General features: G+C 47.9%; 1 protein-coding gene across 1 annotated transcript; it reads right to left on the minus strand.

Moving 5' to 3' along the window:
• Nucleotides 1-10,580: 10,580 nt before the first annotated feature.
• LOC144114645 (nose resistant to fluoxetine protein 6-like) lies at nucleotides 10,581-84,462 on the minus strand. Its single transcript, XM_077648513.1, has 15 exons — nucleotides 83,731-84,462; nucleotides 44,717-44,913; nucleotides 43,660-43,774; nucleotides 41,623-41,710; nucleotides 40,228-40,322; nucleotides 38,973-39,155; nucleotides 37,648-37,741; nucleotides 35,847-35,948; nucleotides 34,694-34,859; nucleotides 28,619-28,698; nucleotides 23,336-23,458; nucleotides 20,934-21,054; nucleotides 19,270-19,459; nucleotides 12,852-12,994; nucleotides 10,581-12,774 (listed from the first exon to the last, which is right to left on the minus strand). Exons 1-15 carry the CDS (start codon nucleotides 84,128-84,130, stop codon nucleotides 12,466-12,468), a joined length of 2,406 nt encoding a protein of 801 aa, XP_077504639.1. The 5' UTR covers nucleotides 84,131-84,462; the 3' UTR covers nucleotides 10,581-12,465.
• Nucleotides 84,463-144,179: the final 59,717 nt, after the last annotated feature.

The raw sequence follows: 144,179 nt of genomic DNA on the forward strand, positions 1-144,179 counted from the left end.
GGCAGAGCGTAGATTCCGACGCACAAAGTCGAGCCTTGACCTCAGAGGTGTGAGGCGCATGCAAAAAAAAAAAATCAGCGCAGAATTCAAGCCCTCCAGGCACAACGTTGGAGATTATTCTGTGAAACACTTGATCCACGGAAACCTTTGTCACGCATCTGGAGTGTCGTTCGTGGCCACCGAACATCCCCACACCAGCTGCACCCTTTCAAGTTTCTCGCACTCTACCAACGGTGTGGCGAGGTCGAGGTAGCTGAGGATGTCTGCACCATCCACCCCATCCGCAATGCGGATGGACCTTCCCTTCTCCGTGGAGGAACTTGATGCCGCACTGGCTTGTTGCAGACGGTCACCATCGCCGGGAAACGACGGTATGCCGTGCTTCTTCTTTCAATACCTGGCATCAGAAAGATAAATTTATCGCTGATAAAACTAAAACAAGCCACTCAAGAATATTTTCATGGGCCCCATGCAAACCGGGTGCACGTCTACATCGACGGCTTAGTCAACCCTACCAGTTCTTCGGGCTGCGTGGTCATCCCCGCAAGGACTACAGAAATTTGAGTTAGGATAGCTCACCAGGCTTTTTGGACGGGTGCAGAACTCACTGCTCTTCGTGTCGCCATTGAACACGTCAATCAGCAGCGCCCTCAGCAGTGGTCTATTTTCAGCGATTCGAAAGCTGCCCTCCAAGGCTTACAAGCTTCTCTTAGCCGTAGAGTCCATGAACAACTGGTCACGGAAATCCGACAACTGCATCACTGTGCCATAAAGGACACGACATTATCTACCAATGGCTGCCGGGGCACAGCGGCATAGCAGGCAATCACCGCGCGGATGAGGTCGCGCGAACTGCTCACCACGACGGCGATTTTGTGTCAATCCCCTATTCGAGGTCAGATGCAGCGGGCAGGCTTCGTGCTTTTGCGCGGGACATCACGCTTGCCGCGTGGAATTCCGGCCAATTTTCCAATTCACGCTGAAAAGCTTTGGACCCAGATCTGAAGCCCCGGCTTCCATCCGCCCTATCACGACGTGAAGAAACTTTGCTGTGTCGCCTGTAGCTTTCAGCAACCATTACTCGTTCTTAAGCGGTATGGCTGATAGCCCTGCATGTGCCATCTGCGGGTATGACGAGACTATATCCCACATTCTTTGTGACTGCCCTGCCTACAGCGCCGAAAGACAGTCGCTCTGCCGTGCGCTGGAGCGTCTAGATCCACGCCCACTGACAGAAATGAAGATTCTCGGCCACTGGCAGCGGCGATCGTCGGCGGTGAAGGCCTCCAAGGCACTGCTCCGCTTCTTGCGAACTTCTCTCCTGCACGATAGGCTGTGACTTTAACGAACGCTGACTTTTCATAGTGACTCTGCTTTCTATGTACAAACGTTAGCGCAAAATAAGACACATTCACACAAGAAAGGCAGACAAGACAACGCGCTACTGACAACGTATATTTTTATTGACAGAAGCACATAATATATAGGCTTACCGTCACACCACCTCTCAGCTGCAGCAAACATCAGAAAGATGAATAGGGTCATAGAAGCGATAAAAGACAAACAGTAAAAACATGACTTAGTTAAAAACGATAAGATCGAAGAAAGAACATTAAAAGACATGACACGAGGTGTAAAGGGCCAAAGAAACATGACTGAATGAGATCTGAAAGGATGAAGACAAAACCAAAATGCATTAAAATCGTAAAAACCAGAAGGAGCACGTGATACACGAAAACCATCTACAAGCCTTAGAGGACTGAACCCTTCAGATTACACTGGGAAAAACCGCAGCACCTGTACACATGTTCTTATCAAGGAAACTTTTCTAAAAAGGGTTCTTCGGTTTTGTACAAGAAGATAGAAGCATCGCTAACGGCACTCAGGCCGGTTTTCTTAATTAAAAAGGGTTCTGTGCTGGTGCTGTCCTTTTTCCCAGTGTAATCTGAAGGGTTAAGTCCACTAAGGCTTGTAGATAGTTTTCTTGTCTCACGTGCTCTTTGTTTTTTTACGGTTTAAATGCATTTTGGCTGTCTTAATCCTTTCAGATCCCATTCAGTCATGTTTCTTTGGCCCTTTACACCACGTGTCATGCCTTTTAATGTTATTTCTCCGATCTTATCGTTTTTAACTAAGTCATGTTTTTACTGCCTGTCTTTGGTCGCTTCTATGACCCTATTCACCTTTCTGACGTTTGCTGCAGCTGATAGGTGGCGTGACAGTAAGTCTATATATTATGTGTTTCTCTTAATAAAAAAGTCAGTTGTCAGTAGCGCGTTGTCCTGTCCACCTTTCTTGTGAATGTGTCTTATTTTGCGCTAACGTTTGCACATAGAACTGTGCACCAACTAGCCCAGCAACAATTGTTACGTGACTCTCTTTTCTCTTTCCTTTTTTATCACCTCAAAACTTTCCGCCGTGTAGGGTAGCAAGCCGATTATTCTTCCGGTTAACCTCTCTGCCTTTCCTCTTCCTCTGCCTCCTCCTCCTATATAAGGTTGTGGCCAAGTACTACACCAGGGTGGACAAAAATCGAGCTCTGCTGAGGGAGTGCGTTGTCGGTTCTGGTCATCGTGATCAGGCCACACCCCAGGTCCGGTTATGCAATTACGCGACAAGCGGAGCTTTTTATTTTTTTCCAAACCTGGTGGAGAACTGCGCGGCACTGGGATTCGAGCTCAGGTCCTCTTGCACGTGAGGCGGGTGCTCTACCTCTACGCCATCGCTACGCCCCCTACATTAACTAATTTCTGATAATTAACTTTTTAACTATCACATCTAGGCAACTGATTGCAATTAGAGATCTGTAGCCGGTCGCTAGTAATAGCCAAATCTGTTTTAGAATTTCGAGCACGCGATTATTTTGGGCGCTGTGGACCAAAACATTTTGGCTACATCGTCACAAAATACATGCGCTTTCGAGAAGCATGCAGGCAAAGCAACCTTTCCAGTGCACGTATCAGTCGAAAAAGACAAATTTTGTCGAGCCACAGCGCCAAGGGTAATCCCATTTTCAAAATTATAAAAACTGATATGGCTTTTACTAACGACCGGCTACTAGTCCCTAGTTTCAATTAGACACCTAACTTTGATAGCAAAAAGTTATTTATTAAAATTCGTTTAGCAGCTGATTACTTATTGACGATTTACCGGTTTTCAGGTGTCCGCCAGAATAGGTAATACTATACTGAAAAAGCCATATTTTTACTTCAATTTTTTAGAATTATTTAGACTTCCCTGAAACACCTGGTATGTCTAAAGGTAAAGGCTGTGCAAAAATTAAAAAGAATCATTTTTTCTAAGGCTGACAAGCTAAGCAATGAAAGTTGGCGCCTAACTTCTGTAAACTTCTTTGAATGTAGCTTTGCATACACATGTAATATGTGCGCTATATATAATATGCACATGTTATATCAGAATTGTTCTTATTCTAAAGCCTATGCAGATGGCACAACAAATGGTCTAAAATGTGGCCCAATTTCTTTTGGTTGAGGCGGCACAGAAGTCAAGTGCTGCAAATTTCAAATGTTTTATGTTTATGATAGCATGCAGAACGCTGTTAACCTCGCTATTTTCGCAGATTCTTAACTAATAACGCAAGCAATTGAATGGGTTGTCACTGGCTTCTACAACTTTTAATCCGGTATTTGCAGAAACAAATCGGTTGAGCAGTGGCGGAGAGAATTTGTGTTCTCATGTTTGCAATAAGGGAGTAGTTACTCATTGGCATCCAGACGCGCGCAGCCATACAGCTACAAAACAGCTTTCTCGGAAACTTCGTATTTAAAGAAAAATTCGCCCTGGTTCGGGGCTCCAACCCGGGACCACTGTTCCACCGGACAGGTCACTTTCCCAACTGAGCTAACCGGGACGGCAAACTAAAGGACGAGAGAGAATTGATCAGTAACTCGAAGTGGGAACAGTGTTGGCCAAATGTTTAGAGGAATCCCCCAAGGTGGAATAGATTTGTGATAAGGAAGCAATTCCTCATTGGCATCCACCCAAGCGCAGCCATGGTGGATGCAATTATTGTGCTGCATATTTCCTCCCAACACAACTTCCCGTACGTTAACTTAGCGCCACACACATTGTGAGATATTTTAAAGATGGTCTAGTGCATCTCACGCTCGTCTCACCCAGGAAATTTAGGTTAAAAATTAGGCAAATGTTGGTTTTCTCTACACCAATAAATTCACTTTACACCCATAACTGCTCGCCTGCAGTCCAGGTTCAGAAAACTCTAGATCAAATTCAGAAGCTCCCATTGGTTGCTTTCGCATTCAAAATCTGTTATCGAAACTATTTTTGTTCCGTTTTGTGCGCCGAGAATTATTCCTAGTGTCTTTCCTTTCGCTGGTCTATTTTTCCTTCAAATTTGTGTACGCTTGTCTAGTGTCAGCGTAGCGCGTCGGCTTCATTTTCCGATGCCTCCCGAGCTCGATACAGATTTTTGAGGCTTGAGAAGTGAATCATGATTCGCATGAAATCGCATGCTCGGCAAGACGTATTATTAAGAGCCTGAAGCCACTCATGAATGGCGGAAATGCGCTCTGCAGTGCGCTGTTCGCCGCCCAACCAGCCGCGCACTGCCACCTTCGAACCAACGCCCCCTGCCTCCTCACCCTCCAGAAGCGCCATTCACCACCTAAGCACCCACTATCAACTCACTTACCTACACCTTCCACAAGGCCCGCCAATCACTTGAAACGCCCACAACAGCGGAACGAGAAAGTTATGGGACGCTTAAGACACCCTAAAGCCGGGTTCACACTGGCGAGTTGCAAACGTCGCACGACTGATTTCGGGCAATTAGTTACGGTTTCTGAAGCACTAGGAAAGCGGGGAGCAAGCGTAACAAATCGATTTAAGCCTGTCGCGTGACCTCCGCGACCCGCCAATGTGAACCACCTTAAGAGTGGAACGCGCCAGCGTTAGTAGCAATGCTGCTGCTACATGTTTCTGTGAAAGTTTTCACCACATACACAACAAGGTCCCTATTATCATATCTTTATTGACGCTGGCATAATAATGCGCTGAGTACATCTTCGTCCAGTTCCTCTTCATACGGCTCGTTCTCTGTCTTCGTCCATGTCGATAGCCCAGTGTCCGTCGACACTTTTCACCCAACCGGTTCCAACCTGTTCGTTTCGCCCTTCCCCGGCTGGCACGGGGAAGGACGAAATTGTATCGGCGCCGTGGTCTCGGGACCTTGCGACTTCATCGAACTCGCGATCTATCACTCACTTTTGTGAGTAACGAAGGATGCGTAATCTCATGTGAAGTACCATGGCGGACAAGTGTTAACTTAACTGACACCTGCCACTGGGGGCAGGTGATGACGTCACAGGATCACGTTATCTTGTGGAGTCATCGCCCTCTCGACCAATCAGCGACTTGTGTGACTAACGGACGCAAGCTCGCATTAAAAGCTACAGCGAAATCGAATTCAATGACTCAGTGGGAAGCCAGTTGCCTTCCAGAAGCACCACCCACCAGCCACCTCCCCACCCAAATCCTAGCTAGGGGACTGCCCACTCATCCACCGCCACCGTACGTCCACCTCACCTTCACCCTCCAGAAGCGCCACCCACCCACCAACCTCAGCCCATCCTCACCCTCCAGAAAAATTCAGTTGTATGTGTGAAGCCTCGGCTTAGGGTAAAACCAGACATGAGTAGTGAAGGCTTCGAAGCAATCATATGCAACTGATATCGCAGCTTTCTCACATAATGTTTCATAATCGCCCTGTCAGTTTTCTCAAGCACACACTTCCTGAGGTAATGCAGGTCAAAGTGTAGGTTTCGTTGTACGGCTATCCCACCTCTTCTACGAAGCTGCCCCTTTTATGCAAGCGGAAAGAGATTTCCTGGAGCGAAATTAGCTGTTCATATTGGTTCTGGTACGGCATATAACGCTATGAGGTACGCAACACAAGTGAAGCGAAAGCAACGCTGCCCGGCCCAAAACATACTGGATATTTTTCCCCACGTCGTTGTTGTTGTTGCCTTGGTGACATGGCACATACCCACGACGGGGGATTAGCCAGGGTTCAGTGGGGAGACCCCATAGAATAGGGTAAACTGGTGCAAGCTAATGACTGAGCCTTGGGTAAAATTGTCAATCGATGCCTTGAATATGACCTCTTCCTCGTTGTAGACTCTCGCGTGACTTAGTGCAAACATCTTACCTTTACAGAAATACGGCTGCTACCCCGATATCTTCCTGTGTCGAGCTCTCAATGCGCGAGCGATACATGAGAATCTCTCTGAAGAAGGATCGTCGATGCAGCAGTGCATATATGTAGTTCTGTACTGCGACTATCGCCAGTCACGTCATTTTGAGGTGCATACTGGATATTTATTTCTTTGTTGTTCTGCTTTGTTTTTTTAGCCCTGTAATAACATATCTAGTTATATATTACGGTGCGTAAAAAAAAACACGAGCCAGTCGTGTCTTAAATGGGGAAAAAAGTAACAGCCACGTTTTTGGAAATGCCTCCAGCTTGTTGCCAAAACTGTCCAAAGCGCACAACACGAGTCACACCTTCCGGTGAACTACGCCAGTAGCGCACATTCGCAACGCACTCCCGGGTGCCAGCCCCAAAGCAGGGGGAGCTAACGGCACCTGTCGAATATTGGCTGAATTAAAATCTACCTCTGCGCGTTCATTCAGCGTACTGCGCAGAGCTCAGGTGAGGTCGTTGGTGCTTGCATTCTTTTCCTCGCGGGAGGACGAAGGATGAAGTGTCCCGAGTCGCAGAAAATCCGGCGTCGTCATCGTCGGCGTGAGCGGGGAAATGCGGCTACATCTCAAGTGAAGCGGCGTATTTGAAAAGCGGTACAAACACATATATCTATATATATATATATATATATATATATATATATATATATATATATATATATATATATATATATATATATATATATATATATATATATATATATATATATATATATATATATATATAGAGAGAGAGAGAGAGAGAGAGAGAGAATTTGGTGAACATTTGAATAATTAGTCGGGAATGGAACCCCCTGATCCTGAGGTTGCGAGTTAGACACGCTACCAATAGGCCACACAGACGCGTTCGTAGAGTTTGGATAATGCTTGCTGTTCAGTGTATGTCGTGTTGTCTTTCTCATATGGAAACATTGTCTCTGCATGGAACAGAGGAGTCGCTGCCGGAATCCAATAACGTTGTCGCGTCATACTCTGAAAGACGAAGCTTAAGCGTCCCCCAAATTTTGTTGAGTGGTAAGTGTATCGCAGCATCAAGCGCTCGTCTGGTTCTTGCGCTAATTTGTTGCTTTCGACATGTGCTGGATTTGTAGAAGGTCACTCCTGAAAGCTGAGATGAGCATAAATGTGTGTGTGCACTATAGAATGATGCGAACGACGTTTCGTACACAATGTGTAGCACCAGTTGAACTCCTGAGCACTTCTTCGATGAGAGGCGGAACTTTCAGTTGTCACCTAAGCGCTGAGCGACCCTATAAGTTTTGCTGCCCAAAGAAACCGAATGAGGGCCAAGTTTTACACATAGCCATTGTGCTTTAGTCAAAACAACCACATATGCAATAGAATTCTGCGTCGTGTTCAGTTCGATCGTTTTTCAATTAAAGTTGTGGCGTTAAAGGTCGCGTTTGCTCTGCGATACTTACGCATCAGGACAATCGCTCGCGCCACTGACGGTTGCTTCCTACCACTGTCCTCCACCCCTACACAAACTCTCCACAGCCGCCGCGGTGACTCAGTGATTATGGTGCTCGGCTACTGACCGGGAAGACGAGAGTTCGATTCCGGCCGTGGCTGTCGCATTTCGATTGAGGCGAAGTGGTGCATTGTGTGATGCCAGTGCACGTTAAAAAATCCCAGGTCGTTGAAATTATGGTCAATAATTTGACGGAAATCCGTCTGGTGAGGCATAGTTATCCGATGAAATGAAGCAGGCACGGACCCTAGTCGAAGATAAAGGACGTTTCAAAGCCCGTACGGGTTTGTTGTTCACAATGAGCAGGACAGGAGTGGTGGCGGATGCGAAAAATATGACGTAATGATCGGGCATTGGTGCTTGGCATGAGGCCTTCGGTCTTGTTTAAAGATGCTTGCGTGGTTGCCAGTGAATAGGGATTCGAGCAGAAGGTGCGTCGTCAGGTTCCTTTGTTTTGATACGATACAGGCCTTGCACCAGTCAATCCGGTGGCCAGTGTCGTGTGCGTGCCCCGCGAGAGTGTTACTGGCATGCTTGTCATTTTCTACATCCCGTTGATGATCCTTTATGCGTAGAATTTTCCTGGCTCGCGGATGCAGGCATGATTGCAGTTCAGGCAAGGTACCTTGTAGATAACTCATGAAAACTGTTCTTCTGGTAATCGGTATTGGACGTTCATTAGCTGGTTCCGCAGCTTGTTCGGCGGCACGTGGGCCACGCACAAGGCGTATCTAAAAAACGCTCAAGAAAGCGCTTCGCTGATGCCCCGCACGTACGGGATGCCTGCTCGCGCGCGAATATTCCAACGATCAATGGTCGCCGGATGCCTAACTTGCTCTTGTATCTTCGTTAAGAAGTGGCTCGGATAACCGTTGGCTGAAAGAGTTCCAGGCGCACTCTTGTTAACTCATTTTGTAGGTCTTCTTGCTCCTTGTCGCACATTTAATGATCGAGGCGACGACAGAGGACCGGGCTGTATGCGTTGGTTTTCTATACACGAGAAAAAAAGGTGGTTGCCTTTTCGCCTGATCAGAACATCCAAACAGGAAAAGGCGGTTTTCTTCCTCAAATTCGACCGCAGTCTTCAAGCTTGGGCCAAAACTGTTCAGTACATGTAGGAACCGACACGCGTCTTTTCGTAAAATGGAAAAGCAGTCTTCGGCATACCGGCGGAAGGCCTTAGGCGCCGGAGTGAATGCTCGCAGTACTTTTTTCTATAGTGCTTCCATGACGAGGTTTTAAGTGGCAAGTGGTACGGAAGCGCACATCGCTGTGCTTTGCGACTGTTTGCAGAACTTTGAATCACACAACAAGGACGTGTTGCTCAGGCAAAACTGTAGTAGTGTGATCAGCTCTAGAACGTCAAAGGGAGTAGGGCTTGGTCGACTTCTATTTCCAATTCTTCCTCGCACGTGGTGACGGCTAGATCAAGTGGAATACTCGTGAATAACGCCGTGACGGCTAAGGAGACCATTATGTCCTCTGCGTCTAACTCCAGGTCATGCATCTTTTCAAGAGAGGTTGAAGAGTTCCTTACGTAAGTCTTGGTAGCTCCGGCTAAAGTGATCAGCAAGTTATGCATGTACCACGAAAGTCGACGCAGTGGCGACCTGGTAAAGTCCACAATCGGGCATACGGGGACCCAGGCATTATGGACCTTGGGAAGACCGCATATAGCAGGAGCTGAACCGTTTGTGCGCAGGAATTATCCGAAGCCTTCCACTACGGCGTTACTCATAGCCCGAGTCGCGTAGGGACACTAAACCCTATAAAACCGAAACGAAACTCTCCCGATAGACCCTCTCTCCAGATGATGGCGTAAGTCACAGCGCTCTCGAGATCTCGTCCCGTGGAACAAAGCCTACTTGGATAGGGCCAAAGGTGATCGCTGCTGCTTTACCGAAAGCAAATTCTGTGCCGCTGGTTTCACTTTCTGCGTTTTCTGTGAAGACTTTTAGCTGTCACCTTCTTTCCCTTCGCTATTATGCTTTTTCGAAACGTTCGTCACTTCCTTAAGCGGGCCTTCTGAAGTTAGTGTCCTCGTTTCAACGCTTATAGGCTAAGCTCTTCTCCTTTTCGTTAAAGACATTTTTTACATAACTCGCAAAAGATAAAGTAACTATGCACTATATTAGGGCCAGCCGCACACATTAAAATTCGTCCATCCTCGTTCTGCCCCGACTCCCTCCATCCAAATAAAAAACTGTCACTAATAAATCAGAGCTGTTCTGTGCGCGTAACATGTTACACGGATGATTTTCCTTCAGTTGCAAGTAAGATACTGTGTGCATTCATGCAGCAGATTTATGGAGCGATATGGAAACTACGGCCAGATCGCACTCCGTACTGGTGACATGGTTGCCACTCTTAAAATAATATTAGGGGTAAGCAATGATAATGACGTGGGACAATGCGACAGCACAGCGCCTCCGTGCGACTGTTACTGTGCTTCCAATGTGCCACATGTTACATAAAGGCAATGCCCGCATAAGGCGCCCTCTCCACTAGCGGGAATTTTCACAGCGCGCAACGGCCTGTTTCTGGTTCCATGCGAGCGGAGAGCTCGGCACGTCCACACATTGCCGAGCGCAGCTGTGGACTGCAGCCTCGCCCGCCACACACATCCGCTGATAACGTGGCGCTTGACGTAACGCCCCTCTCAACCAACTGGAACAAAGTGACAGAGCACAGGTTTTCCTGCCGATTAGGCTTCCATTGATATCGAGATAAAAATACGGAATAACATCTTCCTCTTGAGGATATGTTACGAGAAGAGAAGGAAAAAGATAATAGAGCAGTTTCACTCGGCTTATAAATTGTCTGGCTAAGCTGGAAACTTTTTGCTCAGTGATTTTCAGGCAGAAGTATGGAGAGTATGTACACTATTTTATTTTCCGTAGGGAACGCCAGAACAATGATATCACGTAATATACTTATATTACGCGACGCGCATGAATTTTTCTTCCCGTCAAAATGGCATGTTATGTATACCCTGTTGATTCCTTCTTTAGCGCAGTAGTTCTGTTCTTTGAAAAAGAAAACGGACTCCGTCAAAAAATAACGTATAATACATTGATGCCCTTGGAAAAATTAAATACGTTCCATTTAAAACTAGCCACGGAACGCAACCTTATCGACCATTTGATTCAATCGAAGTATCCTGCCTAGCCGCGTGTGACAATAATTCAAATTTTGCAGTGATTACAGTGGACTGTGTATGACCAGTGATAAGTGATGAGGGTGAGTTTTTCTTGTTCGTGCTCCTTACTTTTTTTAGATGACATTTTCCTTGCCCGTATGGACAAAAGGTCAGGTGAGCAGCGAATCACATCATGTCGTACAATTTCTGCTTTTGGCAGCAGCGGAGGTTCCCGCAAACAGCACAAACATTTTGGTTCTGGGCATCGTGCACGCGGGGCTGTGGCTGATACGTTGTCTGCAGATTTTGGCGATCTTTAAAGAATCTTTAGGTTGAAAATGCATGTAAGGACATTCAAGGCCACGATCCGCCGCTAGCGCTTGCTTCATGATTTTCGATCACATTATGCAAGCTCAGCTCGTGCTCATTTAACGAAGACTGGGCGATGAATCGTGGAAGGTAGGATACATGCGGCCCTTACGCAGTAAGAGGTAGAAAGTGATAGTACTTTTTGCCAGCCGAGCAAGCCGGAGCATTTCACGCTCGCCATTGGAGGGTTCCACCCCAGAGCTTTCTAATATGGCAAACATTTCAACCAAGAGCACAGTACACGTCGTTCTGCTCAAATATACTACGTCGCTACACATCTCGACAAGGTGTCACACCTGACTTCGAACGAGAGGAGGCTGTGGCTGCAATACTACGACGCAAGCACACCACGAGTAGTGCTTGGTCCTAAATTTAGAACGATGCATAGGCGCTCGCGTGCGGGTTAACGGCAGCAAGATAGCGAGCGGGTACTGCGTACAGCCACGTGCGAGCTAAAGGTAAATGTGCTGGCGTGGGAGAGCGCATGTTTTGACCTCACCAGCCGACTGCAAAGAATCTTAATCCATTACGACACATTTTCCAATGTAGAGGCGACCAATCGGCTATGCAAGTGAGCGTACATGTCACGCAGATAACTGCGGGGTGGTTTTTAGTGTAAGCGCAACAGAATCTTCCTTGCGCTGCGTACCCTCCTAGCTGAAAAAGAACGCTGATCAGGCAGTGCTAATATACACAAAACTAGTATCCGCATACTTGTAAGGCCATTCATGTTATGTGCATTGCAGGTTATGCCTGTGTGGGCAGAATACTGGCGTGCAAAGCATGAATAATCACTTCATTCTTGTCATGCCAAAAGAATTATTCTTGTTTTACTCTACCCGTTGTGACTGACTGTGGTAATACAACCCGATTTTTGCGACCGATTTCAAACAAGAATAATGAATCCAGATGAACGGTGGAGAGTCTCATGCGCCGGAAAAGATGCGATGGCTGTGGGCACAAATGGCTCGCTCATTCTGCATTCCGGCCAGCATTCCGGACTTTGGCACCATGGGTTACTCCCTCTAAATGTACAGTACATGCACGCAGAAGCTCGCGCCTCATATACGCGCCACCTCTGAAGGGGGCCGTAAAACTTCCTTTAGCACATCCTTTAAACAGAACTGTTGCATTCGGAAAGCTGTAGCCAACCTTAATCCTTGCTCCAGCAAACGCCTACACAATAACCCCGTAGACGTAAAGGCAGGAACTTCGCATAGCGTTGAGCCTAAAAACAACCCCCTCAAAGGTGGCTCGACTCCGACAACTTGGCGTTGGCGATTATCCCTGTCGAGCTTCCGCCATTCACTGCTGCAGATGTGGCGGCTGCAGCGGTGCGCTGCGGTGACCTCCAGCCATCTGCCCTGTGCTGCTGCTGCGGCTGCTGCGGCTCCGGACAGTGTGTGGGCAGCGGCGTCGCAATGCGGCCGGCGGCCGATTCGGAAGGCGACTGCAGAAGTTTCTCGAGCGCGCCGAAGGGGGCCTCGACCGTCACGTAAGCCACGTACGCCATCAGGATAGATGTCACGAGGATGCCGAAGTACAGAGTGCACTGCGCGAAACACACCGTTCAGTACATGGGCTGATGGCACACATATGCAGGTGCTACGTGACGCACTCGGAGCTCACCATGTAGTAGTGGTCCAGCTGGAAGGACTCACGCACGGAGGCCACGTGAACGTAGATGGGCACGGGATGCAGCAGGAACACAAGGTAGCTCAGTCGGCTCAGAGGAGTCATGATCGAAGACGACAGCAGTTCGCCAACCAGCCCTGCGGGAACACATATTCGTTGTTACGCAACGTCCACGACTCTCGGACAGTGTTGCTTGAAAATAATGAAAGGTAAGCGCAGAGGGCGGCGTGCCACCTACAGCCACCAATCGCTGGCACTGACCGCTGGCGGCGTCTGTAAGTGGGTAGAGTCAAAGCTGACGAGCTTATCAAGGCATGTCGATCTAGCTACCCTTTAGGGGCTGCTTTTTTTTTTGTTCCACAAGGAACACACCTGCGCGAACTTCGTTGCCTAGAGCGTGACAACCGCACGTTTCTTTCCAGCGACTAAGGCTATCGATATGCCCTTTTCATTCAAGCTGGCAGAGGGCCATTGAGCGCCTTTGCAATCGCTGTGCAGAGGACGGGTGCAACTGCTATGCTCTTACGCCTGACATTTCTATAAGGCATGGCTGGCCAAAATGGGAGGTTCTTCAACAAGACGCGCTCGGAACGTGACCTTCTTGCGTCCAAGTTCTTTCCAATACCACTTAGGGGCGACTTGCAGCAGGACGCAAGACGCCTAAAGCAGCAGTAAAAAAGAAGTGCCTTTCGACAGCGCACATTCCTATTAAATTTTAGGCACTTTGGAATTTCCCGAATAAGTTTTATTCACCTGCTGCCACTTTTTTTTTCATGTCGCATACATTATCTACGCGTAGCCGCCGCGGTGGCCGAGTGGTTAGGCGCTCGGCTACTGGCCCGAAAGACGCGGGTTCGATCGCAGCCGCGGCGGTCGAGTTTCGATGAAGGCGAAATTCTAGAGGCCCGTGTACTGTGCGATGTCAGTGCACGTTAAAGAATCCCAGGTGAACGAAATTTCCGGAGCCCTTTGCTACGGCGTTTTTCATAGCCTGAGTCGCTTTTGGAACGTTAAACCCCCATAAACGAAACCAAACATTATCGACACGCTTTATTAGGCCTACCGCGGAGACTTGCTACGTTGGAGCTCTCGTAATAGCCGTGAAACTAGTCGTGTGTGATATTAAAAAATCCACCTTATTTTTTACGCTGATACATCAACTGTTGGACTTAAGGAAGAAGAGTCAGACGAGGAAGGAGACATTGGATCAGCGAAGGGCAGTATATAGTATAAATGGACGAATTGTTTTCCGTATAACCCCCTTTTCTCAGCTCGTTCCTCTGCTTTTTATCACGTTCACTTCATTCACACCTGCCCAGCTTCACAACTCGCGCATTAGTAGGCGGCTTTACTGCAAGAAGTCAGCTCTTTCGCCCACTCAATCTACAGAAAGAAACTTCATCGTACGGTCGAGTGTCAACTATTATTCATTATTCAGCTTCTTGTTTGGTATGCGCAGAACACGGAGTCGTGTACAGCCTTTCCTGCAAGCAAAAGCCTTCATTTTCAAAGCAAGTTTCTTTCAAAAAATTTCATCAAATCGCTATATCTGGACTTCTGCATGTGCAATCTCTTCATATTTCCTCTCTTTGCTGGGGTAAAAACAAGAGCCAGATAGGGTCACCCAAATTAGTTTTGATAAAAAGATTTTATCAAAACTTATTTTCAGGAAAGCCATTTTATGTTTCTTGGCATTTTGACCTAGCACACAAAGAACATAAGAGGAATAGAAAGAACACGCAAAAAAAAAAACTAGACTAGCCCTTGTCCTGTCCATCAGCCGTGTCCGTCCTTGTTACTGATACGCCAACATACAAACAGTAATCTTTCTTTACCATTGGAAGCTTTGATCACACGAACAGTTGCAATAAGTCTAGCATCTGCGCTCAACAATCGACTCCTGAACTAATGCCAGATAGCCGCAGAGGCAGTTAACTGGAGCAAAGAGCTAACTGAGCTCTCAGATAACTCATCTCTGAGATAATGCGCGCAGCGGTTCCATTGTACCAAGAACTGTTCAAGCAGCTTCCTGATTTATAATTAGCACCAACTGGATTCGGTTTCCATCCCGTAAAATGGTTGCTGGCTCAAACTTTTCAAAGGGAAAATATTTCTTTGTCATATTGGAGTACAATATCGGAGTACAAATTTTTAGCCAAACCCTGGGCTCGAGGTTGTGCCCAACCCTCGGGGGCTGTGGCTACCTTGTATTAAAACTTCATTGGTTATCGAAGTTTAGGGCAGGCCTTGAAACATGACCGCCCTAAGTTCTTTATTTGTGAAAAATAAAAAATGCAAGAAAAAGCATTAGACATTATTTCAGTCTAGTTAGAGGCTCCTTGCGTAGCATGTACTTCAAGAATACCTAGACTTTAGCCGAGACGTTCGATCGATAAGTAAGGTGTTCAAGTGCTGTTTATCTGAGAAAGATCAGTTCTGTTAAGTTGCAGTTATTGAATTCGTCTGTGCGAATTCGTTTCTGTAAATTGCTGTTTTTATGCTCGTAAATTATGTAAATATATTTTCTAGTCATCATCTTCTGCATTCATCGATCGTCTCTTCCTTTATCACCGCCCAATAACAACGTTTGGAGAGGCATGAGCCCCTCCGAAGAGAGGACAACCGACCATTTAGAAAATTACTGCCAGCACTCCACCCGCCCTTTGAACACCACCACCGCACCACAAATTTCATTTTTTTTTATTTCACTGCCAACGAAATGCTCTCATCGTGGTCACGACGTCGTGCTCGGTAGCACAATTTTAGATTCGATTATCGCGACAAGTCAATTTAAACCAAATAAAGAAGTAGAATCGGCCACGCTTATCTACCCCACATCAACGCAGCACTTAGATACTCATAACTTTATTCTGAACGACCACTAGTAATCATGCAGCTGCGATGCTCTGTATTCTCGTAAGGTGGTCACCATTTGTGGCTCAGTGTCGCCATAGGCGAGTATTACGTCGAAGTCTGTTTTTAACTTGTACTATCTTTTACCCTTTTTTTTCGGTCCTACAGCGCTACATGTCAGCATGACAAACGCACTTCTGCGCGAGCATGGCCCATATGTCGATGTTATTGCCCTACACTTATGGTGGCCTTGTTGACCCTCCTCAGTTTGCTGTTTTTATTTAGTGATATAAGAGAATTTCTAAGCATGAGATCATTTTAGCTCCCACTCGACAAACTTAGTCGAACATCGTCCCGAAGTCACTGCAAAGTTGGCGCCGAAACAGAGGACAGTCATATGTGAGGAAATGTGACGGACGATTTAGAGCCATTAGGCCAAATGAGAATTATGCGCGCTAGCACTTCCGTTTTCACTTCCGTCTCGGCTTCGGGACGAGGCTCGGTTTTGAAGGCTAAGCAAGCGTCAAGCCCGTTTCACATGCAAGCGAACCGCTCGCGAACTCCGCCGCCGCGGCGCATACACCCTCTCTCAAGCGGCGGAGGAACCCCCAGCGGCTGGAGCGGCGAGGTTCGGGCAAGTTGGAAATTTTCGCGGCGGCGACGCGGCAGCACCGTATCTCAACCAATGACGGCCCGGCGTTGCCACGCGAGTTTGTACGCCGCACGTACGAACTTTTGTTTAGGAAATAAATTGTATAAAGTGCTGTTTAATGCTTAAAATGCAATAATTATATTTATTTAAATAAACTGTGAAAAGGAATGACAAAATAATGCTTTTATATTACGCTTTTTTTGTGTGTTTGCAGGTCACCAAAACCGGTTGCAGGCGCATATCTTTTGCCAGCAACATTGGTTTTCGCAGCGTTGGGAAACGCGGAGCGGCGATGCATGTGAAACGAAAGCTCGCGAACCGCTTCGCAGCGCCGCGCCGCTGTTCGCTCTGTTCGCCAGTCCGCTTGCACGCGAACCGCCCTTCAGGCAAAGATCGGCGAAATAGTGGAGTAGGAGCCTTCGTGCTATTGCACTAAAGCTTGAGGAAACGTGATAGCCCTTATGGATTAATGCCTGTATATGCAGAATTGGCCATTCTTTGCATCCATAGGTCGCTGGCAGTCCTCATACCACCCCTGGCGCAGTGGTGCAGCGGTTAAGCGATGCTCCACTGCGCTGCGATGGAAGGTGCTGCCACTGGCGGTGCTTGTGAGACCAAGTCGCTCTTCCCGTGCAAACCTCTTGCGACCGGTCTTTAATTCAACTTCCACCTGCCACGGTGGAGAGTTTGGCCACAGTACAGTGGGCAGATTGTGATGCCGCCACAAGGTCACGTGACCTAGGTGGCCCACATGCCACCTAAGGGACCACCTAGGGGGCAGGCGGGCCACCTAGGGCAGGTTGCTCACAATCCGGTGGGCACACCGAGGGACTTCCCAGACAGTAGTTAAAGGGCAACTGCATATGTTTTAGAAATCGGCGATATTAGAGGGGTCGAATGTGTGAAAGTCGAAGCATTTGAAATGGTGACGTAATCGCTAATTAAAATAGCAACGGCCTTCAAGCTTCTCCGCAGCGCACAGTGGCAAATGGAGGGCGCATCATGACGTCATCGAAGGTACTGGTACATTTACAACGCATGGACACTTCCTTTCAAGGAAAAAAAAACGCCACCGAAGGCAAAGGCCGTCGAGCGTTCAGTGGCAGTATCCAACATGGCACGGCAGGGTGTGGTTGACGGCCACGGAAATTGAAAATCTCACCTTCCGTGGCGTCAAACCCAGCTTCTTCGCACTCATTCGTTGCTGTGAGGAGAAGCCAACAATTTAATTGTCGACTACGTCACTATTTTAAAAGCTAGCGCAAAAACACTTGGCATGCTTTACCTAGAGCCTATATATAGATTTGAACCCTTGAATTGCGCGGTATTCTCAAAAAGTGGTCCGGTTGCCCTTTAAGCGCCTACGAAAAAGCTCTAGTGCTAACGTACCAAAAAATTCCTGAGTGCCCCGAGCTGATGGTGTGGACACGGGTCGGCCGGGCTGCGTTCCGACTCGTGGAGGCAGAGGAAGGGGTTCTAATTTGAACCCCGCCGGGCCGAACCCAGTGGCTTGTCGTACCGAAGGCTCAGACTCTTCGGTCATGCCCGCCATAGTGGTGAAAGCATTGTTTCTAAGAGGAATTTTCACACGTGGACCACACTTCCTAGAGATTGGATGGCGTGACTGAATGCTTCTACATTGACCGCGCCACTCGGAATAGTGTAGGTCGCCACGGTAACAAGACGTGACGGGCTAGCACTGACTGCGTGAAAGCAGAGATGACGACGTGCATCATAGTGGCACAAAGGGGAGGGCACACACCATTATCATCGCTGTCATCGGTCACCCTTCATGCCTGGCAGCATTATCCCGCGCGCCTACGGGCTCGACAGCAGTAGTGCTGCACCGGTTGGTGGGACCTGAGGATTCGAAAACTAGCAACCGTCTTCAAATTTTGGAACGCAACGTAGGTTTGAAGCTGGAGCGCTGAAGCACTCGTTTTATCGCTAATATCTGCGCTATACTATCGCACGCGAATGCCAGAAAGCGGCCGAACGCTCAGCTAATGACCAAGAAGAAGAGCAGGCGTACGCCGCACTGAACATACATATAGCGCACCCTGGCCAATCCTCCACAGTGGTATGTGCCACTCCACCAGAGGCCAACAACAACAACTGGAGATCGATTCTAAGAGTGCGGCTATACTCGCGGACTTTTTGTGTCTATGCTGCAGAAGCTACGGGCGCACGCCGCCAACTTAAATGCCTATCTCTCTACCTCGTGAGAGAGTGATAAGAAGGCGCTAGTGAAAGCCTTGCGCCTCGCCATCGTAGCTTTCACTGCATAGCCACAAAAAGCTGTCCGCGAGTACAGCGGCACATACGACCTATCCCCAGGATATGCTATGCTGCTCCTGCAAAGCCTGCCATTCATGCGGGCACCTGCTCTCAGCGGCGAGATTGCCCGCAATTTTTTCTTGTTCCTGTTTTTTTCTCTTTCTGCCCCTCTCTCTCTCCCTCTCATTTCCTCTCCTTATTTTTATTTCCTCCCTCGTAGGTGCGCGGGTCTCGACAACAGCAGATACCTCCTTTTAATCAACCTTTCTCTTAGTGTAAGAAAAGAAAAACTGTAAAGCTTGCTTTTTTGCAGATACAGTTGATGTGCGGAGAAGCATACAAACGCACAATTGCATTTTCAAGGGGCGTAAAAAACTTCGGGAAAAAAAGTGGAATGAGCAACGAGGAGCTTCTGTTGCTTTTGAATTTTTTATGATGTACATTCACTGTACAGAAAGAGAATACACGGGAAAGAAAAAAAGTCAATTCTCTGGCTACGAACGATTGTTTTCCAAAATTTTCCAAGAAAAAAATTTGAACGCGCGCAAATTGGACAGCGCGGAAAGCCTGAAAAAGAGATCCCAATATTTTGTGCGGAAGCAGCAGCGACAAAAAAGAAACCTGTCCCACCTCCTTGCCGGGTAGCGCACAGCAGTGTGACCCAAGCGACGCCTACGGTCCAAATGGTCCGGTGACAGCCGGCGTAGACGGCCGACAGCAGTGGGTGGAAGGAAGGGTCGCTTCGGCGGAACGGGTACGCGACGAAAACCGCTGAACCACACAGCACTGCTGCTACCAGCCAGCCGACCGTTAGGGTTACCTGCACGAGAAGTAACTGGCTGCTCTGTGAACAGCTCCGCTTATTTGCACACTGTGTGGTCATTCGAGGAACGAAACATGCACCATGGTGCAAGTTAGCTTGTATCTAGGCATTAGAATTAAATTTGTCTCTCTGCCTGTTTATTCGTCGTTATAATAAACGGTTCATTCTGCGCGACCAACAGCAAAACAACGTAACTCGGAGCAAACGGAAGAAAAAGACGGCACAACACCGCGCTGATGTGTGCCGTCGGTGTTATGTGCCATTTTTTCTCTTGCCCTTGTTCACAGCCACGTTCTTTTTCTGGTGATCATAGACCGCCAACTAGCCCAAGCCTTCACTTTTGCAAGCCATAGCCGGCAAGAGGCATGAGGAAGCGAGGCTACGGGCTGACTCGACATTGCAGAATCAAGTTGGCGCTAGTTTAACTCTGATGCTACCTTTCCCACCGCAATGGCCATAGCAGGTGTCATCGGAGTATACTCTGAAATTACAAAATTAATGCGGGTTAAATCAAAACGGACCATTAGGTCTTTGCATTTGTGTTGCGTTGGATTCTAGGTAATATTGGAAAATCTCTCTAAATGGCAGAGGGTCCTTCATTTCAGGTTAATGCGGACAAAGAGAAAACACACTGCAATTAAGCCTGCTGCCTTCATTCTTTTACCAAGAACGACCGAGTAAAATTTCTGACTTCGTTTCTGTCTGTCTTATTTCTTGAGCTCTAAAGCATAGTGTCGGCCTCAAAAACTTACGGGATGCGTGTTCTCGAAAAAGAAATAATTGCTGCATGGCCTGGCGACCCTGTTGCCTGGTAATATTACTAGCTGATGAGGCATGCTCGTTCCCATCCACCTCCAAACAATTCGGGCGATTGTATAACCTCACTGCTTCCCGTAAAGTTCTGTGGCCGACTGTACACGTGCGCCATGTTTCTCAGCGCCTTCGTTGATGCCACTTAGTTTCCTCCCTCTACTTACATTTTATAGCCAACTTTTCTCCCACTGTAGATGCTTAGTGATATTCGCTGCGCAGAGTAATATTCATGGTATTTGGCTAGAACTAACAAGCGCGATTAATTTTCCATTCATGTAGCCAGCGGCGCCTTAGTTGGCGGAGAAGCGTGCAAGCAAACTAAACATGAATGAGACGTTAATAACGTAAACAGTAGGAAATGCAGACTCGTAGCAAACTGCCTCTGTTGGATGGGCTGCGGGCAGATTTTTATTCAATAACGTTATTGTGTCATCTAGAAGGAACATTTAATGCTGTAGCCATCGTCACAGTAGACACTTCTCGGTTCTTTTTGCAGAAACAAGTATGCCTAAAGAGCGTAATGACCTCCCTTCGCTTAATAATTCCCGCCCAGATGCAGGCAGAAAAATATGAATAAAAAGAAATGGAGTCATCCCAGTTGGGAAGTAGAATTTTTCTACTCTATCTGCGGGTAACTTGAGCACAGAGTCCAGCGTACCTTTCCGAAGCGCGGCACTTTGGCCGTGGGCAAGGCGTAACCAAAGCAGAGGCCGACAGCAAACGGTCCGAAGTGCGTAAAGGGCAGGTAGTACACCATGTTCAGCAGCTGCTTGGCTTTGCTGCAGGAGGGGAAACGCGTCCGAATGTCAACGGGTTCTCTCAACAAACAGCGCACAGTTGTTGCAAGATGAAGATTTGTACCTTTCTGGCAGCACTCATGATGTGTTAAAAGCGTGAAACCACGAGCAAATCCTGCTTCTGGAGATTTAAAAAAAAATGGCGACAACGATTGTTTGTGAACAGGTTAAACAGTGAAAATCAGTTTTCTTTCTTTACCCCTGATTGATGCTAAGATGCAACCTAAGATCACAGTACACGACTGATTCCGAGAAGCAGATGTGTGTCCGCTTTCTACATTGTCGTTAATTGCAGTGGTGAAGCCATTCTAATTATGCCGCCACATGGACAAGAGCACGCCTATGCCGCAGAGTTATCCACCATGAAGTATGAGTGGCCGCAAGTCATGAAGCCTTAAAAGAACGAAAGATGTTGCATATTTCCGAAACTTCTATAAAATGTTGTTGCCGGACCGAAGCTGTAACTACTCTGTCGCATTGGTAAACCTGGCCAAAAAAACGCAAGATGTCCAAGTTAGAAATATGCGCGCCGTCATTGCTAGGCTATTTTTGATTTGGAACGGTAGCGATCTGGGCCATTTTGTACATGATTGAAGGACAGAACAGACGGACAAGGGGCGAATAAGGTGCACAGTACGAAGGCCGGATTTACAACTGAGGTTTAGATCGGAAGAGCACCACCCGGTAAACCACACAGAGCATGCACGGGCAATTGTGTAGCACATTACGTAGCACAGACTGTGTTGTGCTAAAAATGGAGCATATTGTAAGTAATCACATCTTATTTGCGCAACAATGATTCAAAAAACTATCATTCAAACCTATCATTAGTGGAAACTCACGATAGGACGAACTACTTGTTTCCAGCAGCAGGCTTAGCAACTGTCGTACCACGAGCGCCCCATGAGGCAACCGCATGAAACACATGGAGGCAACCCGCACGACATCTGTTTTCAGTTTTCACGAAATGTGGTGACGCCCTCTGCGAAATGCGCGGAAACTGGTTGCAAACAAACACGGTCGACGCCCTGTCCGGTTCCACGAGACTCCGACCGCGCATGAGAAGTGGCAAGCGCCTGCTTAACAGCTACCGGCATCTGTCGCTTGCGCCTGTTGCTAACACGAGCTGTGCACACATAGTAGAAGTTGGTAGATTGTTTTCAACCAGTGGAGCTCGAGAAGGAGAAGCGCGCATGCACAGGGCGGCCGTGTACGGCTGGAGCTTCATGAAGGACCCGGAGCCTATTAGTAAAATTTGGGTTTCAACGCAATGAAGGGCTAATGCTCAAAGTCAGAAGCCGTTCCCCGTCGGCGGCCCGACAAGAGCCGGCTTGCCAGGGATGCGTCGTATGTCTTGTGGCTTGCGGGGACGTGGCCATACGCCCTCTTCCTGATGTGTCAGTGTGAAGGGGCAGGGCTTCGTGTGCCAGCGGCCACTCTTGCGTGATCTTTTGATATGTCGAATTTTTCCCACCGTAAACGGAGTACTACCCTAAACGGCATGCAACGTGCTCTATTCTGTATAGAGAGCTTCCACTTTCACTTCAATCATGACAATAAACAGTTAAGTTTCCTCATCCTCGGCCCCTTTCTGCCTCAGTGACCACCTCCCGACGTAAAAATTCCAAAGGCCCGACATCTCGCTCAGTCAACGTAACCATTGGGCCGATTACCGCAGTAGGCCCAACGCAACTGCTCGTGCCAGCTTCGCGCTCACATCTCATCTTTCTGCGCCCCATGACTGAAACGCTGTCAGAGAAGAGGGAGCAGCCATAGCCTCCGTAATGGCGAGGAAGGTGCGTGTATGAACTGCACACATTTTACCAGCGTAGGCGGAAATTTTTACGTTGTGATATACATTCTATATACAGTGATATACAGTGATATACAGTGATATACAGTGATATACAGTGATATACAGTGATATACAGTGATATATACAGTGATATACATTCTTTAGATGGTGGGCAGTCAAGAAAAATAAAACTTGCCTTGCTGACATCGCCTATGGAACAACGGGCTCACTAATGTAGTGCAGAGTGAACCGTAAGGAGCAAAACTGACACGTTTTCTGGGATCGGTATACATTGTGCTTAGGGAGTAAACGCGATTTTTGATATAAACACGCCAGCATCTCCAGTGTGTTCATTGCTCGTTTAAGTCATAATGACCACCACCTCCTTCCTTCGTACTCATATACTCTTAGTCTGTCCTATGTTCGCCACATTTGCATACGACCTTCATCAGCAGCAACCGCACTCACCTCCAGCGTGCAGTCATCATGAGCATGGCAGGAGGCAGGTCGTTGATGTAGGTCACCATGCCAGTAACCAAGCAGCTGGCCACGACTAGGGCGGCAACGATCACCAAGGTCACTCGCGGACTCCTGCCAGAATGAGGCCCCGCGAACGGTGCAGAAGAACGAGAAAGAAAAGGAGAGTAAACGTTAAGCAGATGATTGCTTGCCTATGGCAAGTTGAAAAACCAGTCATGACACAAGTAGAGACAAAAACTATTCTTTTAAACTACTTCACTGAAAGAAACAAAAACAGAACTGTCGTTGCAGTTGTACGCCTACTGCGCGCCTTGAACTATAACATGCACCCACCGCGGCGGCTCAGTGGCCATTGCGTTCCGCTGCTGAGCCCATGTATGTGAGATCGAATCCCAGTCACAGTGGCTGCATTGGTAAGCTTTTAACGTAGGACGTGCGAAAGCACATGAGGCAACACTGCCGCAAAGGCAACTGTATGCAAGATTTTATCGTCAGCCACTGTCGGCAGCCTTGCGCAGGGAGGGGTGCCGGTTCAGCGCGTTGACGTAGCAGCTGCGCGAGGCCTTTGTCACTGGCGCTCCGTCAAAGGTTGAGGATTCACACATACATCTTGTTTTTCAGCTTTGCTAGTGAGGTAGTACTTTAAGACTAAATCACTCGTATGTTGTGCGCCGAAATAGGGCCTAAATCAATACTCGGCCCTCCAATGTGGCGTCTCCCATAGCTTCGGGTCGTGAAAAGCCAACTTTCATGCCGTACCTTCTGCTTACATGCTTAATTTTGTTTAGAAAAATGTTGAATTTGTACTGAGTGCGCTGCATGATGTTAGCTGGTAAGCGCAACATAATGTTCTGTTATTTTTATTTATTTCGTTGTTTTTATTACTCATTTTTCTTTGCCGATCCAGTGGCTATGCCCTCCCCCCCTTTCTGTGTGTTTCTTTTCAAATTCATTCATTCATCATTCATTCATTCATTTTAAGCACATTTGTCTATTGCATTGCATTGTGACAGATTATTCACTGATTAAAAATAAAATTGGTTGCTCAAGACTGCATCAGCAGTCAGCGGACAGTATTTTGGGTTTAAAAGAACTCATCGGTTACGCTTCATTTTGGGGCAGAGAAATCGTGCCTTTTCAGAATCTGTTGTGCTTTTTAGTGCAAAAGCACTATTTCGCTAGCAAAGCAGAAAAACTCGAGGGATGTGTGAAGCCTGAACCTTTGACCCACGCGTATGGCTGCCAAAAGCGGCTGACGGCAAGATCTCGCATGAAGTTACCTTTGAGGCGGTGTTGCCTCAAGTGCTTTCGCACATCCTACTCGGTTTAACTACGGTAACACTATTTCATTTTTTTTCCTAAACAAAAATTGCTTTGAGCGCTACCCTCAAAATGGCTGCCTTTAACACAGTTAACACACTTTAACACAGTACGTATATCCCGCTGCGCTCTTCGGAGCCCCCATTCTGTTTCGAACAGCAGCCTGAAAAGGTTGCCAGCCGAGGGCATGTATTTGTCTTTGTGCCGCCGTAGTGTTCGATGTTAATCCTCCCAGGAGGGATGCCCAGGCCATGTATGCCGGGAGGCACAGAGACTAACAGTGCTCAAAGAAAAATAAAGGAAAGCTGCGACTATGCGCCGTTTAAAACTAGCTAGCTGAATATTTTAATACCCTTAATGACCGCAACAAGGTTCAATGCTTAATCAAGAGGCGAATGTATAACTGCATGCAACTGCAAGGCCAGGCCTCATTACTTCAGAAATGCCCATTTCAACGATTACAGCTCATCCGACTGCTGATGTAACACCGAAACATGGGTCCCAACAGCGTGCACTTATAGCTGTACCACCGCACTTTTTGCGCTACTCTGTTAAAGTTTTAATTAAGTTTTAATGCCTTTAAAATTAGGTCACGCTATATTTCAGTATTCGCTCCAGTAATTAGCGACATGTGGCCATATCCCAAACCAAGAAAACTTATTTAAGCATAAATACAATAGAAGCGAACAGTTCCTGTAAAGAACTAAGAAAGTATCAGAGAACGCCTCTTTTTTTTTGGGGGGGGGGGGGGATGCTGATTAGGCCCGGAAATTAGCTGCGTAATTGTTTATAAAGAGAGTAGCTTTTGTCGAATACATTAGAAAAGACTACTGGTAAAGCCACTTCTATGTGCTCGGAACCCACGGCCACTGCATGCCGCGCGCAGTGCGCTACCGACGTGAGCTAAGGCGGCGGCTCTCTCCCCTCTACTACGAAGTGTGTTTGTGTTACGTGTAGCCTACATTTGAAAGTATTCGCCGGAGCCACCCCCGACCATAGCGGCCAGTGTGGAACGTCCTGTTATACCGCAGGCGCCACGTATAAACTAATCGAACGATGAGGGCGGCAGCAGTGCGAGAACCCTCTTGCCTACCTACGACCTCAAGACTGTCAGGGCCGAGACCCTTGATACGTTGCTGAGCAAACAAGGGTGAGGAAATAATGATGCTGATGATTAATTTTTTTTAAGGCGCAAGGGCATCTGTGGCCAAAGAGCGCCATGCACAAGGTTTTCCTTTTTCTCGAAGTGGGGTCACGGACCCATTTCCCAAGCATTTCTCCCTAAAGCTTGTACCCATTGTATCACCGGTGGGCACCCGGCGGCACTGGGGATCGAATCCGGCACCTCCCGCATGCCAGGTGGATGCTCGAACGACTAGACCACCGCTGCGGTAAGGATAAGGAAATAGTTGGCTCGTTGGGATATACATTTGAAAAAAGCCATCACTCACTGAACGAAAACACAGATGAGTTTACTTTAACTTGACTTACTTAAATCGTCAACTTCAAACGCCGCAGTTCTCCTTCAAGGTTCGAGGCAAAACTGGAATAGAAGCATCTTAGGAAATAGCCCTCTTTACGCCCATCTGGTTTCAAGTTAGCGTTTACGCCAGTTGCTTGCGCACTTAATGAAAAGCCGCGTGGTCTGTTTCCCCGACATGGGCAGATGGCCTGCTGTGCGTTGTACGACTTTACCCAATGTTCGTATTGCATGGAAATGTACCTGTAGTTGGGCAGCTGCAGCGTGCTCCTAAACGACATAGCTTCTGAACAGGATGAAAACGGCGCGAAGGGCGTGTACACTCCATGCTTTCAATCCAATTTTTCAGGTCGAGTTCTACTGTCAGGAATATTTCATTTCCTCCTTTCCGTCACAGAGATTAACGCTACCGATAATGGGCCTGTTACTAATTCTCAAATTCACAACATGTTCATTTGCTTCAAGCCATGTGTTGGAGGTCAAAGTGTTCTCGAAGGTATCAGAGACTAGAGTACGAGCGCGCAAGCTTACGCGCAGGGCGAGCTGTGTTGTACACCGCTGGTCTTCCCGCAGAAGTGCAAAAACATTGTAGGCATGTCCATATGTCGATATATGCAGACGACATTTGTCTTTGGTTAACCGGATATCAACACAAACGCTTAGCTCTATTAGCGCGACAGGCCGTGCTTTCAGTTAAAAGTTACCTTCAAGGTGTTGGGTTGACTCTCTCGGTGGAAAAATCTGGCTTCGTCCTGTTTCCAGGTAGGGGACGACGGTATGCGCGGCTGAGCATAGACCTTGATCAGTCTTGCCTTCGTCAGGTTAACCACATACGTTTTTTGGGCGTCACTATTGACTCACGTCTACAGTGGCGACGAGCTGTGGACTCGATTGTGGCTTCACTATCTTCGCGTCTCAATGTGCTTCGTAGAGTTGCTAGTGAGCAATGGGGAAACCATCCTGCTTCAATGATCAGGCTTCACGATGCCCTGGTGACAAGCCGCATAATGTACCAGCTCCCTTTAATTTCCCCCTCGGTATCGCAGCTGGAACGCCTTGAGGTTTTGCACAGAATGGGACTAAGGAGGGCTCTCGGCGTTCCGCAGGCTGCTCCAAACAATGCAGTACTGTATAAGTCTCAATCGAAACCTCTTCGGCTAGCCGCTTCACAAAGACTTTTGCTGCAAATTGGCCGCCTCAGAGAGACTTGCCGGGAGAGCGCTTCTACAGCGCCTTCGAAAGAGATCTGAGTCCCGGGCGTACTTGGCTTTAAATACTCTTCGTTCTCTGGGTCTCGACCTTCGAGATCGACCTAAGACGTTGAAGCCACCTTGGTCCTTTCCGAGCCTCGATTGTTCCTTGACAATTCCCCACGTTCGCGCTAAGCGGAATTATCCTTTAGCGGCAATGCGTTCGCTCGTACTGGAACATCTTGAGACCGAATATGCCAGTCATCTTCAAATTTTTACAGACGGCTCTGTGGACAAGGTCAGAGGATCTAGTGCAGCTGCTTTTCATATTCCGTCTTTGAAGTATGATTGGTCTGTTCGTTTTACTAAAGTCGTGTCCTCCACAATGGCCGAAAGCGTTGCCATTGAGGCAGCTCTAAAGAAGCTACGGTGTTGTACGCCTCAACCTACTGTCATAATTACGGATTCAAAATCTGCCTTTCAAAGGTTAGAGTACGGGCTCCCCACTGATGCCTTGAGTCTTAGATCCCTACGTTTGGTGCAGAATCTACATAGCAAAGGCTTCTCTATACGTTTTCAATGGGTGCCCTCGCACATCGGTGTCTTAGGCAATGAGATAGCAGACAACCTCGCCCATACAGCTCTCTCCGGGATTCCAGTACATGGAGTCCCTCATGAAGTCAAGCAAATGTTCAGAGATGTAGTGTTGTGCCACTTCAGTTCTTTGTGGAGCTTTCCTCATCAGCCATGTGTGACCAAGGGTCTCAAAAGGTACCAAGCCACTTTGCTGCACCGCGTTCGCACGGAATCTGCTCGTACGCCGGCGTGGATGTATAAGACTGGCCTAGCGTTGTCACCATTGTGTTCAACGTGTGGTGTGTGTGGTGATATAGAACATTACCTCTTGTGCTGTACTTTGTACAACGCGGAACGGGCTGTGTTATTCGGATCCCTCAAGAAGGCAGGAGTTCCTCACAGTTCTCTTCAGGACATTGTTTTCCCGCGCGGAAACCAGTCGAGTAGAAGGGATGCTTCTCGCTTTCTTCTACTTTACCTGCAGGACACGGATTTGGCCTCCACATGGTGACCTCAGGAGTGTCTATTTGGGTTTTTGCGGACAGTGTTTCTGTGATTTCTATTTAAGTGTCGCTACGGTGGAGCAATTGCCGGCAGCAACTGCAAGGCTAATCCCACCGGTAGTTTACAACCACTCCACTCAACTCAACTACACCGTAGGTCCCGGCAAAGCACAAGAGCCCCGCGTGCGCGTCCGTTACTCACTTGAATAGCAGCAGGGCCAGGGGAAGTCCCACGACGAAATACTGCATGTTCAGCGACAGGAACCACGAGTGCAGCATGCACTGCAAGCAAAGGGGACAACGATGAATGTCCAGAGCATAAGATCCAAAACAATCCAAAACCTCTTTAGAGCGGAGTGTTACGAAGTTATGTAACAACATTTAAAGTAGCAATATGGACTTAGAAAGGCTTTTTTGGGGGATATTTGGCATTATCACTCCGCGCAGGGCTTCACATGATACTGGGCGCACACGGAAAAAAGCAAAACTTTTTTGGCTTATTTATTTATTTATTTATTTATTTATTTATTTATTTATTTATTTATTTATTTATTTATTTATTTATTTATTTATTTATTTATTTATTTATTTATTTATGCGTCTTTCAGCCGCGACTGCTGCAGTTTTATGGACACAATCGAACTGAATCCGGGGTGCTCGACTACGGTGAGCTTCATGTTCCACAATGTTGCTTTGACACGTACAAACCAACCAACCAACCAACCAATCAGTGTAACTGCATTCCTCTCTTTATTTCTCTTTCCTTCACTTTCAAACGCGTACGTGCGGTCTCTCTGCTGTGTTTTCAGCGTGAGTCGTTATAAGGAGCACACCCCCAGCCGTCACGTGGATGAAGTCCGTCCGAGGTCACTAACTGAAGTGGTCTGGAGAAACAGATAAGACGACGAATGGACGGGTGGCATTGGGAGAAACAAGGAAAGTAGGAGGAGAAATCAGAGGGAGGCTGTTGGGGACAGAGAGATTGAAAGATGAAATAAAAAACGCTGGCCAGGAGAAAAAGAGGGAGAGTGAAACAAGAAAACAAGAAGGGCGGGCAAGGGAAGAAAGGCAAAGGGGACAAAATGAAGGGACGCTACTGCAGACAGAGAAACAGAAAGATCTGAATATCAAGCGCGGGTATCGATGCCGCAAACTGCTCGTTATCGGAGTGGCGAAAGCCATCGGCCACGTGAGCCGGTTTCATCAGTTCTGTGTTTCGCCCCCCCCCCCCCCCCCCCCCAAACGGCTGCAGTTCGGAAGTGAAGTGCTTGGTAAGAAGATCCTCTCGGCAGGCGGTCGGAAAACCGAAATAACGAACCGAAAAACCAGCGCGCGCGAATGGCGCAGCAACTGCCGTGCGGCACTATAGACCACTATAGCCTCTCCCTGCTATATATGGGTGATGTGGAGAATTCTTATCGTGATGACGTGGCCATCAACAAGACACAGTTGTGCTCGCCACCGAGCAAGAAGCCTATCGGTGGCGTAGCCAGACCGAAGAATGGCATGCGACGGACTCCTTGCAGGAGGGGCTATAACACGCAGAGGGCGAACCTTCAAATGCTGGAACTGCCGCCTAGGACGAGGCTTGTGCTAGCAAAAAAAAAATGAAAATTTGTTTTGAGGAAATCAAGGGCGCACTTACTGTCTCACTTCTAGGTGGACATCTCAAGGGCGCCGTGAGGAAAAGTAGGAAGGTGAGTCTCCGTAGAGGCTCCGTAGTGGAGGACTTCAGAATAATTCCGACCCCCTGGGGATCTTTAACGTGAAGTGACATCGCAAAGTCTTTTGCGTTTCACCTCCATCGAAAGGTGGCCGCCGTGTACGATTTCCAAACCGGGTACTCCGGCTCAGTAGCCTAGCGCCCTAACCATTGAGCCACCGCGGCAGGCGTCCATACTAGCAGGGCCGTGCTGGAGCAAGACCGTAGTTTCATACGATTCCAATGGGTGCCTCACATATAGGTGTCATGGGCAACGAGGTGGCGGACAGACTCGCCATACAGCGCCGTTAATCCATCAAGAAAGGTCCCTCAAGATGCCAAGAGACTCTTCAGAGAAACGGTGTTCGGCATTTTCAGAACCCTGTGGAGGTCAACCTACAAGCCATGTGTGACCAAGGGAGGAAAGATCTCAGGCTACATTGCTTCATTGCATTCGCACGGGCTCTGCTCGAACCCCTGTGTGTGTGTATAAGGCGGGTCTGGCATCGTCTCCGCTGTGCTCCACACGTGGTGTGTGCGGTGACATAGAACATTTTCTCATGTGCTATCCAGTGCACAACGCGGAAAGGCGTGTGTTGTTCGCTTCCCTCAAGAATACAGGAGTCCCTCACAGTTCCCTTCAGGACATTGCATACCCGCGCGGAAAACAGTCGTGTGGAAAGGAGGCTTCACGCCTTCTATTAAAGGTCCTATAAGACTCGGATTTGGACTCCAGATGGTGAGAGCAGGAGTTGGCTGTTGTAGGTGATTGTGTTTGGAGCAATGTAGATAAGCCAGATGTCAAGTATGTACCTGCTTTGTGGACCATATTCAGCATTTAAGTGCCGCTACGGTGGAGCAATTGCCGGCAGAATCCGCAAGGCTAACCCCAACAACCTCAACCTCGTAGGAAGCGTCAGCGCTTAGCAGCCGCCGCTGCCGCCGCCCAGTCACCGGCTCATGCCGGTTGTTTAACTGCGCTGTTGCCTAGTTTAGCTTTTTTGTATTTCTTCTTCCTTTTATTTAAATTTCTTGAGCAGTGGTGTGTCTAAGACAGAATGCAAGAAAAGAACATGCACTAAAATGATGCAGCGTCCACAATTTTCATTGTCCGAGACCGTTAAGGAACTATATCAACGCAGATGAAACTTTTAAGACGAGATATAGGCTTCCTTTGTTTTTTACTGTGATGAGAGCGCATATTTGTGACTAAGGATCTTCCTATTAGTACTACTATCTTCATTGAATAAGAGAAAACAGCTGCGTAATGTTTTCATGTTCCGCCGTAGTGACCATTATAAAATACTGTGCGCACATGATCGACGGCTGATTAAGCGAACGCGTTCTTCAAACCCGCAAAAGAGCCCAATAAAGAAACCTCGAGCCTAAATATATGATGAGGCATTTGACTCTAACATACAGTATTCTGACGCATTTTTGCTACAATCATACTACATCAGCACTCATTTTTCCTCAATGTTTCCTTCTCAGATCGTTCTTTTTTTCTATTCGTTTTCTTGGCAGATAGAACTCGGCAGACTCAGTCGTAAAAATGATGCTTTATATCGCAATCCTGCTAGTTTCAAGACAAGCTAGTTTTTACCGAAGTATACTTCTGTCGTAACTATCGCAAGTTGAGGCAAAGGCAAAGACGAGTGGCCAATGCAAGCGCTCACTCGACAATTTTATAGCAAGAGGTGGAGGATGTAAGCGCACGTGCCATAGACCGATAAACGTGAAACACAAGATGAATATGTATTGGATCCTAGCTGAAATGCCATCTAGACAGGATGTCAATAAACTGAAACATTTTCTTGTGCAGCGTCGCGGATGTCCTGGCTCACTTTCGTTTTTCCCGTTCTGTGTGTGTGGTACGCTCTTGATACTTCCCGGGTAGCCCTACTGCTTAGTTCGAACAAACCTGGTGCTTTGCAATGTCACTGCGACTTTTTTTTTTGTACACAAAAAAAAAATATATGGAGTGTTATTTTTTCCTTGACTGTTCAATCGTGCTTCAATTCTGCTGCCCCCTTTCTGGCGAGCGCATGAAAATACGCAATGGCATTCTTGAACAAGCAAAAGTGATAAAATCATATCGAAAGAGCAATGCTAATGCAGCTGTGGTACTGAAGAAGGCACATACTTCCTCTAAAGCAGTTTTTGCGCCTTCTGTTCAGTATAGCAAGGGGAGCCGTACTGCTAGCAATGTAATTTGACGCTTAAGCAATGAACAGCGCAAACACTGCCTTCTGTCGTCGAAACTGACCAAGCAAGGTTTTTCATTTATGGAGACGAAAGAAACTATATTGCTTTCGCTCAGCGACAGCAACACTTTCATAGTCGAAGCAATCTTGACACCAGCTCGCTTAAAAACGTGGACTGCAGGGAACGGGCTTTTAAAAAATTAATGCGTACAGAATCAAAGCAGTCGTTTTCAATTTTACGAAATACGAATTAATTTGAAATAGTTGACAAATTTAGGATTCTGGATGTTGTCGTACACGATAATATCAGAAGTCTGTCATGTAAGCCAATAACTTGACTAAACTTGCTAGAGTCATGAGTAATATGCATCGCCTTAGAACAATTCTTCCACTCAAGATTTTACAGCTTCGGTACAAAAAGTTTTTCTAGCCCCAAGCGAACTATTGCTATCTTGTCTGTGACTCTACTACTGTAGGCATCTGAGAAAATTTCGGAAAAAAACAACAACTTGTACTTCGTATTTCATTTTGTTTTAGTTTTGGCCTAATCCCCCCCCCCCCCCCCCCCCCCGCAACGAAAAGAAATCGAGATCGAGATATTCATTATTTATAAACATTACCTTCTTTATCTCTCCTCTCCCTCTTCGCCTCACGTCAAAATATCCTAACCGCGCAACAACAATACAGCAATGATGTCATTGCGCCGGTTAATCTGTTTATCACTTTTACTCGCGAGCAAACGAGTACTATCTTGCTAGTAAATTTGTTTCTTTTTCCTTCAGTGTGTCGATTGCCATTTTGTAACTATTTGTTGTTGTTGTTGCTGCTGTGGTTGTATATGGTTCCGGTGATGTTAATGATGTCCATCTTTGGCAATTTGTTAACTCTGCTGTCAGTGATCATGTCACAGTCTGGAGTTCGTCAGACTCTTTGAGGTTATTTTCTTCGTCCCTCTTCATCTTTTGTGATGAACAAATAAATTTTGTTTTTATTATTCCTTCCACGTATACTAGCATGAAAGCACACATATACCTGTTCCAAAAGTTGCTACTTTTGCTTCAAATCTCGTCTTCATCGCGTTCGCCCAGGGAGGCAGGGCCGTAGCAGGAACAGCGCGGTTTTTTGCCTCCAGCCACCGCTCGAGGATCTCTTTCCCGCATAATCAAAGCCGTGTTCCAAAATCTGAGAATAATACCCCTGTCACACGGGCATTTCAAAGGCCCTCGAACCGATAGCCTATCGACTCAAAGGCGATCGAGCGCTGCTAGACGGGCAGTTTTAATGGACATCGAGTCAATAGTATATCGAGTCAACGGAGCAGCGCGGAACTCCATCGAGATTTCGAGGGCCTTCGAGCGCTGCCCAGTATTGCTAGCATTGCTTCGAGTGGCGCCAAGCGCACTTTCATACACGACACATTCATGGTACAAAAGCATGAACAAACATTATTCGCCTAGACTTTAATGCAAGCAGTCTGTACAAAAGTTTTGAAATTGTATCAGTCTGGTTTTAAGAGCATTAAGCGCATTAATTTCGCGCTGCGGTCTTTGCGTTGCTTGCGTACTTTGCGTTGACAACATGGCGGCGCCCTGCCCGCCCGCATCACAGCGATAACAGCTTCGTCGCTAATCCCTCAAAGCAATATCGGGTTGTAAGCTGTTGTATTCGCCTTCGATTTTCCCATTCTTACCGTCGCATGAAGAGACTCTTTTTGCTCGTCTTGTATTAAAGTGGCTAAAGCAGTGTCTGCATCTGTCCGTCGCGTACGTGCAATTAAAAGAGTTTTAAACGGCATGCGCGTATGAGTGTATTTTAGCATTTAGTATACATTTATCAATATATTGTTGTTATTTTTGCAAAATCTAAAGTACGATTGTGGCGCCACACAAGCTTGATGTAAGACACGAAAACCATTTCAATTGCCATTTGGATTTGCCGTGTAGCAGCGACGCAACTACATCGAGTTCGATGGCCCTCGACTCGATGGTCATTGAAACTGGCCATGTGACATGGGTATAAGTCTCTTACCTGCAATTTTGCACCCTAAAGAGACACATACGCGCGAACTTTCCTGGGTATGCTGCAAAAACAGAACCCTCCGATGACCCGCCACGCTGAGGACGCCATCAAGAAGAGCCGCAGCCCAGCCCATTCTCCGTGGACAAATGTTGCTTTGCGCAAATTGTCGACTTCTAATCAGTCCTGCCAGTGTCTTTTCTCTCTCTCTCTCTCTCTCTCTCTCTTTGTGATCGTTATGCCAAGCAGCCTAAAACCATACACCTGAAAAGGGTTAGTCTGTGCTACGACTCTTTAGTGAAATTATGGGTGCGATGGGAAATGCAGAATAGGCGAGAGTCGTCAGGCAGCTCACCATCTTGCTGTACGACAGGTAGTTGCTGAAGTAAAGCAGATTGGACCACCACCGGAGCCGGCAATTCTCGGAGGCTAGACCCAGCACGTCTTCCCACATGGGCCCACTGCCAAAGGCCGGCATCAGCACAAACAGAGCCGTGGCCAGCGCGAACGCAGGCGTCGTCCTGCACGCAGAAAAGCGGTAGAAGAGCAGTCACGAACCGATGGTATACGACTGCCGAAGAAAAAGGAAGCAAGCTCGAAAGTAACTACCGTGTCAGATAACGTTATGCGATGAGGATGGTGAACGTACAACAATCTTTCCTGATGTCTTCATTCCCAATCTCTTTAATATAATAATTTGCTAACTTTTTGTACGCTATTATTTTTTACTATTTTGTGTCAATCTGCTACCTAAACCGTTCTTCTCTGCTAATCAATAAAAATGGTTGATAGGCAGCGCTTGCCTGTGTCACTTCTCGTTAATTTGTCCCGCCGTCGCGCTGTTTCACTTTTTTCATTTTAGCTGCAACAATATTGATATAAATAATAATCACGATAAAAGTAGAATTCGAGAAGAGCAAGCTGATGGGCACGCCTTACTGTTATTATACCTTGCTTTTATGACAGGTGGGAAAAGCGGCGCTCGAAGTACCAAGGCGCTGAACCACTAAAATTTGAGACGTCACTTCCAACCAACAAAAGAACAATGTCGGGTATAATAAAAACAGCGAAAAAAAAGACTTGCTTTTTGAGAATAGCATGATATGACATTATCTTAACATAGCTTATTTAAATGCGATCAGTTCCCGAGCCCCATCAATCGGAATAATGTTTGCACACGAACTGGGTCAGTCAGCCACTTGGCCATCACAGATTAGCTCAGAGCACCAAAAATATGAGCAATGATATAATAGGGGAGCACCAGAAACGCCGCATGTTGTAGGTTAAAAGGGTAACAGTCTGCTTTCTCAGCTTTATTAGCCAAAACGTTTAACAAACCAGATTTTTTTCTTAAGAAATACGGTAACATACACCAGGTAGGTGGTGAAGACTGATAACACGCAAATATGCACAAATCGCCATACGGAACCTATTTTGATGCAGAGCAATATGAATTTATCAAAGATACCTGTGTCTTTATTTTGTAGGTTAATAATAGCGTAAGTTACCTCCAGTATCTGTGGAATACTGTAGAGATCATGCTCCAGATGCTGATGCGGCTGTTTGTCTGGAGGCACCTTCTGGTCTGGTTGTACGCAAGGAGCAGGCCACTGTCGAGAGAACAAGCATGAAGGAGACAACAAACCTTAAATGCTACCACGAATGAAAGAGTAACCTGTTTTGTTTTTTTATTTAAGGAATAGCAATGCGCCGGTGCGATTACGAAAACGCGCCGATTTTCTGTACGTGTTATAAATACGTAAACTTCGGAATACAAAGCTCTAAAGTATCCGAGATTACAGGAATTTCGCATTTCAATATCAGTTGACCCTGCCACCTAAACCTAAATGGCATATTTTACACCAAACCCTGCATTTCTTGTTGATGGTTTTATTTTGTTATCCATGAGAGTTCCTTATTCTTTTCTAGCGAGGTATGATAATATTAGCCACAATATACCTGCACACCCGAAACAAATATTTATTCTAATAATTTAGCACAATCAACAAATTAGGTTACGCGACACTTTTCGAAGTTTACTTGCCATCAGTGCATGAGAGTGCCCCTCTTTCGATGGGATGAGAGCAAAGCTTCGGCAAGGCTTTCGCAATATAGTATTGCCCTCCACCTCTGCGGAAAACCTTTTGTTTCCTCAGGGATCCAGCGACGGAATTCGGCGCGCTTTCCAGCTGCTTCTCGATTTCATTGAAACCGAGAAAAACCGTGCTCGCTTCTAGAGAAGAGCTCGTTTCTCCCCGCGCGCATTTTGGTTCCCGCATCGCCCAGACCGGTTCCTACGCATCCTCCAGCAAGCGCACCTTCGGGAGCGCCTCTGGCAAATTACAACAACAAAGTTGGGCTCCGGCAGGCCGAGCATCACCTGGCCGGCCCACAGCACGTTGCTCCCTCCATCCTTCCCTCCTCGCCTGACCCCCACCGCAGCGCAGCGACCATTTCCTCCCAGTGAGAGAGATTAAAGCACGCGCCGCGCGCCAACTTTCTTCTTTCCACACAAGAACCTCTTTCTCTCTCTCTCTCTCTCTCTCTCTCTCTCTCTCTCTCTCTCTCTCTCTCTCTCTCTCTCTCTCTCTCTCTCTCTCTCTCTCTCTCTCTCTCAGTGCATGCGAAGTGCTGCGGAGTATTGCCAATAAGCTGTGAGTAAGCAAGGCTAAAGGCTTTAAAAGTACCTGGAGTAACTTCTGACACTGTTACACAAGCTGTAATTAAATAAGATATTAATGAGCTTCTGCAAATTAAAGGTGACCGTAATCTCAGCCACCTCCTTGAGCACGCGAAGCTGAGCATGTCGCTACATTGTGTGTGCACCCGCTCTTGAAAGCGTTAATTATGCTTCAATCACTAAAGTAAATTACTGCGCCTTAAAAAATAGCTTTCTTGCGTACCGCCTTTGCCAAAAGTTACCATGCGACGGGGTGTGTTTCTCAGCCGTGTATCGGAGCCCTTGGGCATTCGTTAAACTGTACACATGTGTAAGGCAAGGACAACACTTGTCCCCATCTTTCAGAACCTTTTGGTATTTAGAGATACCGTAAGGGCTGAGAAGCAAACCCCGTTGCCTGGGATTGCTGGGCAAGCGAGCCCGCCCGTTGTGTTTAGAACAACTTGAAATGTTCAGTCTTCCCTGGTAGTGCCTTTTTAGGCTGATTTGAATACTACTTAGGGCGCTCGCAATGGCGAAGAAACTTGCGTATCCTATGTAAAATATCAAAACGTAGCCACTAAAGTTTTCTTGTTATCCATCGCACACCTACCGTGTGAGCTTGAGAAGATGCAATGTTGGCAACTCACGTGATAAAAAAGAAGGTGTCAACGGGCAGAGTGAAGTTTTCGACCAGTGTAAACAGGAAATCCTTGAACAAGACTTGCAACTTGGTTAAGGAAGCTGAAAGGAAAGGACGAGGTGGCGTTTTAAAAGAGCCTATGCTTGAAGCACTGCACATTAATAAGAAATAATAAAATATGAAGTCTGCAGGTAGTCAGCAATGCTGTAGTGAAATGGAAAAGTGGTAGGAAGGTTCCGACGCGGAGTGCTTTCGAGATGTGTCGGTAAACATGCGAGCGCTGAGAGACCTCCGGTGCTTTTCCGCCCAGCGACAATGGTCCGGCGAGAAATAATTTTTCGTTGTGTCTGCAATACCAATGTGACAGGCGAGGAGCGATAAGGTGAAAACTGGCCTGTATGCATGGGCGACCTCAGACAAAAACAAGGAAAGAGGGTGGGCTGCACGCTTGCTTCGGCCGGATGCCCTTACCCTCTCCTTCCTCCTTGCCTAGGAGGGAAGGAAGTCCTGCTCATGGCCTCGGTAGAACGCCCGCTTAGGAAACCATAGTTTTGGGAACTAAGGCCATCATGCGTCACGTGCACAACCCTGAAGACGTTGGAACTTTTTCAGATACCACAGTTTGAAAAAAGATACAGCTATTGCTCATCTCAGTAAAGCAATTATGTGTGTTATGTTCCTGTTTCTGTTTCTCCTTCCTCGTGTTGTCAAACTCACAACAGTGTCCTGCTTCGCCATATTTTTTCATGCAAACTTCTTGCACGTCTCTTTCGTTGCGCCATATTAAGCCCTCGAGTTTCTAACCTGAAGGCTATGCCTTAGTTTTTTTCTCTGACTAAACGATGAACAAATGCGCATGCGCACTCAAAAAAATTCTCATCATCTAAGGCTATGCCTTAGTTTTTTCTCTAAACTAAACTATGGACAAGTGCACAGGCGCGCTCAGAAAACATTCTCATCTTGCGTTAGGGCTTACCTTTCAGGCCCCTTTTTCGTGGGCCGGACTACCTGAACCGCTTCTCTACGCAGACACCGAGCATGTCCAAAACTTAACCGAGCAGCTCTCTAAAGAGCACCGCGCAGAACAACGAAAGAGCGCTTAAGCTTACCGCACTGCCGCACCTGCGTGAAACTACAACTACGTATGAGCGCAGAGCACGCGTGAAGCTATCGCCCGACGGAAGTTCTACACTGTAACGGCAAGCCGAAACGTTGCTAAGGTCTTCTGAGCGACGATGCATGCAGATATAGAGTAAGACAGGACTAAAAGAAATCTGCATCGACGATGCGTCGAGGCAGCACGAAATTGGGTGCTGCCGTAGCGAGGCTCACTGAAGCGGATGTAGGTGGAGAGGTCGGTGAGGAAGTAGATGTGTCCCAGCACGATCCAAAAGCAGGAGACGACGCGGATGCCGTTGAGGGCCTCCAGGGGTCCGGCTGCGTGCTCCGAGCGGAAGAAGAGCGCCCGCGTGTTGCGCACCAGAGAGAAGCTCGCCAGGCTCACCGCTAGCCGACCTGCACGTGTCACCGGCACGGTGAATACAGTGACGGACAAGGAGCGGGTCTTGACAGCCTTTTACACCGAGCGAATACAGACAAAATTTATCGCGTCGCATTGCTGCCTTTGTTATTCATGCTACTTCAAATGTCTTTGAAAAGCACTTCTCGAAGGAGGCGGCACTAGTTCGGGAGAAAAAATATTGATATCTATATTCCTCCATAGGTTACATCTTAGCTTGACGAATAGGTTAGCTGAGCGGGACAAGTTCTGCCTAATCCTCTCTCACTTGAAGTCTCTTACGAAGAGGTCAAGCTTTTTTCATTCATACAGTCATTCCTTTTCTGCCTTGAGGCAATGATAATGCTAAAAAAAACAGCTTTTCTAGCAATAGATATGCACTTGTCCACTCGGTTCCTTCGGAGTACAAAAAGAGTTTTCAGCAGGCCGGAGGCCAGAAGACTGTTTTTAGTCACACCATCCCTATTCCTTCACGCAGCCACCTCGCTGTCGTCGTGTAATGATCGACACTCATGAACAACCACACATTCATGAAACGATAGTAGATGACAATGCCCAGCATGCCGCATGCATAACTCAACAAATTCTGTGTTGGGTCTTCATTTAGAGTAGCTAGCGGCACGCAAGCTGTCGCTTAAGCCGGAACTGCGATTACGTCAGAAAGGCGCTCTGCAAGCAACGAGAAACGCCGCAGCAGAGTCCTTTCTCGGGTTTAGCTTTACCACAGCTAAAATAACGTGACCTTCAAAAAATTCTCTCACATCGACTTCTGTGTTCGCAGCGGTTGCATTTTGTTTGCATAGTCCCTTTTGATAGCTAGTCATGAATCAAATCCGCATGCACGATGTCACCGCCTTGCAACAGCAGGCCTATACCACGGGCACGCTTGCCCGCATCCTGTTACGTCGCCTCCTTCTTTACTTTCTTTCTCTATTCTTTCTTCCAAGAGCACGCAGTGCAAAGGAAAAAAGTGACCGCGTGATCGAGCGACCTTCGGGATGTCACAGGCACAGACAGAGCGTTCCGCGTCATATCACACGATACTGCGCGTCATGGAAATGCACTTGCCGCCGAAAGTGGACGTGTGCTTGACGTCTTGCTTGCAGAGGGCGTCGAGTGCAGTGCCAACAACAGTCAGCAGCAGGACAACGCCCAGGATGCCGCTGCAAAAGACGAAACGCGTTGCCGATAGTTATTTCCTCCGTCGCTTGGTCTCGAAAAAGGGCACATTGGGAGGCTGTTCGATACAATTGCTTCTGCGGAACTCTTGCGCGCAAAACAGGTTTTCTATGGATAGATAGATTAAAAAAAGGGAGGGACGACGCAGAAAAATGGACCCTGGATCCATCATCCCGCGACCATTTACGCACTGCTCCGGAAGTAAGCATATACGGCAAAAATATGTGTACTGTAGCATCATGCGCAGCGATCGCACTTAGCTCTGAGAAAATCCGAGTGGTAAGACTGATTCGGCAACAAAATATTTGTAGCAGACGTTATATATACACAAAGCAAATGTTAGCACTATGCTCACCATCACCGCCGCGGTGGCTCAGTGGTTATGGCGATCGGGTGCTGACCCGAAAGACGCGGGTTCGATCCCGGCCGCGGCGGTCGAATTTCGATGGAGGGGAAATTTTAGAGGCTCGTGTACTGTGCGACGTCAGTGCACGTTAAAGAACCCCTGGTGGTTGAAATTTCCGGAGCCTCTCACTACGGCGTCCTTCATAGCCTGAGTCACTTCGGAACGTTAAACGCCCATAAACCATAAAATATGCTCACAATCGTGGGCGTGCGTTCTTGCAAATGTGCACGCTGATGTCAACGACGACATAGAGATTAGTTGTAATGCGACGTCAGGTTGTGAAAGGCGCGGCGTCAGCGCATAAATGAAATTGAAAAGCTCCGGACGTCCATAGCTTGCGCGGTGCGCTCTTTATAGAACTTTTCTTACTTAGCAAATTAGCGCGCCCCTTCTGAATCACTTTTGAGATATGGTAAATTCTCTTATTTTATTCATGCACAGTAAAGCGCGCGTTCCTTAATATCTCAAATCCTCACTTTTCGGTCGCCGTGGAGCGCGTAGCTCGACCAGCCAACTTTCTGTTTGTGTGTAAGATCAAAATCCTCCGTGCCCTTCAATGTACTCAGCAACTCTTGCGTCATTATTCGCGGCAACGTCGCCTCTGTATTATAACAGTAAGGAAGGCTAGCTGGAATCATAAGTTCGCGACCGACTTCCGCAGATCTGCGCACGTAATTCCCGTTCCATCTCTTGCCAGTTCAAAGTGCAGCGCAACATCATACGCAGAAGCTGCACACCGATGCTAGCCTAGAATATCGAATTTCTCGAACCTGGCGCAGCATGCAGATCACGAGGCGAAGAAGTGGCATACGAGTGAGAGGAATTAGTGGAGGCACGCAAAGAATAAGCAGTGCGGAGTAGGGCGTCCGCGCACTCACAGGACGACCAGCTGCTCCTTGGAAAAGGCTATGGGCTCCTTGACCTGGCACGACGTCACGTTCGCCGACATCTGGAGTTCCTGCGATGCTGCACGCGCATCGCGCGAGTGAGGCACAACAGCGATAATATCTAATGGCGCAAAAATTGCTCTAGAAACCGAAACACAGAGTAGTCAAATGCTCGCTGACGGTGTCTTAGGTCATTTCTGCGATTAGAAAAATGTGAAGCGTGACTTCTGGGCATGTAATAAGGGAGAAATGACTCATTAGGATTCACCCAAGCGCAGCTGCACTTCTACAAAGGAAATCTATACAGCTTCTACAGAAACTTCGTTGTCGAAGACAAATTCGTCCCGGTCCGTACTTCCAACCCGGGACCACCTCTTCACCGGGCCAGTCACTCTACCAACTGAGCTTACCGGGACGGCTAGCATATGGTAGGGTGAGAGCGAATTGATCAACGGCTCGAAGTGGGAACGGTGGTGGTCCACTTCCGGGCGTGCGTTCCTAGTAGAAAGTAAGACTCAAACCGCTCAATTTCTTTTTTTTTTGCGTGCTGGATTTTCATGTGGCATAGAGGAAGGATAGCTAGTGACTTTTATGTCAGCCGCACTGTAAAGTGCAGTGCTCTGAAAAACATAACGGGGACCAGAGGAGGCCTCAGCTTACTTTCTATCCACATGTTGTCGGGTGCAAAAGGAGTGCATAGGACAAACTGATACGCCTCTAAATGAGAATGGTCACCTCTATGCTGGTTTCTAACAGCTGGAAGGCTTTGCTATGCATTGCAGTTTTATTTCCAAAACACAATTATTCAAACGGTGGCAACTGCTTCGTTTATTCATCTTTATTTCATTTTATTTTTCTTTCAGTTTCAGTTGAATTTTTATATAATGAATAGACACTAACTTCAATCGTATGCAACACTTAAATCACAAAATTGAGCCAATAATTTAGAACGCCAAGACGCGAAGCTCGAGAACCTAAAGTGCGACTCCAGCTAGAATGAAAGCTGCGCAAACTTAAATATACTTCTATGAGGCGCGCAATACCATGTGGTCCACCGTGTGCCTCGGCAAATACGGACATCCACTTCAGTAGGATACAACCAAAAAAAAAGAGCAGCAGTTGCTAACCCTGTGCTACAGTCCGCGGCGTACTGTATTACTCCGCTGGCCAATCACAATAGTAAGCGAAATCAACTTTTCCAAGCATCAAAATTCTATGGCTTATATTTTTTTCTTGTGATTAGCTTCTTGTTTAAGTAACAAGAAAGTTTCAACAACGGCCTAGTTTTTTTGTCGTGGAAGAATTCTGTGCGGCGGTCCTAAATGTGGGCGAAGCATCACTACAGACTTAAAGTTGCTCTGAAACGGACCCTAATAAAGTTGCAGTATGCCTGGGATGTTAAAACACACCGCTTCAGGAATATTGCCCAGGATGAATTTTTTTTAATGGGTATTGTAGAAGCTGGGTTATCTGTACTCATAATTTGAATTTCAGCGTCTGCGCACCACTCAGTCTCCTCTCGTCACTTTTTGCACGCTGTAACGTCGGCGCTTTTCCGCCGGCCTCACCTCCAAGGGCAGAGCTCCCTGATTCCACCCCCCCCCCCCCTCCCGGAGCAACGCGGCCGCGTCCATGGTAGCTGCCTGTCGTCTGAAAGAAGCTAACCAATAGCCATCCCTGAATTGATATACGCAGGAGCGAGCGATGGAGGCGCGTGCGAGCATGATAAATACTGCTCGCCAATTTTCGCGCGTGATTGTGGGTTCTCTGCTGCGCGTAGAAGTGATTTTATTTGTCTGATGTTTTCATGACAACACAATGCAGTGACTACCGAGTTTATGTGCTCTTAACTTCCTTAATTGTATCCGACTACAGTAGCGTTTATAGCCGTATCGAGAGCTGTACATTTGGAGTAAATAAGAAATTATGGAGCTAAAGAAGGTTGCGGAAGGAGTTGACTGTCGATAAGCATGACACCAGTGAAAGTGACCCATTTCTTTGTTGTTCCTTTCGCAGCTTCTTGCTTACCCTTGGCAGCCATCTTCTGCAGATCCTCGCGGCTGCAGGTGGACGGTATGCAGACGCCCAGCCTTGCGGGAAACAGTTGGAGCCAGTAACCATTATCGTAGAAGAAGGTCAGCACCTGTTACACCGCGAAATGAAGTTACTTTCCATGTTGACACCACAAAAAATTAACATTTTGCTTCAGCCATAGCCTCTATCGAATGCGCCATTGCTCCTTTACTTTCACTCCTTTCAATGTTTGCTGACAGCCACCAGCAGCACGCCAGTGGTCGATCTGTCGACCCTCAAAGCCTCCTGCACAGTGCCTGAAGAAGCGCATTGCACCAAAGTGAATGAGTGCGTGGTCCAACAAATAGAAGCTGGCACAAAGCCCATCCTTTGAATGTATTGACACGCAGTCCACGCACAGATGAAGCATTTTTAACGGCAGGGCATATCTGGGCATGCCATGTCAGCGGACAGTAGGCAGAACGCTGACAGATGCAGAGGGGTGCTAACATGCCATCTGTCCACAAATATTTCAGATTTTCCGTGTTTTGTTAACAGTGTGGGAAGCACATCCAGAATAAACAGCAGGTAAAAAAAGTAAGCTATTAGAGTTGTTCCTTAACGTTCTGCGCCATGCGTATGATAATATCTCGTGTGTTTCCTGCTGTTTAAAACATGAATAATTAATCTTACGGTATTTTACTATGGCGAAATAAATACCCATTCTTGCTCTATACGCGCACCGATAATACTGCTGTAGTTTTATACCCTCAATATTTAAATGGTTATGTTTTTATACCTCTTGCCTCGCGTTACGTAAGAAGCGTTGCATAATGCCAGGTTTTGAAACAACATCCCCAGAGCAAGTTATTTGTTCGCATAAGTATACAAGTCGCGGCTCACATCTGTACTACGCATTCAAGTGCGTACTTTGCAAAAACGCAGGAAATATTACGGAGCAAGAAATGAAAGTTGGCCTTCGACAAGTCAGTGCAGCATTTGATTAGCACGTGAACAAGGCAACCTGGTTAAGTCTTTGCAACGTTTATCCTCACGCCAACATTGGCCTCACCGATTCGCTGTCCTCGATGACGTCAGCGGCGTTGGGACTGGGCCTAGGTAGGTCCTTGAGCCAGAGCTCCAAGTTGCAGAACTTTCCGTGGAAGGCATCCCCATCCACGGTGATGTCCAGGCATTGATCGAAGTGGCCGAATGAGGCTGCCGTGCCGGCCATCACGCCGTTCGGGATCTTGCCGGAGGAGTCCACCACTGCACAGTTGCAATGCGAACGTTTATTAAGGGTTGTGAACGTCAGAGTTTGAGTCGTAGGGAGCGCGAAATTTTCTCTTGATATCAATAATGGCGATCTTGCACGCCTTTTTGAATAGCCGAGATATTAGCACCAGTCATTTAATTCCCAATTATGTGAAGACAGAGGAATTTAAATCCAGGAAATACTTGCAGACTGTCACATCCTCCGAGGTCAAGTTGTTTTATCTAGCTGCTAAGTAGAAAGATCTGCATAGATTCATTTCCACTATAGAAACCAACATCTGTCAATTCCTCTGGGTCTGCATCAGTGTAAAGACTGATATTGAGAGGGAATGTTTTAATAATTTATAACGAATTTTAACGTAGAAAACCCTGCAAAGCGGCTATGAGGCTTGTCAATGCCGCTTTCTCACTCTTTTTAATTATTTTTGGCCACTCTTGGTTCCTTTATGTGCACCGGAATCTTAGATGTCGAGCGTGATTGCTCATCGTCTTTAGTGAAATGTGGCCGCCGCGGCCTAGGTCGAAACCGTGACATCATGTTAGGTAGCAAAAGGTCAAATCCACTTGAGCCACAGCGGTGGCCAAGGCAGCTATTTTTTTATTTTAAAATGTGCAGAACGATATCTTTTCGGGGTAAGAACCGAGAGGTCACATGGAAACGAGCACGAAGCAACATTCCTCGCCCATTAGCTCTATCCATTAAAGTTGATTTGTCATTGCATGACCTAATGTCGGTATACGCAAAAAAAGAACTACATGTATTTTCAACGAAAGTGACTGTGTCGTGTATATATGCACAATTTACTGACGCGATTGAGAGATATGATGGACAGACAACGAGATAAACCACGTTTTGCTCTCCTGCATGCTTATAAAAAACTGGCTTATTTGAACCGGAGCCAACGAGCTAAAGTAAACTATGGTCTTTTTACTCTGGAAGACCGAGAAGATAACAACACTTCGAAACGGTCTTCGCAAGTGCTTGCGCGTGCACAATTGTTCGAGAGAAAGAGAGCACCCACGATAAAAGTAGTGGAAGCGATCGGATTCGTCGTTCTTCTCGCCTGGTCTGCCGCTACTCTCTTTGCGTCATTGTCAGGCTTGCGAAAGGAAAACGCCCTTCTTTACGCGTTGGTTCAAAGCCATCGGTGGAAACATCCCTGGTATTCGGTGCCGGCGACATTAGGGCCCATTCAGAGTTTGCGTCTTTTTCAGTGATGCAGTGTACTGTGGCCCTAGCTGCACTTAACGAAGAGGAAATGCACAGAACAGCTCGCAGTCTTGCGGAGCTGGGTACCACACCGACAGTGCAGCAATGCAAAGCTGCAGGCAGATCTCACGTACTGCAATTCTAGAGATTTACAAAGCACCCAAGGGGATCACAACGCTTATCGCCCGCCGTTTCTACTCGCAACGCTACGAGCATTGACGATCGGGATTACCTATCGTGCAGCGCGACGGCGCGAACGTCAGCACGTGCCAAGGGTCAATGAAGACAGAGAAGGAAGCCCTGGAAAGATGCAATGAAAGCCATCTAGTCGGCACTAAGGGAGACTCCGGCCGACCTAGTCGGCGGTCTGTTACTGCCATGCGGGGACAGTCAAGACGTTGTCACCGGTACTGTGATAGGCCTGTGATGTTCTTTCACAGAAGGGGATTTCTTGCTCAATTGCTTCGCTTTGTGCTCGCGTGTTCTAACGTCAGTAGTTGCTACTAGTGAAGGATCCAGGGATTAGGGGGCGCGTATAGTTGGGCAATCTTCCTCCTTTCCCCATTCTCTGGTTGTGTTTGGCACGTGGAGGTGCCCGGAGCGCCAAGACGAAGGGCGCCTTGAACGCGGCAGCGAACAAAGCGTGTCTTAAAGTGTGCAATCAAAAACAAAGACATGTATCCAGCTGCACATCTGAACGGCACCACTACTCGCACTGAGAAAATAAACCGCACCCGCAAAGCGCTCAGTTGCTTCGAAGGTAGTGTCAGCATTTTGATTTCTTAACGACTTCTAGGGTTTGCTTAGGAAAGATGAAAAAAAAATGGCATGTCTACAGGTCCAACATACGTCAGTGTATCTACGGATCCTAAATTCAGGTGCAGTTTTAAGCCTTACTTTCGCCAGAGCACAGCCGAACGCCACTGAACGCTTGAACCCGTCTGAGCAACTTGCACAGCCTTCCTTCGGAAGCCTGGGAATCATCAGGTGATCACACACGTGTTCACGTTACAGCTGTGAACGCTGCACACACTGCTAAGCGGGAGCATCCTTAAAAAGTATGTACATATATCCCCCCCCCCCTTTCCGCAAAAACACTAAGCCCTGGAAAGTAAGCTTACAGACAATACTCCGCTTGTAATCTGTTAAGTTAATGAATCTGGTGGTCCACAAAGACCGTTAGAAGCTGCAACTGATTTAAAAATTAAGCACAAAACTCGCATACGGCTGACCCCTTGTGGACAGATTAGAGCCGATTAGAGGCGACGCTGGCAGTCAGAAGTGGACGAATAATGCAGGTGGTTGAACCAAGCATTTAGCAACACCAAAGCATGCTGTGCGCATTCACACGAAGTTTTTGTGCAGTCCGACAGCTTGCTATCCACAGCGAGAGCCGGAACAACGCTTTGCAGCCGGGCGCCAGCGCACCGACAGCCATTGGAACCGGAAGGCCCGAAGGTCGGCGACGGCTGAAAAGGTCAGGAGACCAGAAATGGTGCTGCCCAGGCTTCTGTAATACCTCTGTCACATGGCATTCCTTGAAGGCCTTTCCAGCAAAGGCACCTCTTTTCACCAAAGGAACGAAGCTTATAGGAGCAGCGACGCAGGTACACGGTGCAGCTCAAAGGTGAAACAGTCGTCAAGGCTTAGCACCCGCTGCTGTGCTCGAGGCGGCTGAAGTCGGTGTTCCTGTGGGGAATCCTGTTCATTCGTTGAACTCAGACAATTTTTTAAATTTTTTTGCTTCCTTAAAAGAACTGCAACAGCTACCCTCATCATCAGCAGCAGGTATTGTGCATTGCCTTGGCCACCAGGGACGCTCGGTGTTGCTGCAACACTTTCACTGCCTTGAAATCTGGGCATAACATTTAAACAGCCGTATAGAAAGCAAAGCCAGACACACTTTCGTATCGTTAAAAGATCTTTTGAAACATTGTTGGCTACATCTATTTTCGTATTTCTTTTAGTTTTTGACGTTGGATGGCACTGCGATCGCTGGTTCTCGAAGGCTGCGCCTTCGGTCTCCAAAGGTCTCGGTCGGGCGCCTTCGCCTCCAAGGCCCTTAGCGGAAAAGACGCAAAATTTGTGCCGTGTAGCTGCACTCCTTACGCATATGAATATAAGGACCTTATTCTCAAAGGCCTTCGTGGTGTCCGTGTGACAGGGGTATAAAGCGTATATATCTATAAGTGCCAATTCGCACATCTGTTTCCCTTGGTAAAAAAAACTACTGCGGACCTGCAGACGGTGGCTTCACTTATGAACGACTTACTTTTTGCAACCCGCTGATGAAAAGGTGGGCAGTAGTAATGGGTTACAATAATTAGTGGTCTCATTAGTCATCATAATCACCGTCATTATTAGCCATGCGACGCCCACTGCCGGCCAAAAACCTCTCCAAAGAGCTGCAAATAGCCCCGACCTGCGCCAGCTGCGACAGTCTTACCCCAGCATATTTCCTAATCTGAACCGCCCACCTGATGCTTTGCCGCCCCTGGCCACGTCACCCCTCTCTTGGAAGCCACTCTGTCACCCCGGGCAGTTGACCGATATAGTCTCTGTCGAGGTAATAGAGGGGTCTCGTTTGCAGTTTCCTCCTAATGGTGAGCCGAAAAAAATAATAAAAACACGTCTTGCCTAAAGCGATCTTCTTTACAGCCAGAGTGCGGCACGAAAAAGAAAGAAATAAAAGAAAATACCATTGAAGGGGTGAATAAATAATTAGATACGGAAACTTCGCCCCAGCTACGTCTACTCGCCTGCAAGTATGCTCGAGCGCCGCACGAAACGCATTATTCCGCACGTTTGCTACAGCGCCCAATGAATCGTGAGTCCCTACAGGAGTACTGCAGTGCATCTGACATCCGCTAACTCACCGTGCTGGTGGCTCCCAGCCGCGTCTACGGCTTCAAAGTATCGTCACACCTCCCTCTCATAGGCTCGCTAGAACGAACACAGAGCTGCTGTGGCTAATGCCAGTCGCGGATTAAGGAAGCGCTTGTGCGCGTTGCTTTCCGAGTTGTTTCCTTTAAGTGAGGTCCCGAAGCTCCCTGGGGAGCTCCAGTTAAAATATGAGTAGTTTCCACCGCATTGCTTCCGCTCCGGCAAAAGGCAGTGCGCACTGCGCACGCGGACGCCGCCTTGGGCGACGCGCTTTGATACTCCCGCACGTAGCATTTAGCAGCACATTTCCACTGCGCGCGCTCAGCGCATCGTTCTCTCTCTATACATAGCTATCTCTACACGCGTGCCCAGGACGCGCCTACTGCTGCTTTTTTCTTTCTGCACCGTTGCGAAACAAATCGCATACAGACTGTGACGGTGGTGCTGAGAGCTCGCAATTAGTAACGAGCTGTTCAGGTTTGTCTTTATTTTGCGTGGGTCCCTTTTTTGTGTGTACGCGTACACGTATGCGTCCCCAATCACCGCGGCTGCAATTAGAAAGGCACACACACTGATACGTGCGGCCTGCATACACATAAAAAAGTTCGCCTGTTTCTTGTACTTTTATCCCTTCACAATCTTATCTCGATGTCAATCGTGGATGTGATACCATGAGAGGTAAAAAAGTAAAAGATAAAAGCTTCTGGAGTTAGGCAGCTAATATTGCGGAATGCGTAGGGAGAAGTCTGTGAAGCTGGTAATAATATGAACACGCGCGGTTCAGCTCCCGTCGCCTATCAAGCGTCGAACTGCGGGTGTTCGGCATGTCATGAAAAATCTCGCCTTCACTGACAAACCAAAGAGTTCTCATCGACGGAACGTTGCGAACATATGCGCCGGCGTATGTCATAACGTCTTGTCATAATGTAATGTATGTCATAACGTATGTCATACTACGTTGTCATAACGAGCAGCTCTTTTCCCTTCACTTGTCCGCTTACGTATACACGCAAGCTTATTCTATCAAAAACTGTACCCGGAAAACAAGATCATTTCTCTTCCGTTCCCCTGGTGGCACACGTTACTTCCGACCAGACATTTGTTTTTCGCCTGGAACATCCTGCGGAAGCTTAGTGGGTGTGACGTTCTGTTGATCAGACCAGTTTCGCAGGATTGAAGCCCGGTTGCGGCGGTCGCGATTCGATGGCAGCGAAGTGGAAAAGAAGCCACCTTGCTATGCGACGTCAGGCCGCGTTAAAGAACCCCACATGATCGAAATAATCTGCAGCCCTCCATACAGCGTCCGTCATAGCCCACATGTGGCAGTGGGACGTAAACCGCTTTCCCATACCATTCCATACCTGCTTTGCGTTCACTTTATTCTAGCTCACAGGCAGGGCCTGCACCTGCCAAGTGGGAAGTGAGAGCGTAGCACTGCTCAGTGGGGCTGGCAGGCCATCAATGCTGAAAAGCTTATCAAAACAAAATACAGGACAAACGCGGCCACAATGAAAAACGAACACTTCGTGGGTAAAACAAGTATGAATTTAAACACGGCGTAGGGAAGAGGGTAACAGCATCAGAAAGAGGTCAGTAAAGCGCTTGTGTAGTTGAAGAGTGAAGTTCAGTCCGCACCAGGGGCGAGCCAAAGGGTGGCCGGAAGGTTGCATTGGGCGCGCATAGCAAAATTATGCAAAATTACAAATGAAGCAGCACAGGGAGACGCTGCTTCGTCACCTTCTCAGGTAAGCGGAGCTGAAAGAAAATTCTGTCTCAGAGGACGCCTGAGAGATAATAGCAAAAAGAGATTGGGCAGCTGGAGGCCCTACTCATGATGTTGATTCACTCTCGGGAAGAATAACTGGAAGAGTATCCAGTAAGTACTAAGTACAGGAAAAACAGCGTAGGTTGGAAAGATGGATAGAGCACTCAGCGGGAGCACCCTGCAGTGCAGAAGCAGTTTAGTGGGAAAATGCGATCTCAAAAGGCAAGATATTAACTAAATAATTAAACGCCTTGTGACAAGTGGAAAGGCAGCGCCCGACTTCTTGAATATATAGGTCAGATCGTTTCAGAACGCAGTTATACAAGAGGAAAATTTCCCTACAGTATCATTCACCATAGCGAGTGGGAAAGGTTGAGAGAGCATCGAACGCTGACTATCGCAGTATCCATCCAGGGGTGAATGCGGCCACAGCTAACCTTCCCGAGGCCTTCAGTTTTGGAGGTAGCCGACAAAACGTGAACATATGTGCGGTGGGTACTAATAGAAGACCACTGGAGGAATGGAGGCGCAAGAGCATGGCGAAAATTCCGTGATTCGCTGCCGCACCTTGCACATCTGGAGAGCAACTGTTCTCAAGTGTCGAGTATACTTGAAAGATGCGAATTAAAGGTAGCCCCTGTACGTCATCCCGACCTTCCTTTCTCCAGCTCTCCCACTGAAAACAGCGTCCCCCCTTTTCAAGCCAACGTTACGCGCTAAACATGACTGCAAAGAGCAGCTTACACAAACGGCCTAGGAGAAGTGTACTCGCTGGGTCACTGGCAGCAGCATCCGCATTGTACGGCACATCGCTCTGTACTCTGCGTCGAGACCACTGTCTGCGCTACATAGCAGGTTTACTCTTAAAGGGACACTGAAGGGCAATACTAAGTCAGGCTAGACAGATAGGTCAGCGTCACGTGATAGCAAATCAGTCAATTTTACCGGTAACAAAGCTGTTATAAACCAGAAAACTTATATTTTGGCACTGGTCACTCAGAGCTGGTATTTAGAACATTAATCTTGTTTAGTAAACGTCGAAACTGCTGCTGTACTGCATCGGATGCCAAGCCCCAGTCAAGCTGTAACCGAATGGCTTTCTTCCCAGTACGCATCTCAGAATTTGCAGTTGCAAAAACGCAAATTTTACGTTGTCCGAGCGTTCGCAGCAGTTCTGAAGCGGGCTACTGAATTTTCATCGGAGCCTTTTCTTTCTCCTGTTTTCCCCTTCCTATCTGAATAAATAAAAGAGCGCTGGGCTTAAATCCTCTGCTGCACAATATATACGTACAAAAAATCTTCCTTGAAAAACAGATAAAGTTTTGTCCTGAACAGAGAGAAGGCGCTTAATAATGCAGCTATGTCCGGCGTAGGCAGGGATTACCACTCTTTGCCCAACATATCAGCGAAGCCCCGGTCAGAAAGGTCAGGAGTGCTTTCCGGTGCGCTGGCTAGCTCTTCCGTACTAATGCGCACAGAGAGAAGGTAAGGGTGTTGGCTATATCTCGAGGCGAAAAGGAAAAAACAAAACTCATGACCAGTATTTCAGTTATCGTCGCCCGACATTTCATTGCGCTTTGTATTGGGCAAAGTCAGTTCGTTGGCTGTCTCCATGAGTGCTCACACGGTGCATAACTGCCCTTTGCGTTAACAAATCCGATCGTTTTGTTCAGAGTGGACCCAAAACAATTTTTCTTCTTTCATTTCTTTCTTGGAAAGAGGGGAAGGGGTGTGGCTCAGGGAAGGTTAGTATAGAGTTTGAGATGTGTAGGCCTTCTTAAGGCTGCTGTTTTCATTCAAAGAACTCTACAGCATGTGCCATGGGACATTATACGGACACAGATATTGATAGCTTTTCTCAGCCCAGATACACGGGTTACTTCGAACTACGTTCCTAGACTCTCATGCAGATCATGGGTTAACGAAAAAGCTATTCGTGCGGCACGGACCCTAAGCTACTAGGCTTTGAAAACATCTTCCAGTTTTACCTATCTTATACTATTTCCACTTTATTCTCCGGGGCATTCGTATATTGCAGCCAACAACCGAGGCTGAATTCCCGAATAACTCCTTCTGAACACGACTCCAAGCGCACAAGGGTAGGGTGAATCCTCACGAATCCAACGTTTCCCTTTTCGAATAAACATGTGGGGTTCCTACGAGTTAGTTATGTAAATGCACCTGCACTCTCTAGAGGCGCCACGCCGTACGACGTATGGAAATGTCTAGTGTCCTGGGACAACGTGACCTTTTTTTCCTAAGTAGTCTGCTCAAGTGCGACGCTTTAGCTGCAACATACCAGCCCAAGTCCTCCATCTGGCTTCCGGAAACCGACTCATCCTTTTTTTGCTTACCAGAGTAAGTTCTCTCTCTCTCTCTCTTTCTCTCTGCGTATGCCTCTTATACCCCGGTCACACGGGCACTCTAAAGGCACTTTGAACTAATGCTCCTTTACGCTCCCAAAGGAGCACTACTTCAAGGGAGTTCGTCCGTGCTACACGGTCGCGGAACGACCTTCGCAAGAAGTTTTTAGCGCCCTCATCGGCGAAAAGCGTTATTAAAATTGCAAACCTCACTGTAGATGTAAATACAGAAATGTCGCATTTTTTTAGTAAATTAGTTTTATAACCGTATTATGTTAAAGCAACGCAATTTTAACTGCAATAATGACATGATTTTCCAAGTACAGAGCATAACATCACAGTGCTGGCCACACTGAGCCGTGGCTACCGTGACGCTCGTATATCTGGAACGAGAGTATGGCGTGGTGAGACTGCCACAAAACAAATGATTTTATATTTTAAAACGCCACTAATCTTATGAAGTGAATTTATAAAATTTAAATTGAACGTTTCTTTTCTCAATTTATTTATGCTGTTAACTCGCTGGGAGAGAGAGTACTCCCTTGAAGCCTCAAAGGACGAACTCGAGCTGCCTTGTTTCGAAGCTCCTTTGAGCTAGGTGTCCTTTGGCGCGTCCGTGTGGCAGCGCGCGTTCGTCCTTAGAGTAATGGAGAATTAGTTCAAAGTACCTTTACTGTGTCCGTGTGACAGGGGTATTAGACTGCATATACGTGCGCACTTCTTTGACCTTGCTTTTATGACGAAATATTCTTTGTAACAAAAAATACTTCCGATCCCGCTTCCCGGCGTAAGATTCCCGGGTTCTAAAGCTGGAAGCAATTGAAGAGAAGCAGCTGGCGGTAGCTGCCCTGCGACGCTTCGCCGCGTCCCAAAATTGAACGGGACGGTTCGTAGCGTGTATCAAAGTCTGACGACGCCAGACTTCCGAGGAAGTTCGCGTTATTAAAATATCCGCGCGTTCTTTCTTTATAGGCGGCAGCAAGAACTCCGCTCGTGTGGAGGAGTGGCAACCTGTGGCTATCACGGGCGCACATACGAACGCACACACAAGGATGCACAAAAAAATGAAGCTCCTGTGCCTTTGATGCGGACGCTGCAAGGCCTCGCAACGCGCCGCTCAGTATCATGCGGTGTAGGCGTTTGACCGACGCTTTAAAGAAGCGCCACCGACAGCGCTGAGACGAGGATGTTAGGCGGCCGAGAGCACGGCGAGATAATGCGGTGAGCTATCGATTCGCTAATGCGCCGCCGTCGGTTCAAATTTCGCCTCAAGCTCACCGCTGTGCATGCAACGCGGTCGGCTCGTAGACATGGGTGGTAACGCGGAGACGACCGCGGTGCCAGTTGCACCGTCTGTAAGAACTGTAATGCAAAGCGAGGGGGGGGGGGGGGGGGAGCGAGGCCATAATCCTGTCAAAGAGGGCCGCCACCATAATAAGCTCACTAAGACGTGCACTCGACCGGTCCCATTTTGCGACGTTTTTTTTCCGCCCCTGCAGCAGTGCGCCGCCCCTCCATGCTCGTTCCCTCTGTTCTGCAGGCCTTTAATTTCGTATTTTTGTTTCGTTGACGCATTTTTCCTCTGACAGTCCCGGGAAACCTGATGAGCCGCCGCTGTCTCCGAGCGCCTCCGGCTTTGACTGAGTTAGGACAGATGGAATCACAGCGTGGAGAAAGGAATTAAGGGGCAAAGAGCGGTCAGGAAAGCAGCCCGGATGGGGTTTAGGTCAAGCCCGTGCTCGCAGGTCACGAGCGCGGATGATTCGATGGAGATGCCCTGCGGTACACTCGTTCTGCGGTTGATTGTTTCGCGGGGCATCAAAAACAGTCCACCTGCAGGCCGAGGTGGAGAGGACGAGCTCTGAGACTGACAGCACCGGAAGCCCTGCAGCGGCAATCTGTGCCGTTTGAGTTACGGCGGAGGAGGCGAAAAACAAGCGAAGGATTGACGCGCGGGCTGCACAGGAAGACCCGAGGCAGCGCGCGGCTCGGCTCAAAGGAAGAGAAATTCGACGCACAAACGTAGAACGTCTCAGAACGGAGAGAAAGAGACAGCGCTGGAATGGGAGCGGCTTGCCGTTTAATTCGTACTTAAGACATAGAGCGCACAGGCCAGGGTAGCTGACAGGCCTCGGAGTGCTTGAGGTGCACGCGGGACCGAGCGAATAATGGTAGAACGGAGGGGGGTGAATTAAAAAGACAAACGGCGTGGTCCCGGAGGGGAAGCGCGCTTTCGTAAAAAAGAAACTTCGCTCCGAGGCTGAAGCCGTTCACCTGCGGTAGGCCGAAAGAGCGGGCGCCAGTCAAAACGCAAGGCTGACCGCAATCAATCAATCGAAAAGTGGCGCGCCGCACGAGCGCACCGAGAGTTCGCGGAGCGAGTGCCGGGCCCCTCGACAGGCACGCCACGCAGCGCCCCCGTGTAATCTGTCGACGTGTTGTGTGTGTACGCGCATTTTAAAGCGCAGCCCATTTTCCTCGTCCGCGAAGCCCTATTAAACGGAGAGTAACACATCGCTCGGCTGTGCGCGCGCAGAGCCGACCGCACCGATGTATGCTGCGGCCAGACAAGCGCGAAAGGGTCTCGACTGACAAAGGAGAAGTGTGGGCGGCGCATGCGCCAGCGGTTGTCGGCCGCAAACTGCGCACCATATATAGCAGGTCCCGCAGGAGACGTCCGCATAGTGCGCGGTGGCCGGCGTACGACAGGACGGGAAAAGAAGTGTGTATATCAGCCGAGCAGAACTCGCAGCAGTCTTCCTCAAAGAGCATACGCGTTGTCAGAGAGCCTTTCGTCGTGGCTGCCTGTGAAGCGTGCCGCGCAGGGCGCCCCACCGATGTCGTGCCAGCGATAAAGAGGAAGTGACGCCGAATCGAAAGCCGCCCTTCCGATTCATGCACCCTTCAGTGCGCCCGGATAACGAGTCGCGGGATTGCCAAGGTGCGACAGTGAGGGCCTGGCGGGAGTGTCGAGGTGGGCTCTAATGAAAAAAAAATATTAGTGGGACTGCAGTTTCTCCAAGAAGAAATAAAAATAAATTTTTTTACAATAACCTAGCAACCACCGCAGATACTATGAATTTAAGTGTCAGCCTGCTGCTCACTGAACGCCAAACCCGCACTGCGAGCGAACTGGGTATGGAGCAACTAAGTATGCAGTCGGCAGTCCTCAGTTCGCCGCGGCGCCTTTCCAGCGCGCCGTCTTGGTAATCTTTTTCATCCCGGAATCTTTTTGTAACTTTCATTTGTTCTTGAAAGAAGTACAGTTGCACCCGTGCAGTCAGAAACTCTAGCCAGTGGTAACAGAACAAGGGAATACTATTCCCGCATCTCAAGTTGTTGTTGTTTTTTTTTTGCCGCCTCTACAAGTGCGAAATTCTGCTTTTCCCCAACAGTGTTCAAAATGTATGACCTACATGCGCAACCAATGTGACCTACTTCTGCAAAATTATCCGTCTTCTAGATATTTATACTCTGTCGTCACACGCCCCCGCTGTGCATAAGGAGCGGCCCGCGGAGAGCCATTCGTGCGAGTGCACTGCCATCGGCCAAGACAGTCGCAATGCTCGAGAGCTGGGCGTACTCCGGCTGCAACTGTTCTCACTGCGCTGTCGAAACAGCAGAGAGGATAGGTTCCACGGGGTGGCAATGACGTCGACCAGAAGGAGAAGGGAAGAGTGCGTTGCGCCCGAAAGAGTCGATCTGGCCACCTCTCTTTTTTTCGGACTCGACGCGTGCACGAGCGCAGCAGGGTAGAATGAAATAAAATGGCGGGTGCAAAACAAGCTTGAGTGGGCGACATTGATTTGATGGACTCCATCAACACGCTCGCTGACGGTGGCCCGAGGCTATTTGCGATGCGTTTTCGCCGCAGCCTGAGCGCAGCGGATCAATTTCGACTACACGCTTCCGCGCTCGGCCTCCCCCCACTTATTCGCGTCTTTAGGACGTACAAGGAAGCTCGGTGTCAGCCCGTAGACTGGCCGGCGCCAAGTTGCGTACAATGCGCCAGATCCTATGTCGGGCTGCATGTTAGACAGCTCACCAGAAAGTTGGTTCTTTTTATCTGCTGCTGTACTCTTTTTGTTTAGTTCTCTCCCTGATTGCATATTCGAGACGAACTGGGGATGAGAAGCGTAGGAGCCGTGTCACCTTCCCGCTTTCTTGTTTTATTTTGTTCCCATAGATTACGCAGCGGGCTACTTCTCCCTTTGCTCCATTCGGCACAACCAAGGAAAAGTTGTGAGGCCGCCGCAGTTCGTACAAAGATGCCGACGCGCGAGTGATTAGAAGACGCAAAGGCGAAAATGAAGAAGGCTGTGGAGAAGTTGTTGGCCAAAAAGCAGGGAATGGGGCGGGGTGTCAATAAAAAGACTCGAAAGCTTTCCCGTATCGTCATGTGACAACCTGATAGGATAAGCAACTTCACGCTGTCTACGCCTCAAGTTCACGGTTGGCGCAAGTGGGCTTAGGAATGTGAGGCCGCCAGATTGCGTGGCTACTGTTTAGCTCGTGCGAAACATGACGGCCGGCCAATCAGGCAAACACGTAGCTTAGTCGTCGCGCACTGGACCGATTGTATGTGTACATCGACCGTGTACAGGTCACTGATTTATGGTCGCTGCAGAAACAAGAACTCAAGCGCTATAAGAATTTCAATGCAGGGAAAAATCATCCTGGCACTGAACTGCATTCGTTGTCTTACAAGATGTTGCGGCAGACCGAACGAAAAAAAAAATTTACGCGACGAACCAACTCTTTTGGCGGTTGGATGGCGACGCATGAAAACCGTTCAAATAATTCTGACCCATCCATAAGAGACATGACGGAATATGGACCAAGGATGGAACATCGGCAAGGGCCCAATGTACAAAAAAAAATGTAATTCTGGAAAGACGTTCGCTAGGCTAGTTGGTTTTCATTTGGTCAGATGCGTCTTATAATCAATACCAAAGGTTACATAGGAACCACTAGCCGATAATTTTATTGTCCACCTCTTCTTGTGGAAGTGATACGATAAATAACTATAACACAAGCATTCATATTTTTTGCCATGTTGTCTGTCTCAAAGATCTCACATGTTAACTGAGTACGATTTTTCCTGAAGACGACAGTCTCCAAAACGTGGCACACACTCACCGTCCCTGTAATGCAACGGAAGATGACTCGCGCATGCGTTCAACGTTGCACTTACATTCACGAAGCTTGTCATTGAGACACCTTCTCGTCTGGCCCACGTAGCGTTTGCCATATGTCAGGGGCGTTTGATATGCAGCTCCTTTCGCACGAGGTGCGAATAAGTTCTAATGCTTGTTTTCACAGTGAGGTACAGCGCTAGCGGGGGCCTAATTGACTTAACAGAGTTTCGACAGCGCGTATGGGGCTGAAAAAAGCACTTTTGCATTGACTCTAGTTCTTAAGTTGCACATTGCGTGACTGCGGGATCAACAGCATTATTCTCATTCCTCAGTTTCTTAAGAAGGCATTCGGCCACCGAGACCAGAGGATTGGCCGGCAGTTTCTTGCCTAAAACTTTCAACAGCGGCATGCGGACATGACCTGTTTGGGGCGTTCATGAAGCACAAAATTACAGTGGACCTTCTTAGCTGATTTGAATGAGCATGATGAAGAGAATTAAGGGTCTTTTCCTCTCTAGAATCGAGGGCTCAACACGCGTGGTCTCTTGAACGATTTTTTTTTAATTAGGCAAGTGCGCCACAAGGCATAGGTACAGAAAGGGGGATGAGGGTATAGGTGAAAGTTGGAAAGAGTAGAGGTCACTTGCGCTCAGAAAGCTGCAAAGCTGATAAGTATACTGATTGTCCATTGTACAGTTTTTGTAGATTTCCAGATAGCGGATCGTGCCAACTGCAACCCCTTTTTTTTTAATCTGCGATCAACGTTTGCAAAAAAAAAAGAATTAATGTTCATTTTCGGTAGCCATTGTCTACCGCTGCCGCAAAATACTAACGCACATCATTTGATTCTGTTTCTCTGGGGACAACTATTTTTTCATCAGCGGCTGATTTCAGCACAATTCCAAACTGTTAGCTTGGCTGGTGGATTTTTTATGGCTGATGTGCGTTAGCAGAACATTAGTCAGTCAAGTTTGAAATTGGTGACCGCGATTTTTCAGGCCACTTTGAAAAGAGCCCACGTTTCAGCGAATGCCACTGGAGCCCTGAAATGGAGAGCTCCACATGGACGGAGCAAACATCACATCTGAACCCTCAGTAAAGCTTCTCCTTCTCGTTCTCCTTCTCAGTCTTCCCTCCAGCTACGCATAACATCGACGACTTCTAATACCTCTTGTCTCAAAATCTCTACTGAAGGGTCACCCGGCGTCCGAATCGCATCGCCTGCGCTTTTCCCGCTTGACATCTGTTTTGTTTTGCTTTTGCAGCAGCACTCCGTCCTTTCCCCTGTCCTTCTACGACGCGACTCGGCGCTGTGCGACTTCCCTTTGCTTTTGGTAGCTGCACCAGACTCACGAGTTTTCTTTCTTTCTCTCCAGAGGGGCTTTCGCTTGGCTTCCTCTGTTCACCCCTATTTCACATATTCCGGAACACCGAAATGCAACGCCTTTGTCGGGAACCTTTCGACCTAGTCCACGAAACTTGCAGCTTCGTCCGTATACGTTCCTCGGAGGACTGCCGGTGCCATCTTATCTGATAGGCTATCTTTCTTGCGGCACTGCAGAATTGTAGCCGTTGGAGTCTAACAAGATGATAACAAAGTTTAATTACATTTTATTTGCATCAATTACACCAATTTTACCGCGTCCTTTTCAATGCATCGCTAAATATCCGGCGCTATCAATAACTGCACTGCGTGGAGCCTGTGCTGATGGTGGTTATGTATCATGGTTGTGCCGATCGTCATCATACCACGGTCGAGGGCTCATGCAAAAAAAAGCAGTTTTTTATACGGGCCAAGCCAAGAATAAGACAAAAATATCTGAACACAAGGTATGTTCAACGAAATTTCATTGCTTATATGTAGCACGAGATGAGTATTGTTTGTGCATCGAAGCAGACAGCTGGGCGGTAGCGAACCCACGACCGCCGCATGTGACGAGTGGTGAATGTATTGAAGAAAACAAGAGCGAGAACACAAGAGCGAGAACACAAAAAATATCACTGCAGTATGAAATTTCTCGCTGCTGCGTTTCAATTAGATCGCAGCCAAACAGGCCAGCAATAGGTCACGCTAAATAAGGCCTTCCTCTAATCTAAATACGGCACATACTGTCCACCGTTCCAGTGTCGTTGTGTTAGCAGCAAATGCGCATAACAGCGTCGACAGTATTTTCCAGCGCCGCGCATAGTCATATATGGATTTGAAGCATCTTATCAAAACGCAGGCGCCCTGTGAAACATCCGTTAAAAGTGCTGGCAGGCAAGCTACAGATATATTCGCTAATGCTGCTGACGGCACCAACAACGCTATCTGGGATGTCTGTTGTGCAGTGTGCAGAGTGCGGAGGGGGGGGGGGGGGCACGTTGCTTCTCTATATTAAAGAAAGTAACAGAACAGTCATTGCGCTCTAAAGATTACCTTCTACTGTACAGCGAAGACCGGCACGGTGGCCCCTCTGTCATGGCAAGAAGCATGAGTGAAAACAGCGGCAAATCACCTGCTGAGGCTTAATCATGAATTGATGGTCGTTGTAACCTGAAACTAGACATTTATGACGTTGCCATTTATTTGACCAAGAATTTCAGAGCACAGCTAACTAACATAAACGACTTAACGGCGCAGTAACGCTTCGCTCTTCTACTGCAACTTATTTGCTTTGAGAAAGTGGTGCAGTGTAAGACGTACGCGATGATTAAGTAGACAGACGGTTCGAAGGTAAAGCTCCACCTTAGAGTATACTATACTGTACCCGCGCAGGACCTGCAGGAAATCTCTTACTCCTTTAAGGCTATGTCGTCAAGTAGATGCTGCCACATGAAATATTAGCTAGAAAATAGGTATAAGAAAAACAGCGCATTAGCTATATTATCTCAGGTCATTTAACCCACCTTTAAATCTCTGTTTCAGATAATTTGAAGCCTCCAACCTCCCCGTCGATACGCCACAGCACACAGACACCTTTGAACGAGCCGCAACGTTATCTAGTCACTCCCAGAGAATTTTTCTCAGAATGAGGCCAAATGATGCCGCGTACACTCGAGTAAGGGCCGCGCTCATGTATGGGCCGCTGCCCTCACCTTGGAAGCCGCTAATTTGGAAAAAAAATTGATGACGGCCTAGCCCTGCTAGGCCAGCATATACGTAGCGTAAGCGCGGCGACATCCGGTTCGGAAGAGTTAATATATGAAAGGCACACATTCACTCATCATCATCATCATCATCAGCCTGACTACACCCACTGCTGGGCAAAGGCCTCTCCCATGTCTCTCCAATTAACCCGGTCCTTAGCCAGCTGCGCCAACCCTATGCCCGCAAACTTCCTAATCTCATCCTCCCACCTAATCTTCTGCCGCCCCCTGCTAAGCTTGCCTTCTGGAATCCACTCCGTTACCCTTAAGGACCAGCGGTTGTCTTGCCTTCGCATCACATGCCCAGCCCAAGCCCATTTCTTCCTCTTGATTTCGACTAGGATGTCATTAACCCGCGTTTGTTCCCTCCCCCACCTATCATTTTCCTCTCCATGACTCGCTGTGCTGTCCTTAACTTAAGCTGAACCCGTAGCTCAGTTGGTAAGAGCACCGGACGCGATATTCGGAGGTCGTGGGTTCGGATCCCACAGGCGGCATGGTTGTTTTTTCTGCTGCTTTATAAGTAATTTTCTTTAAAGGAAATTGATTGGTACTAGAAATTTAAAAAAATAGAAAAAATTATCCTATGCACCTGGGTTTTCGGCGACTGTTGGTTTCCTTAATATATATATATATATATATATATATATATCTTACAGTATTTTGACATAAGGCTCATCTACACCCTGATTCCGCAAAACCTGTATGACTGCTGATGTTTCCACTGAGTCAAATGCTTTCTCGTAATCAATGACGGCTATATATAGGGGCTGGTTATATTCTGCGCAATTCTCTATCATCTGATTGATAGTGTGAATACGATAGATTGGGGAATATCCTTTATGAAAGCCTGCCTGATCATTTGGTTGATTAAAGTCTAAGGTTGCCCCGACTCTATTAGCGATTACCTTAGTAAATACCTTATAGGCAACGGACAGTAAGCTGATCGGTCTGTAATTTTTCAAGTCCTTGGCGTGTCCTTTCCTCGGAATTAAGATTATATCTGAGTTCTTCCAAGCTTTTTGTACGGTCGAGATCATAAGGCATTGGGTATACAGCGTGGCTAGTTTTTCTAGCAGAATCTCCCCTCAGTCTTTCAACATATCTGCTGTTACCTGATCCTCACCAGCTGCTTTTCCCTTTTGCATTGCCCCTAAGGCTTTCTTTATTTCCTCTTTCGTTACTGGCGGGATGACGCATTGCTGTGCGCTGCTATCTCAATTATTAACGTTCTAATTACATTGGTTAGTGTATAGATTTGTGTAGAACTCTTCGGCTACCTTAACTATCTTGTCCATATTGCTAATGCCATTGCCCTCCTTGTCCCTTAACGCATACATCTGGTTTTTCCCTATGCGTAGTTTCCTCTTCGCCGATTTTAGGCTACCTCCGTTCTTTGGAGCATGCTCGATTCTCTCCATACTGAACTATCTTATGTCGGATACTGTGCGCTTACTTAGTTAAACCTTGAGTCGTCGTGGCGGAGTGGTAGGGTCCCCGCCTCAAGCGCCAAAGGGCCTGGTTCGATTCCCAGCCGCGACACAGAGTTTTTTTATTCAGTGTGTGTGGGTTGACAAGGCGGTTATTCCCGTGTCCAGTCTCGTGGTTGGTTTCGTTAATAATAATAATTATTAATATTCATCCTCTGGAAACCGCACAACGAAACCAACTACGTGACTGGACACGGGAATAACAGCCTTGTCAACCCCCCGCACACTCACTGAATAAAAAACCCTGTGTCGAGGCTGGGAACCGAACCAGGCCCTTCGGCGCTTGAGGCTTAGACCTGCGAGGCGCGCATGGCGGCGGCTCCGGCGCGCCAGATGTGCGCTTTGTGATGTCACTGCTCCTGGCGCATGCGCTGCACGGCTCTCCAGGAGCCACGCGAAACTGGTCAACCTCGGCCACTGTAGCTTACGCCACAAAACTGGGGGACAACTATGCTCCGCGTTTAAGGGTATGGCGCGATAGCGTTAATGTGTCCCGGCAGGGGCTCCTCTTGACCACGCAGACACTTTCCATATTAAGGCCGCCGCGGTGGCTCAGTGGTTATGGCGCTTGGCTGCTGACCCGAAAGACGCGGGTTCAATCCCGGCCACGGCGTGCCCGACTTTCGATGGAGGCGAAATGCTAGAAGCCCGTGTACTCTGCGATGTCAGTGCACATTAAAGAACCCCAAGTGGTCGAAATTATCCGGAACCCTCCGCTACGGCATCCCTCGGTTGCTTTGGGGCGTTAAACACCCATAAACCAAACTTTCCATATTATGTGAAAGATCACACGACATACGTATACAGCCTCGCTTTGACTACACTGCAAGAGCGTGCCTGCGTGACCTGTGGGTAGAGTGTCTCTCTCGCAACCTGAGGTTGAGGGGCTTGATATCAGACAAACTGCCCCAATTTTTCTCTCAGCGCAGTTCCTCTACATTACATACTTATTTTTTCTCATAACTTTTCAGACATTTTGCGACCTTCTAATCGCCAGTATTCTCCTGTTTTAATGACTTCAAATGCGCCGCTTCACGCGTGTGGCAAGGCGCCTTTTGACCATTCCGGATTTTTCACACACAACAACCAACACGAAAGCTGGCGGATTTTCTGCGGGACGGGACACTTAAATCTATCGCTTCAAAAATTCGCAGAGCAACTACGTTTCACGTGCGTGTAAATTTCTTTGCGCGGTAAGCTCCCGGCAGAACTGCCAGATCACGACACCTGCGCGCAGCTATCATTAATATCATCCAGCATGCCACTCTACGCATCTCTGCGGTGGTGAAGTGGTTGAGCACCTGCCTCGCATGCTGGAGGTGCAGGGTTCGATCCCCAGTGCCGCCGGGTACCCACCGGTGATACAATGGGTACAAGCGTTCCCCTGGTCTGGTGCTCGGCTTATCTGGGGTGAAATGCTTGAAAAATATGTCCTGGACCCCACCTCGTGCGATGAAAGCTACCTTGTGTGATGGCCGGCGTTCTTTGGCCATAGGTGGCCTTGCGCCATAAAAACCCATGATGATCATCTTCGCAGCTGTGTGCCATTTAAAGCAAATTCAGACGACTGCCCCCGGAGTGGAACGGCCGACAACAAAGCGAGACGAACAGGACGGCAAAGAGGAGCATAACTTCATCTCATCTGCCCATGGATTCTGCTAAAAGTGCGGAGAACTGGGCCTAGTTGTTTGCACATCATTCATGCATCCAACGCGCTGAACACTTTTCAGACGAACACGCAATAAATGACACAAAGCGCTTTGTGTGTCGGATAAATCGTTTCGTGTTCGTCGGTAAAGTGTATAGCACGTTGCATGTTTCATTTATTCTGAATTCACGACACGCAGCTTCCAGGAAACTGTTGTTCAATTTTGTGAAGGCACAGGAATTTCGAATCCAGTGCATCGAACCGAAGATCACTCCATTTAAGGATGTGGTCAGGAGCCGAGCCCGAGCAGCTGCGACTGTGACTGCAGTGAAGATTCATAAAGGAACCTGCATCTAGGCGCGAGTTTTAGTGTAATATTGCAGGCTGCAATAAAGTAGTTTCCCCAGAATATCATTTCGAAACTGAGTTCAAAAATGGAGGTTTCGTGTAAGGGCCGCACCTCGCCAAAATCGCGTAAAAGACGTATGGCCCTTAGTTGAGCCTAAACGGCACGCGTGAGCCGTAACTAGGCCCTTCACGCCAGCGTTTCGTGAAAGGCGGCTTATGCCTACGAACGACAGCCCCTCCCGTAAAATAACGCACAAATAAGGCGATCTCTGCCGCCCCGAACACCGTGGTAAGGTCAACAATCAGCGAGAGTACATGCACGCCCCCAGCACTTGCCAGTGGTAGCCTGGCACAGCGCACGAGCCCGGATGCGCGAGGCCTACCGCCAGCCGTTCCGAGGGGCGGGCGCTTGTCGCTCGCTCTTCACCCGCGCCTCGGTCGAGGCCGGGTATTGAGGTGAACGCCGGCGGGCGGAAGTGTTTGGCGACGGCGTCGCATCGCCGCGGCAGCAGCGCAAGAGCAAGGCGAACATGAGAAACGACGCGGCGGCGCGGCTTGACAGGCGCACCGGCGCGACCACTAAGTGGAAGCGCGACGAGGATGCAGGCACAACACAAAACGCAGCGGCGGTACTCGCAGACGGACGAACGGGTAATCCCCGAGCCGCTATCGCGAGGGGGCGCGCACCTCGCTTCGGCGGGGAAAGGCGACCGACAGACAGGCGGCGCGACGGAAGAGCACCTCTGACGCTGAAAGAAAAAACGGCGCGATTCGGCAGAAATTCAGAAAAACGATGGCCCTAAAGAAAGATGGAAAGGGATGTTGGGGTGGGGAGGGGGCGCTGCCGCCAAGTGGGCGGGTGTCGTCGGCGCACAGTTTTGCTTGCATGGCGTACAGTAGGCTGTTCTTCAGAGAAGCAGCGTGCGGGGAAGAAAAACAGGCACGACAAGACAATGAGCGCAGCAGGGGTGGCGCTACATATGAGTCGTACACGTCAAGCGCAACGGTGACGACCCTCGCGTAACGGCACGCGCAGCAGGAGACGCGGTTGCGTAACAGCCGCCGAGCGGGAGACACTCTCTGGCTCGTTCGCGCGCGCGCTTGTCGACCCTCCGGAAACATCGCCGGAACTGAAAGCAATTAAGAAGCCCTCTTCTTAGAAGTGCACAAAGGGAGGAGAGCGATAAGCCGGAAATGGAAACGAAAGAGTGAGATCAGGAGAGGAAATGCATTCCGCAGGTTGCCGTCTACGGTTCGCAGTGACGGTCGCGCACGCGGGCACGATGAACATTCCACGCCAGTAGTATTTTCGGGCGAGAGGGTGTCCCTCTGAATCGCAGCCTCCGCCAACCCTCGCGATTGACAGCGGTTTAAACGGAAGACGGGTCTGCTCTTTTCCATTTCATGCCGCCTTTAAAAACAAATGGATTAGAAACAAAAAGAAAAAGCAGGCGTAAGAGTTGGGAGCACAGAAGATGCAGTTTCAAGATCGAAAGGAAGCCCGTCGCTCGCGGAAGATCAAAGAAAAGCAAATCGTGTGGAAACGTTGAAGCTGTGTCTTAATCTGCAGTGTTAAATATTCAGAGCATCTTCATTACAACCAACCAAAGCGGATATCGAGCCACTCGCACTGCTCAGCCCGCTTTTTGCTACAAAGCTGTGCATGTGCAAGCAGCGAAGTAGTGACTGCGCTCATCCGCTGTGATTAAAAATTCGGTCGGAAACGAATTTACTTTCATCGGCCCACTTCTTTGTTTGCTATATATTAATGATATGCCACGTTGCATATCCGTTAAAAATTGTCTTTACACTGATGACTGCGTCCTGTATCATAGCATAAACACGCCACTTGGCCATGAATTGCTTAACGACCCGTTTGCTAAATTTTGTAGGTGGTGCAAGGAATGGCAAATGAACATTAATTTCTGCAAAACATTTTCTATGTCCTTTTCTGGACTCCCATCTCCTTACCTTTTCACGTACACTTTTCGCGTTCAGGATTAGAAAGAGTAACTGAATTTAAATACCTCAGTCTTCATTCATGGTCATGTCACGGTCGAAACATACTGATCTCTTATGTAACAAGCCTCTTATGTAACAAGCCATCGTACATTGAGTAAGGCCCAAAGCATACCAAACTGCCAACATATACAACACTTCTCCGCCCCATCCTTGATTGGGGCCGTCGCGGTGGCTCAGTGGTTATGGCGCTCGGCTGCTGACACGAAAGACTCGGGTTCGATCCTGGCCGCGGCGGTAAAATTTCGATGGAGGCTAAATTCTAGAGGCCCGTGTGCTGTGCTATGTCAGTGCACATTAAAGAACCCCAGGTGGCCGAAATTCTCGGAGCCCTTAACTACGGCGTCCCTCATAGCCTGTGTCGCTTTGGGACGTTAAACCCCAATAAAAACAAAAAAACACATTGGTGATTATGGTTGGATCATATGGAATACTAAGAAAACCGATATTATAATCAGTTCAAAAGAAATCAGTATGCTTCATCTTTCACATCTACGGCCGAGATTTATACAGCCTCAGGTCTTACAGCACTATCACCTCGCCGCCGCCTAAGATGTTTGAAGTTTTTGCACACACTGATTCATTCTCAGCGCTTTCCTCCTGTAAACAATTATTTGAACTTTAACAAACCTTCCATAACTAGAAGTTCCCATAGCCTGAACCTTACCCCTTTCTTTGCCGCAATGAGACGATCAAACACAGCTTCTTTCCCGTACGGCCATTGAACTCTGGAATTCGCTGCCTGGAAACGTCCGCTCGCTACCCATTGAAGAGTTTTGGCTGCGATCACTTGTTAGTGACATTTTTATTGTCTTCGTGTTTTACACGCTTGTATTTTTCTGAATGACTTTTGTTCGCTTCTTGCCCACTCCTCCAATAGCCTTATCGAAGCTGCAGTATGTATAATAGATAAAATAAATAAAAAATTCTATCTCGAATGGTGTCAAAAGGACACTTCAGCGAATATAAACCAGTTTCAACGAAGTAAGCCTCCACTGATCTATACTTGGTATGCACACTACTGGACTTAAGGAAGCGGTTACAAAAGCACAGAACAGAAATGAAGCAGGCAAACGACACACGCACTTTCAGTTTTTCCTTTTTTATTTGCTATGCTTCCGCTGCCTTTAGTCACGAAATTTAGTAAATTCCTGACTCCGTATGCCCTGTGGGTTTCCGCCTGAGTCAGGCGTGAACCTCTGTGTTCGTGCATATTTCGGTGTTCTTGAAATAGATCATTTTGATTGCCAAACTCTTCGCCACATCGGGGCCCACTGAACTCGTTCTTTATTCAACAGCGATTATATCCGTCAGCTGCCTTCCTCGAAAGCGGCGAAGCTGTCTCGATAAACAAATCCACAATTAGTTTATGAGGGGAGAGGGCTGTTATCTGCCAGCTCATCCCGCTGTTGGCCTCTGCCCAAAAATTTGCGCAGCCGTCAGTGATCCATTTGTCCCCTGGAAGCAAGATGCGAAAGTCTGCCGACGCAGTAGCAAGAGGTGTCTTAGCAAACAGGGCTGCTTTGCTCACATTGAAGCAGCGCTACCGAGTAAATGACCAGATCGCGGATACAAGCGCCGAATTTCGCCCGCGCTTTCTGTTTCCAGAAAGTACTCGCTCCTGATATATGTCAGCAGCAAGGTAACTGATTCAACGTGGAGGTTGAGGAAGCTAATAATGTCGGTAGTTTTCTCAAAAGTACTACAGTGAATTCACAGGCGGTGGAAAGCCCAGCTTTGTCGTCGCAACTCGTCCGAATCACGAGAGCAAAAAAAAAGAGAAAAATTCGCATTCATTTTCGCTCTCACAAGACCCCTTAGTGAAGCGGCAACCACGCGTGCGGGATAATCAGAGACAGGGATCTATCTGGATGCGAGCGCAAGACGGATGATGAGGAGAATAAAACGTCGTTTCCCAACATCGTTTCACTGTACATTCTTATAACCAACTTCACGTATTTTCACAATCTTTTCCGCCCCACTGCCACGCTGCAACGTGAAAAGCGTTTGGAGCTGTTTCTACACCGTCATTCACAAGGTCATGAGGTGCTTGGTGCGCGTACTTACTTACAAGGAGGAAAGCTTTCCTCCTGTCGCACATCAGGCACAACGTGGTGAAATAACTTGAGTTAATGGGACTGCCATGCCATGTTGACACTACCGCGTGTGCGGGAAAAAAAGGCGGAGGGTGAATAAGAAAGGAGGAATGGTAATGGCGAGGCTGTTTGCGAATCGACGGAAGGCGCCTGCCGTCTGAAGCGCAAACACGATGAGCGTTCAGGCCTTCAGACAAGGAGCTTCGCCTACACGCTCTTGACGTCTCCGGCACTTCTCTGAAGGACAGCCGAATGATTGGTGCATATATCTAAAACTGGCAGTCGCAACAATTTCGTCAAGAGATGTCTGTCTGTAGTTTTCTTTTGGTTTTATTACTTTTTTCCCCACAAAACCCGGCGCATGTAGCGCTCAATTGCGTGTCCAGACTGCACAGCAGCTCCCCGTATTTTTGAAATGGAAGCATTAATGGTATTTGACGGCTGCTTAGCCAGCGCTTCTTTGCGAGCTGGTATACGTTGCCCAGCTCCTTAGAAGACGGGCGGATGTGGATCCCGTAACGAAACGACATTGGGGGGACACGACGCGAACATTTCCTCGCCATTTGAAAAGTGCCTGAAGCTTGGTTGCGTCTGTAAAACACTACCGTTTTTTTTTTTACATCGCTTACGCTGTTGTAATCAGGGTGCTCGGCGATTACGGCGTTCGGCTGTACAGCCGAAGATCGCGGAAACTAATTCCGGCCGCATTGGCCTGCTTTTCAATGGGGCAATATGCAAAAATGTCCGTGTTCTGTGCGACGTCAGTGCGCCGAAATTAATCCCGAGCCCTCCACTACGGCGTCTTTCATACCCCATGCTCAACATCGGGCCCACACACCACGAGGTAGATGCGCTAGAGAAAACAGAGTCACTGGCTCTACAAGTATGCAACGACAATCCGCTGATTCACCGCGCTTATTCATGATCATTTCCGAAAAGCTTCAGTGATTCAGGAGGCCAAAACAGGACTACAAGCGCAGCAAGAAGAGGCATAATCGTTCGCAAAGCAGATGGGGTACTGAGAAGCAGCGCATCGTCCCTTAACAACGTCGTTGAAGTGCTTATCTGCCTCCCAACGGCGGTAGCGCGCGTAGCGACCGCCAGCATGGCCTCAGGCATGCGGGCCGTCGCGTGCAAAACGTACAGCATCGCGAAATGCGGGATACTATCCGTCGGGCCCAGCTCGCATAGGTGACCACGGGGCTTACAGCTAACGCGACCTACAGCGGGACTGCGGCCATTTCGAGAGACGCAGTTTCCGCGCCCAAAGAGCGCGGATAACAACCTCCGGCCGGTTGGAAATGATCCCACTGCATGCACTGCAGAGGAGCGTCGTGAGCGTCGTTACGCACGCATAAGTCATTCGCAATAGCTCGTTTACCGCACCTTCGCATGGGCACAACCTCCTGCGAGTATACCTGCCCCTCACATAGGCACTCTATAAGCCCGTGTCGCGAGAGGTAAGCCGCGTTCCACGAAGCGTGCATGGCGCGGATAGAGTACGGGTGTGCATACTTATATGCACACACTGCCGTCTTGGTGCGTATAGTGCATGGGGATTTTTAATGAAGAATAAATGTCAAATGCTAAAAAATTACGCCATGAAATAAAACACCAGCGCAGCTGTGCGGTTAAAAGGAAACATTTCCAGCTTTCATCAGCTCGATTTCTTGCAGGCCGCTTCGGATTGTGATGTATGCATGGTTGTCTGCGCTCGCGTCCGAGCGTGATGATGACGCATATCGCACATGCTTGCCGGCAGTGTTGACGGATCGGGGCTAAGGGATCTTTCCTCCGCCCGAGTGCGCGTCCGTTCGCGGACAGCGGTCGCAGCGAATGTGACGAGTTGGGCCGGTCATCCTGTGCCTATAGCTGTCAACGCCCGAGCTACTGCGTTTCGAACGCGACCTCTGATGCCGACGGGCTGCGGCCGTGAAAGAACAGTGCGCCGCTTCTGAAGGAAAGCGACGCATGCACGGCTTCTGCTGCTGCTGCTGCTGAGCCCGGTGTGCCCAAGACTGCGGGCTGGCCAATGTTTCTCATTCCAGGCTGTTCGTTCTCTTACTTGCAATCCCCAGAGGTCTCGGTGCGAAATGCTTTGCTCGGTGGAAAATTTCGCTAGTTGTTTGGCATCTGACTAGGCTGTCATCACACGGATGCCCACTTGTTGAACCGGTTCACCTTGACGATATCTGGGGCACGAATATAGACATTAAAAATAGACATACTACAAATGTTGCTCCGGTCGCAAGAAACTGGTTCTGATTATTTTACACCGCGGTCGGAAGAGCCTTTTATACACTGAAACTTAAGCAGGATGCTCGTTTTCGCCTCTTGTCGACTTTATACCGCACCTTTCACAGCTTGGAAACTAACTTCAGCCACGCTGCAGTGCCGCTGGCGCTGTACAAATGAATTATTTCATACTGTGCATTGCGATGGTGCCTGAGTATAGCGGTTTATTTTAGCACTCATAATATGTTTGCCTTTACATGTAGCATAACTACAAGTATACAGGCCAGAAAAGTGCGCCGGGAGATATGCCAGAGGGCATTCACTGCCTCGTTAACAGAACGCAGCGCATGCAACACTGATGAAGCTTGACCGCATTAATACAGAGCAATTAGATTAATGCGCAGTATACAGAGTGATACACAAAGTAATACGGAGTAGTACGCAGAAAAGTAATACCAGTAAATATAGTATTTTATTTTATTTATTTGGGATATACTGCAGTTTCGGAAGACCAAGCAGGTGGGAGCATGCAGATACAATTTTTTACATAGCAGTGCATTCAGAAGCATACCTGCCGAAAATATGAGACAAGCCGCAGATTTCGCCAGTTCCTTTTCCTTCTAATTTCACGTGGCTAGAAGCGCAGCTTTTATGCTTTCAGCCAGGTTCGGTTCGTTCACTGAAACGACAGGTGGTCATCACAACCAGATCTCGTTGGTGTATGCCGCCTCAAACAGCCTGCGACAGCCATGGAAATCAAGGTTGCCATCGATTGGTGCGCGGAGAAACTAAAAGCAGGCGAGAAAACGGCAAGCGACCAGGCATCACGATATAGCTAATTATGTATAGATCGGCTTTAGGGAAGCTCAGAACTGTACATCTCTCCACTTGCCTCAGAAGGAAATCTGCATCTGAGAAATTTCTTGTTTTTTTCGCTATACCCATAGACCTTTCGAGCAAGAGCTCCAAGAGCTCCCAGGGCACTGCCAAATTGATCGGCGGTCTGTTGCGTGTACCTGTCGCTAGCACAGTGTAAGGGCAGTGGGACAGCTTTTGAACAGTCCATAGGAGGCGCATCAACATCTCCCTCACCCAGTGAATAGTTCTGTAATAAGTAAAGGTACCACAAAGTACGTTAACCAACTCTACTCGTCATCGCTTACATTACTTGGTGCTAGTTGCCCCACCACGTATGCACTGCCTCATTCAATTTCACTGAGTTGGACCTACTATCTTATAGCTATGCGAGAAATCAACTACGCTACCGAAAGTTTTACCCCCTTGGGTTACAAACGCTTACACCTGAACGCCTTTCTTAGCTTGCTCATGGCGACTTCAACTCACCAGTGTTAGCTCTTCCCAGCCCTGATATGATCTCGGCAGATTGTTTATTTTTTTAAAGCGCACTTACATATACACATTTGAAATATGAACAAAATCACGCAAACCTTTTTCTGATGAACCGTAATATATAGGCTGACTGACACTGCTAATGCAACGATTGCTCCGATGAGACACATGGATTATTGTACGGTGTCTGAAGCAGTCTCTCGATTGCATGTACAGCAAGCACACTGACCCGCAAGACATCGGTGTCTGCTGTGCGGTTAGCCGACCAGTGGATGCAAGAAGCCATTCAGAAAGAACAACGACTGAAAGCAGTATTACTCACTCTTCCGCGGCGCATTTTGATGGAGTGAGGTTGGAAACCACCGTCATGAAGTTCCGTTTATCCATACCCCTCATAGAGTAGGGGATGATAGTTAGCTTGACATGAAGCAGGGGTATAATTATTGGCAGCTCATGGAGGGGACGGCTTGGGGGAGGAGAGGGCTTCCTTGAACGCTCTTGCTCAAAATATCTCCCCGCCTCTCCTACTCAAGTCTAGAGTTTTCAACCCCCCTCTCACTTTTTCTTAAATCCGCTATTGACGTAAAATCGCGGCAACATTAGAGAGTTATAGCATAGCGTGATCCGCGATCCGCTACCGTGATACACGTGACACGTGACCACATAGTACGCGACACGTGACCACATAGTACGCGACACGTGACCACATAGTACGCGTTGATTGGTCTCAACGCGGTAGGTGCGCACGCAGATTATGGGCGCGTGGCGCCATCTGGCGCCCTCAGGGCGTTCTGCGCACGCGCAGTGGCGCCTCGCGGAAGCGGTTCACGGTAGCGGACCGCGCTATGCTATAACTCTCTATTAGCTGATCGCTGCGCCTGCCGTATTAAATCCCCAACTTCGTCGACCGGCCCTTGGCGAGCTCAACAGAATTCAGTCGTCAGCCGCCTTTAGACAGCAGTTTCTGCTCAGAGAATAATGAAATGCGTCTCAGAAATGGGAGCCGTACCGTGTGGCACGGCCCGCCGCGCTTCGCTGGTTTCCATCTGGCAACAATCGTTCCTCTCGATTTTAAGTGCACCTAGAGGTTCCCGTGCGCTAGCAGGGAGCTTCACTACGTGGACCTGGAGCAAAGGAATATTTTGACAAAAACGCTTCGTCGACGATGCAGTTAGGGGTCGCGGTTATCGTGCGGGTTTTACTTATCGTGCTTCAATATAAAGCACCGGAAAAAAAAAATTATACGCAGCACGCACGTACCGCGCACATTATTACACTGCTTACACTGTTTACTGCGCACGCTTTGTACATAAAGCGAACTGGAGTTATTAAAGCGCTGTGCAGGTATTATACGCACGTTTCATCGTCAGCTTCCTCAGCATAGGAACAACTGGCGACGGTCAGTGACGATCACAAATGGGAAAAGACTAAAGAATCTAAACTGGCGCAGGTTGTCAGTTGTGCGTGAGTGTGTATGTGTATGCGTGTTCTGCGTGCATGCGCACGCTGTCGTGACACGGTTTGCATTCTCAGGACATACGCAGAAGCATTTGCCTTCCTTCTTTTTCATTTTATTTTTGAGTAACCGCTGCTATCCCGCGCCTGAAGCGATCAGCCGTTGCCTGTAGACGTTTTGTAAACGAGGGTTATTTTTTCGCCCCGGCAGGTTTATATCGCGACCGTTGGAGCGTGCAATCGCATGTGGGCAATTTGTGTACACAAGGTATACGGGTAGCAGCGAACAACAATTCCGCGCCTCCCGACTCCCCCCCACCGCCGCGTCACTCTTTTTCTTCTCTGCAGCTGTCCCTTCGCCCTCCTCTTCCTTTTTTCTTCGTCTCCCCGCGTTGACGTGAGTGCTCAAGTTCGGGAGGACCGACCACACGTCTCGCTGGGCACTCAGCGGCAATAATTTCGCTCGCTTCTTTCCCACTTGGGCCGCCTGCCACTCAGCTGTCATACGCCTGTCCCAGGGCGTCCAGATGGAGCGCATCTGTGCGTGGCAGGCAGCGCTTTCTTGTGCGGTACGAGGAGGTGATTATGAGGAAAGGAAAGGCGCGCTAACTGTCGAGTTCTGGGTGGACACCTTACGGACGCAGGGAGGGGAGGGGGGAGGCGACTGAAAAAGAGGGAGAAAGAAAGCTTTTCAGGTGCCATCTTTGTCAAACGTGTCCGGCCCATAGGCTCCACCGTCGAGCCGTGGAGCAGGGCACTTAAAGCCCCCCCCCCCCCCCCCCCCCCCTGAAACTCCGGAACACCGCTAGGGTTAGAGATCTGCTCACCCTCCACGGATAAGGAGCCACACGCGTGTCGTAAGCGCCCTCCTGCAAGGCTCGCCAGCGAACTCCGCGGGCATGCCAACACGCATGCGATCTGGACCGTGGTGTAGAAACTCGCCACCTGCACACTACTGAGACCCATTTACTTCTCTGCGGCTTAGATACGGACTTACACGAGGGCACATAACGCGCGTAATCTGAAGGATGATAGGCAAGTCCGATAGAGAAACCAGAAAGGGGGCAAAATAAAAGTGAAACTGTAGGTACGAAGAAGACAACGATAAGAAAAATCGATGACGATGTTTGAGACTGCTGCTCACATTGCGTTCCTCTCTTTCGCAAGTCGTGTCACTGAGTGATCTCTCAACGTCAGAAGAAAAGATATTTATTCTAACCTCGTTTACAGCGTCAAGAGAGGCCTTATTGAGTCCTATATTTCTCACTAATAATTTGTTTTGTAGGCGCTGCGTTTGCTCGGGTAATAATTACTTCTCCCACGATCTTTTAAGTGTCACATACACCAAGAGAAAAAACATTTGCGGGCAGCTCTTGCTCTGACTTTCAACTAACACTTTATTTTGAAAAATGCGTACATACCAATGACCTCTACAAAACAAGTGGGTAACAAAGAAGCCGAAACTTAGACCCTGGGCTCCGTGCGCTGGTATGGTGGCGCCAGCAGCGACCACATCGCCAGCGCCGCCTCGTGGCACTCTCCGCGTTAACCGGACGCTCAGTCACGGCTGGCCTCTCGAGGGGAGAGCGCGCGCCCCCCTCGAGACTGGCTGTGGTGGCCCTGCGCCTTCCTCCATGCCCGATGCGTTCGCGTCAGCCTGGTCGCATAGCAGACGCGCACTGACCGCGATGCCATTCTAAGTTAACGCCTGCTTCTCTGCTGATTTCAACGCACTGAAAACCTTGTCGCCACCGCTGCTACTTCTAGTCTCAATTGCTTTCAGGTTTGGCTGATCACCTATACATGGCTTGCACTGACGTCGTAGCTGGGAACCCTGGGATACTGTTCCGCCATGTTGGTGCAGTCGCAGCGGCCGTGGTGCACTTGATGCAATTCGCGCGTACGGTGTACTTCGACGGCGTTGCGATGGTTATCTGCGCTGTTGTTGGATGCTCCAACCGCACTTGTTGGGCGAAATCAACAAACACAGACTTTTTTCGTCTTCCAAAGGTCATAGAGCATCAAGGTGACCGTACGAAAGCTTTATGCGCGAAGCGACGGGAGGTGTGGCTGGCTCGTATAAAACTTGCCGATCTCAACTCCGAAAGGACGGGCATACGTGTTTGCGGCGCCCACTTCGTAAAAGGTAAGTCCGTTGCATATGCACAATGTTTATTTAGGCGCATGACGTACAAGCATAGCGGAAAATCTCATTTCAAACAAATTTTTCTTGCATTTTGTAGGCAGACCATCAAAACTGTGGGAGGAGACGGACCCGGACTGGGCCCCTACGCTTTTGCTCGGCTACAGCGCTAAACATGGTGATCCCGGTCGCCGCACTCGCGCGGCAAGACGACGGACCCAGAAACGCGCGGCTCAAGCGGAGTGTCAGGCTGAGGAGTCGGCAACAGTGGAGGCTACGAATCCAAATTAACATTGGACACATCTCTGCGAAGGCACACGTCACTGTCGATCTTGTCGCGCTACCGGACCGTCGAAAACGGCAACAGCGATGGCTTGATCAGTTAAGGCGGGCCATAAAAACTGCGCGACGCGATAGGCGACACCTAAATTGTTGGTCGGCAAATCTGTAGCGAGCGATAACAATCTCTTCACTCGTGACCGTTTCTTTTTTGCGCAATAACTTGTTGGGTTTCCAAACTAAGATAAACCAGCAACGGTTCTTTTCATATGCCCATAAAAATAGAATAACTCGTGATTTAATCTGAAGTCGTCCAGGTTCAGTACATATGAAGAAATGAATCACTAGCCTGACAGTTTATAAACAGTTCTTTTTAAAACTTTACTGAGTGATTGCTTGCACTCAGTCACTTGTGGATTTAATAACCGTTATTTCTTTACTCTAATCCTTACAGAGATCAATGCCCTGCGGCTTACCTCTCCAAGTAGAAGCACCTTGTCCCCTTGCAGCTGTTTTGCCGACAGTCCCTTCACCCAGCCGCTAGTGAAATAATTATGCGCCTCGGTGGACTTAAACGCCTTCATTTCTTCAAGGGTCAGAAAGCTTGCAGAAAAAACAAGATAATTGACGATGTCACCGTAACAAATCTCTGGAAATATGTCGACATCGCTTGTTGTGTCCGTTCCCGGCCGCAGCATGAACGGGTCGATATTATCGCAGAGACGCTCTTTTTCCGCATACCGAACGCGCTCCGACCCCGTAAGATCTAAGCGGTAGGTAGCGTCTAAAGGCTGCTTACTGAGAAGCGGCGGAATGCCACACAAAAGGCAACAAAATTGCACGTGTTACCACTAGCGAGGAAACGCGTGCGACCCGCACACCACCGACTCCGCACAGACTGCACCAACATGTCCGCCGCAGCGCGCGCCGCCGGACGTGACGTCACATGCAAACCATGTATTCCGAGCAACCATGGTTGTGTTGCAGTCCCGACGGCACTGCCATATCCGGCAGCGCAGTTGAGCTTGAAGTCTCTCATGGACACAGATAATGAAATCAGATATGTAACTTACATCCAATGTGACATCCACTATGTGAATGGTCGGCTAGAATTGCGAAGAGCGCAAACTTAATACACATATATATCAGATGACAGTGCTCTACATCCTGCACGATCGACACTACTTTACGTTGTGTATTCCTCTCAGAGAACCATAGCTCTAAGCATAAAAAACACAAAGGGTTTCTTGGTAAGTACCCCCCCAAGTTAGAGGACTTTTATTTCAGGAATTTCATGAAGGCACCAATTGCATGAATTATTTTGATCGTATTTTTCTGTCCGTTAATACTTAACTCTAGAAAGGCCGCCGCGGTGGCTCAGTGGTTATGGTGCTCAGCTGCTGACCCAAACGACGGGTTCGATCCTGGTTGCGGCGGTCGCATTTCGATAAAGGCAAAATTCTAGAGGCCCGCGTACTGCGCGATGTCAGTGCACGCTAAAGAACCCCAAGTGCTTGAAATTATCTGGAACCTAATACTATGGCGCCCCTTATAGTCTGAGTTGCATTGAGACGATAAAACCCCATTAAAATCAAAATATTAATTCCAGAAATTAAGAGTTTAGCGATGTTGTGAAATCCAAGAAATATATATATATAGAGAAATTTGAACCACTCCCTTTTTATTATTATTCGTCCTCAGAATTTTATTCGATCCCATAAATGCAACAAATACAAATACAAAATTTTAAACCACTGTAGGAAATAAAATGATGCAAAAAAATATACAAACGTTTAGGTGAAACAACGTGAAAGACGACATAAGTACTCCCAGAAGTACGACGTCGCTCGCACAGTATAGACACGCACGAAAAAACCCCCCAAAAAAACTAGAAACAAAATTGACACGCTGAACCACAGAGGAGCATAACAAACGAAGGCTAAACTTCAGATGCTAGCTCCAAGAACTTCACCGTAGGCCATTTCCTGTGACTGACTGAGCGCATTCCTTCCCCCTACATAAAGCAACTCCTACCAATGATAGCACGTTAATAACACCCCAGTCAGTGTAAATTCTTTCTCAGTTAATTTAATTCCACAGTGCACTCATTTCCAGCAGACCCTCTGAGCATGAGCGAGCATGCACGATGTCCAAGACAAGCGCTAAAATATACCCTGTACCTTGACTGCAGTGTTTTTATAGATGTTATGACATTGGGTAAACACAGCACTAGGTAGAGCACCCACAATTATTCAAGTTTGTTTTCGCCTTCGGACGAAACACTTCACCGCTCGCCTCGCTCGCTGCAAACTGAACCAGAGAGCTACGTTGGCTGCGTCCGCCTTTCGCCACCGCTGTTAACCAGGTGGCGCCACTCGCGCGCGCCAAACTGCAGCGCACGGAGCCCATAGTTTCTAGCGTGCTGTCACGAAGTACATCTCGCTAGTGTAAAGCACACCCACACGCGTTGTCTTGCTTATGAAATAGGCTTCCAGGAGCTCCCATGAAAACGTACGCTTGCATCTGTTCAGTGATTAATGCTTCAGACGATGCCTAGAATCCGCAGGTGAGGCAAGGGCCACGTAAACGTACTCCCGGTTGATAGATGACTGGTGGATGACTGCCTCGTTTTTGGGTTGACGCATCAGGCCCGTTTCACATGCTGCGACTGGACCGAAAATATCCGGTGTAGTCGGTGAAGCCGCAGTGCGATTTTCGGTCACTGCTTTCACATGCAACACCGACACAACGAATTCGGTCAGAGGAACAGGCAAGGTTCCTTGATGTTTGCATAGACAACCCATTATGAAACGCGACAGAAACATCACACAGAATGCGTTTATGATTTTATGACCAGCGTATTTTTAGATGCAAGGCATTATTCTGTATGTTTTGATTAGAATAAACACTTTTGCTTCCACCGCAGTAACAGTACCCATGTGACCGCACGTCGCACACCGTCTCGGCGCTCCCCAATGGTCAGTCGCAGAGCGAACACACCGACGCTGCGACTGAATTCCAACCGGACGGAACTCGATCGCGAGCTGTCTGCAACTAGACCGATGGCCCTTCCCAGTCGCAGACCGACAGAATTCGCAGTGTCGCAGGCGAAAATCGCATGCATGTGAAACGGGCCACATAAGGGCGAAGTCGCGAAATTTGATCTCGCACTCGGTGAGCGCGTCATTGCCTCAGTGCAGCTTCTAGGCGTGCAATCGCCCTTGTCGCGGTTTTGGAACGGGCTGATTATATAATCAGTTTCTTCTCTGCGGAATGGAAATAAAACCGCCATGGCGACCTTATCAGATTATCCTTACAACTGATAACTACAGCTCATTGCCATGTTCTATAAACTGCATTTGGAGGCTAGGCATTTCTCGTGTATTTTTAAACTGTTGAATGCTTCTCCTACCAAGCCAAGCTTAGATACGCCTTAAACGTTTTTTTTTTCTTCTAAACTGAAAAAAAAAATCTGACATAACACATACTCTAATATTTTTGTCATGGTGGGGGGCTCTGTTAACGACTCCGTCCAAAAACAGTGATTGGTTTGCTTTGGTTTACGGGTGCTTAACGTCCCAAAGCGACTTAGGCTATGAGGGACGCCGTAGTGAATGGCTCAAAGTAATTTCGGTCACCTGGGGTTCTTTAATGTGCACTGACATCGCACAGCACACGAGCGTCTAGAATTTCACCTCCATCGAAATTCGACCACCGTGGTTGGAATCGAACCCGCGTCTTTCGAGTTAGCAGCCGAGCGCCTTCACCACTGATCAATCGCGGAGGCCAGAAATGATGAATAATCTGAACAAATATCAGGCCAACAGTCAATAGAACCAAGAAAAGTATACGGAAATATTTATTATGGTATTGATTAGGGAAGGAAATTGATCTTTATTATTTTCTGCTCTAATCAAAATAGATATGATCCATCCCTATTCCTTATTGCTTACTTGAGTCTAATGACAACAGACTTCTTTCGTATACCAGATGTTGCACCGAAGATGTTGCGCAATTTTTAAAAATAAGCTTTTCGAGTTAGAAGAGCGCGTTTCGCCATAGCATTGTCAGTTGTAGCACATGAGAATACAGCCAAGACGGGCTGATCAGTAGGATGATTAACTAATATTGAATAGCTAACTTTAACTATTACTGTCAATCTATTTATTGAAAGGCTTGTAGCTAACCGTAAGTAATATCGATGTCAATTTTTAAAATTTAGAAAACGCAATTACCTTCGGCGCTTTGGCCCAACCAATTTTGCCTCCATCGCGCCGAAATACATACGCTTTCGAAAAAACTTGCACGCAAAACAACCACTCCAATGCCTGTAACTCGTCGAAAAAGCCAAAGTTTGTTGGGCCATAGCGCCGAGGATAACTGCGTTTTCGAAATTCTAAACACTGATATCGATATCACTTACTGTGGGCTACATGCCTCTAAATAATTAAGGAGATGAACAGTAGTGGTTAGAAGTTAACTACTCAATATTAGTTATCCAGCCTCGTAGTTACCACGCTTCAGTAAGAGGGTTAGGACTGCGACAAGAAGAGAGGGCAGGAGACTTAGAAACGTAAACGACATAAACGTCTTTTAGTCACACCATATTTCTTGTCCTGACTTGTTCGCACAGTCCTGCTTTTTTATTGAAGTGAACCAACTAGCCCGCATGAACGTTCTACTACGTCTTAGTCGTATTCTGATGCATGCGGCTATAACGCTTATAATCCTATGCCGAAAAAAGCGCTCTTCTAACTCAAAAAGTCTGTTTTTGAAAACATCTTAGGTGAAACATTCGGTATATATCCTAGCAAGCCCCTCATCATCCCTTTTCTTGTCTGCACAACGAATAGGCGTCACGCACGAGTCTATGCACATGCTATGACGCAGAAAAAAAAAGTTGTTTAAAGAAATAAAAGTAGATTTAAAAAATATTGAAGCATAAGCACAAATTTCGTTAGCGACATGCATCCCGAATGGAATTTCGAAACTGCTCAGCGCCGCTTTCGTCAATACGAGGCTGAGCAGAAGCAAGTAATCCATCAAGGGGCACAGAGTAATGCGCAATTCAGTCGCATCGATTGACTCATTCGATCGATAAACCCGTTTCCTTCCGGCAGCTGAATGACACCAGAGCTAGTCTTGGTTTCACAGCATTTTATTATTCGCTGAATTTTTAAATTTTAAATGACAAACGGCTCATGCATTAGCGCCAAAAATGTTTTTTTTTATTTTGTGTGTGTATGCGCGTGTATGTATAAGGAACTTCGCCTTGCAAAATCGGAGCTCTTCGAGAGTGGAAAGCTGTGTTGTAGCATTATGCTAAAATACGGGATGCAGTTGCACAGCCTGGTCAAGTTCAGTGGCGACAGCCATTCTTGAACCACTTCTTTTTTTGTTGTTGTTGCCTCCAACAACCTAGGATCAGCTATTTCGTTCAGGACTATAAAAAGCGAAAAAGATTCTTGGCAGCGCCAGATGAACCTCTTTTTGCAGATAGGGAACACTAGCGGTTTTCCCTGCTTTCTCTTCAGTCTACATTCTTAGTTGCGGCTACATGCAACTTAGCGGCTGAAGGACAGAAGCCCGAGATTTCTGCGACAGCACTGGGCTGGATAATGACGAACGGGGCTCAAGATTGCATAGGTTTTGAAGAGTGCGCAATACAACGAGCATACTAGAGGTACCGTATCAGCATTGTAAAAGCACTTTTCGTAACCCCCCGACTCCACATATGCTTCAATAAGAGGCGCTGCCTATGAGGCGCCGCCGTGGCGTTCGTGTGAGTCTGCCCAGCTTCTGCAACGATGACGAGGAAGTTCGCGGGGAGTGCCTGCCATGGTTCCTTTCTGGGGACGTCACTTTCGAGCAACAAGAGGCCAGAGTCTCTGTCAAAAGTGCTTCTTTCTTGGCCGTCAAAAGCCCCTTGGTTTAAAGTACAGATAATGGTGTGCACTTTCTTTCATGGTGAAATTCAAAAAGACGTAATAAATACAAATCTCCGCAGAAGTGAGAAACGCAATAACAGCAGCCCCGTTTTGCACGGGGCTTCCGACTGCACGACAAGATGTAGTTGAGACCGTGACACTTTGGAATATTGGCGTAGTTTTTTCCCTTTCTCTCACAGGTGTTCGGTTATCCCTGAACAGCAAGCTGCAGAGGGCATGATCTTATAAAGCATACGTGCGTTCGTGCCTGCATGAAACATTGGTTTTCGGGTCACAGGCCTTCTTCTAAAGCGATAAAAGAATGTTAAGGAGAGCGAGCACCGACTTCACTTTGTTATTCGCAGCATCGCTTAGCATCAAGATCAGTGCCATTTCATGGCACGATATCTTAGGGTGAAGGCTCAATCAGAGGCAGCATCTACATGTTTGAATGCAGCGATAACATCGGCAAATTGCCTACTGTAACCGCGCACCTTGGAGCTCTGCCCATACAATTCTGAACGAATGTGCATGGGCTGAAACGAAGAAGAGAAATAGGACCGAGTGACTAGTGCACTTCGGCCACTTCGATTTAAAAAAAAAGAAAAATCACTCCGAAGAATTCCATTTCGTAGGCTTCGTGCCCTCGAAGAAGAGAATAAAAACAAACGCTTACACTTTAGAAGAGTCAAACACGCAATGGCACTCTCATGTAGGCTGGGAGTATTTGCGCGCTTCACTCTTCAAAATATTTTTCACCTGAAAGAACAATACCTGGGGAAAGCGTTCATCTAAAAGCGCTTTTTTTAACTTTTTAAAACATTTTTTTTTGAACAGAGAGTAAATAAAGAACGCTGAGGTAAAAAATATTTAGCAATTGGAAATTCCGTTGGACGACTAACGCTTCCAGCATCAGATCCGCCTTGGACGACACTATACACCAGATTGCTTCTAGTAGCAGTGAACGCGGCTTAGTGATAAATTTCAGCATGCGCCAGAGTTTGCGAATTCGTGATCGGGATGAAATTAGTAATTATCAAGCCGAAATTCTTTGGCACACAAAAACACTACGACAGCGCTGTAAATGGCGTATCTGCGGGCAGACAAAGAAAACCTACTCTATGGAAGTGTGAAATACATGGACACGAAATGCGCACTCGTACAAAAGGACAAAGCGATTTGCCCTGTGTACAGGTATGTCTTTCGTGTCCGTGCATTTCGCGCCTTCAAACATACCAAGTCTACCAGCTTTCAAAGTTGACGAAAGAAAAAAATTTCCAGCGGCTGTGGAAGCTGCCTCGGAAATGCCGAACGGGCTGTCGCGACTACTTACTTTGCAGTGCCCATGTCTTGAGTTGCCGGATGGCGAGGAACATCTTGAAGTAGGCCGCCTGGCACTCGGCTGAAATCTCGGCCTCCGATCCTAGCCGCACCAGGTTGGGGAATAGCATCTTGAAGAAGGACTCCACGCGTGCCTTGAGGCGTCCCTCCTGGTCTTTCCACTGGCGACGGGCCGCTTCCGTCTCGTTGCTGCTGTCGACCCCCAGCTGCAGCCCACGCGAGTGCGCTCTCGAGGCCACGTCCTCGCCATTGCTGTCTTGGGTCCGAATTTCCTCGGGTGCAGCCGGTAGCGAGGACTCCGCTCTGCACTTCTGGGCCCACAGCGTGCAGCACAGCAGAAGCGTCGCCCACAGCGTCAAAGCCGTGAGGCAGTAACGGCCTCTCCTGTTCATGGTAGCCGGTTGCACGTGCGGCTTTTGCGGTCAGCGTTCGCTTCTATTCTACCGGCTTTCCTGATATGTTTGACGACGCTAGGAAAGACAGCGTTCTGGCTCTGGTCGCAACGGACACGTCACGCGGCGGTTGGCGTGAGCACAGCGGCGATTCCGGAGCTAAGATAATTCACCGCAACGCTCGCTGCATGGCACTGATTAGGCTAGGTGCAGGTAGGCAAAGTCGCGTATGTTGTCCGGTCTGTAGGCCTGGCACGGCAGCGGCCCACCGCTGCGGCTGATCCAGAGCGGAGGCTGTCGGGAGTGTGCGGTCACAGCGGACGGAGGATGCCGGAGAGAGCTGTCGGGAAAAGCCGGATCGCGCTTGTGCGGTGCCAAAGGCTTTCCCTCCTTTTTGGACGCGCGCGCGAGGCGTACAGCGAGAGCCGCGCCCTTTCCCCTAGCCGACACAGTTTTCTGGCCGGTAGGAAGGCGAGCCACCGTGTAGGCAGAAGCGTTGAGTAGGGGGGGGGGGGGGGGGGGGGGGGGAGAGGGAGTGGGGGTGATGGGGCAACACCGTAGACGCGGTCCGCGCGCACGCTACGTGCGGGTACCACGGAGGGAGGTGGTTGACGCGCGGGTCGCGAGATTGCTATGCCCCAACTACGCTGCCGCTGAATACAATGCGAGCGCCTTCTTTCGAACGGAGACATCACGGTCTCCAAGCGGCCGGGCGAAATTTCCCCGTAACTTCGACGATGTCAAGGACGCAACAACTGCTTCATGTTCTGACGCCGGGGGGTGCCTTTGACACATTTACCACCGTCGCACGGGCCAAGAACAAAAGTAATACTTGCGTTACCCCCGCGGGAGGTCGCCTTCTTGGCAATATATTGGCCTCTGCCAGCGCAAAGTCCGTCTGGTTGTGTGCCAGGCTTTGAGGTGCGCTGATATTCGCGAGCCGTGAGCTGTTTCATTTTCCCTAGTCGCAACGACCAAGCTGCACGAATGCTGTTCAAAACCTTCAGGTCTGCAACGCTGAGATAGGTGCATAAAAGCGACTGGAAACTCTACGCACAAAGAGGATGAGGCACATCCGTCTCAAAGGTCGTCGTCAAAGTAAACATATCTAGTTCCGACCTGCCTAACATTCATTCCTTTGTATCGACAAAGCTTCCGTCGGTGCCGTATATGGCTGCATGCTCTGCTGGAGGCCAATTTTCTCCTGTGGAACCCTACCGCACCTCGCGGGGATTTCCCCAAACCACTTTGCACCAACTACGTGTCTTTGTCAACAGCGTTCTAATAAAAGAGTGACTGACTTGGTGGAGCAGGAAGCGTTCGCAGAATAACGAGGCGACACAAATTAGCCCTTGGCTTTACTGATCTTCCCAGAAATTTTCTTTAAAAAAAAAACTACTGCCAGGCGAGATACGTGTCTTGAAAACAGTTCTGGAGGGCACAGCCCCAGGACAATGCGGCGCAACTTCCATCAAGTTGTTAGAGAATTATAACGAAGACGAAGCACAAGGTTTTCACCGCCGAATGAAAAATACTGAATGTAGATTCCCCGAACCATTCCCGGCAACGTTTTGAGGTGGCACCTACGACAACCGCGTCCACCTACATTGATGCGTCGGACCGCAGTGAAAAATGAACATACGGGAAGAGAGGAAAATGCACTTCGTGAGCGATTCGTCTATATTTGACGCGACTGCTAAGGGTTATCAGTGCCCAAATCGAATAAGACGTGACACATCACATCGAAGTACTGATCAGGCCAGTTGCTCGCACGAGTGAACGCAGAAATGCTGAAGGGGGAGTGTTTTTGGTTCATACGGTTTGTTTGTACGTGTGTCAAAATTACATTTAAATTTGTAAATTTGTGATATCATTATGGAGCACTGCGCTTCGCCTTTCAACTTCAGGGGTCCTTAACGTGTATTGAAATCTTAAGTGCCAACTCCAAGGGCCCTTCCTGGGCGTACGCGCCCAGCATCGGCGCTCTTGGCGCTCTTGGGCGTCGAAAAGGGGCATGCATCTCCACATTCCTGGTGCTGGCTCGCTTCCCCCCTCGAGCTGACGGAGAGGAATTCCAGTCGTGAAGAGAAGGGGTTGGGGGGCGATGAAAGGACAACTTAAACCGCGAAGAAGAGTTCGGGGAACCTGAAAGTGTTTCAAGCCATGAAGAAATGAGTCGCCGAGAGCCACGCGTTCCTCGGACTGTTGTAAACCGGACTCAGTTTCCGACGCGTACGCGAGCGCCAGTGCGCTGGCGCCGATATCTATCTAGCACGGGCAGATATCGGCGCCTCGCCGAGGTTCGCTGGCGTCTCCTGCAGTGCGCATGCGCAGACCGGTCCTGGGGTACGCCATGGGCGCCGACGTTGGGTGCGTACGCCCAGGAAGTGCCCTTGGAGTTGGCAGTTTAGTGCAGGAGCGTTTTTGCAATTCGCCTCCACCGAAATGTGGCCATCATGCCCTCGGGCTCAGTATTTGAACGCCATAAGTACTGAGTCACCACAGCGGGTGTTGTTTCCATCTTACAAATGGTAACCGTACGCTTATGGTTAAGGACATGAAACGTAAGATTCAACTACGGCAGTTTCTAAAATTGAACCGAGCAAAAATTTGCCGACAGATGTACGTATGCACTCGTTACTCGGTTTCATTCTTGTTGTACATCATCTCCGACAAGTGAGCAACCGCGCTTTATTGTTCCTCTTCACGGTGATGTTATGTCGCTTGGTTGACACAGCACACAGATATTACTTCTGCCGTCTCCATTAACCGCGCGCTCGTTCCTATACACGTCTGACGTGCTCGTACATGCGAGATTGATATTGCCACTTGACGTTTCCCTCAACAGCGTAGTTTATATAGAACTGCGGTACCACGGAAAATAAATGTTAATAGCTATAGTGGCAACCAGCTAAACCTTGTCATCATTTATGTGCTCTCTACACCCAGAAGGGTGGAGGTAATGCGGCTTATCATAATTGGACTTTTTTTTAATTATCTTTAGCTTTAACAGTCAGGCCACTATTTCCGCCCGCGTTCGGATTCATTGCCGCGAGTAGGAGGTAAGAACGTCTATGTTGAGCAAGCAACGTGCTACCGCAGAAGTGCGTCTGATTTATATATTAACTGCAAGAAGTCGGATGCGAACTTGTGGCTTTTGTTAAGCTTCAAGCAGCCCATACAATAGAGCATCAAACTACAGCGCCCTGCAGTTCAGCCTGCACTTACGTTTGGTGCAGGCTGAGCTTTTAAACTTGTTAAATAGCGTTCTGCTCCGAAAGCTAACAATTAAGGTCGACGACCCCGCTCCCACCCGAGGTGTTCATCCTTCTCTTGGCTTTTTTTTCCAAATGCAGCGTCACGTGTAAAGCTCCAGCTCTGCTTGCAAAGCCTGCATATCGCCAGCGCTTTCTACCAATTATGATGATCACTCCCTTACTCTTTTCTCTGAATCTATTTTCTCAATCACTTCTTTTCTCCACTTCTTTTCTTCATTATTCCTGCCCAGCCCACATTTTCCAGCTCCTCAATCCTTATCTACACAAGTGTCCTGAATCCGGCAGACCTGATAGCGAAGACAGAATTTGCGCCTGTCTACAGGCAGGAAAGCCAGTCAACACGTTCTGGCTTCAATCATGATCGCAGAGAAATTGCAGTCAGATATCTTCTATCTTTGTCGGAACCGGTATTGGCCGCCTCACAATGAGATATGCAACCTCGTAGATGCAGACGTTAGCAAGTTTCTGGAAAATTAGATGGCGTCATCGCAGCCGCTGTGGCTGTTAAAAAATCAATCCGCGCGAAAAACGCGTGTAAGGGAAGCTGGTCTCAGCCAGTAATATCCCGCAAAAAAATATTGTTTATGAATTAAACTCACGTCTCGCATACGCTTTACATAGCCTTAATTTCGCGAATCTCCAACAAGGCTCAATGACGACACGCATCTTCCCGCCTCACATTGATTCGCCGGCCAAGGGTGCCCCAACCCTGATGATAATGATGTAATGGCAAGTGCCTGTGTAGCGGGTGGATACCAGAGTGGTGTCCAAGCCGATAAAAGCGAGAAAATATAACAAGAAAGTAAAGGAGCAAGGAATTGCAGAAAGTGATCGAGAAAGCAGTCCAGCACTGTACGCACACACGCACTGCCGATCTGAGAAGTCAGGCCCGACGCAGTGTGGTCCACCACTCACGTCAGTCGTTGTTTGGTAGAGTTTAGCTAACCCTGACTACACTTCTCAGCACACCTCTCAAAGATGACGAAAGGCGCACCGCAGTGGCATCCACGACCTGAAGATAAAGACACTTTGAAAAGTGTAAATGATGCCATGCCTTCAGTTACTACCGGCTTTTCTCGTCCCCAGTTTTTTCGCGTCCGTTACTCCGATATTGCATTCTTTAGTTGCGACTAGAGAGTCCATTGCTTATTCGCAACTGCTTCATAAGAAACTATTGATGGTTGCTTCTGGGTGATGGTGAAACCTTAGTCTTACACTAACAGAGCATTTTTCGATGCCAAATTCATTATAACAATAGCTTTTTCAGGAAGTTTCTTTGGGCTGAACAGTGTCGGCGTCGCCAAACACTTCCGCGTTCACCCGTTGACTGATCGGAACGTCTTCCAGGTGAACGGACTTCAGAATGCGTTGTCTGTGGCTATATTTTCCAGGTGCACCTGGAAGAGAACGCCCACCGGCGATGCTCGAAACTTTCCTTTTTAGCGCGGAAGCGCTGCTTTACTTGCAAAGCTGAAAAAATCCGAGGTATGCGTGAAGCCTCAACCTTTGACCTTTGACGCCATTGGTGAAGGCCTTGCGCAGCTGCAACCCCCCCCCCCCCCCCCCCCCACTCGCGCGGCAGACAATAGTGGCCGGCGTTAAGATATTGCATGTGGTTGCTTTTGAGGAGATGTTGCAAGTGGTTTCGCAGGTCCTACTGGTTTAACAGGGTTGAAACCTTACCATTTTTTTATTGTGGTTCAGCCAAGACGAAGCGGCCTTCGTTTTGCTGTTTTTTTTTCCTGCAGCCCCCCTCCAACCTCGTCCCACAGTATGCGGCAGTCAGGCTGCGTTCCCGGGAAGCACATTCGACACGCAATCTGACCCTGACAGTACTCCTCCATCTCTCGCCTCGCTCTCTACACCCCTCTACCTTTCGTTTTTCCGCCCTGTCTCCGTTCTCCCTCCCCATCTTCCATTCCCTTACTTCTTTCCACAGGTACTCAGCAGTGCTACCCGCAACATAGCCCTAAAAGAAAGCGACCAATTCCTTTCATATCACAGTCTCATTCTTTCTCGCTCTCGCGCTTCGGCGTGAGACCAAGCCCCATCGATCGCGAGAGGGTTTCCTTCAACCTGTGGTGCCCAAACTGCTCCTACTTGCGGCAAGAGCTGTTGCTCCTCCTTTCGTCGCATATGGTCCTTTGTTGAGCAGCGGCGTTTCACAAGCTTACTCAGTGAAAAACCTCGTCACGAACTATGCACTAGGATTCCTGCTGCTGTATGTTTCCATCCCCTCCTCCCGGCCCAGCGACCTTTTAGGTGCTAGCGTTCCGGTTCCTAAGAGCCGACGGGATGCGGTCGCTGACCCCAGCTGCGTATTTTCCACGCCGTAGCGGTTGCCCGCAGATCCTCCCCTACGCGCGAATCCTCGACCGTTGAGCACCTGCAGCTGTACCCGGCATCGCCCCAGCCCTGGCAGCACCTTCGCAGTCCTTCACACCCAGAGCGTCTCGACTTCTTGACCTCTTCCTGAAATGGAAACATTCCAGGCGGGTCGGAAGCTCGCGCTTCTGAGGATGTGGGACCGGGCGCGTTCCCGTCGCCGAGAGCAAAGCTGATGCTGAGTGGGCACATTTTACGACACTCCACGCGACGCATCTGCCAGGCCAGGCATAATCTTCAGTGCATGTTCTTTAGCTACTTTCCAATACTAATAACTTACTAACGCTTAGTCCATGTCGCTTTGGGACGTTAAACCCCGTGTACCACAGCATAGATGCTAATAGCGGTGATCGCTGAAGCGAGGGGCTATTTTTAGCGAATGCACGAAACAGTCAACCCCACCTTTACCGCAAAGCAGCGTACAGGCGACCGGAACTATTGCAGATGATGTGCCATGTAAAGTCTCTGCCATAATCAAAGAATAAGAAAAAAGAGCTAAGCTCTCAATATCGAAGGGAAACTAGCGACCTTATCATTTTATTGCTTACGCCAGCTCTTACAGTTGAACCGTCCAGTAGCTCATTTTTAACAGGAATAAATTTTATTGAAGTAATTGTTTAACGGTAATAATAGCCTCCACAGATCTGCACCTATTTGAGACAAAGAATTGTGATAAACGTTAGTAATCGAGCTCCATTTAAGATATTCAGAAAACTGGCCCCGCTAAATATTGCGCCCCTAACATTTACTTGTTCGCTCTTCGACATTCGAATGGGTATAAAGCTGGGTAACTGATGACAGTTCCTACAAATTTTCGGCAAAACATGTCCTAGGGAATACATTAGAATGCGAAAAGAAATGAACAGAAAGCCTTTCCGACTGCTAAATAGATAAAGCGCCATTAACGAAGTTGCTGTTTTTAATAAAAATTCGTGGGTAATAAGAATTGTTTACGACTCACACATTGAACATACCTGTATTTCTTATAAAAAATCTGACACATCTCCAACCAAAAAAGTTGAATTTAAATAGTTTCAAAGCCGGCTCGGCTCCTTCTTCGGGTACGTGACTGGTGGTTAGCATCTTTAAGTATGCATGGAGTGGAGCAGGAGGTCGAAAGAAGAAAACCGGTGATGTGAGAAGTGCGGGGAAGTGGGTGGAAGGGTATGTCGGACTGTACTGAGGCGGTCAATGGCGACAATGGCCGGTCATGTTATCGAATTGCTGTAGCATCGTGCAAAATGAGACCCCGCAATCGCGTGCTTGCGCGTACAGTCGTCGGGCCGGCGCGGCGGCCCATATGAGCGTTACCATATGAGCGGGTGCCGAGACAGGTGCCACTTGGGGTCGCCATTGGTGACAAAATCGTGTGTGTGTGTGTGTGTGTGTGTGTGTGTGTGTGTGTGTGTGTGTGTGTGTGTGTGTGTGTGTGTGTGTGTGTGTGTGTGTGTGTGTGTGTGTGTGTGTGTGTGTATGTGTGCGTGTGTGTGTGTGTGTGTGTGTGTGTGTGTGTGTGTGTGTGTGTGTGTGTGTGTGTGTGTGTGTGTGTGTGTGTGTGTGTGTGTGTGTGTGTGTGTGTGTGTGTGTGTGTGTGTGTGTGTGTGTGTGTGTGTGTGTGTCCCCGATGGCCTTTGGTCCTCGAAACCATATATATATATATATATATATATATATATATATATATATATATATATATATATATATATATATATATATAGTATAGAAAGATAAATGTATTTGGTTGCTAGAGGCAGAATGCAAAGTTGAAAACGCTTCATTTAGCCATAGATTTATTTTAAGTCGACGTTTCGGACAGAGCCTGTCCTTTCTCAAGACTGAAGTTACAGGGGTCTTCTTCCTCTTCTTAAGGAGTTGGCACTGGCACACATGTACGACACATGAACAAAAGAAACAAACGGTGGCAAAGAATACTAGAAAAGATACAGATAGAAAGGGAAAAAAGGGGGAACAAATAAAAAAGAAAAACGTGTTGTACCCCGCCGCCCACCCCGAAGCCGCGGGGAGCCGACCCCGGACGAGGGAAACAAAAAAAAAGGAAAACACGGAGCGGGAGAGGATAATGGCTACCCATCAAGGCAACAGAGCGGCGGCGTGTAAGGTGGACAGGAGCAGACGGTGGCGGGATCGCCCTACACACAAAAGTTAAAGACGCGTGCACTCGCGTGCCCCGTACACAAAGAGTAAACAAATAAACAGAATAAAATGCAGACAGGGTCGGAGCTTCCGTCATCTTGAACCACTTCGGCAGCCAGAGCCAAGGCCGAATCAGCGGCGCCGTGAGCTTAACTAAACACACGTGCACTGTGCATGAAAACACCCAGACACACAGCAGTAAAACATCCGAGCTCATGCCAGTGTCGTGTGGCGGCTAAATGACAATGGCGGGAGCATTTAAGCGAGTAAGGTGTACAGAAACAGACGGTGGCGGAATTGTCCAACATATATAAATTGGAGATGCTTGCACTCGCGTGACCTGGCCAGAAAAAGTAAACAAATAAACAAAATAAAATGCAAACAGGACAGGAGACTTCCGTCATCTGGAACCATTTCCGCATATATATATATATATATATATATATATATATATATATATATATATATATATATATATATATATATGAAATGAGCGGCTCGTTTGACAAATATATTAAAGAAGCTAACAGTCACCGAAACCCAGGTGCATAGGGGAATGTTTCTATTTTTTTATTTTGTAATGCCAATCAATTGGTTTTAAAGAAAATGACATAAATGCCATAGGTAGCATAAGAGTGCACTCGCACAGTTCCCGCCCTCTCCGTTAGATGACGTTCTACGTCACACTCGCGGTATTACAGGACGTGCTACGTCCGCCGCTATGGACGAGGGTGGCGCTGGTGAACACTCTCAAGGTTTGCTTACACGCAAAACATAAATACCCACGAAAGCAGCAGATTGGACAGCCGTCGCCGTAGTTCAGTTGGTAGAGCACCGGACGCGATATTCGGAGGTCGTGGGTTCCGATCCCACCGGCGGCATGGTTGTTTTTTCTGCTGCTTTATAAGTCATTTTCTTTAAAACCAATTGATTGGCATTACAAAATAAAAAAATAGAAACATTCCCTTATGCACCTGGGTTTCGGTGACTTTTAGCTTCCTTAATATATTTGTCAAACGAGCCCCTCATTTCATTTGCCTTGTCTGCTAATAGCTTAACGGGGGTCTCGGTTCTGGCAGTCTTGATGCCATAGGTAGCACACCGGTGGCATGGTTGTTTTTTCTGCTTCACACACACACACACACACACACACACACACACACACACACACACACACACACACACACACACACACACACACACACACACACACACACACACACACACACACACACACACACACACACACACACACACACACACACACACACACATATGTATGTGTGTATGTATATATATATATATATATATATATATATATATATATATATATATATATATATATATATATATATATATATATATATATATATATATATATATATGCCTTATACAATGATAAGGTCCGCCTAGTGGCGCCATCTCACTGTTAGGACGGGGACCATTTTTCTCAACAAACTGATTAAGCCTAGACGCGGCAGAATCGTCACTCTAATGGAAAAATAAAGCAAATTTCTGACTCATACGTTTTGTTATAGGCGAGATGAGACGATGTGAAAGACTAGTGCCCCATTTATGAAGAATGAACGCACTGAAAAAGGCATTAGCAACGACGATTTCAGTCCGAAGCGAGGGGTTCTGCTTAGAAGGGTGCCGCCATGTTTGTCCCCGCAGGAATGCGACTTCTTCCTCGCCGTCCTATTGGCCGAGGAAAATCGTCGGAACTTTTCCGGGCACAGAAATTGGTCCTGGACCGATTGGGCTTTCCGCTGGGTATGCGGCGAATCTCTGCCGCGGCGGAGGAAAACACGGCCAAAGAGATTATATACGAACTCTTTGAAGAAGGCTCCGACAAAGATACAATGAAATAAATGTAAGAGGGCACCAAGCAGTAGCAACAATAATACTGAAGAACTCTACAGTGGCAGTCATAACGTTTCAGGGCACCACAGTCTCCTTCATCGTATACTATCAGTGCGGGGAAATGCGGTGTTTTCAATACAAGGTAACTGTGCAAACGCGTGTTACATCTGCCAGGGAGTAGGACACAGAGCGCATGTATCAGTCTTGTACGCGCTACAGAAAATAAGTAACCGATTGCAATTACAATTACTCCATCTGAAATTTAACTGATTACAGTGGTCAATTACCACCCCAGAACAGTAACTTAATAATTACAGAACAGTAATTGATTACTAGTGTGCTACTTTTATTCGAACTTTGTTGTCTTAGCAGAAACTCACTCAAACTACAATAAACTAGTGCGGCTTGCTTTACATTTTTCTACATGTTGGTATATTTCAGCAAGAGTTGTTTTTCAATATTGTCAGGGCCGATTTTGCTACGTTTCTTCGTTAAAACATCAGCCGCCCCAATGTACACTTCCGATGTAAGCGCTGGAGGGTGAGACATTGCGCACCAGCTCGCAGTTTCGCAATGATTCGATGCCAGTTCCTACGACCTCTATGAAACACCGCGGTTCTGTTCGGTCAGTTTATGGGCATACTTTAATTCCATCTAGAATGCACAGCGATCAGCTTCTATGATCAGTTTTGTGTATAGAAGTCCGGATTATGTGCAGGTTTCTCGGTTGCTCCAGTGCTGTACGAGATGAACCAAACAAAGAAAACCTTATTGGCCTACATGTGAGAAAGGTGTGCCGCTGCGTAGACGATTACCTACCTTGCCTTCTTACGAGAGGTACAACCTGGTGGCATGGTGACTACCACTATTACAATCCTACGCATCCACAGCACACTGCCAGGTGGAATCGGGTTCATGTGTGAGTTTCCTGTTGACAAAGCTGTACACTATTTAGGTGTCCTCGCCAAGTTCTCTGAGTCGCAAGTGTGCTGGATGTAACACCCCAGGTCCAAGAAAAGTGCACTACCTTTCGATAGCGCTCATTCTAAGCTGATAAAACTTGCTGTGGCTAGCACTAATCTTCAGGCAGTTCTCAATAAACCTTGCCCACACCTTTTGAGTCAAGCTTCGATGACCAAGCGGCTCGCCTATTTAGTGCTGGCTATCCAAGTGCATTTCTTTCCAGCATTTGTGAAAGCCTGCTCTAAAAAACAACAAACGGAGAGAGAAAAGCGAAGCATGAAGCGAAGAGCCAGGTTATTCTGTATTTCCACAAATTGTCGCACAATGTTAAAGGGCCCCAGAAAGGGTCTCTCAATAAAGTTTCGGCATGCCTGGGACGTTAAAAAACGCTGCTTCACAAATATTCCCCAGCAAGAATTATTTTGATGCGCTTTGTGGAAGAGGAGTTATATGTAGTCTAAATTGGAACTTCCTCGTCTTCGCGTATTTCCCTCTCCTCTCAATTTTCGCTGGCCCCACCTGCAATAGTTTTTAAATTGGACAGAGCCAAAGAACATAACTTGAACGTAAAAAATAAATCCCGCGATTTCTTGGCATACCATTAACAGCTGTGGTTGTAAACCGCCCTTAAACAAATCCAAGTTTCTTGCATACGCCAAGCACAAACTGGAGCGAGAGATTATCCAATCTTTTCTTATTTCTAAAGCGGGAGAGAAGTGTGTCAGCACACTCTCGGTTTCACTCCTCGATAAATAATAATAATAATAATTGGTTTTTTGGGGGAAAGGAAATGGCGCAGTATCTGTCTCATATATCGTCGGACACCTGAACCGCGCCGTTAGGGAAGGAATAAAGGAGGGAGTGAAAGAAGAAAGGAAGAATGAGGTCCCGTAGTGGAGGGCTCCGGAATAATTTCGACCACCTGGGGATCTTTAACGTGCACTGACATCGCACAGCACACGGGCGCCTTAGCGTTTTTCCTCCATAAAAACGCAGCCGCCGCGGTCGGGTTCGAACCCGGGAACTCCGGATCAGTAGTCGAGCGCCCTAACCACTGAGCCACCGCGGCGGGGCCTCCTCGATAAAGAGCTACGATTTTTGGACGGACACGTGCAGGCTGTTTCTTCTTTATAGAAACTGATCCCCGCCATCTTTCCTGCGATATTCATATCTCTTGGTTACCCTTTGACTGCGGTCGCCTTTTTTTTTTTTCATTTCTGACACTGCCTTGCTTCGAATGGTTTTCACTGTTTACACAGCAATGGCTCCTTGTTTTCGCCTTTTTCTTTTTCTCTTTTGACGCAGCCTGGCTAAGAGATATGCAATTCTTCGGTGATAAACACTGGCTATTTCTTGTTTATTCTAGGTTATAAGCCTGGCGTTATATCGATTTTCTCGTTTTTTGATGTTTAGAACTGTGGCCTGTGCTAGCCGCTAATAAACAAGGACTGTACGGAGAAATAAGGTTTTTCGCTTGATCTTGTGATTGATGTTGTGCACAGGTGATGGTTGTAGCTATAAAATAGGTAGGTTCCTTTGAACTTAAATAAATATGTTTGTAGTCAGCGCCTGTCTTCTAAGTATTCCTTCTTATCATCCACGCCATCTTGGCGCTGTTTCTAACAGTTAAAGGAAAAGTTTTTTTCTTATTATTATTACAAGGAGTTAGCTAGGCACGACTATTGCAAGAATCATCTATAGACGGCGCCAGCTAAACCCGGAACGATGACTGAGGACAGCGCAACAAGTCAGGCGATATGGGTACCTTCGTGCGGTGCCCAACTATACTTCACGAAATTCAATCGCCACGGACGCTTCGCCCAGTTATATAGCCTTTTTTGCGAAGAAGTAATTGATTAGCGGTAATAAGTTAAAGAAAAACAGTAACTGAATTACCCCAAACGTTACCGTTTGAGAGAAGTAATTAATTGATTACAAAATTACGCAAAAATGTAATTAATTACAAGTAAGTCAGTTACGTACAACTCAAGGAAGTATGTCAAACGCCAAAAGTCAGGGTATGTGAAATGTTTGAATGGAACAATCCAATACAGGGACACGAGTGTGAACCCGAGTGTGCATCTGCCAGGTAGAACACAAGGCGGCTTCGAGGGAACGCTGAGAGAAATTGCTCGTATTCTGCATTATAAAACAACGCAATTATAAAAAAATGGGCAAGAAATCAAGAATGAACCAGGAAACGAATTGAGGGGGCGTGGCAGAGCCAGGGAGGAAGACCAACATAACAGGGCAAGATCAAGATTTGGGTCCTAGCCGAGACTGCGCGAAGAGCAGACCAGGGACAGAAGCTGCCGGTGCAAATCAAGGGACGGGAACCAGGTTTGGGACGAGAGCTATGCAAAGAAGCAGACGGCCTGCAACCAAAACAACCAGGTGAGCTGAGCAGACCCTCTTATATATAATATCACTTTTCAATCAAACTGTTAAAGTTTCAGCGTTTACAAAGCAGAAATAGAAAAAAATTAAGTCAGGAAATCAAAAGTAACAGAATAGAAATAGATAAAAACAGAACATAAATGGACGCGCTGAAAAGAGAAATGAAAAACCTCAAAAACTTAATAGCGGTGCCGACCACGCAAGGCGCAGAGGAGTTGGATAGTGTGCGAGAAAAGAAACGAAAAAATCGTGGAGGACAACAGGGCTCGCGACTAGCGCACCGATAGACAGCCAGGTCGGCGAGCAGCTCCGCGCGGCGCTGGGTCAGCAGCTGGCGACGCATATTAAAATAACCGAAAAGAGCTCGGCGAGCAGGTAGCGGCGCGTAGAAGCGAATGCTCGCAAGCTACCACCGCCATCCAAGAGCGAAGTCAAACCCAAAACTTACCGCACTGCAGGAGGCTCGCAGCAAATCACAGCTCGCGCAGACACGTGCTGAGAGAGCTTATGAGAAACGGACCAGGGATCGAGGTGTCTCGGACACGGGAAGCGAAATATCCTATCACGCATACCAAGATCAAGGATAGCAGTGACAGGGCAATTGAATTGTAGAGAGTATAAGAAGAAGAAGGGAAATTTACACCAGTACATCAATACGATCGGTAATAAACCAGATTGGCACTTCAGGAAACAAATGCGACAGCCGAGGTAACAGCATACGCTACACGGAAAAACCAGGGCGGAAAAAAGAATTGCGCACACAAGTCAGGAAATACATAACCATCGTGCAACACGGATTGAGGATACAAAGGCTGATTATGTGCTAACAGAAATAGTCCCGCTAAATAGAGCGAGCAAGAGAACGTACAGTCATGTAATATGAGAGGGAAAAAGATACGCGCATTTTGCACAAAAGTGCGAATTATCTGGTTATTCCTTCATTAAAGTTTATATTGACTTTTTCACACTACACGTCGCGAGGAAAAGTAGACACAAAGTTGATAAAACTGTGCTTGTCACAGATAATTATGGAGCAGTCAGTAACTGAATCCTCATACATTGTTCCCTCTCATATTGTACACGAGTGTACATGCTTAAGCTGCAGCATGTGCTTATTACCAGGAATTCAGGACAGCACTCAGCAAGCGTCCCATGAGCCTAGCGGCCTACCACGTTCTGTTCTGCAGCTGCCGCTTACTCGTTTCTTACGTCACAGATGATATCAACGCGCTATTTTTGAATGTGCAAAGCCATGCAATGCGTGGTAGCAGACAAGCGAACTGAACTATAAGCGCTTGTACACAATCCCTGGTAATGGTAAAAGACAGAAGAAGGCGTTATCGGTGGCATGGTAAGACAGGTAATAAAGAAGGTATTCGGAGCAATAGGTTGGTAATGCTGGGGCACCTTTACACGGTCAGCCCGCCAGGGGGATACATACAAGAATGCAGAGGGGAAGAAAATACAGGAGATCAAGCTAAGAAAGGACGATACACTAATAACGGACCTGACAAGGCCTAAAAACGGGCATTAGCGTAACGACGGAAGCAAACCCTGACCTCACAATAGTAAAAAATTTGAGCAACGCAGAATGGACAAACACAGAAGAGAATTTAGGAAGCGACCATAACATATTAGAAATAGTAAATTCAGAAGGCAGACCAGAAAGGTTAAGATGACGAATTGGGATGCGGTAAGAGAACTCAGACAGGAAAGAGAGGGCGACGAAATTAGGAAAATCGAAGGATGGTGCAATACCTTAGAGCGGGCACAGATAAATTTAACGAAGGAGGTGCAGGAAAACACAGAGAACCCACCTTCTGCACCTATGGGAGGGGAGGCAAGGAAAGGGTTACTTAGGAGGTGGAAAAGCCAGAAACACAATCGGCAGCTAAAAACCAGAATAACGAAGCTGACGAAACAGGCAGAGGAATATGCCACCTAGTTAAGCCAGGAAAACTGGCACCGGGTATGCGACAGCATGCACTTACAAAAGCTAACAAGAAGGCGACCAGGGCAATAGTACCATTGGACCTTAAGGAATCGTTCGATAATGTACACCGCGAAGCCATACTGCAGAACTGAGAAACATGCCGAACAATTATGGACAAAGACATTTTTGAATGGGAAATTATTTATGAACGCATTTCTTTCATATATTTTAAGATTTCATTATAGCAATAAATATATCCGCAAATCTCCCGTCGACAGGCTTGCGTTTTCTTTTCTGCTGTTAACGTTTTTCCTATCGTGAGAAGCATTCCCTATTGGTTTTCTATGCCAGTATGAACTGCTCGATGCGAATGATGAAAAAATTTGATAAGAAAGATTTTGCTACATATGAGAAGAATGGACCACTTTCTTCAATATTTCTAGAACAGGATTTTACAATTTTTCAATATTCAAAATTTTGTCCAAGAATGTTGATCATGAGATTAATTTTCGCGAAGAATATATAAATACATATATAGTTGCGAAAACATGATGTACTTGACTGCCTAAAATAATATAGAGCGAAGTATACGCTTCGTTTAAGGAAATTTTTTTAATTTACTCGACGTTTCGATCGGAGGACCGATATTTGTCAAGATTATTGAAAAGGATCAGTCCTGCGATCGAAACGTCGAGTAAATAAAAATGTTTCCTTAAACGAAGCGTATACTTAGCTCTCTCCCCTCTCTCTCTGTCTCTATACACACACACACACACACACACACACACACACACACACACACACACACACACACACACACACACACACACACACACACACACACACACACACACACACACACACACACACACACACACACACACACACACACATATATATATATATATATATATATATATATATATATATATATATATATATATATATATATATATATATATATATATATATATATATATATAGAGAGAGAGAGAGAGAGAGAGAGAGAGAGAGATGAGGCACTTACCAGAAAAAATGAGGAGGAATAGAATCGATTAGATACGCGCTATAGGCCGACAACATCACAATCTGGACGAGTACCGTGTCGGATGAAGAGATTCAGGAAATGTTACAAAAAGCAGCTGACGTGGTGCAGCAATACGTAGGAAATGCTTGCCACAAAAGTCTAAATTAGTATTTATTACAAACGACAAACGCACGCAGGAAGGCGGAATAAATATTCAAGTTAAAATCAGGAGAGAACAAGAATTGCCAGTAACGTTAACATACCAGGCATGGGCATCCAAGCGGCAGCCGGAAACCTCACGGCACTTAAAAAGCTAACAGACATCAGCAATCCGATATTACGAATCACGGATAGAATCATGAACAGGAAAAATTGACTGAAGTATGAACTTTGAAGCTTATTCGCACATATAATACGTGGTACAAAATGCCCACGAGGTGGGAGAGAATGATGCTTTAATGTCTCCTTGCTAAATCTACACACGAAGGAAAATGATTCGGTTAAGTAAATACAGGCATTTATCATTAAAAGAGGAAAGTACGCAGTGCAGTACATGGCGCACAAAAACAGCGAAGCGGAAAATATTAATGTCCTCATGAGTAAATCGTATAAACAGCCAGTACGTCGCCCGCGAAGCTGCGAGCACTTGGAATACACAACACATTCGAGGAACTAATGGAGGCACATCTTATCGCACAAATCGAGAGGATGTCGGCAATACGAACCGGATGGAAAGTATTAGAGGTGCTAGGAATGAGTCCAATGGGCAGAATCGGAAAGAGGACCTACTCAAGGAACTCGGAAAAATAACCAACATGTCGCAGGTACCAGGAAATATGTACCCCTAATACCACAAATCAAGGAGTGGGGAAAGAGCAACTCATCCATGATATAGCAACGAAAAAACAAAAAGGGTCGTATTCACGGATGCGGCAGAATACAAGGACAAAGAGGACATGACTGCGGTAGTGGTGACAATAAACTTGAAATCAGCAGAGCAGTAATTGCCCTTGCAGGGGATGAAGCTGAGGAAGATGAGGAGACAGCGATAGCGCTAGCCATAGCAGATCTAAATCAGATTATGATCACAGATTCACACGCCACCTGCAGAAACCTCATCAAACGAAGAGCTGCCAAGAAGGCGGCAACAACTCTCAAGCAAAATTCCAAAAGTTAAGGAATGGTCACTGTAATGTGGACACTCGCTCACGAGACTCCAGGGTAACATCGGCACCCATGCCGCAGCCCGAGCACGGGCTTATTGGGGGTTATGCGAGGATGGTCAGGAGAGGAACGAATGGCTAACCACATATTGAGAACTATTACATCATTGCAGACTAGAAAGCGAAACATACCCACAATCTTAAAAGGAGTTTACCAAGGAGGAAGAGATAGTGAGGTAGTGTTACGCAAACTCCAAACTAATTCATACCCACATCATAGCATTGAACATGGGATACATCCCACGTTATACTCAGATAATTTTCCACTTTTTTTGCACAGAATATCCGAATCTATATCATAAGCTCTCCCTTGTTCTTTCTCGCCATCGCTCCCCCCATCTGTACTTCTCCTTGCTATAATTTCCCTGCTCCTTTATTTGCCGGCCCCAACTCGTGTGACTAAGACATTAGTTAGCAATTTCCGCGGCTGACATCATTGTTTCCTGCATTTTTGTATTTTTGCAATAATAAACCACTACTAGCAGTGGGAGAGGATGCTGACCAGCTCACGCCTCGGTGATCAGAAAGCAACGGCGCACCGGGCGAGACAGACAGCTGCCTCCAATGGGTTGTGTTGCGTTGCGTTAGGTTTTAAGGCACTAGAAAAGGCTGGATGCGGCAAACACGAGTTTTAAAAAAAAATATTTTTTTTTCTTCGTGAATGTTCTAAAATCAGTCACACCTTGTAGCTGAGCGCTTTGGTGCATATTCAGGAAACACGCGGGACCACAAATTAGGAACACGGACGAGGTGAGGGAATGGGCTCGTCCTGTTCCCTCACCTCATCCCGATCTTTGAGATGTTTGCTTTCTTTAAAAACCTAAATCAGGTGATAAATAAACAAGTACTTTTTCACCTAAGAGCAACAACGGGTAAAAATGGACGTGTCATTGTAAAATATAGAATTCGTAAAACTAGTCCTAGAGTTTCCTTGGAGCTTTTCATTGAGTTTCTTAAAGTTTCCAATGGGGTCCTGAACTAAGGACTCCACTCACAATTTCTTGCCCCGAAATTTAGTTCTGTTCATTTAATCAACCGTTCATTCCATGATTTCGTGATCTTCTGTAGCGAAACAGGAAATTACACTCCCTGTCCGGCAGTCATGAGCGAATGCCAGCGCAGGGTTCGCCCAGGCAAAGAAACAAGAGGCCACTGGCGCGAGTACATATATACGCGACTGAGCGGGCATTAACAGTGAACGAACGTATCCTTAGAACGTCGTCCCGCCACGAGCTCCTCACGAACATCGGATCAAACGCGTACAGGCTTCCCGACAGGCTCTTTAGGGGCCCCGGCGAGTAGGACGCGTGCAGATAGGCGGGTAAAGAAGGGCGCGGGAGTTGAGCGATCACGAATCAGCGCTCCTCTCCTACGCCTTCTTTCTGCTACCCGGAGCTCCGCCTTCTTTTCCGTTCTCAGGGCATGATGTGTGCACGAACGTCGAAACCTATTCTATATAGCGGCGACTGAGGATATTCGGCTTGTCTCCCGTGAGGCACCTGCGGTGCCTGGCGCCAGTGAAGAATTCAGTGTCTGGGCGGGAGGTTCCGACGAAAAAGCTCCGCAGTCATCTGCTGCCCGGATCCGAAAGAACATGGGCAGAATGCGCACAACAGACACCGGGCGTGCAAATTTACCGAGCTCTAGAAATGTTAGCATAAAAATAAATTCGCAGTCATTCAGAAGTGGCGCTGAACTTCCGACTAAACACCATTTACCCCAGGCTCCCCCAAGCCACATCATACACATTTACGAAGTTCTCAGTGCAATTCTCGTTTTAACGCGAATGCATTAAGGAGTCTGTGTCGCAGAAAAGCCGGTGTCGTCTTCGGCGTCCCTTGTCGGCGTCGTTGACCGCGAGGGAAAAATTCACGAAAAATCCCCAGAGAAGCAAGCTAGGCGGGCCACCGAGTTGGCAGGTGGGACACCTAGGTCGCGTGACTTTGTGCCGTCATCACAACCTGCCCACCGAATTGTGAGAAAACTGCCCACCGTGGCAGGTGACAATTAAATTAATGATTGGTCGCGGAAGGTTACTAGGGAAGACCGACGTGGATCACACAAGCCCCACAGGGAGCTGCACCGGTAGCAGCACCGGTGGCAGCAACTGCCATCGCAGGGCAGCGGCGAATTGCTTAACCGCTTCACCAATGCGCCAGAAGGGGTATGAGGATTCCTAGGGATATATGAATGTTTAGTAGAGAATAGCCAATTCCGCATATATGGGCATTAACCCATTACTCTGTTGCGTCGTACCCTTCAGGCGGTGCATAGGTGTCCCCTCTATTTTTCTTTTTCTCGTTTTCTCTCCGTGAACAAACTATAGCGAGATTCGGGTGAGTGGCTTCCCAAAGAAAGTGAGCTGGAAGTGCATTCAAAGATGTCTGATTGCTGATCCTGCTGGCTGATCCTAAAGAAATATTTAAGAGTTGAACTCCTTTCCGATTCGTGCGGCCTCTTGTTTGCTTCGTTTCTTTGAGATGTTGCTTTTGAAATAAGCCAAGTACATCGCCTTAAAAGGCAAAGGGGAGACCAAAAAAGGTTTTTGATTGTAATGCGCAGCACGGATGCCGTTATTACGTTGCTTGCGGGCACACCATAACGTGAGCAAAGGTTAATCTCGAAATAGCTAGCAGTTTTAGTAAAGATGATGTCGCGATTAAGGTCTCTCGCACCTCTTTTCTTTTCCAAACGGTCGACTGCAACTGGACTGCGTCGGACCAGTCGAGATCGGAAAGAAAACAACGTCCTCGCGACAGCTACACACGTGAACTGTTTTTTTTTTCCTTCAGCGCTAAACTACTTGGCAAAGTCCGCACATGTGTCGGCTCAGTTTTAGCTCTATTTGCTGTAGCGGCGCATAGCATTTATGGCGAGGAGCATCCATAATGGTCACAGCTGCGCGAAACGCGGAGCACATGCGAGACGTAGTCATGACGAACGTTTGTGTAGCAAACGCGGTCCTCTCAAGGAAAACCCGCCGCGTTTATTTGCGGCTCCTCGTGGAGGACCGAATGAAAAAGCATCCCCCGAAAAATACCTGGTTTCTTACCGACCGTACAAATTCTCCATGTAAACACATGTCGACGGAACGAAGATGCAGACTTCGCCCCATTACCGGATGCGTGCAGCGAAGTGAATGCATTCGTTCGCCCAATGAGGCGTATCGATGAGGCGTACGTGGTGCCATCACTAAAAATTGCAGGAGCCGTCTTCGGAGGGGTATACCGCCGCTGCGCCGGGGCTCCCTCCGCTGACGGCGCGCTCGATGGCGCGTACAAGGTTCTCACATCCCCGTGCGTGTACGCTGAAGCGAAGCCAATGAATACGAGGAGGCGGACACGGGCTGCAGTGTGGCCTTGTTCCATCGCGGGTAAACTGCCCGTCCCAGCCTACTCAGGCAGCCCGCGTTTGATGCCTTGTCGTCTTTCCCAGACCCGCGTGATCTGACGAATGAATGTCTTCTTTGTTGGTTGTATTTCTGGAATGGCCGTATTTGGGTTAACCACGCGGCGATCGGCACGCGGAGCTACCTCTCAGTTCTATGCCCTCGCACAAGAAAGCCTCGTATATATGCTCTGACAATGCCAGGTCTGTTCTTTTTTTTTTCCTTTCCACGTTTCTCCTCCTCCCCTTTCCAACTTCGGCTGCTCCAGCCATGGTAGTGCAAAAGTGTAAAATATGCAGGAGCCCGCAGCCCATTTCCGTCTTACGCCGTGATCAGGAACCATGCGGTCAGCTGACAGCTGTGCATGCCTGCTGAATTCGCGTACTGTTTCCCGTTCCGATATAGAGTGGCTTTATGTTTACAGGCACGCCTTCAATCACGCCCGGAGGGTGGTTTCTTCGAACTGTCTGTGTGTAAGCGTTCAGGCACTTTAATATATAAGCGAATGCTCGCATTGCCGGCAAAGACGCTTCTCGTCGCAAACTTCACGCCATCGACGCGTGAGCGGGATACATTAGAGAGTTTTAGCATAGCGCGTTCCGTCATCCGATACGGCGTTCCGCTTACGCTGGGACCAAGCTCTGCATCCGCAGTGACAGGCGTGTGTCACTTGAGAGCTCCTGCGGAAGCGGATTGCGGTAGCGGATCATGGCTCGGGATATGCTAAAAGTCTAACTGCGATGTGGCAACTACGCCCTGTGCTCATTCCTCGGGCAGAGGTGCCCGTTGGCTGATTTTCTTTTATTTGCACCCTACTTAAACAAATTGGGAAACGCTATCGGGCAACGCGCTCAGCGCAGGTAACGAATACAACTTTTCTCATCTGCAGTGCGTATTCATAGGAAGTGAGCAGGCACCAGCTGAGCTGAGTGCGCCTTCATGTCACGTGTTTGCAGCAATTATTTGCAAACGAACGTTGTTCTGTACCTCGAGCTACCAATGCGAACGAGCGCGTTGTGATGCATGTCTATATACGCGTGCACAAAGCCAGCAACGAAAACCTGACTTCCCCCAATCAGGCGCTATTTAAAACTCTTCGTTCCAGCAGCGGAGACTTTGCGCATGTCACTGTTAGCAGCGTGCGCGCTACTTTTGAACCGTTTTTAGGCCACTTCGTGTGGCACGGCCACAGTCGACCCCGCGCCAAGCCGTGCAGTGCCGCTTCGGTGATCCTGGCGCTCTCGACGTCTTGATAAGCAGTGAGAACGACAGCCTCCTTCACTCACTCGCTGAGTTAGTAAACGAGTCTGCTCGACTGATTGGCCGGTGCGAGAGACGGTGCCAGGCCCGAAAAGGCGTAGCCTGATAAGCTGACACGGACGAAATGAAGCGAATTCCTCGGGAGAATGCAAAACCGCGTTTTGAACGCTGCTTCACGCTCGACTGGTTTTTCCATCCCTTCTTCGACCAACGTGAGCCGCAAGCGACTATTTACTCTTATTTTTTCTTCCCAAATACGAACTCGACGTAAGAAGACCGCAATTGCTGCGCCGCAGGAGTGTTTGCGCAAAGCCTGTCAGCCTCTTCGAAAACTAGCGTTTTTCATTCAGGCGGGTTTCCTCGAGCCCGAGCACAAAGCAACTGTCGGCGAGGCGCAGTGCTGGTTCGCCACGTGTTTGTGCAGGCACGTATGGGCAGCGCGAAAACGCGCGGCGACGGAGTCGGTTGCCCTGTTTCATAAACTGCACCACGGGGAAACTCTCGTGATCGAGGAAACAGTCACACGCTGCGCGGCCCAGCGAAGAAGACAGATCGAAGCCACTCATGCGTCCCCCTCGTACGTGTGTGACTGGACGCTGAGCTCTTGGCCGTGTATATATATATGTGTGTACAAACGCATACTTTCTCCTGTTCTCCTGTGCAATAATTCACTTCAGCCATAGCTGTGCCATTTTCATTCCGTTCCTCGTGCTCTGAGGGCCATTTACGACGGCACTGCTTTTGCACCGGTTGTTTTGCTCTCCGAAATCCCGCGTTTTCGTTTCGAGTCAATACGCACGTATATCAAGTTGCAAAAAAAACAACAACATGCCCCCTCTACATTACTGCACCCAAATGACTTCAGTCGTGCCGTGCAACTAAACGGGCAATCCTTCTGTTGACTAACAATCAGCCATCGTCTCTGCTTTCAGTACGGGCAAGTGAAGGTCCTTAATCTCAAAGGCGTGTGAAAATGAAACTCTGAAAAGTGTAGCGACAGTGAAATAGTCACCCGCAGCCCGTAGCGAGAAAATCTGGCTTACAGAGCCGTGCGCTGCTGCCGTGATCTGTCGACTCGTTCACGCAGCGCCTGCAGCCGTATAGCGAGTATGCGGATCTCGTCACGGCGGACACAGCTTCGCCTCAGCATACCAACCCGCGCTCGTATGTTCTCTCTAGCTCTGGTCCAAATGCGGCCATTTCTCATAGCGGAATGAACTTCCATGGGTCTCAGCGAAATCACAAGCTGTAATTAATCCGCGAGTCCTCGCGCGTTCGCCACCTCCCTCTCTCTTAACTAAGCTGGACGCTGTGAACACTTCTCCTCGGTCCTCTTCGACTTCCTTCGTTTTTTCTCCATGCGCCCCGACCTAACCAGCTCTCGGTCGGAAGTCTCTATACTTCCGCGGCTTTCTATCCCACGGTCGCTGATAAGACTGCTGCTCAATGGCGCGGCATCAAAACCCGCGGTGGCAGTCATCATCTCGGCTGCCTTTTGTTCAGTCGCTAGGCCACGGTCCGACGAATCGGGCGCAGGCACGTTAAGAGTCTTAGGCGCTTGTCTGTTCATCGCTTTTTTTGTTCCCACCGAGAGGCGGCGGCGTGAAAGAGGAAACAGCGGTTCTTCGGTCACATGCGTTCGAGTAGTCGCGTTTCGCCCGTGTCACTGTCACTTCAGATGTGATGCGGGGACCGGAACGTGCAGGAGACACCGGTCCGCGTTTTTACGGTATACGGAACAGGAAGGGCTGCGGTGCGTCCGTCTATCCAATATGCTAGGAAAGAGCCCGGAAGCTCCGTCAGAGGCGTCGGTGTACACACGTGGCCGACGCGCGGAAGCTGTACGTGCTTTACGCGAGAGAAAGAAAGAGAGAGAGAAAAATGTATATATAAAAGACTGTAACTATTTACGGCTTTGCAATGAAGGAGACAGGGATACTGGCCGTCACATTCAACTAGGAAAGCAGAGCTGTGCTAGCCAGGACGTCGTGATGGCCCCGAGTGCAAGGAATTAAATGCGCCTGGAGGAAGTGGGATATTTATGGAGCACCGGTTTGCGGCTTTGGCCAGCTTTATAACTGCTTAACGCGCGCCGCTGTTTGCGTGGTAATGTTGCTGACAAAACCAAAACACAACCTCATTCGTTTTTCAGATCCCCACCGTCAGTGGCATGTTGCTGTCACAGCAGTAGCATCGGTTGGACATTTAGATGAAGGACGAAACCTGTCGGTCATTCGGGCCCATATTATTCTTGGGCTCATATTTACGCAACTTGGTTATAAGGTAGCACCTGTAGTGGTGACAGGTGTCCAGGTATAAACGGCTCCTTGAAAATAGAAGCCGTCAAAACTATATATTTGCATCGTGTGCCTGCATTGTGCGCAATGTGCGTTCCGCGTTTTTGCGTGTAGGGCCTCCGGAAAAATTGAAAATTGGTTGTTGGGGAAAGGAAATTGCGCAGTACCTGTCTCACATCTCGGCGGACACCTGAACCGCACACTAAGGGAAGGGAGGAAGGAGGGACTGAGAGAAGAAGGGAAGAAAGGGTGCAACTCTAATTTTCAAGTTATGAGCCAGTGTAACGAGGGAATTAGTTGCACTCAAGTCTCCCACGTTTCGCATAAACTTTTTTAAGACGGACGCACACATTCACGCTCGTGGACGTACGTCGGGAAAGCCATCTGCGTGGTTTCAAAGGGTGCCCGCTAAACGGAAGATTGACGTTGGCGGCGATCACCACAATTCTAACCAGTACGCGAGCAACGGCATGCAACATCGCTCAGGAAGGAATGACGTGCGGCGCAATACTCTCGGTTGGGAAGGAGTTTGAGTGACGGGGAACTCGGACTGTGGCACATACCCAGGGGTGGTGAGGAGGAAGGCCTAGAGTTCGGCCAGCCACCCCGTGGGTACATGGAGACTGCATACGCTGAAAGGCTACACCCCGGCAGCTTCCGTGCTTCACACGTGTTTTCCACGACTCCGATCTGTGCGTCGGAGACGTTTTGTCCGTCCAGCCCGCAAAGCGACGGGCCCATACATATCGTTGCGAGATATAGTTCCTCTGCTTATGCGGTGACACGAAAAAAGAGACTATTTCGGGCAGCGAACCTTGGGAACGGATTTCGTCGAGGCCGACGCGCGTGTGACGCGAACAGAACCGCGACGCAATTCGAGTGGGACTGTGTCGGTGGGCCAACCGCTAGCAGCTCGGCGCACGCTGCGCGATGCGAGACGATTCGACGGCGGGGTGCGCACTTGAGGAGAAGCTCGGAAAAATAAGCCGCGATGTAGTGCCGATTGTGCGAGCGGCGTGCATCACTGTGGTTGCAGCGGAAATCAGCCATGTACTCCTATGGTTTATACACTCCGCGCTGGGTCGCGCAAGGGTCTAAAGCAAGCCTGCACGCACGGCCCCACTGCATCCCCTCGCAAAAGGCTAGCGCAGCACCAACGAGCCAGCCTGCGGGGCCGAAAATGCCGAGGAATAGCAGCGGCCGCAAGAAAACTGTGACGTGCACGCACCACGTCGATTTCGGAGAGAAAGGCCACGGAGGAAGTGTCTCGTACCCACCTTTGCCGCACGAGCAGCCGCGCTATATGCAGCGCGCTGTTAAAGAGTTCACCGCTGTTGTTGCAGCCGCCGCGCGTTGATGCTTTTATTCGTTCGCCAGCCTTCAATCCCAGCCGCGCCGAAGGCGACTGGCGCGGGTGTCAGTGAGCGCAGTTGTGACGGGCGTTCGAGGAAAAGCTCGAGTCAACGGCGACGATGATGTTCGCGGGCCAGGGCTTCCTGCATGCACGAGCACGCGCGCGCGTGCCCCCACGCGGCAACTGCCGCGACCACGAGACTAGCGTGCCTGTATACGCGCACCGGGTGCCCTTTGAAACGGTACCATGCCGAAACGAGCCCGCGCAACGCGACTGATAAAACGCCCGGTGCAGGGTTCTCTCATTGTGGATCGTGCAGTGGTTTCAGGCTGTACAGAGGAACAAACGAACGAGTTGGAAGGGTGAGCGGCCCGCTATTTGTTGCACTGTATAGTGATGAAGTTGAGCGTATGACGGAATCCCGTCTGGCCGGGAGCGTACATTTGAAAAAATAAGAGACGCCGAGCAGTGAAAAAAGGTTCGTTCTTGACGTTTCGGCTTCCACACGGAAGCCTTGTTCACAATGAATTCATCACCAAACAAGGGTCGTTTAAACGATATTTAAATGACGCTTGTTTGGTGATGAATTCATTGTGAACAAGGCTTCCGTGTGGAAGCCGCAACGTCAAGAACGAACCTTTTTTCACTGGTCGGCGTCTCTTATTTTTTCAACTGTATAGTAATCACAGCACATCAAACCAACCCCACAGAGGCATCTGCAACATGCAGGTAATGGTGAGTTGCGACACCACGGTTTCCCGAGCATCCGCAGGGACATCCCGGCAGGGGGATGTTGGTGAGCACTAAGCCACGATCGACCCGAGCCCACACTTTTAGCCGTGCGTGGCAGCGCCGTGTCCTCGGAAAAGGGGATCCTGGTGATTGCGCCTCTGACAAGCGTTTGTACCTTAAAGGCCCCTCAGCGGACGTAACACACCACTTTGGCCCCAGCTTCCCGTAGACGGCACCTCCTGCCTGACCTGGCCGGACAAAATCGTCAGTAGCCTTTTCCTGTCCTCCCCACCATCTCTCCTTCAGCTTTCACTTTCCTATCTTCTTTATCTCAACTCTCCTGTCTCCCCTTCCTTCTTGGTTTTTCCTTTTTTTTACTGGCGGTTAGTGATAACCTTGTGTCGAGTAGCTGCCCTGAGTTTCCCCATATATTTGATTATAGTGGTGGTGTACAGCTGACGTGGACAGGACTTGTTTGCATGTTCTTATCCCGTCCCCTCGTTGAGCTCTTTGGTGGGTGGCTGGCACCACAGCCGAACAACACATATGTTTATGGCCCCACTTTCCCACAAATTGACCACCCTCACAAAAGAGGGAGGAATGAGGCGCCAGATTTTTTGCTAAAGAAGGTAACATATATCCAAAGTACCATGTCGTACACAGTGAAGTAGAAGAAACGCCAGCAAGAATTTTGTCCCCTTTCATAGTACCAAAGTCCGTGACAGATGCCTTGGGCCCAGGTTACAAAGTAACCAAAATGGCCAGTGGTGATTTGCTACTAGAACAGCAAAACAATGTACAGCACTCGAAATCCAAACACTGTAACCATAGGGGAAATCCTTGTTTCCATCTCAGCTCACAGATCCCTAAACACAACCCACGGCGCTATCTCTGAGCGTGACTTTCTTCATTTGGCAGAGGAAGGAATGCAGGAAGGGCTCGCTGACCAAGAAGTAATCAACGTGCGCCGAATCAAGATCCGGAAAGATAACAAAAGAAATCCCTACGAGACACCTTATCCTGACATTCAAATCCAGCAGAACGCCAGAAATAGCAGAAGTAGGGTACATGAAACTTCATGTGCACCCATACATGCCAAATCCCCGTAGATCCTCCAAATGCCAGAAATATACGGTCTTAGATCACTGAGCTGCCACGGCCGCCAAACTTGCGCGAAATGTGCTTCAAAAAAGGATCACCAATCAGGCAGCTGTGACGCTAGCCATGTTGCGCACACTGCCAGGGGGACCATCCATCATATTCCAGGGCCTGTCCATCCTGGAAAAAGGAGATCATAGCTATAAAAACCAAGGACAATATATCATTCAAGGAAGCATGAAAGCGACTCGCAATCACACAAGGCTCATTCTCCTTCACAGCCAGAATAAATTTCGCTGATGTGGTCCGCAGGGGCGGTGCACCACACAGAACTCCGGCGCCTGCCCCAGCTACTTTCACCGAGCCTCTGGCAGGGCCATCCACGCCCCAGGTAGGAGCAGCAAAGAATGTCCTGTCATCTCCAAAGCAGGGAGCGCCGAGCCATGGGTCGACAGCGCGCAGTACTTCCCGCCGCCGATGGAGGCCTAAAACCCACACACCCATTGATTCTCTGCGGTCCTCCAGCGCCTCTAGTGAAGTGATGGATGTAACTACTGGTCCGCCCCAGTGCTCCTTTGGGAAAAGAAGCACGTCACTTCGGCATGTTTTCTGCAAAGCAGCTCCAGCTCTCTTGAGCGAAAAAAAACAAGGCAGAGCCCTGATATCAGGCCCAGACACGAAGTAAATTCCTTCTATTCCCACCCATAAACATAGAAACATGACTTTTTTGGTACAGTGGACCCGTGGAGAACTGCTGAACAATTATAGTGACATAACACATATTCTAGAGTCAAAGTTGTCTGTAGCTTTATGTCTTCAGGAAACCAATCTTTGTCCACACATGTGAATATCCTGAGATAATATGAAACATTTCGACGCGATCGGGAGCAGCCAAATAGACTCTCAGGAGGCATCGCAGTTGTCACTCAAAGTAGTGTCGCTGCTCAAGAAATCAAACTTTAAGCAAAACTTTGTGCGGTTGTAGTCAGCATCGTCAGCTGCAAAATAATAATAAGTTCTGTATATCTTCCTCCACATCTCACATCAATAGTACAAGACCTGAAAAAGCTGATCGATGAACTGCCAGATCCATATCAGGTAGTTGGAGATTTTAATGCTCACTCCCCTTTTGGGGAAGCGAATGCTGTGACTCTAGGAGTCAAGTTATCGAAAATGTTATCCTCGCAAATAAAGTATGCCTTTAAATACGAAAAAGGCCCCATGTTGTTTTCCAAGCTCAACAAAAATGAGTTTCCTCGGTCTAGCTTTCGCATCACCATCTGTTTTCAACGATTTTAGATGGGATGTTTTAAATGAGCCCCTGGGAAGTGATCACGTACCTGCAGTAGTCAGGCTATCATTGTCTACTCCTGTCGTTCCCACAAGATCACGGTGCTGGAAAGTTCACATCGCCGACTGGTCACATTTTAGAACAAATGCCGCTTTGGAAAAAAAATTTTGTGAAGAGCTCAGCACAGACGAAATTAATGAAAGGTTTGCTACATGTACAATATCGGTCGCAACACTAGCTATTCCGCAAACAACAGGACTCGCACCGAAGAAACACAAATTATGGTAGACACAAGTATGCACACTGGCAAAAAAAAAAGAGCCAAACAAAGCCTGGGGCGCTCTCCGCCGGCAGCCAACTGGAGAGAACTTATCTTGAAGAAGGCTAAGGCTAGAGCACGATACATTCGAAGAAATGATGAGAAAACCTGCTGGCAGAAATATGTGCGTTCTATAAACAGTTCAATTCTCTCAAAGGAAATGTGGGCACAAGTTCGAAAATTCATTAGTGACCATGCAACTTTCATTTTTCTGTTGTTGATAACATCCGATTAGAGGAGCAGCAAAATATATTGGGCCAGCATTTTGCTAAAGTCTCAAGTTCATCCAACTACACACGTTCCATAAGCACAAAGCAATAGCAGAAAAACAAAAACTTCCCTCTGGAGCAGGCATGCATGAGGACTATAACCAGCTTATCACGCTGCAGAAATTAAGTAGAGCATTATCCTTCACTTAAAAGGCAGCACCAGGCCCAGACAATGTGCATTACGCGATGCTTGCCCATCTCTTTGAGGCGGCTGTATAGGCACTGTTGAAATTATTTAATAAAATATAGGTAACTGGGAAAATACCTGAGGCGTGAAAAAAAGCAGTCATAGAACATTTTCTAAAATCCGGGAAACCTATAAGTTCTAGCAGTTACAGGCCGGTAGCCCTCACTGGCTGTATTGCGAAAGCTTTTGAAAGTATTGTCAACATTAGGCTGACCTCCGTACTTGAATCCCGGCAACCTTTAGATATGCATCAATGTGGACAAAAAATCATGCTCAACCACTGATCACCTTCTCCGCCTAGAAAACACCATCCGACAGGCGTTCATCCGCAAGCAGCATTGTATCGGGGTCTTCTCCAGCCTGGAGAAGGCCTATGATACCACGCGGAGGTTCGTTATCCTACGTGACCTAGCAGACCTAGGTATCCGCAGCAGGATGCCAAACTGCTTGAATGACTTCCTGGCTAACCGCACATGCTGAGTCCTCCTAGGAGCAACTCTCTCCATGACTTTCGTCCAAGAGAACGGTGCACATCAAGGGCGTATTAAAGCACAACATTCTTTAATGTAAAAATGAATTCCTTAGCCCAAAAATCCCCAAGTCAGATTATCTAGTTGACCTGCAAATAGCATGCATTTTCTCCAGCATATCTGCCTGTGAGATATAGACACAAATGGCACTAAATAAGCTCGCTGCTTGGGCAAACAGAAGTGGATTCAAGTTTCCCATCAAAAAACAGTAGCTGCTATGTTCTCATTGAGAAGGGGCCTACGGATCGATCCTAATCTATACCTGAAACAAGCCGCACTACCAGTTAAACACGAACGTAAATTTTTAGGCATGACTTTTGACAAGAAACTCATATTTTTGCCCCACAAAAAACAATCTTAAAAGGAAGCTTCTTCAGCCCTTAATGTCCTAAAGGTGCTTTCACAAAAACGATGAGAGTCTTATAGAGATGCCTTTTGCAAATCTATCGCGCTTTGGTGAGCCCTATAAGTTGGACTATGGATGTGTAGTCTATGGTTCAGCAAGAGTATCCAACTTGAAACGATTAGACCCTGTTCATAATCTTGGTCTGCGCCGATCATTTGGGGCTTACAGAACATCCCCGGTAAACAGTGTTCACGTCGAAGCTAATGAGACCGCTCTAGAGGATCGAAGAATCACACTGACATGCACATACGTCCTAATAATCCTTTCTCTCCCGAAACATCTCTTCTATCCCATTGTCACGAAGTGCCCATCCAAAAGATTATTGAACAACAAACCACAATTTACCAGGCCTTTAGTACTGCGCTTTAAAGATAAATGCGAAGAGTTAGGTGTACTATAGATGCTCTATACCTAACATTGCACAGACACTTGACCACTTGCCGCCATGGAACAGCCTCCCTGCAGTATGTGACTTCACGTTTACACAAAAAACAAACGCCACAGGAACACATACTACAAGAATTATTTGCACTGCAAGAAAAATATGACACCCACACTGAATTTTATACTGATGGCTCAAAAGCAGAAACGCGTTTTTGGAAGTGTAGTAGTTCAAGGCAAAAGTGTATAAATGATACGACTACAACAGCGTGCATCGATTTTTACTGCCGATTGTTAGGCCACCTTTGTGGGTGTAGAGCAAATAGTAAAGGAGAACATTAAAAATAACATCGTCTACACTGATTCCCTGCGTGTAATCCCTGCACCGCACTCTAGAAATGCTGCTGAACCCTTAATAGGAAACGCTATGCATAATATAGTTAACTGGGGAGCGATCTGTGACTACGGTCTGGCTACCTTCCCGAGCTAACCGGCAACCCATCTTTTCCTCAGATTGTCCTGCGGTACGCTACGCATTTTGCACATCGTCAACTGAGTTCGTGACTGCTGACACGCGCGCAACGAAGACACGTGCATTCGGACTGCTAGCGTCAGCACACGCAAGTCCACGGCTGCCACGGAGCGCCACCTATTAGCACTGTCTGGCTGCTATATAATCTGGCTGCCATCGACGCCGCGGATCATTCACTGTGGAGCGATTTGTGACTATGGTCCGGCTACCTTCCCGAGCTAACCAGCAACCCGTCTTTTTTGCCCAGGTAAAAGCCACATCTTTTGTACCAACTTTTCTGCAAATACTGATTTTGGGCCGCTAGTCTCAGATCGCTCCTTGAGTTAAGGCTCCCACTGTTGTTGTTGTCGCTAAGGAACTCGAGGAACTAGAATTATCCTTCGAAGCAAAACTGCAAAATCTCACTGATGTGCTTGACACTGTGAAAAGTTTCGTTGCCTTGCGCAGTGATGATACTGTCAATGAACTTAAAATGAGGTTGATGAGCTGAAAAAATCTCTTGAATTCACGAGCAACGAGTTTGAGACAATAAAGAATCTGAACGCAAGTCTTGCTGCCGAGAACAAGAAACTACAGGTGAGCAATGAGGCCCTCGTGCGCAGGGTTGCCCACTTAGAACAATATTCGCGTCTGAACAATCTTGAAATCAGAGGTGTCCCTTTGACTCAGGGCGAAGATTGCACCAAGATCGTTGGAGATCTCGGCAGCGAGATTGACTGCCCCGTAAATTCAGAAGATCTAGACACCGTGCACACGGTTCCAACTCACAACAAGAATGAAAAAAAAAACATAATTGTTCGTTTCCTCTCACGAAGCAAGATGGCGGAATTCCTTGCAAAAGCTGGGAAAACTCATCCTACAACGACATGCCTGGCTTTCCCTCAAACGCAGGAGGCTCCTGTATATGTCAATGAGCATCTTTCACCTTATAACAAGTACCCATTTTAGAAGGCGCACAAGCTCAAGAACGAAAAAAAATGGGCCTTCTTGTGTACATCGAACTGTGTTATTCTGGCTAGCAAGGAGCAGAGCAGCACAGTCTTTTGGATAAATAAGGTAGACGACCTTGACATTTTCCGTGAATAGACATACTGGTGCTGACGTTCTACACCTTTCTAACCACCATAATGGCATCATTTTCTCCGGAAGATGCTCGTTCGATTTATCCGAATCTAAAGGTCTGTCTGCCATCCACATCAATTCCCGTAGCCTACGGAAGAATTACGATAGCATAACCGCTTTGCTTACTTCCCTCCAGCATCAATTTTTCATCATCTCATTTTTTGAAACCTGGCTATCATCCCCTGATAAATATTTTTATGCTTTTCCTGGCTATTCATGTGAATGCGCCCACCGTATTGATAACCCCTATGGCGGTTCGGTTATCTACACTTCAATGCACATTGCCTACAAAAGACGCCTTGATTTATCTTTGAATGGGAATAAATGGAAATCGGTTTGGATAGAAATTGATTACCGATCTACTGGTGACACACAGAATGTTATATGCGGCGCTATTTATAGGTCCCTTTCAAATGATGTGTCTTAATTCTGCCGGGTTTTTGAACTAGCACTCCACAAACTATCACTCGAACATAAAAATGTCTTCATTATGGGCGATTTTAATACCGATGTGCTTGACATGACTAATGCCTTCTGCGTCGACTGCACGACTTGTTTCCACAGCTATGGTTATGCAAACTTAATTAGCACCCCTACTCGTTGTACTGACCATGGCTCGCATTCATTACTTGATCATATTCTCTCCAATTTTCCCACTGCTCCTCCGGTTGGTGTGATAGTGTGATGTCACTGATCATTTTCCGGTATTTCTTTACGCACTATCATCTGGTTGAATTAACTACAAGTCTACAAATAAGTCAGTTTTTGATAGGGAAAAATATATTGAAACCATGTCTAATACTGATCTTTCATACATTCTTGGTCTCTTGGACCCAGAAGTGGCTGTACATGAGCTGTCGAAAATAATTACATCAGCAATCAATAAATGCACGTCGCTCCAATCGTCCACGAGAAAATATGACACTCCAATTTCCCCATGGATAACTACTGCTCTGTTAAATGCTCTGAGGAAAAAAGAAAACATGTATAAGAAAACTAAACGCCAGCCGTTCAATCTTCGTCTTAAATTGAGATATAAAAGGTATTCCAGTATACTAACATCGCTTGTAAAGACGTCTAAACGCTGTTATTATGAAAACCAGTTATCCAGAGACACTAACAATTCCAAACGAAAATGGCAGCTGCTTGACGAATTTCTGAACATTCGTAAGTGACCCAATGTTGTTAAATCTATTTTTTATGGTGGTGTTACTTTATCTGATCCCCAGGAAATGGCGAATGCATTAAGCAACTATTTTTTCAATTCATCTAATTATCCTTTCTCTTCGTTGTGCGAACCTTTTCTTGAGCGCTGCCCTCACTCCTTCTTTCTTACCCTCCCGTGTCCAGACGAATTTCTATCCGTAATTGCTAATTTAAAGACCACCGGCCCCGGCGTTGACAATATCTATGGAAAGCATGTGAAAAGTATCCGATCATTGCATGCACCAGTCCTCAGCCACATCTTCAATCTCATTTTTAAATGTTGCAGTTATCCCAAGCAGCTCAATATAGCGAAAATAATACTGGTCTTCAAAAAAGTGGATCAAGCTCTGCCAAATAATTATCGACCAATTGCAATTGTTCTCTTTTTGGACAAAATTTTAGAAAAATTAATTGAAGTAAGGTTGTCAAGTTAATTAAAAAATGTAACATGTTGACAGATAGTCAACAGGGCTTTCGGCATGTACTATCTACAGACTGCAATAACGTCTCTCATAGATTACCTCAGGCCGGCTATTGATAAAGGAATGTTCTCAGGAGCAGTATACATAGATTTTAGTAAAGCACTTGATTCCATCGATCACTCCATCTTGTTTCACAAACTAGAATCATACGGCATCACTTGACCTCCCCTAATGTTCTTGAAGAGCTTTTTCTGTGACCGGGAGCACATAATCTATATTAATGACTACGCATCTAATGGTGACTTCCAATCGCAGAGTTGGAGCACTTCTGGAGCGACGTTTCCTGCCCTTTTCGGAGCAACTCTATTCCAAACGCAGATCTGAGGCACGGATCACGTCTTCCAATCGCAGACAGGGAGCGGTTGCCGAGCCGAGATTGCTCCGTGGAGCAGTCGGGACTGCTCCGCCGAAATCGGCGGATCCGACCGGAAGTTTGCGTGACGTTCTTTTTCAGCGGCGATAGCGGCGCCCTACATGCTCTGGCCTGCATGCTCTGGCCAGAGCAAGTGTACTCCAATCGCAATTTCAGGTCGCGCGCTCTGCGCCGGATTCAGGCGCTCTGTCACAGAGCGTGCAGACCGCTCCGGGCCTGCGATTGGAATTCACCATAACATAGCTTTAATTAATAAGGGTGTTCCACAAGGTTCTACTCTAGGCCCTGTATTGTTTTTGCTCTACATTAATGATTAACCGTCCTGTTTAAACCATTGCAATAGTATACTATACGCAAATGACTCTACCGTGATATCATCGCATCAGGACATTAATCAGCTCATACATAATCTACAATATGACCTTAATTTTCTTGAGCGCTGGTGCCACATTAACCGCCTGTCCGTGAACGTAACTAAGACTTGTTTTCAGATTTTGCGTCCCCCTCAGAAGCTATTGCCCATTACACCACTACTATATCTCAATTCTGCTGCTATTTCGTCGCAAATCCGAGCTTCTTTTCTGGGTGTTATCATTGACCCTCATTTAAAATTCCATCATCATGTAGCTGAAACGTGCAAGAAAATTTTGTATGGGTTACGTGCACTAATTAAAGCCCGAAGCTATTTCCCAATCGAAATTTTATTATCCCTTTACTACCCATTCATCCTCAGGCAAACAAAACTAAGGTATCTCATCTTGGGGTAACGCCTATCATATTCATCTCTAGCCTTTAATAACACTGCAAAAGCAAGCCATGCGCATTATAACCTATACCCCTCGAATGTCATCCTCACGCACTTTGTTCATAGAGTTAAACATTCTACCTATCTCGGCCCTTTATTTTTACAACTTTGGTATCCTATTCTTTAAGATTCTTCATCACCAGTTCCCGCTAAGCATATTTTCTCCCGGCACGATCATAAGCAACATCGTCACACGTTTTGCGCTGCGTAATGACTTTTTACTACCCAAGGTCAGAACTAACTACGGGAAACGATGCCTTAGTTTTTCATCCATATCATTTTCGAATTCTTTGAACTTGGACATAAAACAAACTAATGCGCTTTCTTTGTTCAATGTCAAATTAAGGCTTTTCCTTCTTAATGTGTGATTTTCTTCTTCTTTTTGTTATTGAGCATATGTATCGTGGCATCTGTTAGTGTTTTATTGTACATTCTTCTGCATTATATTGTTTGTATTTAAATATTTCGGCACTCATATTACACTATGTATCTATCTATTCATTCTCTGCGTCGCTGATTAATGTGTTGTATATTTGATATTTTCTTGCTTATTGAAATTTATTGTCATGGGAGGTCCCACCCGCGGTCTTGTACCATGGGACCTCTCGCTGTATACGCTTGTGTCGTTGTTTGGATTCATTAATAAATTTTCAATTTCAAACTTCAAAGTCGCAACACAAAAGCATGACATTAGATTCTGCTGGGTACCTAGCCACGTCGGAACTGGGGTTAACGAGAAAGCAAATGCATGCGCTGCAAAAGCCTGATTTGTTCAAATAAAACAAGTGAACATACCACATGGAAGTGTTTGAAATTAATGCACAGTAAACTCAGAAGCAAGTGGCAAGCCTACATGAGAAGATCAGATTAACAACAAGGTGCACTCTGTGAAGACAATTTTAGGAGAATGAAAATCATGCAGACATCAGGAACGTTTTACAAAAGTTATTTTATGTTGTCTGTGCATTGGACACACATTAACTTACACACAACTTCTACCTAGCAAAAGACAAGACAAGCCTCTCTGCAAAATATATGGTGGTGAATTCCCAGTAAACCATATTTTAATTTCGTGTAATAAACTTGAAGAACTAAGACAAGATTTTTTTTACAACATTTTACAATGAACGCATCCCATTACACCATATATACTCTAACCATGTGTTTGGCGCATCGTAGCCTCAGTTGCATTAGCGCCATAAAACTCAATAAAACTCACTCTCAGGTAAAACCAACTTCTTGCGATGGCCGTGTAGCAGACGGGCCGTAAAGTGCGGGTTGAACTTAGGAGAAATGTTTTCTTCATTCGCATCACTCAAGAGAAATAATGATCCGTTTCGGCTCCTTGCGCTGTCACTTCCGCGTCCCAGGTGGACGAAATGCAATCTATTGGCCCACTTTGGAGGATTCGACAACCTCTGCTTCTCTCACTATGTGCGGAACTTTCCAGCGTTGCCGCTAGATCATAATCCTTAAAATACCAAGATCATGCGTATGCGCTACACGGACATGTTTCCTCGATTCTGGGTGCCCAAGAGGAAATCATCACCCCCCTAACTCGTACTCAGGTGCAGGCCATACTCGGGAGTAAAATTATCGAGTGTACTGCACGCCTGCGTATTAACACCAGCATATGCGAGTGCGCGCGATCCAAAAATAAATGTGACGTTGTAAAGCTTAAACCTGCCCATGGTCATTGCACGGGACCACGCCGCACTGCAATTTATTCTATTTGCCTTCCATGGACCAGAAAACCGCCAAAAAGTGCACGAACGTATCCAGGAAAGTAACGGTAGAAATACTAACTTGGTGCACTGCACCAGGCTTCGATTACTCTCTGTATTAGCACAAAAACTGAGCAAAAAAAATGAAAAAACGCGAGCGTTGGGAGAGTTTGCGAAGGAGGAAGGGGTCGATGTCAAAGAAAGCTCCTAGTTTTTCACCGTCACGCACGCGATTTCGCGAATGCAAGGGCTCTTTTCTTTGGCTGAGAATGGCAGGTCCATTCAAAATCGTAGCGCAGGGAGCTCGCGCGAGCGTGTGTGCGTCTCACCGGTCTAAAAACGGCAGCGCTGGCTCAAAATCAAACCTGGAACTGCAAAATCTGCTTCGCTGCGGCTACTCTGCAGAACCAAGTCGCGCGTGTGTCTTGCACGCTGGCATGTACCCAGCCCCGTGTCTAAGCAGCCCAAAAACGCAATCAACCCGGACAGCTATCCCACCCGTAAAGAAGATGTCCCGAGGCTCCTAGCCGTTTCACTGAGCCAGAACATGGTAACTTTATACACAGCCCCGTTTTGTTATAGCGCTCTCAACAGAGACTAATGGTGCGGTGACCTTTGGCGTCTCGTTCATCATGTTACAGTTTCCGTTTAGGGGTCGCCGGACGGCTGGTTAAGCCTCACGGAGGTAATAAAAAGTTAAGAAATTGAAGCAAGCTTCCGTAGTCGGCATGATTCTATAGCGCTCACCGCATCACATAAATATCCACATGCAGCGACTCGTGGCGAATCGAGAAGACAACCCATTACGCCCCGGCTGCATGAGCACGCACGTACGCACGAAGGAGCATACGCGCCTCCGCTGGTCTTCCTCTTTCTCCTAGAAGAGGAGCCCTGCGCGCAGTTGCGTTCAGCGTGGCTGCAGTCTGCGGCAGCGTTGACTATTTCACGGAAACCAACCGTCGCAGAGCGCAACAGTGCAAGGAACGAGAGCGACTAAAGAGCAGTCGCCGAAAAGAATGTAATCATTCTTCCTTTTTTTTTTTTTGCTTTTCCGGATACGTTGGTATCTCCTCTGTGGATAGGTAACACGTACACATTTCCAACGCCATGTATGAAAATCGCCACCGTATGGAGCGCCGCAACAACGGTCGTGTATCTGAACCAGGGTGCTTGCCTCCGCGTCATATCGTCGGCCCGCCGCTGAACGCGCGCCCGCAGATTGGAAGTTGCAGGCGCGTGCGTGACTGTGCAAATGTGTGTCGTACGTTGCGCTAAAACGGCCAGCAGGGTGTTAACCTCGCGTTTCCTTTCAGCAGCGCTGCACACAACTGCCGAACCGGCCGACAAATATCCATCCATAACTGCTTCCCCAAACTAGCCTTGGGACAGTGAAATATTGAACAGAGGTGCGCGGGCTAAGCGAGTCCATGTAAAATGAAAGAGGGTCGCCTTTTTTTTCTCCGCCTGCCCGCATGCAGCGCGAGACAAAAAGAAAAGAGAGAAGAAAGAACGCCTTGCACTAGGTGCGTCATGCGTGCTGGCGCTTAAATCGTGAGACACGGTGTACCGTTAGGGTTGAGGGAATTGCGCTAAATGCAACGAACGGAAGCAGCAAATCGCTGAAGTTTTTTCGTCACGCAAAAAAAAAACAAAGACGAGAAAGAAGAAAACGATCCCTAGGCCGACAATAGAGCAACGCCGGGAGAAGACCTGATTTATTTTTGTTGGTACTATGACCTGCAAGCTGCTAGCAATTTGACTCACCAGCCCGCCAGAATTACGCGAGTGGTCGAAAACGAACAAAAAAAAGCGTTAACGCATGCAGTCAGGCGTAAGGCTTGGAATCCAGCCGCCGAGTTTTGGATTGGGTTTCGAGGATGCTTTATGCAGTCTATTTTCAAAGCTTCTTTGAAAGCAGAAAGCAAGACACTCTTTATTTTTACAATAAATCTCCCTCCAATTTGGCCCTGAGCGGTTAGAGCTACCGCCTGCATTTCGACATTTCTCGTCTCGTCACTCCCGAGTAGTAATCCTAAGGCTGAGCAATGCAGACATCCTACGCGGAGAGCAACCGGTTTTCCAAACGTAGATGCCATAACGATGTCACTTAACAGGCCGCACTTCAGACTCTAAAAAGTGCATACCGTCTTTCAGTGCTTGTCGTGAAGGTGTCGGTCGTGCCCTGAATTTTCCTACCTCTCATAACAACCCCTTCGATTGGGCAAAGTCGGTCGCTTTATGTCAGGAAAGAGTACAACCTCTGCGAAATTAGGGCGCATTTGGCAATCCACAGGCAAACGCGCAGTGAACATCTGATCCTCAAAACATAGGCTACAAGGGGCTATCAGTAATTTGTAAGCCTAAGCATGATGGAACTGGCTGACGGCGTTGCAATTGTGCATGCATGCCGCACCATACTTGCAGGTAATATGCATAGGCTATGTGTACTTCCTCTCTCCTTCGATCTCGCATCACACCACGTTGAATGCCGTTAGGTGGCAGCAGCTGAAAAGTGAAAAACAAGAATGTTTGTTTGGCCCTGACGTTCTCGCTTCTAAGTTAGGCTTAAAAGTTAGCGACCGGCCGTTGAGTGCGTGTAGACATCATTGAAAAGCTCGTCAACTTAAACGTGTAGTGCGAGGTGATTTTTCAGGGTCGGGAAAAAAGAAAATGCCGCCAAAGCTGCGCATTTTCATGCAAAACGCGTCATCGTTTTGACCTGCTGCATTTCTCTCTGCACGGCCGGAGCGTCAGCCATTCCTTTGAGCCTACAGACTCCTCTCAATGGCAGCGTTACCAGAAGCGGAAGCACCGTCGAACAGTTGTGAATTTATTTGCACCACGCGCGGCGAACACTCACCAGGCGCCCATGGGGAACGCGTTCCATACAACGGACGCTCAGTCCGCATCGTGCCATTGCGTTTCTTCGTTTTGAGCGTTCTAATGCGGACAAGACCGGCTACACTGCAGCTTGTGGTCAGTCAAGCGAATAATGACGCATAGCATCCACCATGGGACTGAATGCGAAGGAAACCAATTTAGGTCTTCGTAGAGCATGATGCGGACTATCACAACTCGAATCTTCGACGGCAGCCAAATTTTTGCCAGTCGCTGTGCACGAACGAAACGAACCACGGATGCCATATGACAGATGATAGAGCGCGCGGCCGAGTCGATGGGCAACTGGAAACGACCTCACGGGATTCCCTGGGTCACATTCCCATGGCTTGACGTTAATTATGGCATTACCTAGAACAGTCGATTTAAGGAGCCTCTATGAGACATTTGGGCGTGACGCAGCCCGACGTTCCGACAGATTCATTGTGTTTATTATCTGCGCGTTATTATGTAATATCCTCTTTGGGATGGTACATGATGCACACAATGGCAGAGTGGTCAACGTCTTCATTCCCGTCCGCGACAGTAAGTATGTAATTGATGCTAGCTACTAGAACAACATAAAAACATGATGACAAAACAATGAGAAGAAAAACTAGAAGAACGAACAGCGTAATATGCTCCCCGTGGCCTCAACAGCAAGCAGCTGTTACGTAACCGCTCGTTTGCGTCTGTTCTTTACGGTGGCAGCGACAGCGAATGCCCGTATATCGCTGAAACACCCGCCGCGGTGGCTCGACGAATACGACCTTGTGCTGCTTCCCACGAGGTCGCGGGTTCGATTACCGCCCGCGGCGACCTCATTTCGGTGCAAGCGAAATGCATGAATGGTCGTGCGCCTAGATTTCACTCTGTACGCAACACTATGTAGTACGGCTCGGGGGTTGGGAATCGGGCGCTATTGTCTTATTTAAAATTGGGGTAAAAATTGAATTATATTCCGCCGAGATCTCTAAAATGCAGTTTTTTTTCAGGGTTATTATTTTGTAACAAAAATAAGCGACGATTTGCGCAAGTTGTCGTTCGGGACATAAAACGCTCTTGGGCAAATTTCACAAAGAAAGTGCTCTCCGCGCCAGATATTTTTTTTGTGTGTGTGCGGGATTACATGTATTTCGTCGTCGCTTACATTATCACCCTCGGGTGAATAGCTTCCGCGTCTTTGCTCGACCGGCCTGCCTTTGTACAATGTGAAATCGTTCAACATCGCAGCAACCGTTTGAAATGCCCACCAGCCTATGCAATAACAAAAACCTGGCTTCATGGGCAAGACAGTGAGATATTTGACGATTCATTCTGTTTCTCAGTTTAGCGATGCGATCGTACTCTGCGACCAGGCGGTGGTGTCTTGCTTGCTATATCTAAAACAATACAGTCCTATCACATTCTAGTGCAAACAAACCTGGAATCCATTTGGGCATGCATGAAACTAAACCATCAAAAATTCTTTTTTGGTGTACGTTCTCGACCTCCCAATTATCAGTCCACGTTCACATCAGAATTGCATGATGTGCGCAACTTTGTTGTTACGCGAAACCCTGAAGCACCAATTACTGTATTAGGCGATTTTAATTTTCCTGAGCTGACATGGTCTTCGGAAAAACTCCCAAAACATCCCCATCGTCGCAAGGCAATGAGTTCTTGAACCTTTTTCCACTCTTTTTCTCGTTCTAACCTAGTATCACAACCAACACGTCTATCAGACACCGCTGCTAACACATTACACTTAGTGTTAAGATCCCATTCTGATCTCGTTTCAGACTTTACCTGCATGCCCGGCACAAGTGACCACTTCCTACTCCCGTTTAATTTCAGCATTCCTTCCAATAACGCTGACAAGAAAGTCAAGTGTATCCGCGATTATAGCAGAGCCAACTTTCAGGCTGCCAAAGATGAACTATCGATATTTATCGATGTATTTTTAACAGATTTTGATAGCCGGGAGGCGGGAGTGAACTGGAACATTTTCGTTGCAAAAGTTACTGAACTAACGGAAAGATATATCCCCCTACGCACCATTACAACTCATCAAAATGCATTGTGGTACAACGCTCACATAAGAACGCTTTGTAACAGAAAAAACACGCTTTTATCGAAATGCATAAAATGTAACTCTGTTTCTAAATGGGAAGCTTATCAAGCGGCAAATAGCTCGTATGTATCGGCAATGAAAAACGCTAAGGCTCACTTCCTACAGCACACTCTGCCTAACATGCTCACAAATAATCCCAAAAAATTTTGGCGTACCATTAACCCCAATAGTAACCATTCATTTAAACCTTTAGATGCAAACGGGTCAACTATCGTTGATACTGAATGCCCTAAAATTATAAATGAAACATTTTATCGTAATTTTGTTCTTTTTTCTAACATCGCATTTCCTACAGTGGAGGACTGCCAATTTTCAATGATAGACGCAATATCCGTCGAGCCACTGAGGAATGGAAAATTAATATAAAATCTTAAAACTTCTACAAGCCCTGGTACAGATTTAATCAACGCTAAGTTCCTGAAGAGTACCACACTTTATTCCTCAATCATCCCCTCCAAAATATTTCAGCACTCACTTGAGATGTCTGTGCTTCCAGCGGAATGGACGGTCGGGAAGGTGGTTCCGTTACACAAGTCAGGTAGTCCTAATTCCCCTCTTAATTACCGCCCAATATCGCTTATCAGCATTCTATGCAAAATTTTTGAGCACATTCTGTGCACTAACATAGTTACCTTTCTTGAATCCAACTCCTTCTTCAATGACGCTCAACACGGCTTTCGCAATTCTTCGTCGTGTGAGACGCAATTACTTGCCTTCACGCACAAACTTCGCGCTATTCTGGATCGTCGTTCATGCGCGGACCGTATCTTTCTAGACTTTTCCAAGGCTTTCGAGAAGGTTAGTCACAAACTGCTTCTTTTAAAACTTAGCAAGCTAAATCTTCTCCTCAATGTCTTAACAAGGTTAGAATAATTCCTTCGTAATCGAACGCAGTTTGTAATAGCTAATAACATTTGTTCTCCATCGACTTCTGTGCATTCTCGGGTTCCACAGGGGTCCGTCCTGGGTCCCTTTTGTTCCTGATGTATATTAACGACCTCCCTCTTTCCGTTACCCCTAAGAGTCATTTATTTGCAGATGACTGCGTAATATTTCGTGAAATTAACGACACTCTTCTTTTGCAAACAGACATTGATGAAATTTGTGAGGGGTGTACCACGTGGTCAATGGAACTAAACAAAACCAAATGTAAAGTACTACGTGGGTCGCGCATTTAAACCAACCCAACTTCGTATCATCTTGATAGCATCGAGCTAGAACAAGTGTCTTCAAACCGCTATTTAGACGTTCACATAACAAGGGATCTAACTTGGTATTTTCACATCAATTCAATAATTAACAACGCCAACCATGCCCTCGGCTACCTTCGCCGTAACTTTTTCTCTGCCCCCACCTCACTGAAACTTCTCTGTAAATATTTAGTTTGCAGTAAGTTTGAATATGCTGCGTCCATTTGGGATCCCTTCGCGGCAAATCTAATCAGTTCCCTCGAACTAATTCAGAATAACTCGGCACGTTTCATCCTACAGAACTGTAACCGAACTAACTACTAGGGCAACCTCTATGAATAATACATTACACTTAGCATCTCTTGCTAGACGTCAAAAGCACGCTAGAATTTGTTTAATTCATAAAATAATGCACCATAACCCCAGACTGCGCAGAGACCTTATAATTCCGCCGTCGTATGTTGCATCAGGAGTGATCACGCGCACAAAATCGGCATTCCTTTCTTTAAAGGAAAATGCGCAGCAGAGCCTTTTCTTCCACGAACAGCAGAGGACTGGAACCACCTTTCCGGAAGTACAGCCTCCATCATCGATCATCTGCGTTTTTGTTCCGCCTTAGCTACCATTGTATAATTAGAACTGAAACGCCCTGCACCCAACCACTGTATACAACCACTCCCCTCTTCAATGCCCTCGGGCCTTGAGGGCAAAATAAAGGAAATGTTTACTACACAGTAGGCTCAATAGGGCAGTAGTCAGATGTAGAGTGACTGGCAGCGAACGCATATGCAACGTGCTTAGGAGAATATATATATACATACAGTGAATAAATGTGAATGGATGTGTTGTAGACGTCGGGCAATTCTACAGACTAAAGGAAGGGACAGACAAGATGTGAGATATGCGCCTTGAATGAAGAGATGTCCACTACGTGATCGTGATAAGAGATAATACACCTGAAGTATCGTTTAGGTACATTAAATAGGCGGCCCGAAAAACGACCCTTAGGCGCCCGCCCGAAGCGGACACGAAAGGGAGGGACCGCTGGCTTAGGAGCACTACCTACCCAAGACAAAAGAGCCCTTCGGAAAGGAAGCTTAAGAGCTGCCCATGAAGTCGCCCCATGACCGGAAAAAGAGCGCGGCGACGGCTTTCTGACGCAACAGCCTCACAGCATTGCGCCAGAGCACAAAGGAACCGACCACTACCAGCAGACGCGCAAAGCTGCTCGCAAAAAACCCGTCCTCGCAGGGACGGCTGCATCGAAGACTAGAGCCTTCAAAGGACTGCACGGCACCGTGGCTACTGACGGGGACGCCCCTCGCGTGAAACGCGCAGGAATGTCACAGATGGTTCTTACACGGATTGCAGCAACAATTCAACTCGGTAGTTCCACCGTAGCTGGTGTCTAGCGGCAAAGTTGAATTTTATGGGAAAAGCCTTTCTTGGCTCATGAGTGGCGTGGACGGAGTTGTCCGCAGGAACTGTCAATCATTCAGTTGTGTGGTAAATAAAACGAAAATGTAAAAGTTGCTTAAGCAACAGTTCTTAAGCAACGTACATGTAATGAAATAAATCATAAATAAAAAAGCAAGGTAACAAATAAGAAATCATTAAGTAAAATAAGTAAACAAAATAATAACAGAGTGAAACATAAAACTAAAAAATTCGAGGACCTTAAGCTTTGTCTTCAAGAGTGGGACGCGACAGCGTGTTGCAGCGTTGCCAAGGGGTCCACGGAACGCCATCGCCCGTTCGGCTCGACGACGGCGCGTGACGACGGCCGTCGGCGTCGTAGTAGAAGTTGCAGTGGTCGTCGGCAACGCACGTCGGAAATATTCCTTCCCTTAAAGGGGCTCTGAAACTCCTTCCGAGGAGAGCACATTAACTCACTTAATCGCTGCACTGTGTTGCCATTAAAACCAGAGCCAAATAAAAACTCTTCCACACGCAGCAGACGACCCACAATCACGCGTCAAAGTTGGCGAGCCCTTCCCGGTGACTTTTTCATGCTCGCACCCTCCTTCGTCCCCCGCATCTGCGTATAGACAAGGTGAGAGGTGGCCATTGGTTAGATTCTTTCAGACGTCAGGCAGCTACTGTGGCCGCGGCCAATAAGCCGCTTAGCTCCAGCGAGTCGGGAAGCTCCGCTCTTAAGAAGAGGGGGGTCGGCGAAGGAGCGCCTGCCTTCCAGCGTGCAAAAAGTAACGAGAGGAGAGGGAAAGGCGCGAAGACGCTGAAATTCAAATGTCAACCACAGATAACTCAGCTTCTACAAAGCGCATTTAAAAAATCCTTGCTGGACACTATTCATGAAGCAGCGTGCTTCAATATCCCAAGCATGCCGCAACTTTATTAGAGCCCCCTTCACAGCCCCTTTAAAGCGCTTATTAGGATCACTATGAGGTAATGTAGGGAGCAACCATCACCTCATAATGATCCGAATAAACGCCGGAAGCGAAGGAATATTTTCGACGTGCGGTGCCGTCGACTACTGCAGCTCCTACCATGACGCGGACGGCCTTTGGATCAAACGAGCTGCATGCGCTATCACGTAATAAAAAACAAAAAACAACAAAAATTGACAGAAAATAACAGAAAATGAAAAATGAAGGAAGAATGAGCACAGGGAAAGGTTTTTGCTTTTGCGCTCTTAACTAGACTTAAGTGCAATCCTGTAATTTTTATTAAGCGGATTAGTCTCAGGGCGGCGGTCTCCGGACTAGACTCCGCAGGGGCGGTTACATTGAAGTCTAGAGCCTTCAAAGGAGTGCACAGTGACATGGCTACTGACGGGGACGCCCCTTGCGCGAAACACGCAGAAATGGCACTCAGGGATCCTACAAGGACTCTAGCAACAATTCAACTCGGTAGTGCCACCGTTAGCGGTGTCTAGCGACAAAAAGAAAATTTTAAAGCGATAGCTTTACTGGCCGCGACCTTGCGATTTCGCCGTGGCAATGCTCAGAGGAGGCGCATGACGTCACAACACGCGCCTCGCCGCGGATATTTCTCTCTCTTTCTCGCTCCCTATTTACTACTGCGCATGCGGCACTAGTAGCACCAAGCCACAGGTTCGAACCCCACCGCAGCGGCTGCATTTTTATGGAGGAAAAACGCTAAGGCCCCCGTGTGCTGTGCGATGTCAGTGCACGTTAAAGATCCCCAGGTGGTCGAAATCATTCTGGAGTCCTCCACTACGGCATCTCTTTCTTCCTTTCTTCTTTCACTCCCTCCTTTATTCCTTCCCTTACGGCGCGGTTCAGGTGTCCAACGATATATGAGGAAAATACTGCGCCATTTCCTTCCGCGAAAACCAATTATTATTATTATTATTATTATTATTATTATTATTATTATTATTATTATTATTATTATTATTATTATTATTATTATTATTAGGAAAGGCGCGGCGCTGCGCAGCGGCGGAACACCTGTGGCTCTTTGCTGCTAGCGGCGCATGCGCAGTAGGGACAAGGGAGCGAGAGAGAAATATCCGCGGCGAGGCGCGCGTTGTGACGTCCTGTGCCTCCTCGGAGCACCGCCACGGCGAAATCGCAAGTTCGCGGCCAGTAAAGCTTTCGCGTTAAAAGAAAGAGGTGCTGTAGTGGAGGGCCCGGGAATAATTTCAACATCGCGCAGCACTCAGGCACCTCTAGCGTTTCTGCTCCATCGAAACACGGCCGCCGCAGCTGGACTCGAATCCAGGTCGTTCCGCTCAACAACCGAGTGCTGTAATCACGAGCCTTCGCTCCTATTGACGGTGCATGCCCTAGATCCCACCACGACGGTAGACTGGCTTTGCGTAAACGAAAGACTCAGCCATTGTCTCATTTCCAGATGGGCGCCTGAAAGGCATCTTGAGTGAAGGAAAAAAAGACTCGTGCCTGAGGAAAATGAATTCCAAAATTTCATCGCCCTTGAAAGCAGCGTCTGGACGCTGCAGAGAGAAAGACCGTTTGCTGCTGTTTTGAAGTAAACGGTTAACAGCACTTCGGATCCATGCAAAAATTAGTTGTCCACGAATGCAGCTTATTGGCGCAATCAGCCGGTGATGGCAACACCTTTATTAACTTTTTTGATCTTTTTAGCTTATAAAAGCTCCGCTTTCGGTTACAGTGGTCTTTTTTTCAACAAAGGTTTATTGGAAAAACACCCGTAGCACCAAAAAGCGGATATCTGCGCTCACAAAGAAAAACGGAACAAACCAAGGTGATCTCACCTCAAGTGACCTCACGTCAGGTGATCTCACACCAGACGACCAGTTTCTCCTCAGTGACCGTTTAATACCGTGAAGGACAATTTTTAGGAAGAGATCAAATTGGCGAGGAAGGTGGGCGAGAAAGAAGAAAGACAGAGCCTCCGGAGGGCGTGTTTTGAATTTCACCTCGATCGAGACGCGGCCGCCGCGGGCTTTTACGTTGCGTCCTCGGGCTCAGCAGGCGAACATTATAACCAGTGTCCACCGAGGCAGGTGCAAAAATCTGCAGTCTGCCTCGTCGCCGATCGATAGTAGGTGTATGCATGAAATGCAGCGCAGAAGAGGCGTAGCGCATTGTAGGACGGCTCTAACGTGTCCGCCCTTGGCTGCGTTCCAATACTCCCAAGTAGACGGCTACTTAGACGTCTAGCCGGACAGCCGCCATCTTGGGACGCGTTCCATTTCTCGGCGAAGCAGTCTCATAAGACTGCTTCGCCGAAGTCCACATCGATGCAGGCTAACTTGCTGTCTAAAGATGGCGGAGCTGATGTACGCGGATGAGCGAGTCGGGCTCTTGCGGGCGTCGGACTGTACACGGAGTATAGGAAAGGAAAAACGTGAGTCATTACATTATGTTATTTGGTACGCAAACTAGTGGCTAATTAATCTTTGTAGACGTGCGATTCCTAGCAGTGAATCACGCAGGAGAAAATCGTGCAGTTGAGAGTTTTGCTACAGCAGCGGACGCTGTAGGCCTGTTTACGTGATCCGGCATCTGACGATGCCGGATCTTAATTAGCACCTTGATTTTAGAGAATACTCGTCGCTGTCGTTGGTTTCCTCGACGGGCGTTAAGACGGCTGGCGTGACGGTTAACAAATGTGTTCTCCTGTTGCTGTATTAGTTGCATCAACTCTTTCGCGTGCATTCTTTTTTATCTTTACACTCTCAGAACAAATACACCGGCATGTTGCGAATTGATTTTAGTCTTTACAGGATTAAAGATCGCTGCTGTATTTAGGTCTATCGCTGTCTCCGAGTGCCACGTACGGCAGACAGCAGGTTTAATGTCACGTATGTGTTTTCCTGTTGCAGTGTATATTAGCCGTATCGCATTTCGCGCATATTGATTACAGTCTTTCGTATTCTTTCTTATGTTTACAGGACCGTCTGGACGAGCACGTTCGAGGAGCATGTACAGTTGAGCATCAATAATAAAAGAATAATCGCAAATCTCTTTAGCGTCGTCTTCGGAGAGCGGCCCCGTCTGCTACAAGTAGACTGACCGATAGGCACATCCACCAGTCCGGTTTACGCGCAAAGTCATTGCAGAAGAAATGTGTAAACTTGTTGAAAACACGTTTTTAATTATCGTTATTGCTCACTTTGTGAAAAATAGTAGTACAACTGTTCATAAGCTTCAGTTACATTATTATGCCGCGAGGCGGCGTGAGCAGTAGACAAGTTCCAATACATGGACATGTAGACTGCTTCCTAGACGTCACACTAGACGTCTTGTTAGACGTCTAGAGTATTGGAACGCAGCCCTTGAGTGCCGACAACGCGTGACGTGCCTTCACCTTCGCCGGGTTCTGCTCTTGGAAGAGGGCGGAGCGCCTCGTTTCTGTGGCTCCTTTCGTGCTGCTTCAGAAGTCGCTGCCATCAGACGCTTCTCTTCTAACTGCGCAGCGAGCGGTCGGAATCGGTCGTAGCTTTTTGTTCTTTCCATGCCACCAGTTTAGATTATTTATATTACTCGTGCTGAGCAGCGTCCTTATGGTAACCTCGCTGCTTTCGCTGCTTGACGCACCGTGGCGCTGGCCCGCTCTTCTTCTGTGTTACGATGTATTAGACCACCTCAGCCCCTGTCTCAACTTTTTCGAACAGTTTCGGCCTCAGGTTTCGGATTATGTTGCCTAAATTCGCTTATAATGGGCGCTAAAAGCGCTCCATGACTAATACACACTACTCGTGTTGATGGAAATCAGTATTAAGAATTCCACCGGCTCCATGGGCACATACGCATATCGCCTAGCACATCGCGGATAGGGGTAAGAAGTTTCTCGCGCACCAGTTTGCTCTTGCATTGCACTTGTCTTCCAGCATCACTTTAATATGAACGCATTTTGAGACGCTTGGCTCATCTAATACGTGAGCATAGTGCTTTTATCTGCTCTGTGTCTGTGCTCGAGCAGCTGCGAGAAATAAGTATTGCGTAGACATCACCCTTGGAAACAACATAAGCAGTGACGTTCGATGTGCTGACCTCATATCGCATTTCAACTCCCATCAGGGAATGGTCAGCGTCGTTGCATATATGTGCACCAAATAGCGGTGCACACGTTCTACTGCAGTGTAATAAAAGATACAATAGTCCTACCTATAATCAGTCACCGATAGTTATTTCCGAGGCATGCACACACAGCGTCAACCAATGTGTCAAAGCCCGTTAGCCCGACGACCACCAGAAACCTCATCCGCAAACATGTAGGGCAGACGACCCTTGCAGCTTTCATCCCTTGTAACTGAATATACAGATTTCACTAAATGAATTGTGCAGGGTATCCGCGTTTTTTTATCTCATTCCACTATATTCTGCTACACACAGCATTTATTTTTGTACTGCAGCTGTTAGGAAGATACCCTAGGCCTTGCGCGCTCGCCGAAGGATTCATGCTATTTACTCTTAGCGCACGCGCCTTTATGAGCTCTCTCCAACGCAGGCAGTTGCAGAGTTGTCTTAAAATTTAACAAAGAAGAAAGGCGCCTTCAATGTAAGCACTATAGTTTAAAGGATTCGCCGCATACAAGGCGTTCCGTTGCAGGTTCGTCGCGGTGGCAGTCGCCACTGTGTGTCTCACCGTGCTTGACGTTGCCAAGTGATCGCCACTCACTAAACGCCGCGCACTTAGTTTCGTTGTGGTGCCCAAAACAACAACGTTTGCCGCATTCACAGACTGTGTTGAGTTTCCCCGCACGGACATCGCAGTGAAGGTCGTCGCTGAGCGAAACTACGCAGAGCGCTTAAGAGTCAGTCGCAGCGGCATCGCCACCACATGTGGCATTCACGGTCATTCCTGTACGACGGCTGCGCAACGATCCGCCGATACAACTGTCACTAACATGAACTCAATGACATTTTCAGCGACATTTCACGATCATTTGTGCGACCACTGCACGGCGGAACCAACCATGCCGAGGTTGCGCATAGTCACCCAACATTTTTTTGTTGTTGTTGTCTAACCTATATGCTAGGCATAAAATAGGGGGTTCTCGTGGGGTCTCATATCCCCTACCTGTATTGACAACGAATCCGAGACTCCTAGTGATAGTATGTAGCGACTGTGTGAATCTGAACCAGGAGACCATTTTAATTCTTATGAGTGGTGGTCGGAACATTTCTTCTCCATCATTTCGGAAATTTCATTGTGATTTTAGTAAGAATATGTAGCAAATTTTTTAATACCTGAGGCTGAGTAAAATAAAAATTCGCAAGCACTACAGAAAGGCTGGAAGAAAAAATTACTGGTCGTTTAGCTCTGGTTAACTCTGGTCGAAAGCGAAAAGCTGCATCTCCCTGGTTACTATTGTGGTCGAGCGCCTGGCGGTTTCAATAGATAGCCATGTTGACACACACACAGTAGTAGGCATTTTTTATATGTTAAACATCTTGCTTTCTTAGAAGCGACATTAAGGGCGCTCACAGAAGAGAGCATACATTTAATACAGATTCAGTGATATTTGCAACTGTATTATTGCTAGCTGTATGCGGAGATGTGGAACCAAATAAGGTTCGAAACGACGCGCAAATCCTGCAGATAATTTCAGGAAGCCAAATTGAAAAAGAAATTGATTTTTTTGGAGAAAGGAACTGACGCAGTGTGAGACAGGCATTTGCTTTTTTTAAAACCAACTTTCATTCTCCTTCGCTTACGGCGCGGTTCGGGTGTCCACCGAGATACGTGGGACAGGCGCCACATACTTTCCTTAAAACCAATTTACATTTCATTTTCCTTTCCTTACCCGCCGCGGTGGCTCAGCGGTTAGGGCGCTCGGCTACTGATCCGGAGTACCCGGGTTCGAACCCGACCGCGGCGGCCGAGTTTCGATGCAGGCGGAACGCTAAATGCGCCCGTGTGGTGTGCGATGCGAGTGCACGTTAAAGATTCCCTGGTCGTCGAAATTATTCCGGAGCCCTCCACTACGACACCCCTTCTTCCTTTCTCATTTCACTACCTCCTTTATCCCTTCCCTTGAGGTGCGGTTGAGGTGTCCGCCGATATGTGAGACAGATAGTGCGCCATTTCCTTTCCACAAAATATAATAATAATAATAATTGGTTCTTGGGGAAAGAAAATGGCACAGTATCTGTCTCATATATCGTTGGACACCTGAACCACGCCGTAAGAGAAGGTATAAAGGAGGGAGTGAAAGAAGAAAGTGGCGCGGTATCTGTCACATATATCAGCACTCACCTGAACCGCGCCGTGAGGGAAGGGGTAAAGGAGTTAAGAGAAGAAAGGAAGAAAGAGGTGCCGCAGTGGAGGGCTCCGGAATAAAGCATTTGGTTTCCCAAAAAACCAAATGTTTTATTCAGGAGCCCTCCACTGCAGCACCTCTTTGTTCCTTATCTTAATCCCGCCTTTATCCCTTCCCTTACGGCGCGGTTCAGGTGACTGCTGATATGTGAGACAGATACCGCGCCATTTCCTTTCCACAAAAACGAGCTTTCCCTTACGGGTGACTATACAGATCCGGAGTTCCCGGGTTCGAACCCGACCGTGGCGGGTGCGCTTCGATGGAGGCGAAACGCTAAGGCACCCGTGTGCTGTGCGATCTCAGAGCGCTTTAAAGATCCTCAGGTGGTGGAAATTATTCCCAGGCCCTACACTGCGGCACCTCATTCTTCCTTTCTTCTTTCATTCACTACTTTATCCCCTCCCTTACGGCGCGGATCCGGTGTCAGTCGATACCTGAGACAGATACTGCGCCATTTCCTTTCCCAAAATCCAATTTTTTTCAATTTCATGCGATGCGGTCAGGAGCTTTCCGGCTTGACCTAAGGTCAATATCTGAGGTCAGGGTCAAGGTCAAAGTTCAATGCCATGGTCAAAGGTCAAAGTCGAGATAGTTGGTGTAAGAGCCGCTGGTGTCGCTTCTGTAGCTGACGTTTGGCTCGTGACGCCATCGGAGGAGGACGCTTTTTTTCGGAGCTCCAGCGACTACGTCCGAAGCTAACTGCTTTTTTGATATTTTCGCTTGTACAAGCTGTCGGGCGGTAGTTTTAAACCCAGCTAAGGGTAGGAAGGCTAGCGGAAGTGTGTGTGCCGAAGGTTTTTTGTAGGAATTTTGGCAGGTTTTTACGTTGCGTATTGACGAAGGTTTTTGGTGTAGGAATTCTGGCGGGCTTTTACGTTGCGTGGTGCCAAAGGTTTTTGTATAAGAATTTTGGCGGGCTTTTAAGTTGCGTAGTGCCGAAGGTTTTTATGCGAAGCATAATAGGGACACTACTTAGCTCAACCATAGCCCAGCCTGGCGCGGCCGCGACCACCAAGGCTAACTCCCGCTCCTCCCGCTAGGGGCGCTGCAGCCGAGCACGTGGTCTGACGTCACGCCAGCTGAGGAGAGACGGGGCTCAACTCGCGCGGTCGCCGCGCGGCCGCGACCACCAAGGCTAACTCCCGCTCCTCCCGCTAGGGGAGCTGCAGCCAAGCACGTGTTCTGACGTCACGCCAGCTGAGGAGAGACGGGGCTCAACTCGCGCGGTCGCCGCGCGGCCGCGACCACCAAGGCTAACTCCCACTCCTCCCGCTAGGGGGCGACTGTCGTCGCGGCATTGTATAAAAGAGCCCCGCTGCTCACGCCGAGGCAGTCATACAGCGAGATGCGCCTACAGACAGGGAAGCTCGGCGGAATGAAAAGCGTAAGCTTCAGCGAGCCACCGAGACTGATGAAGAACGACTCGCCAAGCGTCGTGCCCCCATCCGCCAAGCCAAGCGTCGTGCCCCATGCTTCGCATCCTAGGCTTAACCTTAGCTAAGCCAGGCCATTTTTGCATAGGAATTTTGGCGGGCTTTTAAGTTGCGTAGTACCGAAGGTTTTTTGCGTGGGAATTTTGGCGGGCTTTTACGTTGCGTAGTGCCGAAGGCTTTTGTGTAGGAATTTTAGCGGGCTCTTACGCTGCGTAGTGCCAAAGGTTGTTTCTGTAGGATTTTTGGCGGGCTTTTTTATTAGTCGAGAAGTGTTCCATGAGGCATAAGTTGAAAAAAAAAAGGAAGGGGGGAAGGAATGCATGAGATTGAAAGTGAAAAGAAGGAGTGAAGACGCAGGAGAAACGCAGAGTCGCAGAGGTTGCTGGTGAAACGGTTGTTCATAGTCCACTTCACGTAATCACTTTCCCGGTTCCACCGCCGGCCCGCCTCCCTGAGGAGCCGTTTTCTTATAGCAGCCGTCGCTGGGCACGTCCACAACAAGTGCCGCACATCACAAATGTCCGGTGCAGCGCTACACTGAGGGCACCTATCAGGTGCTGGCAGATATTTGGCACGCCACCATTGACGGAGAGATGGTGTCAGAGCCGCCCCCGCCCGAATCCGGCGCACGGATACCTCCTCCTGCCGAGTAAGACTACGGGTTAGAGGGGGCGAACACGGAGGAATTAGAGCGCGTGTTCGCTGGCGCAGAACTTCGGAATCGGAAACATGGGACAGGAACGAATCTGGGGGAAGAGGGGAAGGTGGCGGATCGTCTGCTGTATGAAGATGAGTCATAGCATCCGCTTGAATGTTATGTGGATCCTGAGCATGGCTGCGAATCCAGTGTATGCGCACAGGACATGGATACTTTGCGCAGAGCACATGAATTGATTGTGAAATCTGGAACGTTCGTCGAACAGCCTAAAGCTGTTTAAGGGCGGCGCGGGAGTCGGTGTAAATATGAACTGTATTGAATGTTGGAACGAGCGGAAGGGAAGCAATGGCATTATAAATGGCTTGAAGTTCCAATGCCAGGGGAGTGCACGTATCCGCAGTATACGTCGCGCGAGAGTTGAGATGCGGATGAGATGGACTATACACAGCAGTAACTCCCCTCTCTGCCGAATGTGATGCATCCGTGTATAATATGCACCCTTCAGGCAGATACGCTGCTGATACTGACGGGGAAATGAGGCGATTGTCAGTGAGCTGGCAATAGGACCACGAAGGAAGTATCTTTAAACGATGAAGTTGGAGAGACTGTTTTCGAGCTCTATTTGCCACCCGTTGGTCGATAAGTTCGCTGAGTGTATTAAGTTGGGCGAACTCCTGAAGCACAGGTTGGGGTGTTAAACGAGGCAGATATGTTATGATGCGCATAGCCTCACGATTGATAGCTTCAAGGGAGTCCCACTGTCTGCGGGTGAGACGTTGAAATTGAGCCTGATATACTATCCGTGGCTGAAGGATAAAGCGAACAAGCTGGTGGGCCGTATGAGCACATGCGCCACCAAAGCGCATAGCTATGCGACGAATCAGACCTAGAGTAGCGTGAGCCGATTTGCGGGTGGCTGTCAGCCACGAGGTGTGAGTCCCAGATGTATGGAGGAGAAGCCCAAGAATACGAACAGTTTCTACCTGATGAATCGGAAAATTATGTACCGTAAAATTTAAAGGGGGAGCTTTCCGTAAGCCGGCTTTATTTCTAATGCGAATGAAACATGATTTAGTAGAAGACAGTGTTAGGCCCAGAGGTGGGAGGCGAGATGTCAGCACATCCAGCGCGTGCTGAAGGACCGACTGATGAAAAGACGCATCTGGATGACAGCACCACAAGGTTATATCATCGGTATACGCAAGCACGCGGATAGAAGGGATGGTCTCTAGGGCTCGAAAAATAGGAATTAAAGCCACATTAAATAATGTGGGGGCGAGAACGGAGCCCTGCGGCACTCCGCTATTGGAAGTGAAGTTTACCAAAGGGCTTTCCGTGGACACGCACGCTGAAGGTTCGATTTGCTAAAAAGGCGAGTTGCCGGGTTCGAACCCGACCGCGGCGGCTGCGTTTTTATGGAGGAAAAACGCTAAGGCGCCCGTGTGTTGTGCGATGTCAGTGCACGTTAAAGATCCCCAGGTGGTCGAAATTATTCCGGAGCCCTCCACTACGGCGCCTATTACTTCCTTTCTTCTTTCACTCCCTCCTTTATCCCTTTCCTTACGGCGCGGTTCAGGTGTCCAACGATATATGAGACAGATATTGCGCATTTCCTTTCCCCCAAAAAACCAATTATTATTATTAAAAAGGCGTGAATGGAGAGGAGGGACCGGTGAGGGAGGCCAAGAGTTTGAAGGGAGGCAAGAATGGCAGAGTGAAGGATGTTATCATATGCCTTTGTTATATCTGTAGCGAATACGGTTTGTACAAGATGATTCTGCGGAGAGTGGTCAAGCACGTCAGCAGCCAAAGTAGCAAGGCCGTCCTCCGTTCCAAATTGTGGGCGGAAACCAATTTGGGAATCTGGGTAACAATCATAGGATTGCAGTCACCACGACAAGTGTGCGGCTAGAATGTTTTCATAAAGCTTGCAGGTGGTAGGCGTAACGGAAATTGGACGAAGGGCCGAGAGAGATACTCGAGGCTGACCTGACTTGGGTATTGGAACCACAATAGAATACTTCAAGTCTCCCGGCATGACGCCAGAAAGCCACACTTCGTTAAAAGTATCAAGTAGGGTTGGGAAAGCCCTCCCTTCCAAGTTACGGAATAAGGAGTTAAGTATGCCGTCGTGCCCGGGAGTAGTAGTAGTTTTTAAACCTTCAATGGAGGCCAGCAGCTCTGTCATGGTTAGGTCACAAGTAATCCCATCGGAGGGCTCTGTAACCTATAAGTCAGGTGGAGACATAGCGGCGCAGTCTTGGTTTGGAAAAAATTGACTGGCCGCTTGTTGTGCAAATATGTCCTCATCCACATTTAGCGCGAGGCGAATGCTCTCTGTGTAATCTGCAACCTAAGAAGGGCGCTCCATGGCATGAAACACTCTCCAAAGATGTCGATTGCCCTGTGTAGAGGACAGGCGGGCACACCATGCAGCTCAGCGTTGCCTGCTTAGCCGCTTTGCATAGCGCCGCGCCCGTGCGGTAGCGCGGGGAAGAGTAGAAAGAACAGATGGGTCATCGGGGTGACGAGTAGCGTAAAGATCCGCCTGGCGACGAAAAGCCCACAGATTCAGGAGATGTATGTCCTGGTTTGGGTCGTCTTCATTTACAGTAGTGGTGATAGTGTGATTAGCGAGAACAGCAGAGAGAGTAGACAGTGCTGAAGAGGGGTTGAATATAGATAAATGATTGTCTGCGCATACCGAGTCCCATGATGTTATTCGTACAGTGCGGCGTATTTTCCGTAGACGCGTAGGCGTTAGGGAGATAAAAATAGGGCTGTGATCGCTACCACAAGGATCAGAATCAACAGCCCAACGAGGGTTACCGGGGCCTAACCACCAAGTCAAATCAGGTGAATACGGGCCACCTCGTGGGCGGGTAGAAGTATTCGGGTGGTTTAAAAGTTGAAAGGAATGATCCGAAAAGCTCCCTTGGATGTGTGCGCCCCTTGAGGAATCTGATGGGTAACCCCACGCGATGAGCGCGCCGTTGAAGTCACCACCAACTAGAATAGGGATACCCGAGTTGATAGAGCGTAGAAAACGAACCCATCCCAGATTGGGAGATGCGGAGCCAGAACGACTATAAAAAGAAACTAGGACAAGGGGTGTGTGTGCAGGTTTTATGAGAAGGGCGACAACCTCTGGACGTGTGTTGCACCACCGTGAAAGGTCGAGCGGTGTGTTCGGAACTGAACTGTGAACATAAATTGCAGATTTACCTGGGCTGAGGGAGGAGGCGGTGCCACAGCGATCAGGGATAGAGGGGGAATGGTATGCGCAGAAACCTGAAAGGCGTGGAAGTGAATTATGCTCTTGCAGTAGGAACCCCCATGCCTTCAGCTTTCCGTCGTGAAGGCGGATGTTCACTTCAGAGGCCTTATTAGGGAATCCTCGACAGTTCCACTGCACCACCATAGATTATGATGCGCTATCCATGACGAGGCCGAAGAGCTTCCACGATGTGGGATGTCACCTGCTTTATCAGCGCTAATATCTTATCCACTGTCGAGGTAGTCATGTCTAACAGGTGGTCGGCACCTGATTGTGGCCCAGTGCTTACTCGAGGTGATTCCTCTGATGATTGCTCCCGAATTATTAGAATTCTTCGAGAGGATTGAGAACGACGCTGTTCCCGGCGCTTGGTGAGTTCGTCTAGTCGGCGGCCAGCCTCCGCGATTGCATTGTCTAAAGCTGTGTCTTCATCTGTGTCATCCACATGCGATGGATGCTCTGGACGTTTTGGCGTACCATTTGATCCGGGAAGACGAGCCGCTTGTGCGTATGTACGCTGGTGAGGAGACATATGGTGAGCAGTGGGCTCAGATAAATGAAGTTCAGGGAAGTCGTTGTCGTCACATGCGAGAGCTGCAAAGCGATTAATTGTAGGAACATCCATTTTTGCAGGCGACTTGTGAAACTTCTTCGCTTGCTTCTTCTTTGGACAAGCGGGGGAGGGAATGTTATGGTCCGGCGATTTGCACAGGGCACACGGAACTGTTGGTTCATTCATGTCGGCCACAGCTGCTGGATTAGGACAGGTATTTTGCATATGTCCTTCTTTGTGGCAGTGATAACAAAAAATACGACGAGGTCGGAAGGGCTATGGTTTGACGATCACACCGTAGTAGGTAAGGTACTTTGGGAGAGTCAACGGGCCTTGCAGGATGAGCAGGTATGAGCCCGGGCGCCAAATAGGCCGTGCTTGCAGTACTACGTGAGTTGAGCAGCGAATGTTTGCGCGCACCTCCTCGGGAGGGCTCGTTCTCTCGACATGATGAACCATGCTGCGGAGCGTGTCAGGACCAGATGCAAAATATATTTGATCCTGGACATGCTTGCTGTCATCCAGGGAGATCCGCGCAACTGCGGACATTTTCTGGGCGTCCATCAAGGATGACAAGTTTACCGTGATGGTGTTCGATAGGCGATAAACGACAAACCCGCAGTAGTTCGAAGAGCCAAGAGCGTGGTCAATTGTGGCTTGAACATTCCGGGCTGGTATGGCAGTCATATCAAAGCGCAATGTAGGCTTGATGGTAACACGGAACGAGTTCGCAGCAGTCGGAGGAGAGCCTTGACTCACGGGAGGCATCTGTGGAGGTGGCAGGGGCTCAGACACTGGTGACGGCCCTTGGTGGGAATACTGAACTGGCGCGACGGGCACAGTTTCTTGAGGGAGTGTCACGGGCACGGATGCGGTGGAGCAGTCCATGTCACAGGCCAAGGTCGTAGCATCGGAAGACGGCGCAGGCTGGAGGCCCGGAGGCGCTTACGATTGCGTGGACGTGGTGGCTGCGTCAGGTGGCAACACAGCGGGCATCCGCGTAGCTGTCGTCGACAACATAAAATCCATGCAGACGCGTAGCGCGGCCTCGCTCGGCAGCGCCGAGCTAAGCCTAGCTTGCCCCTGAAGGTTCCGGTTGGATTTTCTCACTTGAGAATGCGCCAACCTTGCCGGGAATTTCTCCGCATGGGCGTCGTCAGCATTTGGTCTTTCGGAGGTCACTGTCCGACCCACGCCACGCGCAGGAAGACAGCGAAAAGCGAAAACACAGAGCTAGAAGCAGACATGTATCCACCCACTAGGTCATCGTCTTCTTCCTCCGCAGGCTTTTACGTTGCGTAGTGCCGAAGGTTTTTGTGTAGGAATTTTGGCGGGCTTTTACGTTGCGTAGTCCGCCGGACGATGGGTCGGCAAGCTAGGAAAGTCAAGGTGGACGGGGACGGGAAGTTAGTGCAGTGCCAGGAGTGCGACCGTTGGTGCTATTTAGATGAAACCAAGTTCAGGAGCTTAGCCGAGGCGGATGGGGGTAACTTCGCGTGCAAGATATGTAAGCGTTTTGAGGAGGCCGTTCAGATGTTGAAAGGGAAATGGGCAGCTACGATTAAGGAACTCAAAGGGTACCTGAAGGTGGAACGAGGGAAACGGATTAAGCTAGAAACTCAGGTCGCCGAGTCGCTCAAGAGGGAGGAGGCTAATGCCGACCAGTTGGAGCGAATTGTGGGCGAGCTGCAGGAAGAGCGGGAAAAGCGCTCTGGTCGTGGCCGGCAGAGGGCACCCCGGTTCGGAGCAGTGTCAGGTGGGGAACGAGGCTCGTCAATCCTACAGTGCTGTAGCGCAGCAGGCTTTGAGTGGGGAAGAGAGAGACAGGTAAAAACTCGCGACAGTAGCTTACGGTGGCGGGAGAGACAGGTAGTACGATCCGGAGTGCAACAGTCGCAGTCAGGAAGCGAACGGTTAGAGCGCAGGAGGGTTCCGGTAGTCGGTGACTCGAACATAGCGAGCGTTGAGGGAGGATTTTGACGACAGTGAAGGCGGACAGGCGGGTGCAGGTGTAGGTCCAGTCAGGGAAGGGCATGGTAGATGCAATGGCCAAAGCCCAGGAGGTGGTGGGGGCAACATGAATGGCGAACAACTTGACGTTACCCATGCTGGTCTCAACGATGTGCTGAAGGGGAGGAGCCAGAATCTCGAGAAGCAGTTAGAAGTCGGGATGCGTAGGCTTAGAGAGGGCTCTGAGAGTGTACGTGTGACCATATGCACAATCCCAGA

This window comes from Amblyomma americanum, chromosome 1 (genome assembly GCF_052857255.1).
Source record: "Amblyomma americanum isolate KBUSLIRL-KWMA chromosome 1, ASM5285725v1, whole genome shotgun sequence".
Lineage (NCBI taxonomy): Eukaryota > Metazoa > Arthropoda > Arachnida > Ixodida > Ixodidae > Amblyomma > Amblyomma americanum.

Excerpts from the sequence above, each read along its gene's own strand:
- LOC144114645 (XM_077648513.1), bottom strand. The coding sequence starts at position 84,130 with ATGAACAGGAGAGGCCGTTACTGCCTCACGGCTTTGACGCTGTGGGCG. Across the intron at positions 44,914-83,730 it reads CAAGACATGGGCACTGCAAA|TGGTGGACTCCTCCGGCAAG; the intron begins GTAAGTAGTCGC and ends GCAACTGTGCAG. Across the intron at positions 43,775-44,716 it reads TCATCGAGGACAGCGAATCG|GTGCTGACCTTCTTCTACGA; the intron begins GTGAGGCCAATG and ends GCGGTGTAACAG.